The 124,651-nt window shown below is 42.1% G+C and overlaps 2 protein-coding genes, 1 long non-coding RNA gene and 1 other non-coding gene across 9 annotated transcripts; 1 reads left to right on the top strand and 3 right to left on the bottom strand.

The window, feature by feature from the left end:
* Positions 1-2,064: 2,064 nt before the first annotated feature.
* TP53INP2 (tumor protein p53 inducible nuclear protein 2) lies at positions 2,065-11,455 on the top strand. Of its 4 annotated transcripts, none has more exons than XR_008557696.1 (5): positions 2,065-2,916; positions 6,732-6,906; positions 7,287-7,575; positions 8,084-9,522; positions 9,925-11,455. XR_008557696.1 is itself a non-coding variant. In XM_054724106.1 (5 exons), the coding sequence occupies exons 3-5, from the start codon at positions 6,783-6,785 to the stop codon at positions 8,334-8,336; spliced, it is 666 nt and encodes a 221-aa protein (XP_054580081.1). In that variant the 5' UTR covers positions 5,019-5,037; positions 6,505-6,524; positions 6,732-6,782; the 3' UTR covers positions 8,337-11,455. The 4 variants fall into 4 exon arrangements, 3 of the variants coding, with proteins under 3 accessions (XP_008147932.1, XP_028013703.1, XP_054580081.1); XM_054724106.1 differs by lacking the exon at positions 2,065-2,916 and adding exons at positions 5,019-5,037; positions 6,505-6,524 and having other exon boundaries at positions 8,084-11,455; XM_008149710.3 differs by having other exon boundaries at positions 8,084-11,455.
* LOC129150900 (uncharacterized) lies at positions 5,527-8,098 on the bottom strand. 3 transcript variants are annotated; one of them, XR_008557699.1, is made up of 3 exons: positions 8,034-8,098; positions 6,101-6,282; positions 5,527-6,010 (listed from the first exon to the last, which is right to left on the bottom strand). It is a non-coding gene; the product is annotated as an uncharacterized LOC129150900 (long non-coding RNA). The 3 variants fall into 3 exon arrangements; XR_008557697.1 differs by lacking the exon at positions 8,034-8,098 and adding an exon at positions 7,876-8,025; XR_008557698.1 differs by lacking the exon at positions 8,034-8,098 and adding an exon at positions 7,550-7,659.
* A 523-nt stretch (positions 11,456-11,978) lies between the features above and the next one.
* NCOA6 (nuclear receptor coactivator 6) lies at positions 11,979-111,024 on the bottom strand. Its single transcript, XM_028157888.2, has 15 exons — positions 110,825-111,024; positions 79,873-79,975; positions 74,805-75,086; positions 71,061-71,216; positions 61,544-61,666; positions 52,032-52,160; positions 50,476-51,342; positions 48,300-48,446; positions 43,695-44,811; positions 36,695-36,816; positions 30,357-33,341; positions 27,375-27,443; positions 23,853-23,889; positions 18,866-19,014; positions 11,979-13,165 (listed from the first exon to the last, which is right to left on the bottom strand). Exons 3-15 carry the CDS (start codon positions 75,037-75,039, stop codon positions 13,122-13,124), a joined length of 6,180 nt encoding a protein of 2,059 aa, XP_028013689.1. The 5' UTR covers positions 75,040-75,086; positions 79,873-79,975; positions 110,825-111,024; the 3' UTR covers positions 11,979-13,121.
* Positions 33,879-33,985, bottom strand: LOC114234502 (U6 spliceosomal RNA). The gene has a single exon (XR_003620712.1). It is a non-coding gene; the product is annotated as a U6 spliceosomal RNA (small nuclear RNA).
* Positions 111,025-124,651: the final 13,627 nt, after the last annotated feature.

Here is a 124,651-nt window from a genome sequence, read left to right on the forward strand (position 1 = left end):
GATCATTTGCACAGGGTGTGTGTGTGTGTTGACAGGATAAACAGAGTGGGTGAGGGCAGCTTCAATTATGCCTCCTGTTGTCACTGACTGAATGCTTACTGTGTACCAGGTACCATGAGAGGATGCCTGGCCAGCAGTGTGAATTGCATCTGGAAGTGGTAGGGAGGCAAGGGAAAGCTGTGAGCAGAAAAGGATAGGGCTCTGAGCTTTAGGGGAATCCATTTGCTCCCAGAAGAGTGGCTGGGAACCCTGCTGTCCACTCTTTCCTCCCCGGCCTCAAAGCTGGAGGGAATGCAACCCTTTCCCTTCAAAAGTTCCAAATGTGTGAATTCATGCAGGGCACTCACACCAGAGCAGCTCACATGGGTACTTGTCCACACTCACAGCACACCCACGGAACACCAAAGTCACCACCCCACCCTCACACTATGAACAGATGGACTAAAACTAAGACAGGCATTTGGCTTCCTGCCACCTGCCTCCTCTTCCTGAAATGAATCCTGTCCTGACCCCATCACTTCATCATCAGGGGCAGTAAGCACATTTCACACAAATAAACACAGATGCTTGGAGGCTGGGAATGGAGTACTGTTTAGAAAGCTTGGAGCCAGCCGTTTTGCAGATGGGAAACTGAGTCTCAGACAAAGAAAGTGGCTTGCACAGGGCCAGGCAGTGAGCCCGGGATTAATAGAACCGTGATTGAAATCTGGATTTACTGACAATCAGACCACGGTTTTTCATGGAGTACACACGCACATACAGAGTTGCCCTCAATTCAGACATCTCTGGGTTGAATAACAAAGCTTTTTGAGTAGGATATGGCCCCTTGTTAAAATATAGGCTTATCTGTTGGGGAAATTTGTGACTGTGTCTACTTTAGGTGGCTTTGCCAATTCAATTTCTTCCCGTCTCTGTCTCAGTTTCTTTATCAGTAGAATGGGAAAAATATTATCTATATTAGGGGATTCTTATGAAGATTAAATGAGTTATCAACACAGGTAAGGGATTAGAATAGTACCTAGCACATGGAAATCCCAATAGTATCATCATTATTCTGTGTTAAGGAGTGTGGTACTTTAAGAGAGCCACAGAAGGTTTTAGAGGAGGCAAGTAGTGTGACAGGAAAGGCATGTTAGGGATTATTTAGTTTAAGTCAACAAGGAGGTCAAGAGAGGGTATGAAGTTAACAGGAAGTAGATGTGATGGGCAGAGACTCAGGGTTGCGCTGAATGAGGATACTTCGGTAATACCACTCCAGGGGCCAAAACTCCTCCCTCTGGAAACCTCTGGGTATTATTTCCTGGCTCCTTCTCCTAGTTGCTAGGGCTGAGGAGTCCCTCTGGGGTTTCAGACTAGGCAGGGACAGGATTTTCTCACCAGAGCATGAAGCTCTGGCCTAACTCCCCCCTCTCCTGCCCCCCCAACCCGCCCCCCCGCCCCGCCCCCCGTTGGGCCAGATGGGCAGCTCTCAGACCCATCCCGCCAACCTTGCTTTACTGAGAGAGGGCCCAGAATCTCTGGCCCTGGAGATTCTGAGGATGGGTATTTATCGTCTCTCTCCAGCCGTTGGGAGACCTGGGAGCCTAGAGCATGGGATTGGCAGAATCCTGAGGGAGGAAAGTTGGACTCTTTGGACATGTTAAGCTTACAGATAAGAAAACTTATCTGAGACCCAGAGAGGTGACATCACTTATTTAAGGTCACACAGCAAGTTTAGGGTAGTCAGGACAGGGCCCTGTCTCCTGGAAGAGGCGGAAGCACTCTGGGAGGTGTTGTGAAGATCAAAACACAGATATGTTCGGTGCTATAGCACAGTGTCTGGCACTCAGTAAGTGTTCATGAAATGTCAGCTAATGGTCTGGCAGTGGCAACAGTAGGTACTCAATAAATGTTGAATGCATTCTTGAATATGCATCCACATACTAACAGTAAGATTTTTGAGCCTCATTTTCTCTGCGTGTAAATCTGGACTAATAATCCTTGTCACTTTTCTGCCCAGCCCCCAGTAGCAACAGATTAAATAAGGTGTGTAAACTTCCAGTACAGAGCAGTCTCTCTAGGTCAATGTTTATTCAGCCCAGAGCAATTCCTCTCCAAGTCCTACTCTGTAAAATTTCCCCTCAGCAAACCAACTCCTCTACACTCCCAGGTGCTGTCCCAGAACTAGGAAAGGGGCAAGTCCCCCCCACCTCTCAAACCTGCCCAGCTGAGGCAAAGTGGGTGAGAAAACAGAGAGTGTGTAGGGGCGAGGAGGTGAGACTTATAAAAGGGAGGGCCAGCAAGAAGACAAGTGGTGGGGAGGATGGCGGCGCACAGACGGGGTGTGGAACGGAGGAGTACAGATCGGTGGATTTGGATACAGTGTGCAGGTGAAAGGATCCGGGGGCCAGAGGGAGGGGTGAGGGCGCTGGGATATAAGGAGGGAGTGCAGGAAGATGGGGGTTCCATGGGAAGGAGTTGGGATCTTCTCATTGAGAGATCTGTGGGTCACCCTCGGGCAGGGGACCCAAGCTCCCAGCAGTCGCACTTCCCGGCGGCACCCCGCGGCTCGGAGTTGGGCTCCAAGGCTGGGGCACTAAGTCAGCGAACGGCGGAGGAGGCGGGGAGGGGGATCCGCAGCCTGGGATTGGCCGCCGCGCCGCCCGCCAGTGACGCGAGGCGGGCGGGCCCCTTTGTGACGTCACAATCAGCTGTTTGAACGTTCCAATTTGTGCTGCGAGCCCAGCAGCCGCGGGTGCACTCACTCCAAGCCCCGCGGGCGAGCGCAGCAGCCACGGGAGTCCCACGCGTAGCCCCGCCGCCTCCCTGCCCGGCCCCCGCGATGCCGTCCGGCCTGTGATCAGCCGCCGACCCCCGCCGTTCCGCCCAACAACTACCTCAGCGCCGCCCGGCCCGCCGCCCCGCCTGGGGACCCCGGTGAGTCCCCACCAGCTTTGGCTGGGAGGCTCCCCCGCGCCCCCAGCTCCTGGGTCTTTGTTTGTCTCCGTCGGCGGCCGCCCGGACCACATTCCCGTCTCCCGATTGGCTGCCGCATGCCTGGTAGACCATGACGTCTCTCTATTTGCATTTGACATTGAAACGTCACTAAGGCCAGCCCCGCCCTCCCCCCCCCCACACACACACAGCTCCCCCCCGCCCCCCCCCCCCTCCGCTTCGGGTCGCTTGTCCTCCCTTGACCCGGTGGTCGCTGGGTTGGGACTGGGCCCATGGGTGAGATACGCTGAAAAGCAGTGGGGACCGGAGGGGCCTTGGCAGTTTCCTGGGTTAATCCAGGGGTTGGGGTCATGCCTCTGATCCCCTACTTTCTCCTTGTGACTTGAGAGGGGCTCTGAGAATGCTGCTGGGTCTAGGTTGCTGGTGGTGGGGTCGATGGAGCTGAAGGGAGTCCTGGAGTTCCAGCCCCATGTCTTGGGGCAGCGCCAGATGGTGGCGGAATCCCCCTCCCTGCACCGCCGGGACAAACATAACATCCTCCTAATCTCTGACGTGTGTGTGGGCTTTATCGGACTTCACTGCCAGCCCCCAAACTAGGGCTCTTGGATCCCATTTCACGGAAGGGGAAACTGAGGCCCAGAGAAAGGAAGTGGCTTATTCCCCGTCGTGCAGCCAATTAGAGTCATGCCTACTGAGTGAGTGACAGATGCATTAGCCACTGGGCACATGCCTAGTAGGAACTCAAGTAACAAGTTACACATCCTCCTATCACTGAGAACACTACTTTGGACCCAGTTCCATCCAAATTTGATAGGGCTCCTAGGTCTCCTCACTCCTGGGTCTTTTCCCAGGGGTTCTTTGGAGACTGGGTCCCATTTTGTGGCTCTGACCCTCACTTTGTACCTTGGAGTCCCACAGCCCAATAAAATTGCTGTCTCCTAGCTGTTTTGACCACCAGTCATTAGCTGTATCTGGGTGTCTCCAGAGCTGATGTTGGAGTCGGGGTGGGGGGTGAGAGCTTGGCCCTTCATCACCTCCCCAACACCCAGAGTTATCAGGTAGAAGGACATGACCTGGCCTAGTGCTGGCGAATGTAAGGTTTGTGTTGCCCCTCTCTGCTCTTGGAGAGAGGCAGGAGAAAGGGCAGAAGAGAGCTTCTGACGTTCTAAGTGGATGGGCCTATAGTTGGATGGGCTTTGCTCAAGGATGGGCTGGGGTAGAGGTTGCTTGGGGCTCAAGTGCTATTCTGGGCACAGCTGCTGCAGTTATTAAAGGGAATGGTTCTCCCTGGAGCAGGGCTGGGAATGTGAGAACCAGGAAGCTGGCAGGGCTGGAAAAGAAAACTCAGGAGACTCCCCAGTGGTCATGAGAGGGGCGGGCACTGGCTGGCTGCTGCTGCTGCTACTCTTGGCTCTGTCACTGACTTGCTGTGTGACCTCGGGCAGGCAGCTCTCCCCGCACCCCAGCCTTCTTACCTCAATCTGTCTGTAATTTGAGGAGGCTCAGAGCAGGCTCTGGTACATAGTGGGTGCTCTGGAAAATGCATGATAAACCTTGGTGTCAGGAACCCCACACCCTTTTAGAGCTGGGCAGGGGGGTCAGAGGGGAGCAGTGACTTGATCAAGGTCTGACTCACGTCTGACCTCTCTATCTCTTCTGCATAATGAATATTTTGGGGCACTGTTTGCACTGAGGTTTTTCTATGTACACTCTGGACTGGATGCTCAGTGAGTGACCTGGGGCTAGGCCTGCCCTGAGAAACTTATGTCCTCTAATCCTCGGGTTGTGAAATGGACTGGATGAATATGATAGTCCCTGAAAGAGTTCTTAACTTCTTCACCTTCTCAATGGAAAGAGGGGGGAGGGCGGGTTCTTCATCAAGGCCCCAATCTTCCCTTCCTTCAGGAAGGGGTCAAACTTTCCGGATTTTTGGTTAACTGAATCACTAATGCCTTCCTGTGGCTACGAGTGGTTTGGGATATGTGGCTTGTGCTGGGCAGGTACTAGTTGGGATGGCTCAACCTTTCATAATCCCCATAGATCTCCCACCAGGGAAGCCAGCAGCCAGGGAGCACTTCCTTCTGGAGCCTACTGTGGGTCTGCGTAAGTGGGAATACTCTCAGGATATGGAGTGTAGGGGATTCTGTGGCGAGTGTGAAAACATACCCAGGGAATAGGAGAGGTAGTCACAAGCACATAAATATCCCAGGTGGGTTAACAGTAAGAGTAGAATGCCTTCAGGGAATGTAAGTGTGGACATGCCCCAGAAAGTTCTATAGGAAGTGTGGAAACATCCTTCAAGGAAGGTGACAAATGGCCCAATAGCAAAATTACTGATCATCTTCAGGGGACAGATGTGGAGGGTCAAGCTTTAGGGACATCCAGAGAATACCCAAGCCCCGGTCTAGTCCTGAGATAGGCTGAGGTGGGAAGAGGCGCAGATCTAATAGCCACCTCCTTGGTGTCTGCATTCCTGAAGTAAGAGGTCTCCTTTCTCATCTTCACCCAGGGAAGGGCTGATTGAGGCCTTGGATCCTGGTCTAACCCTCAGTGCTAATCCTTAAGGGCTCTTGGGGTGTGATATCTCCCTCCCTCCACTATCACCTCCCTCTGACCTGCTGTCTCCCTGGGGCCAGGCAATATGATCTTCTTCCAAGCCAGGGGTACTGCCCTTGAGCAGAGGCTTGGGAAGAAGGGGTAAGGAGGGGGAGGGCCTGTGGGAATAGGATCTTCAAGCTCATGTTCACAGACAGAACTGAGGTCCATGCAATCACACGGTAGCGGTTCTGTGAGATTTTTGCGAGCCAGCACTTTTCAAGCCACACAAGTAGTCCTGCTTGGGAAATCATGATGGAAACCAAGGTCCCTGTCCCAGAAAAGTACACATGAACCATGGCCTTTGGCCACCAAGTTAAAAATGCCTAATTCAGACAGACACCCAGCAAAGGCAATGGAATATCGTGATTAGGGTGCTGCCTCTGGCATCTGACTACATGGGTTCAAATCCTACCTCTTTGTCTTATGATCTGTGAAACTTTGGGCAAGTTACTTTACTTCTCTGAGCCAGTTTCTTCACCTGTAAAAGAGGGATAATAATTATGCTCACTTCCTAGAGTTGTTGTGAGGATTACATCAGGTAATAGAAGTAAAGTGCTTAGTAGAGTACCTGGCACAAGCATGTTAGCAATATTATGATGTTGATGATGATGATAAATAATCACAACATTGGGCAATTTCTTCCTTGCTTGGAGAACTCCTATTTACCCTTCAAGATCCAGCTTGGATGTCCAATCCTCTGGAAACCTTCCTTGACAGAGTCTGGTCACATATACCACTCTTTCCACGTCCCTAAAGCATACAATAACATTAATAATAACTAGGTGACTAATGTATTGAATGCTTACCCTGGCCAGATACTGTTCTAAGCTCTTTGTGTTTGGCTCCTTTAATTCTTATTAGGCCCTAGAGGAGAATACTATTATTAGCTCATTTAATTCTTATAAGGGCCAAGAGGAGGGTACTGTTTTTTTGTTTTTTTTTGAGGGTACTGTTTCCATTGCCATTTGACAGATGAGAAAACTAAAGCACAGGTAAGTTAAATTACTTCCTAAGGTCACACAGAAGATAGAAAAACCTGCAAGCAGGCTAACCTACCAGAAAGCCCACCCACTGCAAATCTTCCCCACACCTCCCTGCTGTACTCTGACCTGGTCTGGGGCCTGGGGGTAGTATCCCCAGCCAGGAGCAGAGGTAGACTCCAGTCAGTGGTGACTCTGACTCCTCTCTACGCCTCCCAGGTTTTTGCACTGCGTTAGAGCGCCCCCCCGAGGCCGCTTCACTCTCCCAACATGTTCCAGCGCCTCACCAGCCTGTTCTTCAGCAACCCCCCGCCCGCCGAGGACCTCGACTGCCCCCGAGCCTTCGTCTCGGAGGAGGATGAAGTGGACGGCTGGCTTATCATTGACTTGCCTGGTGAGGCCTAGGTCCGGGGCCAGGACTCTTAACTCCTGGCCCTGTGAAGGTCAGATGGCCCAGCAGCGGCGGGAAGGGAGCTGCTAGGCCATTGGGGGAGTTCCCTCAGGTCTACTGGGCAAACTGGGGCTGAGACAGCGACCTTGGAGGTGGGGTACAGGGTTCCATCCCATGCCAGCCGGGCCGTCTTCTGGCGGCGCAGTGTTGGGGCCCTAGCGAGACGCTTGGCCCGTGGGTGCCCCGTGGGCGCGACGGGCAGGGCTGCGGGTCTGACTAACGATGCCCTTTCTCTCCCCACCCGCCTGTGTCCGGTGTGTGTGTGTGTGTCCCTCCCCGCTGCGCCTCCTCCCCCGCATGGCTCCCCCTCCCGCGCCCCGCAGACAGCTACGCGGCTCCACCCAGTCCCGGGGCCGCTCCTGCCCCGGCGGGCCGCCCTCCGCCCGCACCCTCCTTGATGGACGAGAGCTGGTTTGTTACCCCTCCCGCCTGTTTTACTGCAGAAGGGCCCGGACTCGGGCCCGCCCGCCTCCAGAGCAGCCCCCTGGAGGACCTCCTCATCGAGCACCCCAGCATGTCCGTATATGTCACCGGCAGCACCATAGTGCTGGAGCCTGGACCCCCTTCCCCGCACCCCGACGCGGACCTGCCTGACGGCGACCTGAGCGAAGGGTGAGCGGGCTGGGGCGGAGGCCGGGTCGGGCCTGGAGGCTTGGGGAGCAGCCCAGGGGCAGGGACGGGGCCTTCAGAGGAGAGTCTTGGAGGCAAAGGGTCAGGCCTACAGGCCGGGGCAGGGCTAGGGCGGGTCTGACGGCAAAGGGGCGGGGCTTTAGCTGGGGAGGCGTGGCTCAAAGTCTTGGGCGGGTTATGGGGCTGGAGGGGCAAGGCCGGAACGTCTTCTAGAGGCTTTTACAAAAGGCGAGGGCCGAATTGGAGTTTGGGGTCGAATCCTCCCTGGGTTCCGGTTTTTACCTGTCGCGGGGCTTCGAACCACGGAGGTATCCCCAGGGTAGCTTGGAGGAAGGGCTGGTACCCTCAAGACGGGCGTTGGGCGCCCCCTTCTGAACTGAGACAGCACTGCAGCGCCAGGGCGAGGGTGCGGGAACCCGGTGGGAAGAGTCTGGGCTCACCTGGGCTCCGCTCGGTCGGGCCCTGACCTGGCCCTGCTCTGTTCCCGCAGGGAGCTGGCGCCGGTCCGCCGCGAGCTCCGCGCGCCGCACCACGCAGCCGCCCCTCTGCCGGCGCGGGCCGCGCTGCTGGAGAGGGCAGGCCAGGTGCGGCGGCTGCAGCGGGCCCGGCAGCGGGCGGAGCGCCATGCACTGAGCGCCAAGGTGATGCAACGGCAGAACCGCGCCCGCGAGAGCCATCCGCGTCGGCCCAAGCACCAGGGCAGCTTTATCTACCAGCCGTGCCAGCGCCAGTTCAACTACTGAGCGTCCGCCGGCCCAACCACAAACCCTTTGCCGCCCCCCGACCGCTGTCGGGCCCCCCTGCGGCAGCCAGTGTGTTGCTCCAGGGGCGCCAGCAGCCCACCTCGGGCTGATTACACAACCTCCCCCTCAAGTGTGTGAGGTGGGGTGATAGCCCCCTTTTCAATCCCCTTGATTTTCCCAGCTCTGATTCTCTAATCCACCTCTGGACCTCCTCCTGCCCTTTACTCTCTTTCTTCTGGCCCCCATCCTCAACATCTATCTAATCTTTCATCTCCCATACTGACACTCCATCCTTCCGTTTCTGGTCCCCATCCTGGCCTCTGCCCTGACAGTTCCCTTTATCTTTGCCCTCCATTCCTCTACCTCTGGCCCACCCCTATTTCTCAGAGTCTCCTTTTCCAGTCCCAGATCTAGCTGTTTCCTTACCTTCAATTCCCACTTTACAAGCCTCACCCTATCTTATGTTTGGCACTACACTCGCTCCTGCTTCCTTATTATTCATTTCCAATAATTCCCTCCCAACGGGTGGGGTGTGGGGAGGGAGGTTGAGACTAAAGGTTTCTATGTTTAGTCTCACCCTTCCCTCTCACCCTGGGGGCTGGGCTCCTTGTAGTGGCTTAGGCCTAGAAAGGTCAAGTATGTAGAAGAGGACTGTGAGATGTGAATTAAAGGGAGAAGGTGGAGGGAATTGAGGGGAAGAGGCAGCCTACTGGAAGTGTGGACAGGACAGATTGAGAAGCTGTAGGAAGCAGGGCACCATGGGAGCTGGTACTGTGTGCTTGCTCAGAGATTGGCCTAACCCTGCCCTCAGGCTGGAGCCTCGAATCTGCCCCCACTTCCCTTTCCTATAATCTCACCTCCCAAATCTTTTCCTGAAATCTACCCCTCTGCAGGCCCAAGTCTGAAAGGCTTAAACCTACCCCCAACATGTCACCCCAGGAGTAGAGGCTGGGCAAGGCCCTGCCATCCTGGCCATCTATTCACATGTCCAAGGTGCTAGAACTAGTTTAGGGGAGATGCAGGCCAGAGGGCTTCTAGGCGGGGAAACTGCACACCCCAGTGTAAGAATGCAGAAGAATGATGCTGAGGACAAGCTGTGGGTGAAGCCATCCCAAGACTCAGCGTTCATCTTGTCTCTGGCTTTGTATTTCACACCCTGCCCAGGATGGCTCATAAACACTCCAGGGTAGGAGGCCAGGAGCTTCACTGTCCTAATCCCCAAAGTCCCTCTCCAGGTTCTGGGCCATAAGGGCCACGCTCCATTTTCTTTCCGAGTGCTCTCTTCCTTTCTAGGCTGCTGGGGAGAAATGGGTGCCCTATGGTTCCCCTCCCCTTCTTTTCCAGTAAATACCTGGAGGAGGGAACCTGAATCCCTGGGTGAAACAGAGGGAACAGGGGTGGCCCACTTTCCCCTTCTCATGGTGGGACTGAATTTTGGGCTCAGACACCAGCAATAGCCTCTTGGGATGCCCCAAGTTGCTTCCCTTTTTTTCCTTCTGTCCTTTACTAGTGTGTGCTCTTTCTTCCTTGAAACTTAAGATTTCCTGTTAGAAACTGACATAGGTCTTCCCCCTCATCCTAATTCCAGGTTTCTAGGTTTCACAGTCAATTGGAGGCTTGGAGATAATTCTGCATTCCCATGAGGGCAAAGGCAGCTGCCCTTCCTGACCCTGTAGCCCCAAGCCTCATGTGGGATGTATAGGTAAGGGAGGGGGTAGGCCCATGGATACTGGGATGGGGACAGAGGAAACCCTATTGGGGTCTCCTATCCAAGGGAGTAAGCCACATCTACACTAAGAACAGACAAAAGTCCCCACGCCAGTCCATTAGGGCCCCAGTAGTTGGCAACCTTGTTCCTGGCCCCAAGCTTCTCCTTCAGTTATGACCTAGTCACATTTTTCTTCCAGCTACCCCTTGGTCACTTCACAGCCAGCGTAGGGTCTTCAGCACTTCTAAGAGCTGAAATTCCCTCCAACTCCTCTTGTCTACGCCTTTGCTGCCAGCTGGGGCCTAGGCTCAGTCCTGGGTAGTTCCTTCTTGGGTGGAAGAGTAATAGGGCATTAGGTTCAAATTTCAAAAGGCCCCTCCCTCACCCATATTTCTGGAGCTCCTGTAGTTCTAGAATCTTCCAATCTCATCACCTGGCTGATTGCAATGCTCATAGGTTTTTGTACTTTCCTATAGATTCCGTAGTATTTGAGTGTGGCAATATTTTAATTGTGTATAGATTTCTAAGAACCAACATTACTCAGTCTCCTGCTAGTCTAACTCCTGAAGCATCATACTGTATTGACTGTGTATGTGCCTTTCACCTTGAGCATGCTTCAGGATTTTTTTTAAACCACAGAACTTGAATATATGAGGGAACCAGAATTCACAAAGTCCTATGCAACCTTAAGACAGGTGGGGGGCTAGAGAGTCTGTCTTGACTGATACTTTCAGAGAACCCTGGAGAAGTTTGTTCCAGTTTGTATTAATTCATGTCAATACTACCAGCACTTTGCCAAAACTGAGTTTGTCAGAGGGACCTGTTTCTAGAGTGAGTCCCAATTACATCAAAGGGTGGCTTACAGTGATTCCCCAATATGTCTGAGTGCTCTCTTCAAGCTGGGTGTCACTTTCCAGCCTTTGCCAGTCTGGCCCCAGCAGGGTATCACATGTGTATGAATGCAGTTTGCTGCTGTTTGGAAGTATGCCTGCTCCCAACTCCTGCCGGTACCCTGATCAATTTGCTCTGACCCCTAATATCTTAGGTGCAATAAGGACCCCACCAGAGCTCTTGGAGGCCTCCTCAGATCTACGTGGCTTTATGTGGGGACCGAATGCAGACACACTATACCCCCTATATCTTCCCACTTTTCCTGCCACCTAGTTCCAAATGGAACCAAGTAGAGTGCATCCCTCTTGGGTGTTTTGTGTTGAGACTGGCTGAAACGAGGAGACTCTGGTTGACCATGTTGTGACATTTCAACAGACTCAAGGACACAACCACCTCAACACGGTCATGTGGCATGCCTGTGTATGTGTGTAACAGAATTCTGACTGTTAGATTGTAATGTTATTCCTCTATGGGAGAGAAAAATATAAAGAAAAACAAATAAAAATCTATTTAAAGCACATTATGCTTTCTGTCTGAATAGAGGTAAAGTCTGAGAAGCACTTCGTAATCTCAAGCACGGTACTGGCAGGGTATTATTATTAGGCTGGCTTTGGTTCTCGTGTATGTCATAAGAGAAGGAAGAGGGTAGATAAGCTTGCTGGGAACAGAGTCAGACAGCATGGGGTCTGACTCATAAATAACTACTTTTAGAGGATTCTTATAATGTAAGACATATATAATAAGACTGTTGAAATAGAGATGAGACTAAGAGCACGACAGAGAATCACCAACTCATCCTTTTGATCTCAGGCACTGAGTTATGGCAATGGCAAGGAGCTACTGCAGGGGAAAGGATGGAGTATATGTCTAGCTGTTAGGAGATACAGCAGAAGGCTGAGACCCATGCCAAGACAAGGACAGGGCCCCAAGCATCTGAGTCTCCTGAAGGTAGGTAGGGAGTAGGATGGGAGCAGAAGCAGCTGGTTTGTAGATATAAGTGTTTAGGTAAGAATTAAGCCAGGAAAGGGAAAAACGTGGGGGTGTTGATGATAAATCACCACTAAGCCGGATGCAGATGAGTTAAAGGGCAGCCAAAGAGTGGAATGTAATGGGCATCTTTGAAGAACATAACACAAAATGACTGCTTTTATTTGGGGACTGCCCATCTAACCACAGAACTGGAATGAAGGTGGAAAGCTGACCTAAACTGGGCTAGATTCTTGATGCTGTTAAAAAGATTCTTGCTGGTCAGGCTGGGTTTATCTTGAATGGAGGAGGTATAAACATAGTTGTTTTGGAGCAATCCTTCATGTGCCCAGAGAAGCAGTTGTATGAAGTGGAGAAAAAGTGCTATCTGGGTTGCTGATGACTTCCTGTCTCTAGAAAATCCTGGGTGGCCTCTGATCCTCTCTAAATTGATCATTATTTGCAATAAAAATATTTGACCAACATATAAAGTGTGCGGTACAGTGTTGTAAAGGGCTAGTTTCTTCAAAGCTAAGAATGAGTTGAGTGAGCAAGACTGCATTTTCCTCAACTTGTCAGATGCAGCTCAGGTGCAATCAGGACAAGATGGGATTCTAATTCACAAAGAAGGCTGTTCCTATTCACTTATGATTCAAAGAAAAGCACTTGCTCACCAAATAGTCCCCTATCAATAACATACATTTATGTTCTAAGACAATTACATTTATTTAACACATTCAGTATTTCACATTGTACAAATCCTTAGATTCTCTTTATTCACTGGTCCATTTCTACAACAAATACATCCAAAACACTATTTAATAAAATTATTTACAACATTTCCAAATGAGAAGATTCCTTTTGTCCCCACTACTGCTACTCACACAGTACTTCCACAGCACAATACATCATTAGACCTAAAAATGCTCACCCTGTACTCTAGGCTGCTTAGGAAATGTGAAAACTAATAACATAATCACATTAGCTCCTCTCAATACATGGCAACATTTTAGAAACCTTAAACTTCATCAACACCAAAAGGGTTCAACAACTCTGCTTTTCTCGTTGCACTTTATGAAACAGGTTGCAGGGACTAGGAAAAGGGCCACATTATTAAAATGACTAGCTGTACAGAAAGTGATTTTAAAAAGTCACAGCTCAAAACTGCTTTTTGTAAAATTCATACACATTTACAAGTATCAAGTCGCTGTCCAGCTTGTTTACTTGGATTTTCTTCGCTTGGATTGCACCGCACTGGTTATGTCTGTGGGGGAAAGGAAGGACATGTTCAGCTAGGCAACTTTTTATAGCAGTGCCTTTTAGGCAGTCCACAAGAACACAGATTAACCTACGTAGAGCCCCATTGGCTCTGAATCAGTCTAAGGCCGTGGTCGGCAAACTGTGGCTCACGATCCACATGCGGCTCTTTGGTCCCCTGAGTGTGGCTCTTCCACAAAATACCACGGCCTGGGCGAGTCTATTTTGAAGAAGTGGCGTTAGAAGAAGTTTAAGTTTAAAAAATTTGGCTCTCAAAAGAAATTTCAATTGTTGTACTGTTGATATTTGGCTCTGTTGACTAATGAGTTTGCCGACCACTGGTCTAAGGGCCTCAGAAGGGGCACTCAGTGTGAAGAGGGTTTCCGGCTTCTGTGTACTAGAACCTGGCAACTGGGAAAATGTGATACAGATGGTGGGAGATGAAGCACACATACTTGGTTGGAAAAAGTGGCAGGAAGGGGAAAGCTTCTTTAGCTAGGCAATAACCCCACAATCTCCATCACCAAATCCCATCACCCAAAGAAATGATGGATAGACTTGGCAGTGCTTTTGATGAGAAATCAATGAATGATGCGACACCCAAGTGAGTCAATTGTGCCTGAGTGCAAAACAAGTCTCTGGATCCCTTTTGGAGCCACGCCATTGTTTTGCAGTACTGAACTCATTTTGCCATGCTATAGCCAAAGTTTCTAAATAACATGGCCATGACCCTTGGCCAACAAGTGTCTAGCCAGGTATATTATCATGGCTGTGGATACATACAGGCATATAAGCAATTCAGAGCAAGCCACAGCCTACTCTGTGAGCCCAGGTGAGCTTGAGGACTTCAAGGAAGAGGTGCACAAACTGAGTGATTTACACACAGGGTAACAGTGACAGAATTCCTTTAATTCCTTTGTATTTCATAGTGTCTTACATCAATCAATTCAATTTTATCTCATATTTAAATTATGTTTCTAAAAAACTTTTCCACACAAGTTTCTTAGAGCAGAGTACAATGAAGAGTTTGAATTTCTCCAAATGTAAACATTTAAAATCTCATATTGATCTTAAAAATTCACCCTCATTCTTCATGCTGCTACATAGATATTTTGGTTTTAATATGAAAAGAGTATTTTAAACTTACTTCCTATCAAGGAGAAAAAAATTTTCTAACACATTAATATGTGAAATGAATTAGATTTATCTATTTCTGAAAACTAGGCTGAATTTTTGGATGCTGCATTTTAGATTTGGTGTTCTAAGCAATTTTTCTTCTCTTTTGTATCATAATATTTTGAGAACCCAGATTCAAAAAGTAGATGTAAAAAGCAGTATTAATTGCTAAGAAGTGAGGCTTCGATGACTTTCCAAGAGGTGACCTGTGCAATGTTTTTGGAAATTTCAATATGTCACATATTGAAACTGAATATATATATATATATTTTGCTGGAAGGTCATGTTGCTTGTGCTATGGGATAGAATCAGTCTCTCTGATTTCTCATTAGTCTTTTGCTAATCAGAGGACAGTTAATCTGACAGAATGCTGATAATGGTGTTCATTTTAATCGCATGTAATTTAGAGTCTCACACAACCAAAATCCCCCTTAATCAATTCTTTTACTTTCAACATTTAAGCTTCATTGTCACAGTAGCAAGCTGGTCATTTGCAGTAAAAATATACAGTTTTGTCTTGACTGAATATTCATCCTTAGAAAAATATTAATTAGGTCAACTTTGGAAGCTTTTCCTTTGTTGTGATATGAAGGATCAAGTGGTGTGTCTGAGAAACACATATGTGGCTGGAAAAAGAGGTGAAGAGTGTATAGGGAAGGGGTCCTGGGTAAGCAACTTCAGGCTTTCCCTCCCCATCTCCTTCCATCTGTTACTGCTCCAAAGAACCCAAAGATCTGGCAGGCTGCCTCTGCTCCTGAGGATAAATCAATGAGTGGGACCCTGAGTAAACAACTGATTTGTGCTAGAAACAAAAAAAGTAATCTTTTAGATACAGGTGGAGGATGGTATCTAAAAGATACCATGAGGAAAAAAACATATAGACCTGATTCTGAAGTCTCTTATTACCTTCCCTGGATAAATCTAGCCAATCTGGGTCACAGAACTAACTTATTTTTAATGTGTTTATAAATCTGTCTGAAAAGATGAGTTTTTTGTTTTGTGATTCAATTTTATACTCTCAACAAAATGTTACCATTTTTACTACTCATTCTAAGTGACTGATGGTACCTTCAGGGTGTGCATCAGGCATGTTCCTAAAGGTTGCCTAGTTTATCTGACTGAGCATAATCCCAATCCCAAGACCCAACCCCCTTCAATATCATACTGGGAAATAAAAAACCAAAACCATCACATATATTGTCAAAAAAATTGCTTTTTAAACCACCAAGGATTTTACAAATTAATGTAAAGATAGATATACAAATAGATCAAAAACTAATAGTGGAGTTACAGCATTCATATATTCATATTTTAGAACTAACTATATGGTAAAAAAACCTGGGTTAATAATGGTCTTTCAGGAAGTTGTCAATTTAAATTGGTAATTTGATATGGGCATTTTTCAACCTGGTTGTCTCATTTTGACATTAAGCAAACTTGGCCAAATCTACAGTACAAGATTCTATTAAATCTTCCAGTAGGTGGGCTTTGCTTTACTTTCGAGGAATTTTAGAAACTGAACTTGACTTTGCTCACTTCATTGGTCTTTTTACTGTACTACTTCTAGCCAAGATTTCTATTTAATTGTAAAAAAATTCTGAACATCTCCTTTCAAAATTTGCATGTCTGGTTTCTAAATGATGCAACAAGAATGCAGTTTCAGACAGTTATCGTTCAGGGTTTTTCTCCCATAAGATATATCTAATTATGTCTGTTCATTTGTATTTCCACAGCAACAACAACACTTCTGTTTTAAGAATATCTGTACACTCTATGTTTTTATTGTTTTATATATATATATTTTATTTCAGAGAGGAAAGGAAAGAGAGACATAGAAACATCAATGATGAGGAAGAATCATTGATTAGCTGCCTCCTGCACACCCAACACCAAGGATTGAGCCCACAACCCGGGCATGTGCCCTTACTGGAATTGAACCATGACCTTCCGACGCTCAACCACTGAGCCACGCCGGGCAGGCCATTCTATGTTTTTAGATTGTTGGTTCTCAATTCACTGGCTGTGGGTATGGTAGGGTTTTCACCCCACTTTGCTGTCAGAGGTATCTCAGGGCCCCACAGGGACACCCACAGCTGCTGCTGACTACAAGTTGCTATGAACTTTCCTAATATTAGCCTATTTTCCTTGGTTTCTAACTTATACATTGAACCTCATGTTTTTAACTACTGATCCTTTTCTCTGGTTGAAAATATAACACAAAATTATACACAGAAGAGTAAGTAAAGAATGATAAGGGAAAAAGAATAATTTCTGTGTTGATGGGGAACGCCTCATGCCAGGAGTAGAACTAACTCATTTGCATATTTATAAACAACACTTCTGATCAAGTCCAATTTTAAAGAGTTCACTGATTTGTGGGAGCCAATTCCTGTGTTTGTAATTAAAAGTGTGTGTGTGGGAAATCCAACCATCTAAAAACAAAACAACAGATTAGAGCATAACCTATCAACCATGTGGGCCTCCCTGAACTTGCCCAGAAATCATCCATCCCACCTGCTCCAAGCTGGCAGTCTAGTAGGCCTCAACCAACATGATATAAGCAAACTGTGTTCTCACAGCAGGAACATGATTAATGCTACCGTTTCCTCAAAAATTCAAAAGTACCAATACTTCTCATTACAAACTACTCATAATATTTCTTAGCTTTCAAGATTCTTGTGAAAAACACACTATTTCTGATTTTGTTTCTGCATATCTGACCAAAATCTTATGAGTACAAAAAGGCAAAATGCTTTTTCTCTTCAAAACTTAAGAACTGATGCTGCAGGAAGATGTTCTAGGTCCCCAGCATTACACATTTCCAAGTTTGAGAACCATAACTTTTAGAAACCAGCTTGATATTTTAGGATCACTCCATGGATATGCATTCAAATACAATTACAGAAAAGCTATTTTATGGCTTTGGTTCACATCTGGATACAACATGGCTGGCCAAATAATATATATATATTTATGCTTTAATTTGGATCCAAGAGCCCTAACACTTAAAAATCCAAAGAGCTACAGCACTCATCTCTGATTTAAAAGGTAACTTACCCTAGGACAGTTAAGAACTGATAACCTGAGGGCTGATGTGGAGATCTATACAATTGTGATTCTTGGGGTCTGGCCAGAGCTCTGCCATCCTCTAGGGAGATACTCAGCACCCCTCTGAAGACCACAAAGTCATTATGGCCTCTACTAAGCTATTTGCTAAACTTCAGAACATGTATGGGGCAGGTATTCCAACATGATTATCATCACTTTGGAATAATGCCCAGTTTAAGTATACAAGCCTATTCCCCACCCCTTTTCTAAAACTGGTTCCAGCTTTCCATCTCTCCTTGGGATTACACTCAAACAACTGAGCTACACCAGCCAGGGCCATGTTGACACTTTTAGACTTTAATTCTAATGGTAATGAATGGTAATGGTAAATCATTGAAGGGGTTTAAGCTGGATAGCAATAAGGATGGAAAAAGTGGATGAATTTGGGCCACCTAACATAAAATCAGCAGCTTTTTGTGATGGACGTGAGAGTGAGGGAGAGAGGTGCCAAGGAGGACTTGCCTAATAATAGATGGTGGTCCCAATCACTGAGGTGGGCAACAATGGCAGAGCATCTGACACTGGGGGTGAAAATCACAAGTCTGTTTTCAGACATGTTGAATTTCAGGTCCTGTTAAGGATATACATGCAGTTATCTAAAATCTCTAGAGGTCTGTACTAAAAATCAATTCATGAGTAGTCTATGAAAGGTTCTAACTGAAGAAGGGAGGCATGAATGAGATAAGTTAGGGAGAAAATACAAGTTGAAGAAAAAAGACAACTTAGGATTTAAGTTTGAGGAAGGCCAACACGTAATGTCTGGGTACAGAGATTGAGAAGAAGCAGTCAGAGTAGTCAGAAAACTATTGGGAGCTCTGGGTCATAAAAGCCAAGGGCAGAGTTAGTTAAAAAAGGAGATAATAGTCAACAGAGAAGAGAAAACTGGTAGTGTAATGGTCTTGAGAAGATCAGAGAAGGCGGGATCGAAGGCATTGGCCTTCAACTTGAGGAGGGACAGCTACTCTATAATAGTAGGAGCAAAGGAGGATATTGGTAGATTTATGTCTTGGTAGTGAGAGTAGAGGGATTCTATTTTCTCTGGGAAGAGGTGAGAGTCTCTGCTGAGAAGAGAGGAGAAAGTAAGGGTTGTAGGTTTAAAAACAGTAGGGAGGGGAAAAGAGAGTTGATTACAGAAATAGAGAAAGATGGCTGGGCCATGTTACTGAGGACACATCTGAAGTGGTGACAATGAATCAATCTGCCTGTAATGTTCTCTTTTCTAACAGTGCTTGCTGTTCTTGTGTACGCACACAAAAAACACAAAGTGAAATGAACTAACAAATAAAGGACCAAACAGAAGTCAAAGTAACTTGACAAGTTTGAGAAATAGATGCAAAGATGAAGGAAAAAGTCCTCTGCAGCTGTGATAAGGATCCCATTCTTCTATTTGACCTACAAATAGTACCCACAGCCCACTGCTAACCTTTAGTAGAGCTGGAGGCTGAAGCAGGCCGAGAGGATCGCTTCCGATGTCCATTTTCCACACTTTCAGAAGCCACAGGTGGTTCTTCAGTTCGGGAATTTCTCCGGCTTGGGGTTTTGGACTTTTCAATTATCTCTTTGGGATCACTGCTGACAGACGGAAGCACAAAGTTTCCAAGGAGGTGAGGGAATCAAGTCACACAAAAACGGGTTCTTCAGATAAGAGTTTCATTCATAAGGCAGGAGAACTATATAGTCATTCTGGAGAGAACCCTGGGACAATGAGCACAATTACCTTCTATAATTACTGACAATTTAAAAGTGAGTCTAACTCATTACATTAGTAAAAATAAAGGATTAAATCAGAATGCTGGTGAAATTGTGTAAAACAGGTAAAAGACATGGAACTTCACACAAAAACCACCCAACCTCCTCACCCATTTTCCTAAGATAATATTATCCCCCTTCAAAAGTTAAGAGTACCTAAAATCTAGAAATTACTAACATATGCTGGCATTTACTATGAACCTGGTGTAGTCAGATACTGGCTTATTACAAGTCATATTACAGAAGAATATACATGGGAATATATTCACAATACACTGATGGACATATTGATTGTCCCTATTTTAATCCCCTTTTTTAGTATGCGAAGATTTTAAATTGGTAATATCCAGTATTATTGAGGGTATAGATACAGAAACTCCTGATGGAGTGTAAACTGTGTACCGCAATGGTTTTCAATAGGGGGTAGTTTTGCCTCCTTGGGGACATTTAGCAATGTTGGGAGACATTTTTTTATTGTCATTTTGGGGTGGGCAGGAGATGGATGCTATTAACATCTTTAAGTGGCACCTACCAGGATGCTACTAAACAGCCTATAATGCATAAGACAGGCCCCCACTCCCCATAATTATCTGATCTAAACTGTCAGTAATGCTGAGGCTGAAAAACCATAGTATAATCCTCTGGCTCAGCCATTCCATTTCTAGATGCCTAAGGAAACAAATGTTTTTATAGAGCTCTAATTCCACACCAGATTGTCAAAGCATTTTATTCATATTAATGAAAACAGAGGACATAAATGCTTAACAATAGATCAGTTAATTAAATCATGGTACATTATATGCAGTCATGAAAATTACGTTGTAAAGGTTAATGATAAAAACTGTTCATGAGACTTCTGGTCAAGATGATGGTGTAGGTAAATGTGGTACTGGACTCCTCCCAGAAGCACATCAAAAATACAACCAAATTACAGAACAACCATCATTCAGAACCGCCTTAAATCTAGATGAATGTAAGTCCTACAACTAAGAATTTAAAAAAGCCACATTGAGCCCTATCCAGTTTGGCTCAGTGACTAGAGCATCAGCCTGTGGACTGATGGGTCCTGGGTCTGATTCTGGTCAAGGGCACATGTCTGGGTTGCGGGTTCGATCCCCAGTTAGGGGCGTGCAGGAGGCAGCTGATCAATGATTCTCTCTCATCATTCATGCTTCTATCTCTCTCTCCCTCTCTCTTCCTCTCTGAAATCAATAACAAGAATAAAGAATAAAAAATAAAGAAGCCACATCAAGATTGAGCTGAGCCCTAACCGGTTTGGCTCAGTGGATAGAGCATCGTCCTGCGGACTGAAGAGTCCCAGGTTCGATTCCGGTCAAGGGCATGTACCTTAGTTGCAGGCCCATCCCCAGGGGGGAGTGTGCAGTAGGCAGCTGATCAATGTTTCTCTCTCATCGATGTTTCTAACTCTCTATCCCTCTCCCTTCCTCTCTGTAAAAAAAATCAATAAAATATATTATATATATAAAAAAAGACTGAGCTGATAGGCAGGCCCCATATCTGAGACTCCATCAACCTGGCTTACACTGTCCACCCCTCCCTGGTGATTCCCTGAGGTACTGCCCCCACACAACCTGGCCCATCCAAGCATTTTCCAGTGGCTTTTTTTTTAAATATAAAAAAAAAACGGATAAAAAAATCTATCTATATAAAACCTTAATATGCAAATAGACACAACAGCGGAACAATTGAACAACTGTTCACTATGACGTGCGCTGACCACCAGGGGGCACGTGCGGAACATGGCGGGCATCTGCAGCAGGTGGCAGAGCGTGGAACATGGCGGGCATCAGCTGCGACGGGATGGTGGAGCAGGTGAGTGCGGGTGCCAGACTAAGGCGGGGCACCAATCACTGTCATTGGGGCGAGCCTCTGGTGGTTACTGAAAATTCTATGCTCCTGTGCGCCGTGGTCCTGCTTGGCACTTGCACCTGCTGCCGGTACCAGCCCCACTCGCATCTGCTGCTGGAGCCTGAGCCGCTGCTAGTGCCCAATGCTGGCCCCGATTGCCCCTCAGGGCTTCTCCACCTCCCCCTGCTCCTGAGGGGCGATCGGGGCAGCAGCCACTGCTTGCATCCACTGATGGTGCTGGCCCTGCTTGCACCTCCTGCTGGCGCTGGCCCCTATCGCTCCACGCGGTCAGCAGGTGTGAGCTGGGCAGTGCAGGAGTGGGAGCAGGGCTGCCGGCAGACAGGGGACCAGGACCGCGGCAGGAGGGGCTGGGCGGGGGCACGGAGACCTGCCCCTGTGCCCACTGCAGCCTCACGGCCCACAGTTCCTTTCAAGATGCACAAATTCATGCACTGGGCCCCTAGTATGAATAATAAAATGGCAATAAATAAGATGGGAGGGAGGTTGGAGGGATGGTGAAAAAGGTGAAGGGATTTAGAATACTAATTGGTAGTTACAGAATAGTCATGGGGATATAGAGTATGAAAGAAAAAATATATATATGCATATATGCATAGCCCATGGACACAATGTGGTGAAAGCTGGGGCAGGGGATAGGCAGAAAGGGGCAAGTGGGGGAAAATGGAGGACATCTATAATAGTGTCAACAATAAAAAGAAAAACTGTTCATGGTATCATAGTGAGGAAAAATGCTACTAACATTATGTATAGTATAATCCCATTTTCATAATATATATTGAATATATACATAACCACATATGAATGGATATGTGTGAGATATACGTGTGTGTATGTACAATGAATAGCGTTTATATAGGGTATCCCAAAAATGTATACACACACTTTGAATAATTATAAAGGCTGGGTTTATTTGTGTGTGTTTTTTGTTGTTGTTGTTAATCCTCACCCAAGGATATTTTTCCATTGATTTTTAGGGAGAGTGGAGAGAGAGGGAAAGATAGAGAGAAACATCAATGTGAGAGAAGCACATAGATTGGTTGCCTCCTGCACGAGTCCCAACCAGGGCTAGGGCCTGAGGAGCCTGCAACCAAGGTACATGCCCTTGACCAGAATCGAACCCAGGACCCTTTGTCCACAGGCCGATGCTCTATCCACTGGGCCAAACCAGCTAGGACTATAAAGGCAGTGTTTATTAAAATATATATCATTTTTATTAAAATTGAGCTATCAGCTGTTAAAATGTGTATACATTTTTTGGAGACACCTGTATATAAACACTATACACAGTGAATATTGTTGAGTCACAGGAATACTGGTTTACTGGTCATTTTCTTCTTTGTAATTTTCTGATCTGTTCACTCTTGCCAGCGGACCCTTTGCTAGTGGCACTATGGCTGGGAATTTAGCCACACTGTTCATTATCTTAGTTTTATATGTAATGACTGCCCCAGAAGCCAAGGTAAGTCAAGGAGAGGTGCGGCTGAAGCTGGGGTAGAATTACAAGTCAGAGAGATTTACACATCCTTTTAGAAGCAGTGAAGATGGCTTTCTGGCTGGGAGCCCAGAAAATGGTCAAAGCCTCCGAGGAAGAAAGATTTCTAATGGAGGTGCCTCTTTCTCTGTCAAAACAAAAGCCACAGCAATACTGTCCTGGTGTTTATATGATCAATGTTCAGGTAGCTCTAGAAACAAATACCCAAAGGGTACTTTTTGGTCTGACTATCTTCTTTCTCTAGCCACATAGTTGGTGTAGGCTTAAGAAATGTAAATGAATTCAATTATTAGCCCAATACAAAAACAAAAAGCCTAAACAGGCACAGTAGAAATAGCAATGATTTTGGAGCCAGAATAACAGGGGTTAAGTCTTACTATGCATTTATTGGACATGATTTGTAATTCTCTCTAAGCTTCAGATTCTTGATCTATACATCTCATTCACAATACGTTAGTGCAATGTGAGGGCCCTGGAGTCAGGATGCCTGGGTTTGAATCTCAGCTTCACCATTTACTAAATCTGTTACCTTGGGTAAATTAGCTAACCTCTCTGATCTATACATTCCTTATCTGTAAAAGAGAATTTACTTTTCCAATAGATACTGTGAAAATCGAATGAGGTAATACATCTAGGAAGCTTGTAGTCCAGTGCATGGCATAGAATAGCATTCAAACAAATACTGGCTATTATTACCACTGCACAGGGTCAATATGATTAAATGACAGAATGATTGTGAATGTGTTTTACAAACTAAGTTGATGTACAAATATGAGGAATTGTTTAAAATGTTATCTAGTGCATTCCTACACTGAAAAGGAATGGCTTTTTGAAAACAATACTTCTCTCCATGGGGCTAATGAAGTGGAAGCCACAGTTGTATTTCATTTTGTTAGTTTATGTGAGACAGCATAGATAAAGCATGGGTTTTGGGGTCAGACCACGCCGGGCTTTCTCTTCTGCCTTGAGGATCAAACAGCTATACTTCAGAAGGTGTTGCAAGGACTATTATTGACTACCATAGCAACAGCTCCTATATACTGGGCATTTACTATTTACTCACTATTCTGAGTGCTGAACATACTATCTCATTTAGTTTTCAAAACAATCAAGAAAGGTATTTAGCCACCAAGTTTTATTTTAAAAAATGTCACTTCTGAAAGGTTAGGACTCATGAGAGCTCCCTACTTTAGAAGGGGTTTCAAGGCTAAGAAAGCAGATACCCTTCAAAGAGGCTTACGCCATACTGATGATATGTCTGCAGAAATGATCATCTTACCTTTGTCCAGAGACTATGGCAGCATTTGCCTCGAGTTCTGTAAAAAATACAAAGGACAGAAATGAGATGTGGAAGTGTATGGTGTATATGTCCACAGGGAGAAGCTAGGTGTCCACAAGATTCTGAATGCCCTATTTAGGCTAACATGGCTATGTGCCCAGCAGTATCCTCACCCTACATGATATAGAGCAGGCATCCTCAAACTACGGTCCGGAGGCCACATGCGGGTGTTTTTGCCGTTTTGTTTTTTTTACTTCAAAATAAGATATGTGCAGTGTGCATAGGAATTTATTCATAGTTTTTTTTAAACTATAGTCCGGCCCTCCAACGGTTTGAGGGACAGTGAACTGGGCCCCTGTTTAAAAAGTTTGAGGACCCCTGGTATAGAGACAGAGCTGGCACAGACACAATTCAGTTGTCTGGGGCATAAGACACATACTTGGTCTATTTTTATTTTTACTCCACACTGTGAAATAATCCTGTTTGGATCAATAGAACTAAATTCACACCGCCTGGTTAATATTCCACCCAGGTATAACTAGGTTAGTAAAATAAGCCTCTTTCTCTCACGTAGAAGAGATCTGTTTTCATTCTTTTTTTTTATTATTATTTTATTGATATTTTACAGAGAGGAAGGGAGAGAGAGAGTTAGAAACATCGATGAGAGAGAAACATCAATCAGCTGCCTCCTGCACACCCCCCACTGGGGTTGTACCCGCAGCCAAGGTACATGCCCTTGACCGGAATCGAACCTGGGACCCTTGAGTCCGCAGGCCGACGCTCTATCCACTGAGCCAAACTGGCTAGGGCTGTTTTCATTCTTAAAATATTTTCACTCTTTTGACACTTTTTAAAAAACGACAGTAATCTTCCAATATGTCTTAAACATCTATTAAGAATGCATTCTCCTTCAAAGGACTTCCTCATGGAATTTTAGAGGGCAGACAGCTTTGCTTTGAGATATTGCCTACAGACCCCATTATGTTCCTGTTCTTCAACCTCCCAGCAATGCCCTCCAAGAAAGAAAAATCTCAGTAATTTGTCTATCAACCTTTTGGTTAAATAAACATCCTATGGGTTTACCAGGCATTTCTTTCTCAGCTCCAGCAGAAAAAACATCTTTTTCCTACATTATATGCCTTTAGGTAGTTCCATCTTTTCTAAGACTTCCCGGATGCATCAGATAACAATGATCTCTCCTGACTCTAGTCTCCTACAGTCCTGTCCCTACTTTTAGAGAACTCAGCACCTCACACTCAGTGTACATGTCTAACATACCCTATTGCTTACATGGTAATCTCCTTAAAGGCAATGAAGCCTAGAGTGCCTAGGTTAAAATCGTGACTTCATTGCTTATTAGTCATGTGACCCTAAACAGATTACTTGACCTTTCTGTGCTCAATGCCTCATCTGAAACCACTTTACCCACTTCAAAGATTAAGTGAAATATCACATATAAAAATTTTAGTACAGCACCTGGTGCTTGGTAATAACTCAGTATTAGCTATTATTATTTTAAAGTAATTTATTTACAACATTTTAAATTTGTCTTTATTGTTGAAAGTATTACAGATGTTCTCCTCCCCACAATGACCCCCTCCATCCCAATCCTACCCCTTAGTATTAGTTATTATTATTGTTGCTATGATGCTCATGTTGATGCAGCTTCATGTGAGGGGGCTGGATTACTCTGCCTTTAATGCAACATGCTGGCAGAAGAGAATCCTTGCTTCTTATTTGCTCCTAAGCTCCCCATATCTGACCCATAAAACATGGAAACCCCTCCCTAAGAAACAGATGCCAACTCATGAGTCTCTGCTGCCTTACTGGCTCTGCTGGAGCAAAGAAACTTAGGTAATGTGCTCAAAAATGAAAATGGCTTTGTCAAAAGAGGGTGATTACAAAAAAATCTTGATTAGCTTGCTCTTTTGGAACAAAATTCAATACTATCACAGTTAATTCATGTAAATCGGGATCAAAAAGGGTTTGGTGAAGGCAATTAGTGGCTTTGGGGGTATTTTAAGGAGATTCATCTAAGTCAAACTCTGAAAAGAAACAGGATTCTTGGGCCAGTTATTTTGAGGAGGACATACAATATGGTAAAGCCCATTTTCTGGAGTAAAAACGTGGGACAGGAAACAATTCCCTTCCCTTTTTAAGTTGCTCCTTTTCTCACCAAAAATGAGGTTTACCATCGTAACCCTTTGTCTAAATAATCTGTTCCATTCCCACAAATGTCAGGTATCATGCGGCCAGATGGTAGCTAAGGAAGAGTCTGGGTGGTTGAAATGTTTTTGTTCATTCATTTGTTCAGAGGCCTGATTTTACCAAGAGTGTGCAGGAGAAAGTCCTGTCACACAGGACAGAGCACCCTGAAGCAGGTTTAAAACATAATCAATCACAAGTGATACCTCATTTTCACTGGCTTACACACAAAATTAAACATGACTGTTTCTTGCTTATAAATGTTGTCAAGTGTATCAATTGTTCTATAAATGAGATTCTAATCTACTTGTGGAAAGCAATCATAGGTCATTTTTTTTCCTGGTACCCCTAGAATGACCTACAGTGACAATGACGTGGGCAAGACTAAACTGCAACATATCTATGTTATTTATCTGTTTGGCAGTCTAATCTATGAAGGTAGTGCTGTTATTGCCATCAAGATCCTCATGCAGCCAAAACCGGTTTGGCTCAGTGGATAGAGCGTCAGCCTGTGGACTCAAAGGTCCCGGGTTCGATTCCGGTCAAGGGCATGTACCTTGGTTGCGGGCACATCCCCAGTAGGGGGTGTGCAAGAGGCAGCTGATCGATGTTTCTCTCTCATCGATGTTTCTAACTCTCTATCCCTCTCTCTTCCTCTCTGTAAAAAATCAATAAAATATATTTAAAAAAAAAAGAAAAAGATCCTCATGCATTCAGAGCTGACCCAGCATCCCACAGCAATTATTTGTCAGATTACCATCAACTTCACCTTCCAAAAACACCATCCTTAGTGCTATTTACAGTATCTTGGTCATGAGAAGAAACTTAATGCCATCCAGAGATGACTGAAATGACTCTGTTTCCCTGAAGGAATTGCTACCTCACTGTAGCAGAGGTTCTCACAACAAGCCTCCACTCCTATCATGATAATGCAATTACTATCTTAGTGCAGTAACGCTTGTCACCCCAGTAAGTACCATATTCTAGACAGTCAGCTGCCAGCTATGAATGCCAGGGTTATGGAACAGAGTGAACTCTGCAATGGAAACTACCCATGGCTGGGCGACAGACAGACAATGGGCACTGAGATGCTCTTCTTGAGTTCCCTGGCTGACACCAGGAATGTGTAAGAGAGTAAGCTGGTTGGGGGGAAAATAACCTCAAATAGTACTTCATAAGCTCTGCCACTAACTAAAGACTACTCTGAAGCAAACTGATTAAGATAGTTTCAGCCACTTCCTGGCACATTCAGGACAGCAATAGTTCCTTCCCTTGTAACCCATTCCACTCTGAGAGTTTTTCCGAAGTGCACCTTACCTGGTCTGGCAACAGACCCCTGCAGTGCTGTGGCTGGAGTTTCCTTTGGGACTAAATTCTGTGAAGGGGCTAAGGCAAGAAAAAAAAAAAAAAGCCACATAGGTCTTTTACTTTATTTTTTAAACAAAACAGAAAGCATTGATTGAATCAAAGTCTAAGTAACTGCTGAAATATATATACTCTTAGAACATATTACTTGAAGTTGACTTTGAAAGTATATTTCAAAACTTACTTAAAAAATTAACTACTACAATACTGAGTAATAAAGACTAACACTAGGGATATTTGTTTTTCCTTTTTGTGTGTACAAAGATCAAGGAAGGAGGTGGCTATGAGAACAATAGCACTCATAATTTTTGCTTCTTGGGGTTAAGTTCTGTCCTGTCTTTAAAAAACCCAAAAGTATACCTTAGTAGGCAAACCAAACCACTTTCAGAGGAACAATGAATTACACCATTCACCTTACCATTTAAAAAATTGTCTCATCCCTCTAAAGACTACACTCCTTGAGATTTGAAATGAACCATATATTTTTGTACTTTTCTACAGCACCTGGCAAGAGCAATGGATAGAAAACAGGTATTCAATTCATACTTAAAAAATCAATTTGATATGTTATTTACTTATCTGGCAGGTACCAAGAACTTACTAGGGGCAAGGCACTGTGCCAAGCACCCTTAGAGACCAAATTACATCCTTTCTGCCCATCAGGAACTCAATCAGGTATTAAAGATAAGTTATACATATGTGGCACGCTGGAATGCACTGTGATGTTATATGGAGATTCATATAAAGTGCTATGGGAGTCCAAAGCATGGGAGATCAATTCTAAACTGAGAAATCGGAAGGTACACTAAAGGAAGAAATATAAGAATTAGGTTTTTGAAGGACAGAGAGAACGTAGGCCCTTGAAGAAGAATGGAATAGAATACACAATAAACTCTAGAATGGAATCTTCTTGGATCATACAGTAAATATTAAAGGGCACAGATATGCCACAGTCACTAAAGGGTATGTCCTCCCATCCTGATACTTCAGTCTAACATCCTAGATAAACTGCATTAAGTTTTACCCACCTATGGAAATTATGAATTTTTAGATTTCTCTCCCCACTAGGTAAAAAGTCAATAATGCATTTGTATTAAGAATTTTTATATGCTTATCTGATAAAGCTTAAAATGATAACTTAACTTCTACTTTTAACTCCAGTATTGCTTTCTCACATTTTCAAGGTGAAAGCACAGCAGCCCCTTGGAAAAAAATAGAAACAATCTTAACTAAAATTAAGAAATTTTCCAATTGCTGGTTCATCTTCCCAAGGCTCACACATTTCCCTAGGATTATATATGATCCGGATAAAAATATTTTCTAATAACTTCATCATTATTTTCTTGGTATCAGAGGGAAAAGTTCCCTGAAATGAAGTAGAATGGAAACATTTAACAGCAGAGACTATATTTAAGTAATATGAGGTTGCTTTTTAATCCTTAGGGCTCACCTACCTCAGTGGAACTAGAACTAGAACCCTACAGTGCTTAGCCCTGTGAAGTCTATATTTCCTGCAAGGGCAGTGAACTCCGTAAAGGCCTTTATCCCTCTCTGTATCTTGAGCATTGAAGTGAAAAGGCAGAGAAGGGGAATTAACCTTTCCAGAGCTCTATGAGGCAGTGTGCTGGCCCCTTTGTGCTAGGCTCATTGAATCTTTGTATAAATTCTGTGAGGCAAGAATTACAATCTCCATTTTACAGGTGAAGCACAAGGGCTTATAAGAAGTTAAGGAATTTATCCAACTCTGACTGGTAACCAGTAGAGCTAGAATTGACTCTGATCTTACCCTGAAGCTTGTGTTCTTTCTGCCCTTTCTCCTGGGTGCTTACCACGCAGGGGTAGGCACTCGAAGCATTTTGGCTGCATAAACAAGACAGGCACTATTAACTGGCCTAGGATATATCAAAGGTCCTTCCTAGCTTCTGTACCACTTAAGATTCACAGAAGGAGGAACATGCATGTGTGTGTGTGTGTGTGTGTGTGTGTGTGTGTGTGTGTGTGACGAGGGGGAAGGGAAGAGGGGGAAGTATTAGAAAACTATGCTTCCATTGTTAAGCCACTTTAACAGAGGAAATAATCTGGACTAGATACACATAAGCGGAATAGACTAATTTACAAAGAGACTGCATAAAAAAGAAACTGATAATTTTATTACCATTTACTAAATTATTACTATATTCTAGTTTTGTGCTAAGCATGTTATATGCATCTTCTCATTGAATGCTTACAACTATTATTGTTCCAATATAACAAAGAAGGAAACTGAAGTTTGGAGTGGTCAAGGAACTTGCCTAAAAGCCCACTTATCTGGTAAATGCTGGTGCTATGATACCAACCCAAGCCTGTCTCTTAAGCACTTTATTTTGCCCATGTCTATCATCATGAAACCTGATTTTCTGGAGCAGCAGTCTGGATGGAATAGTCTCTGGGACAGAGTAGAGTGAGGAAGGGGCTAGGAGAACCCTGTTCTGAAACTGTTGAGAGCATTTTTACCATGGTAAGGAGAACCTGCAGAAGCTGCTGTTTACATTTCAGGGTCAATGTCAAACTGGAGGCTAACAATATACACTTTAAACAAATACTGAACTACTCTGAGCTTCAATCTACTCACCCATAGAATGGGGTTAGGGCTACCTAACATAGTTTGGTATGAAGATGATGTGACATATGTAGAAAAGTTTCCCTGTAAAATGGGAAACTATATAAATGAAAGGCATATCATTATTTCAGGACCACGTTAATCAATGAGAGCATGGGATTTTCAAACATGGGATTTTCAAAATATATTTCTCCAATGTACTTCCAATAAATGAACCACCACTATTGCCATTTAGCCTATTCTTCTTCCTCCAAGTAGAAAAGGAATCACGCTTTCTCTTGTGGGATAGGTCATCAAAAAATGGACAGGAGATGATGCCAGGCCCAAGTACATACCTATGCTGGGAAGCAGCTCTGGATGGGATCCCACCTTCTCCTCCACTAGGCCACCTGCAAGTGGCTCAGATGCTATGCCAACATGATTGTTTTTTGTAGCTGGCGCCGCGGAGATGAGCTCAGAGGGTACAAGAGTGGTTACAATTGAGCGTACACTGGTGGGGAGGGTACTGCCAGGTAAGCTGGATCCTGCTGAGGTGGAGCCCGAGCCCATGGGGCTAGAGGTCATTTTTAGCAGAGTGGGTGCTGGGGGCGTTGGAGTTTTACTGTCCAGTTCTGTGGGTAACTGTTCTGTTCCCACAAGCCCTGGAGCTGTGGTCTCAACCCCGTGGCCTTCAGTCTCTCCATCTGCACCGTATTGCTCTTCCCCTTTATCAAGAGAGCCTGTAACTTTCTTACATGCCTTGGTTAGCAAAATCTGGCCGATTTTGTCCACTTTTCCTTTGCCCTTACTAGATGAAACTGGGCTTCGCCGGTTGACAGAGGAGCCTGGACTATTGGTCAAAAGGGGAGAAACCATTGTAGTTGACTGTGAAGAGGGCAGAGTGCTTTGATCTGCTGAGGTGCTCACCTGAGGACTAGCCTCATCTGCATTCAATTCTTTCACTTGCTGGACAGGGGGATGAGGTGGGACAAATGGGGAGGTTGTACAAGGCGGGGAAGGAAGCTGAACAGGGGTGGCTCGTGAGTTAAGGACCAAGGGTCGACCTGTATGTATGCTCGGAGCAGGACTACTGGAGGGAGCATTAGGCGGTACAGGAGCAGAAGAAAATTTTATGTTCTGAGGTATGTGTAAAGGGCCAACAACTGCAACAGAGGGAGGCATCAAGCCAGAGTTGGTTGTCAGTGGGGCTGCAGGAATTGTGCTTGGCTGTGATCCTTTCATAACCTGAATTATTGAGGATGAATTGATAAAGACAGGTGTAATGAACTGAGGCCGGGCATTAGACTGAGCAGCTGACTGTCCCTCAGAAACCATAACCTTGCTACCCACATTGGGCATTGTGACGACTGTTGACATTAGTGCAGATTGCAGGTGAGTTGGCAGAGCTGCTGATGTGTTAGCTGAAGTTGTAATGGGATTGGAAGTTACAAAAACAGTTATCTGATTTGGGGGCAAAGGAGTGGAAATGGAGGAAGAGCTGACAGGTCTGGAGATTACTGGAGGGATGCTTGGTGCAACATTAGAACTGACCTCACTCAATTCTGTATGAACAAGGGTTGAACACGGCTCATTACTATGAGGTAAATTTAGGGAATTTGAGGGTTCTTTAGAAGACGGATCCTGCAGTGTGGGAATGACAGATGCTTTTTTCAGATCCTCACCAGAAACTACTGGAGGTGTTACTTCTACATCTGTAAGCCCAGGGGGTTTAATGGTCACATTAGGAGCTCCAGAGTTGTCAAGAAGTTGACTTAATGATGTTGGTGCTTCCCTCATAGCAGGTGACACCAAATTTTTGTTCTCTTCGACGCTGGGAAGTTTGTTAGGATCCAAAGGTTGCCCGTCTTTTTTGGATTGATCTTCAGGGACAACCATTTTAACTTCTTGGGCAGGTACCACTTTCAGCTCAACGTTTACCTGCTCCTTCCTACCCTGGGAATTCTGGCAATCGCTGTCCTGAGGCATATTCAAGCTCTCCTTGTTATCCTCAAGAGTGCCCCCCACGGCAGCCACAGGCATGGTAGAATTCTGAGGATTCAGCCCACTGTTGTTAGGAAAGCTCCCAGGTACAGGGGGATTAGTCAAAGGAGTGGGACTGACCAATACATTTCTTGGCAACTCCACGTTCTGTAACAGGGCTGCATTTGTCTGAGAGGCCAGAGTAAGTTTAGGGGCTTTTGAATTTTGTCTCCCAGGACTTGGAGTGGTTTTCCTACTGGACCCAGGACTAGACCTGCGACTGTTGCTTGGGCTTGCCCGTTTTGTTGCTCCAGAATTAGACTGCTTTCCAGAATTCACCACCACAGAATCTAATTTGTGAGTCTGTGGGGCAGCAAAGTTGGAAGGATTATTCATGGTAAGATTTGAAGGTGCTTGCCCGATGGCCTTCAAAGTTGTTGGATTTAGGCCCTGTTGATCAAAGCCCCTGTTTAAATTTGGCCTAGGAGGTAAAGGAATATTAATCTGTGGGGGAAACAGTCCTGCTATGGAGGCATTGAGTCTCTCTGGTGATAGACTGATCTCTGAAGGTTCTGTGCTGGGAGGGCGGTTGTTGGGTGTCTGAGGATAATAAGGCCTGGGGCTGGCTCTGTTTGGTGTTTTAGGCCTAGATGTTTGTGTTGGAGCAGCCACATTTGGAAAGTGGTGGCCATGAGAGCTAGGCAGGGAATTTATAGGGGGTTGCTGGGGAGTTGCACCTTGAGTTGCTGGAAGGGGTGATGGTCCAGGTTTGGGCACTGTCATCATTAACTGATTCTGGGAAACCACTAAATGTGAAGGCATGTTATTTGGGCCTCCTGAGACAGATGGTATTTCACTGCTACTTGCTTCAGGAAGTGAGGACATCTCTCCCAGTGGTGAGCTGGAAGGATTCTGTGGGTTTTCCTGATACACTATTTTCCTTGAATTGCTTCCCAAAGGAGTATTCACAGGCATTGGCATTCTTTGTTTATCAGGTGATGGTGGCACTTGCAAACTGACCATGACAGGCATACTGCCACTCTGTTGCATGGGCATTCTCTGGGAATCTGGGTTCAGGGGACCTCTTGGGGGATGGACATTTTGGGAGACTGGAAGCCTAACTGATTTGGGGTCCTGCTGCATCATGAGCATCATCATCATTTGTTGTTGTTGTTGCTGCTGTTGCTGTTGCTGCTGCTGAGACTGTGGTTGACTGGGAGGTGGTGGTTGCTGCTGCTGTGGTGGTGGCAGTTGTGGCTGTGGCTGCTGCTGTGGTGGCTGTGGTGGGGGTGCCACATGCTGCATGAGCTGAGGAGGCATCTGCTGAAGTGGCCTCTGTTCAACTGGTTGAGAAGAATAACCTAAAACAAGCCCCCAAAATCAGGGAAGTTAGATTTTTAGCAAGAAAAGCTTTGCTACCTTCAGAGTATTGCCAAACAATACTCATTTAGGCAACTGTGCACAAATAGCTCAGGCATGCCCACTCCCAGGGGGGCAGGGGCAGCCCCCCATTATTTGACATAAGCAAAGGGCACACTGCTTAAGGAAGCAAAAAGCAAAGCATCAACATGAGCTCCTCAGTCTTTAGCGTCTCAATGAGGCATTACTACTAAGACTCTGATAGACAGACACTCTGTGCTATGCACTGCAAGTGGTCGATTTTATACATTTAGATGAAACGAGAAAACATTTAGATGAAACGAGAAAAACTCCATCAACAGCAAGAAAATGACCACCCAGCATTGGGGTCTCATGCAGGCATAAATATTTCACTATATTTGTGAATGAAGTAAAGCAACTGGGATTCACTTTTTCAGTTTAATTAATTTTCTGTTCAGATTAATTTTTTTAAGACTTGGTTTTGTTGAAAACGCCAGCATCGAAGATAGCCTTTTTTTTGTTTTATGGAACGCTTCATGAATTTGCGTGTCCTCCTTGCGCAGGGGCCATGCTAATCTTCTCTGTATTGTTCCAATTTTAGTATATGTGCTGCCGAAGCGAGCACCAAGATAGCCTTTTAAGTCTTTCAACAGAAGTAAAATATAACATTCTAGGATTCAATTACTTAAGAGGAATTTAAAATTATTTTAATCCATTGGCTCCACACACCATGCTGCATCTCTCAGGTTCAATCCTTTGGGGGAACCCAACTGAATTAAACTGCCCTTCCAACATAAATCAGTTCAACAAATAGTTGGAGCTAATAGAAATTGATATACACATTGAAAATAAAATGAGGGCACTAAATATTTTTTATGTATATTAATTTTATTTTCTATGAATCCATAATTGGAGAATAAGTAAGCTAGAAGCATAGTCCTCAGGAATAAAAAATAATTTCATACCGGCCAGCGTGGGTCAGTAGTTGAGCATCGACCTATGAACCAAGAAGTCACAGTTCGATTTCTAGTTAGGGCACATGCCCGGATTATGAGCTCCATCCCCAATGTGGGGCATGCAAGAGGCAGCTCATCAATGATTCTCTCTCATCATTGATGTTTCTCTCTCTCTCTCTCTCTTTCTCCCTTTCTCTCTGAAATCAATAATAATAATTTCAAGAAAACTCTGAGGGACAATGCCCTATATATTTGCAGAAGGCAACATCTCAAATGATTCTTTTGTGAATATTTTATTTGGCATTTAGACCCTAAACCTTACATCATCAACCGAAAGGATGAAAACATTAACCAAGAATAAAGGTGGTTTAGTAAGAAAAAGTGGGCATACAGTTGAGATACAATTTCACAAACTAGATTTATTCCATTGTTGCATGAAAAATACATTTGGAAAATTTTAAGAAGGTTCAGGAATAAGAATGGTTGGCTCTGGCATTGGAAGAAATGCTGGCTCAAGATTTCAGATAGCTACCAAATGCTGCTGATCCACAGGGTCAGACCCTGTGCTCAAGAGTGAATTAATGTCTTCTGGCCAAAGATTTCCACGGCACCAATGAGTACAATGTGTAGAATCCAGTTGTGAAGATTTTTTAAAAATCCTTTTTTGTTTTAGGCTCAAGTAACTTCTTTACATTTATAAAATCAATAACATGGCATTTCCATAGGTTTAACTCACGTACCCATGTTAAGAAAATTGTAATTTCTATAGAAGCCCCTTGATGTCAGGGCTATGACACAAATGCCTCGTATTTTTAAAATCAGGCCACCAGACAGTACTGTAAATACCAAAGAATGTAGCATAGACAATACTGCAGCCTCTCAAAAGTAACAGCAAAGGGCATGGCTGCTATAAAGTTCTAGAAGCTGGAGGCAGATGAAGGACACTAATGATAAGACAGATGGGGGTTGCTGTAACAGAATGGCGGAGAGGAAAAGCCAGGACACACACAGTGCATATAATATAATCAAGAACCAAATTTATTAATCAAGGGATGCAAACTCATATGCCTTTAGGGGTCAGGCTGGTTGTGAAGAGAAGTGGCCTGATATAAGACAGAAGGAGTTCTGTGGACAGAGTCAAACTGCTGAGCAAATGCTCTTGTCTAAAGGCATTTAAATTTAGGCTTTTTATTTGGTTTAAGACACTGCATGACACCTCAAACATATTATAGGCCAAATTCAGCCTGTAGGCTCCCAGTTTGCAAACTGTAGACAGGAAGCAATAATCGCAGGTGTGAGGACCCCTGGGATTCATATAAGAATTCAGATGTGTCTGAGGGAAGGAGGTACCTTCCTGTTTGAACGCCTTCTAGACATGCCAAAGACTGGTAACCGCCAAGCCTCAATTGTGCTGCTGCAACTCACTGACGGGAAGTGTGGTATGCCCAAAGAATTTGTAATAAATAACACAAAGTATTGACATCATGATGAACTTAATTTTTTGAATTACTTTTAAAATACATAAATTAAGGATGGATTAAAGTTTATCCCTAAAATGATACCACTCTCTTATATACCAAAAAGAAGGTGAAATAACTTGTGAGGAAGAAACATAGTCCTTTGTACACATAGAGGAGAGTGTCCTAAATGTGACAGGCTTGTGTGTTTTCAACTGTGTTACAGGGGAGTAAGGTTACAAATCACTGCTCAGGTATAGAGATACTATGGCAGCTGGCCTTGGTTCTATAATTCCTAGGTTGGAATGAATTAATTTTGGAAACATTTTCCTTTTCAACATAATTTTTCAACATTTAGAGGGTAATATTATTTTATAACCAGAGAGGGGTACAACACAGCGGGCTTCCACAATATTGGTCCTATTTATTTTTAGGTTAGGTGGTAGGTATACAAGTGTCCTTTTTATAACTCTTTATGTATTCTTTTATGTTCAAAGATTAATAATAAAACTTCTATTTAGAAACTTATTTTAAACCCTGGTAGTTCTCTGCTCAGAGAAAGCTCCAGTAGGAAAGGCTACAGGAAAAAAGCAGGCAAGCAGGATTAAAGTGAAAATATCTTTTCATTTAATCTTATTCCATTTGATGCCAATTATAACCTTTATATTGACAAGAATAAAGAGGCACTTGACATTTCAGTCTGATCTTATGAGGACTTAAACACTAATTTGAAAAGAATCTATATGCCTTCAGAAATTATATTTGAAATTTTTACTTATCAAAGCAAAATTTCCAAATACTAGACATATTAAACTGCTAGCATAGTTAGGAGACAAAATAATATATTATTGTTTCCCTGAAGAGAAGTCTTGTAATGCTGTATAAATGATGACAAGCATATAATCTTTAACATTATATCACCTGGTGGTCGGTTTGAAAATTCTGGCAGTTTAGGGCCTGAGTTGTCCAAGTTAATTCCTTGTTCTCCAGGCAATGGCTGCTGATCGGCCTCCTCTAGACCAGCTGGGCGAGTATCTGGGGTACTAAAAATAAATTTCACATTTGAGTAAATTGAATAGTTCATACACAAAACTAGCTTAACCCCCCCACCCCATTTCTGAATAACTAAAATCTGTTTGCATGATCATGCCTACCATTATTTACATCTCCCTAGTCCGATAAAATATTTAATATTTGTCATAAAGATAATCTGGGCCCTGGCCAGAGTGGCTCAGTTGGTTGGGCATCATCCCATGCACTGAAAGGTTGTTTGATTCCTGGTCAGGGCGCATGCCCAGGTTGTAGACTTGAACCCCAGTATGGGGTGTGCAGGAGGCAGCAGATCATTATATCGATGTTTCTCTCTCTCTCTCCCTCTCCCTTCCCCTCTCTCTAGAAGTCAATAAAAAAAAAAATCTTTAAAAAATAATCTGGCAATTTCATTAAATTTTAAAATCTATTAGCACATCTTTTAGATGTTTTAAGACTAGATCATAGTTTGAGCTATCAACATTATAAGATACTGTCCCTGAGAAACCACACTATCTGTGCTATATAAAATTCAACCAGAGAGTTCAGATTGTCTTTTTCATGGATATTACAGTGCTGGTTCCAACATTTAAAACACCTGTCAAGAAGTTGTAGGTTGCTGAAACCGGTTTGGCTCAGTGGATAGAGCGTCGGCCTGTGGACTCAAGGGTCCCAGGTTCGATTCCGGTCAAGAGCATGTACCTTGGTTGCGGGCACATCCCCAGTAGGGGGTGTGCAAGAGGCAGCTGATCAATGTTTCTCTCTCATCGATGTTTCTAACTCTCTATCCCTCTCTCTTCCTCTCTGTAAAAAATCAATAAAATATATTAAAAAAAAAAAGAAGTTGTAGGTTGCTGATGAAAATGGTATTCAGAAGAGACAGAGAATACCAGAAGAAAGCAATTAATTTTGCTGCAGAATGAATATTTGCAGACATCCCTATTGGGTTTGGGATGCTTTCACCTTTACCCGAGTGTAGCTTAAAATTTTTAATGGGAAAGAAATGAAGAAAATGTTATTTACTAACATCCACATTCCCAAAGAACCAGAGTGCTCACATCCCTCATTCTGTTTGTAAGCTTACTCCTAATTGTACCTTTCTTTCCTACCTTTAGGTTCCCTTTGCCCTGATCTTGGTCAGCTACTTTTAGACAGTATTTTATCTCACTGTATTCTGTGTAGTATTTTGAGCTTTACCTTTCATCCATTTAAAAAGCCATAGGACATATACCTGCATCGATTAGTTCCTTATATGACTCTCTCTCACTTAAAATTATAGGTAAGGATTCTATGATATCCTTTACTTTCAAATAACTATACTGTTAAAAAAATTTCAGGTATCTAATCCAGCCACCTTATGGTATGGATGAGAAAACAAAGGCCCAGAGAGGTGTAAGGGACAGGCCCAAAGTTTTACAGTGAGCAAGTGGAAGAGTGGGGAGCAGGTGTTCTTCCCATAAAACCTACTGTCTCCCTTTCCTAGGAATGACACTGTATAAGGCCTTTTAACAATCTGTAGTCCCATCAAGTAAGCAATCTCCCTCAGGGCTGGTGAAGATAGCAAAAATGCATACTAATAATTTTTGCACAACCTTGCAATTTTATTCCTAGACAACTGGGAGAAAGAAATAGTACCACAAAAAATATTATTCCCACAGGTTGATAGCAGTAAAGAATTTAACTTAGGACGCAAAACTCTGGGGGGTGAGGGCATGTATGGGTGTGGGGTGGGGGGGGGCAATGGTAAGATATGTACACATATAATACCTCAATAAAAAAAATGTCAAAAAAAAGAATTTAACTTAGATCTATTGAAAAAATTATATAATTGAAAGGCTTACTGAGTCTGAATTCAGAAAAATACAGGTTAATATACAATTATCCTATCTAATAAAAGGGTAATATGCAAATTAACTGTCACTCCGTCACAAAGATGGCGGCACCCATAGCCACAAGATGGTGGCGCCCAGTCCTCTCAACCTGCTGGAGTCCCCCAGTTCCGGGGGGGGGGGGGGGGCGGCCACTGAGAGCAGGCAGCGTGAGCAGCCTGGTGGAATTCCACCCCGGCCGCGGAGGGCCTCTGGGCAGCAGGCATGGAGCGGGGGGCGGGGCGCTTGTGTTGTCGCCCGGGCAATGAGGCAAGCTTTCCGTGCCCGGCCACAGATGGGCCTCTGGGCCATGGAGAGCCTCTGGACAGCAGGTGCAGAGCGGCCAGGCCCCACAGAGAGCTACTGGCACACAGATTCGTGCTCAGGGCTACTAGTTGATTTATAAGATTCAAGAAGCATCAAGTGAGCATATTTTATTAGAGTATAACCAAAGAAATATTATGGGGAAGCTGGGAGAAAGATAGTTAATTTTATTTTAACATTTATACTTAACTAAAACTCCCCTATTCTTTTCTACAGTTCTAGCAATTTACTTTAATTAGGCCGTTTCACATTCATTTGTCACTATTTCCTGTTAATAAATGTCTCTGAATTCCAGTTTTGTAATTAATGGCAGAAAATTCAGTTTAATCAATATTCTTTCTGGAACTATTTTATTAAAACAAAAAACATGACTTAAATGAACACTTATCTTTAGGAAATGAAATATAAATTAGTTGCCCTTACTGATCTTGCAAAAGAACTTCTTATCTTTCAGAAGTATATACTGAAATATTTTAAATGAATTTCCTTTAGGCCTGGCTGGGTAGTTCAGTTGGTTATAGCATTGTCCCTATACACCAGGCTGCAGATTCAATCCTCACCCAGGGCACATAGAAGAATCAACCAAGAAGTTCAGGATAAGTGGGGGTGTGGGGGAATCAATGTTTCTCTTTCTCTCTTCTGTCCTCTGTCTATAACATCCATAAATTAATTTTTTTTAAATTTTAAATAAGAAAAAAATGAATTTGCTTTAAAATAATCAAGAGGGAAATGGGGAGAGCACAAATGAAGGCAAGACAGGCTATAAATTGATAATTATTGAAGTGGGGGGATTTCATAATACTACTCTAATTTTATATAGGTTTAAAATTTTCCATCAAAAGAAGTCCACATAGCCCTAACTGGTTTGGCTCAGTGGACAGAGTGTCGGCCTGTGGACTAAAGGGTCCCAGGTTCAATTCCGGTCAAGGGCATGTACCTTGGTTGTGGGCACATCCCCAGTAGGGGTTGTGCGGGAGTCAGCTGATCAATGTTTCTCTCTCATCAATGTTTCTAACTCTCTATCTGTCTCCCTTCCTCTCTGTAAAAAATCAATAAAATATTTTTTAAAAAAAGAAGTCCACATAGAAATAAATGAATATGATTTGAGGTAAAACCTATCACAACCAGGAGGAACCAAGATGGTGACATATATAAATGCCGGTAGCCTCCCACAACCACATCAAAATTACAATTAAGACACAGAACAACCATCATTCTGAACCACCTGAAAGCTGACTGAATGGAAATCCTACAACAGGAGAAATAAAGAAGAAAGCACATTAAGATTGGTAGGAGGGGCAGAGGTGCTGAACAGGCTGGTCTGATACTCATGTTTTTTTAATCAGGAGGGAGATTGTCTCTGTGGAGGCCACCTGTGAAGAGCAAGGGACCCCCAGCACCACACCAGTCCCCCAGCCCAGGGTTCCAGAGCTGGGAAGAGAAATGCCCACAACTACAGGCTGTAAAAATCAGTGGGGATTGCAACTGAGTGACATAGAGGCTGCTGGAGACACAGGTGTTCCTTTTCAAGGGCACAAACTTACTTGGACTCTGTCCCTCTGAGCTCCAGTACCAGGTAGCTTTGGGGGACCCACACACGTAAGGGAAGAACTGGATTGTCTGGCATTGGGGCAGGAACTCGGGGGTGGCTTTCTCCCAGGCAGGAGTGCTTGCAGGGGTCATTGTTCCTGTGCTGGGACCTCCCCTGTCACAGGGCTGAATGGCAGTAATATCTGAGTCTCCATCAGCCTGGCTCACACTTTGCTCTGCCCTGGTGATTCCCTGAAACCCCACTCCATCCAATTTGCAGCCCTACCAGAGTTGTTTGCAGCAGCTTTTCCATATGAATGGCCTGTCTCAGGCTTCAGACTTTGTAAAATCACTCAAACAAGCTGCAGCTGGTGTCAGCATGCTCCAAACCAGTTAATAAAAGGCCTAAGACCTGGTACTAGTACCAGCCTGCCTTGCTTCACAGCTGGGTCTTGCCTGGGCATTTCCAAGCCTAATACAAATAGCAGCCATCTTCAGATTGCTTTGTAGCTCCTGCCAGGTGCCCCCAGGCAGTGGCTGACTGTCCCTCCCTGGAGGCCCTAGAGCCAGTGCATCCATCGGACCATACCAGATTACAACGCTACAATCCACAAGTGACACACTCACTCAGAGAGCACCAAAGCAAGTCCTGCTCCATAGGGGGTTTCTCCTACCCAGCAGCTCTCCCACTGTAGTCGCAACTGGTCCTCACAGCTAATTGGCCTGGAGGTCAATTCCTCCCAGTGATGCCAACAGGAATCAAGGCTCAACTTACAAGACTGTGCACACAGCCCACACAGGGACACCTCAAGTGCCCAGCTCAGGTGACTGAGGAGGCTGAACCACTGGGCCCTACAGGACACCTACTACATAAGGCCACTCTACTAATTCCAGGAGAAATAGCAGCTCTACCTAATACATAGAAACAAACATATGAAAGTAACCAAAATGCAGAGACAAAGAAACATTTCACAAATGAAAGAAATGGAAGCAAGCAAACCACTGGATACAGAGTTCAAAACCATGATTATAAGGTTACTCAGGGATTTTCATGAGAGCTTCAAGGGACTTAGTGAGACTTTCAAGGATCTTAGTGAGAATGTCAAAGACATGAAAAAGGACCAGTCAGAAATTAAGCATAATTTACAGGGATGCAACAGTAGAGGATTCCGAGGATCAAATCAATGATTTGGAATATGAAGAAGCAAAAAGAAAAAAGAATCCAAAAATATGAAGATGGTATAAGGAGTCTTTGGGACAACTTCAAGCATACCAACATTTGCATTATGGGGGTGCATAATGGGGGTAGAGAGAAGAGAGAGAGCAAGATATTGAAAACTTATGTGAAGAAATGATGACAGAAAACTTCCCCTACCTGGTGAAAGAAATAGAGTTACAAGTACAGGAAGCACAGAGAGTAACAAACAAGAGAAACCCAAAAAGGCCCACACCAAGACACATCATAATTAAAATGCCAAGGGTTAAAGACAAAGAGAGAATCTTAAAAGCAGCAAGAGAAAGGCAGTTAGTAACCTACAAGAAAGCTCCCATACGACTGTCAGCTGATTTCACAACAGAAACTTTGTAGACCAGAAGGGAGTGGCAAGAAATATTCAAAGTGATAAAGAGCAAGGATCTATAACCAAGATTACTCTACCCAGCAAAGCTATCATTTAGAATTGAAGGTCAGGTAAAGAGATTCACAGACTAAAGTAGTTCACCACCACCAAACCAGTATTACATGAAATGTTGAAAGGTATTTTTTAAGAAGAGGAAGTAGAAAAAAATGTATATAAAAATATGAACAATAAATATGTATCTATCAACAATTGTATCTAAAAATAAACAAGAAATCTAATGAACAAGACAAACTGGTGAATTAAATAGAATCAGAGGCATGGAAACATGGAACAGACTGATGAATCTCAGGGAAGGAGGCAGATGGGATGGGAAGAGATTCAAGATCTTACCTATAGACACAGACAACCTGGGGCGGGGCGGGAACCAGGTGGAGGGGGGCAATGGGGGAAAAAGGGGGACATCTGTAATACACTCAACAATATTTAAAAAATATATCATTGCCCAAACCGGTTTGGCTCAGTGGATAGAGCGTCGGCCTGCGGACTGAAGGGTCCCAGGTTCGATTCCAGTCAAGGGCATGTACATTGGTTGCGGGCACATCCCGGTAGGTGGTGTGCAGGAGGCAGCTGGTCGATGTTTCTCTCTTATCGATGTTTCTAGCTCTCTATCCCTCTCCCTTCCTCTCTGTAAAAAATCAATAAAATATATTTAAAAAAATATATCATTAACAGATCAAAAGCTTATGTACAGATTGTATCATCCCTAGAATAGAGCTAAATGGTGGACATATGAAGCTATCTAGAGTACAATTTTGTAGCCCAAATAAAAAGGGTTAAAATTGTGTTCTTTGATATAAGAGATGTAATGTCTTTGACCCATTCAACAAAGTTTAAGCAAGTCATAATACTCCATTTGTCTTTGTTGGCTTGTTATACAACTTAAGAGGGAATCTTCATGTAGAGCAAATTTCTTAACCTCAACACTATTAACATTTTGGACCAGATAAGTCTTTATCATGAGGACTGGCCTGTGCATTTTAGGATGTTTAATTGCATCCCTGGCCTCTACCCACTAGATCCCAGTAGCACTGACTTCCTCCCCTGACCCCACCCCACGTAGTAATGACAAAAAACAGATCCACACATTGCCAAGTGTCCTTGGCAAAATTCCCTGGTTGAGCACCGTTGGTATATAATATAATGTAAATAATGCTTCCTAAAATTGTGTAATGTGATTCCAAGCAGTCAATTCCAAAATTATACTTTCTTCTCAAGTCTTCCTTTCTCTAATAAACTCTGTCTTAAATATATTTAAGATCTGAAAGGTCCTTTTTATGACATCCATTTATATTTAAAAGACATGTGGTTTTTATGTGGTGAATTTATGTGGACCACATTCTCTATTCTCTGTAATGTTATTTTGTTTTCAAAATACTTATTCAGTCAGTAGGGGGCATAATTAACTCATGTATCATTCTGTATACCTATGTGCAAAAAACACTCATTACAACTTGAACATGACATGAATATGTAAATATTTTAAAATAAATATATTTTGTTTAAAAAACACACAAACTTATCATAACCTACTTTAGATCTTGCTGACTATTTTTCTTCTTCCGAGGGGGTTTCTTCTTCTTCGGTTTATTTGCATTGGTATTGTTTTGTTTATTGTTTACCCCAAAATGGCCCGCAGAGATGTCACTCTGCAATAAGTTGACCAACAACGGACTTGTCAGTGTGACATCCTTATTGACCGGGAAGCCTGGATTCTGACCACAGGACATCTGATTTCCATTGGGTGCTCCACTGTAAGGTGCATTGAAAGGCATCCCATGGCCTGAGAAGTGGTTTCCCGAGGCACTGTTTCCCTGCATGGCCTGCACATGGGGGGGGACCATGTTGGTTTGTTGCATGCTAACATCAGGCATCATTTGAGACAAGCTGACGTCATTATTTGCTGTAGTAGCAGGATCACCATGCTGCTGGGCCATGTGTGAGCTGGGCCCCGGTGGCCGTAAGACCTGGCCCTGAATTCCCATAACCTGAGAAGGACTGTTGTTCACAGGCCCTTGCTGGGGCAGCATCTGTCCTGACATCTGTCCCGTAAACTGCACCATGTTTCCTTGCATGTTTGGAGTTGGTCCCCTCATTATCTGTGCTGGTCCCGGCATGACATTGGATTGGTTCTGAGTGTTAAACTGTTGCTTATTCCCCTGCATCTGATTGGTCATGATCTGCTCTATCATTGGGTTCTGCTGGAGCAAAACTTGCCCCTGAGTCCCCATCATCTGGTTATGTGGCGCCATCATTTGTGGGCCCTGCTGGGGAAGCATCTGCTTGGGTGGGGTCATCCTTTGGGGCGAGGGCCCAAGATTTTGGCTCTGAGGGTTCACCATCATCTGGCCCTGCGGCATAAGCGGGGTCCTTGAAAGGATCATAGGGTTCTGAGGGTTCAAGCTTCCTTGTTGCTGGACCATCTGGCCCTGGGAGGGCACGATCTGCTGGTGCATGCTCATCAGCTGAGATGGTGGGCCCTGCTGGGGCTGGCCTTGTATGTTGCCCAGGTTCACCTGAGGAACCCCAGAACTACCAGTCTGCTGGTTGTTCATGTTGCCATGAATTCCCATGAGGCTGGGCTGCATCATGTTTGGTGGCCCGTGGGACACCTGCATCTGGTTTTGAGGAGGACCAGCTCCTTGACCACCTTAAAAAAAAAAAAAAAGCACAGTTTCAGAAATACTATTATCTTACTGGTATTAAGATACTCAAATGACCTCAATTAGAAAAACACTCATCACCCATATATCCATTGACCAACATAAACAAATGTGCTGTGCTTGACATACTTTCATTGGATTTTCTAAAGTATGGAGATTTGACTGTGGGATAATTATTACATTCTCAATAACCATACAATAGAGAAGAATTCATTTCATTACTCTTATTTGGTAACTTAAAGATAACATTTCAAAGATCAACAAAGCTTTCTTTCAGATTAAATGAAGAGCAAGGCAACATCTCATTATTTAAAAATGACTTGGACCCCATACCCACTGAATGTTTCTGGCCAAAGGGATTTTTCCTATACCAATGGCTGGAGTCCACCCTCCAGGCCTGATTGGGTCTCTGCCTACAGCTGAGGATGTCGAGGTGGGATCTAGAGGGCATGTTGGGGAGATCATGGAATGGGGCTAATTAAAGCGAAAGCCAAATTCAATTAGAACTATTTCCTGGGACTCTCTGGGGAGAGCATGGCATCCTCCCTGTGATACCTGCCCTTACTTGCAGGGTCTAGTAACATCTCAGTTTAGGGTGGGGATTGGGCCTTAAGAGAACATGTGTGAATTTGTTATGGGCTGCAGTCTGGTTTTAGCCTTTCATTAATTTAATAAATATTGATAGTGAGTAGATTAAAAAATGACATGTAGCTACCTCAAGATGATGAAAATTAATGAAAAGTATTGCTGGTTAGTGAAAAAACTCTGATTTAGATGAGTCAAGGAAACAAAGAATGTGATGCATCCTCTTAGGAAAACCTCAACAACGCCGAGAAGACATTTAAAAGTGCTTCTTTTATATATATACTAGTGGCCCAGTGCACGAAATTGATGCACGGGGGTGGGGGTGTCCCTCAGCCCAGCCTGCACCCTCTCCAATCTGGGACCCCTCGAAGGATGTCCTACTGCCAGTTTACAGGGATCAGGCCTAAACCGGCAGTCGGACATCCCTCTCACAATCCAGGACTGCTGGCTTCTAACCGCTCACTTGCCTGCCTGCCTGATTGCCCCTAACCACTCTGCCTGCTGGCCTGCTGGCCCCAACTGCCCCCTGCCGCCGGCCTGCTCGCCCCCAAATGCCCCCCCCGCCAGCCTGATCACCCCCAACTGCCCCCCGTGCCAGTGTGCTCACCCCCAACTGCCCTCCTGCTGGGCTGCTCACTTCAAATTGCCTTCTGCCGACCTGATCACCCCCAACGGTCCCCCCACTGGCCTGATCACCCACAACTGCCCTCCCCTCTTGGCCTCTAACCGCTTCTACCTCAGCCCCGCCACCATGGCTTTGTCCAGAAGAACGTCCAGAAGGTCTCCTGGAAGGTCTTCCAGTCTAATTAGCATATTACTCTTTGATTAGTATATATATATATATTTTTATTAATTTCAGAGAAGAAGGGAGAGGGAGAGAAACATCAATGATGAAAGAGAACCATTGATTGCTGTCTCCTGCATGCCCCCCACTGGGGATCGAGACTGCAACCTGGGCATGTGCCCTTTACTGGAATTGAACCTGAGACCCTTCAGTCTGCAAGGCTGACACTCTATCCACTGCGCCAAACTAGCTAGGGCTAAAAGTGCTTCTTGAAAAACTAATAATGACTCTATATGTGTGATATATGGATGCTGTACTTTAAAGAAAAGAACACCTAATACTTCCTAAGGACAAGTCTCCTCCACCCAGCGTGGTAAAAGTTATTTAATCCTGATCTGAAACATGAGTCCCTGGTAGGAGTCAAATGACAGATGACCCAGAAGCTGTAGATAGAGGATAGTTAACAAGGATGTTAAAACTTCAGTGACCCTGCTCTTGGCAGTTTCTGGTGGACCACATGGGACATGTTCTATTCTTCTCAGTGATTTATAATTTAGACAAAGAACACTGCCTGGCTTGTTGCAGTGTTTACCTATTTTGAGTCTTTGGGATTTTCCCATAGCTATCATTCAGTCAACAATTATACATTGAGTACCTAATATGTACAAGGCATTTTTGGTGCTAAGGCAATATCAATAAATAAGACCTATCAAATCCCGGATACTTTGAAGTCTAGTTGACAAGACACAATAACAAACAGACAAGTATTTTTACAGGAAGAAGTAAAAGCTAACAAGGTAGAAATAAAGCAGGGTAAGAGTACAGAAAATGACAGGCAAGAATAGAGATATATTAGATGGGATAATGGGGAAATCAAAACAATATGAGCATGTGGAAGGCACCATATAAAAAATATATACCTGTGCTTGGGTGGAATTATAAATGACTTTATCAATTTTAACACTTCCTGTAGAAAACATGAATTCACATAGCTCAAGAATGCAGTTTTGCACTAGCAGATAGGGAAAGACAAGCAGTTTCCCTACCCTCACTCTTCAAGAGGTAGTTTGAATTATTTTTCGTTAAGTTAGTACTTTTTCTCATTCCTTAATGATGTACAATTAAAACTGGAACCACATAACTAAATTAACTGTAAGTGGGGATGGGAGTTGAGAAAATATTTGCACTACCTCAGTCCTAACTGCCTGAATGAGAAACGGTAAGAGGATTAGTCAAATGGTACCTAAACAATTAGAAACATGAAGTCTGGACTTATACAATACTATTTTACAAATACTTTTTAGCTGTTTTGCTACAACCTATTTCTCCTCCGAAATTTCTTCTTATATACTGCTGGCATTAAACCAGTACTGACTAAAATTCAGTCTTCAAACACCACAGTGTAAATCAGAATACAGACATTCAGCATAAACATAGCTAACATGTACTATATATTTTTAAAGTTGTAGCTGTCCAAAATGTCATGTGCCTCCATGCCTTTGTACCTACAGTTCCCTCTGCCACAAACACCTTTTACCTTTTTACTAACTCAGGAGTCGGCAAACTATGGTCCATGGGCCAAATCTGACCCATTGCCAGTTTGTAAATAAAGTGTTTGGAACACAGCCAAACTCATTCATTTACATATTGTCTCTGGCTACTTTTGCATAACAGCATAGTTAAGTAGTTGCAAAGCCAAAAAATATAGGATGTCCCCAAGAAATGTATACACACTTTAATAGCTGATAGTTCAATTTTGAAAATGAAATGTATTTTAATAAATGCTGCCTTTATAATTATTTAAAGTGTGTGTATACATTTTTTTGGGACACCTTATATTTATTATTTGGTTCTTTTAAGAAAAAAAATTTTTTTAATTGCCAAAACCTGTTATTTGTCTCCTTTCCTTAGATGTTTCCAGGTTTTTGAGACATTGTACCTACTTTCAACAGATCAGTTATTGCCTTGAAAGAATAATTCATATTTATGGATTTGAAATTAAGGTGAAAGACCAGGACTTAGGTTTATCCTTGTTGCTCATCACAGTATCTACTACACAATACTCTTACTATTAAATGCTTGCTGAATAAATCATAGAAAACAAACCTGCATGCTGGACATTTTGATTTGCTTGCAGCTGAGGGGCTCCTGAATTCCCAGGGGTGGTTGTTGTGGTCGAAGGCACCTGACCTTGCATAAAGTTCGGATTGGCCTGTCCTGCTGAGAAGCCAGGTGGGAGGCGTTTAGGCATTCCTTAATAGAAAACAATGAGTAAGGCAGTTACCTAGCAAATTTATACTCTTTCTTAGATGTGGAATGAATAAGGAAGGATGAGCTGCATGAAGTCTCCACTGGCTTAGCTCTCTGTCACACTGGTAAGATCTTTAATAATAAGGTTGGGAAAGATGGTTAAAAAAATCAACACAATCTCTTACATGAGCATTGTCAAAATGAAAAAGAAATACTAAAAAATTTACACTTAGAACATGCCAAGGAAAAGATGGCAATCTGCTCCCTAAATGTGATCTGAGGCCACATCACAGCAAGGTTTAGAGCTCTTTACTTTTCTCTGTAATAGAGTGGACTTCAAAACTTTACATACTTTAATACAGGTACCAATGAAATAAGTTCTCTCATATTCAAACAAATTGATAATAAATACTATGAAACAAAAGCTAGGTCCCAATATTAAATACAGATAGGTGGTCTTTTTCTCCATTGAGGGAAATAGATGACAATATCCTTTGTAGAAAACTTCCCCCCAATATTGTGCTTGTCTCTTTGAAAAAGACAAAAGATTAGAAGCAATTCATAGGAGCTTCAAAGTGAGGCTATGTAAAATTTATCATTATGCCTTCCCCTCATAAGGTTTGCTGCAATTCTGACAGCTATGGTACCAAAAACCATGCTCTAATGGAATATCACTAAAGTATTACTTCCTTTTAGAGGAAGGTTTAATTTCAGAAAATCTGTAATAAGGAGAATCTCCGAACACACTCATTGTTTATAACGTAGGCCTTGATGTGGCCAGATCACCTAGGTGAGCACATCATCTGCTCTATGAAAGCATCAAGACCTAAAGCTCACTTAAATTTTTTTTATTAGTCCATTTATTTTTTTTTAAGGGCCAAATTTTCAATGTCCTGAAAAACGCTTTGTAGACAAATATGCATTTGTCCTTTCTTTAGCAGTGACAAGTCCCCATTTGCATGCTTCCATTGTAATTAAATAAGAAATCACATTTGCAGGAGGGACTACCCAGCTTCCACTGATCCAGGGCTAGATGCCCAGAACAGTGAAGTTTGGAGCTGAAACATTCTTGCATTTTCTAAAAACTTCTTAGGATTCAAATATTAGAGCCTGCATGTCCACAAAATTAATTACAAGAGTGAAAAGATTGATGAGCAACTTAATTTCACCAGAAACCATGGGAACATGCCTTTGCTATGTTGCACTAAAGATGCAAGGGTTTTTTTCTGGGTAGGCAATGGGTGTCTTTTGGTGGGGGGTATGTTTATCAGATGACAGCATTACTGATACTCTCTATACCTTACTGAAAAGCTCCAAGCACATTCATGTGCACTAGATCAATGATTAATAAGAATAAATAATAAACATGGAGATGGATAAGTTTTACTGTAATCGTTTTACCTCTCACACATTAAGCTCCATTGCTTTTTCTTCATACAAGAGGCACCTTACAAAATAAATAAATAAATCTCCTTTAGGTATAACTGGTGGAATTCCCTCTCTAAGGAGCAGGCATTGACATTATAAAACTATAAAAGTCAATGATTTCTGAACTTACTCCCCTTTAATTAAATTTTACAAATACCATGCTATTTTACTAACTTAGGATTATCAAAATTGAAAACTAGAAGGGCCTTTCCCCCAATAAGACCCTTACTTCTCTTTTTATTTTTTGCTGTATTGCATAATCTTAATTTTTTCTACAGCCGAGCAGTATAAGTTGTTAATAAAATGCATGTTTCTTCTGGACATTTTACTAGTACAAGATAAAGCAGAAATAATTTGAAAACAAAATGAGCATATCTATATTGAATTTTACCTGTATTTTTATCCAGAGGGCTAGCTTAAATGTAACCAGTAAGATAATGTATAATGTATTAAGTTAACTAATTTATATCAAATGACACCACTATATCCACAAAACCAAATTATTACATCCTTATTTCACTCCCTCTATTATCTCAAAATTGAAGTTCTACTAAGATCTATCTTCAATAAATTTACCAACACAAATAGCTTCAGTGTTCCTCACCTCCTAGGCCTGGATGTAAACTCTGTGGCCCCTGATTTGGTGGTTGCTGCTGCATCACCATGAAGTTAGGTGGCACGTTTCCCTGTTGAACCATAGGATTCCGACCCGGAGAGCTGACAGGCTGTTGAAATCCCTGGGGAATTGGGTTATTTTGAGGTGGCCTTGGTCCCATCTGCTGCTGAGTTTGGTTAACCGTTGGGGAGGATGCAGGGGATCCCTGCTGGAAGGAGGAGGGTGAGGAGGCAGGAGACTTGTTGGTGAGGTGGGGCTGCTGCAGGGGGGTTGGAACCCTGGAGTGCCCTCCCTGCATGCTCTTCATCTGAGGAGCTGTGAACTGGCCTGGATTGCTCATCTGAGGAAAGTTTGTATGGGCTTGTGAGGCTTGCTGGCTGCCAAAGGGATATGGAGGGGGAGGATGGGAAGGTGTCTGTACCGTGGCTAAGGATGGTCTTGCCTGAAGTTGCTGTTGCATTGGACCAGGCAAGGGAGCCTTCTTCCACCCTTGGTTTGCAGTCATTGTGCCCAGAGAACCCTGGGCTGGAGGAGGCTGAAGGGCTCCAGAAGGCAGCTGGTTCCAGCCTGGAGGAACAGGCACCTGAGTTGGGGCAGTAAACTGGGGTCGAATTCCCTGTGGCTGTTGCTGCTGATGTTGCTGTGGGGGTCTTGCCTGCAACTGTTGTTGTTGATGCTGCTGTTGTTGATGCTGCTGCTGTTGATGCTGCTGCTGCTGCAGCTGGGGAAAATTAGCTGGGTTCATTTGTCTGTTCACAGAGACAGGCTGCAATGGGTGATGTGGGGGCGCTAAAGATCCTGAGGGATGACTTTGCTGCTGTATATGGAGCCCAGAGAGGAGTGGATCCATTGCATCTGTTTAAAAATGGTCAACAAAGCAAAAATTAACTTACTGAAACCTAGGTCTTAGAGCAGTAGTCTTGGGAGTTCTGTAAATATAGAGTAAAATCTGCTGGTACCACTCAATGAAATGTTTGTGAGCATCTTCTATATGAAAAGCAATGTACCAAGATGATAAAAAGATAAATCTTACCTAAAAGAGCTTATGATTCAAAAGTGGACATAGAGACAAACATAAAATGTGGAGTGGTATTTTCAGAGCATATTTTGGGAACTGTGTTCATTAATGTCATAAGAAAACAAAACATAGTCAATTAGATTTGGGAAACATTGGACCTAACAACTTCAGTGCCTCCAAAGACTTTCAGTGCCTCCAAATGTTAATTTTGTATCTCTGGGAGAAGGATGCACTTAGCAAATTCACTTCCATGTTTAGAATTCTCTGTCATGGAGTATCTTGCAGGACTACATAGGCCAATAAATGCATTTTTTTTAGGAATGTTGGGGTAAAACTTATAAGAGAACAATGAGAAATTCTAAGAAGGAAATGATGACTTTTAGCTTGAAGAAATTAGGGCACATTTTGTAAAGAAGGTGGCATTTAAGTTGGGCAATTGGGAACTCCATCAGAGACAGCTGAATTTTGTAATGATCTGTGCAGGGAGTACTAGCCTCTTTGATCCTAAAAGACTGGAGGTCAATACCTGACTGTGAAGCAGGGCGAGGAGTCCTGGGCTGCAGTTCTGAATTGGGACCTGGTGCCATCATGGAAGATGACATGTTTCCACCCTGGGGTATCATAACAGTGGCCGGGTTGGTCATTCTTATTAATCCTAGAGAGAAAAAAAAAGGTCTAGAATAGAGTATTGAAATTGGCATAATGTTGTTGTTTTTGAATAAAATATTTCAAGAATATGAAAAAGTATGACAAATTTCTGTACCATCATCTACCTTGTATATATCAAAGCATTTTGACCTATCTCCTTCAGATATATATACATACATACATACATACATATGTGTGTGTATTCTCTATATATAAAAGCCTAAGTGACTGATGACCAAACGACCTGTCACTATGATGTGCACTGACCACCAGGGGGCAGATGCTCAACACCCCCTGGTGTTCAGTACACTCCCACGCTCCCACAGTGGGGAGCGCCGCTCAGCTGACTGACGCCAGACGCTGGTGCGCTGGTGAGTGCAGCTGCGGCGGCATGAGCCTCTCCTGCCTCCGCAGCAGCACTACCAAGATGCAGCTGCGGCAGGCACAAAAGGGCCAAGATGAGCAGGAGCAGCCACTTTCCCGGTTGTATGCCACTTTGTGCACTACTACACCCCCCCCCCCCCCCCCCGTGTGGTCCCAGATTGCAAGAGGGCATAGGCCAGGCCAAGGGACCCCACTGGTGCACGAATCTGTGCACTTGGGCCACTAGTGTATATATTTATGTATATATGTATATGTATATATGTATGCATATACACACCCGAGAAGCCCCTATTTCTTCCCAATCTCATTCCATTCTCTCCCTCTTATCTTATAATTGGGGTTAACAGTTCCATGCATGTTTTATTTTCTACATACATAGGAAAACTGTATTGCATTTTTGTATGCTTTTAATCTTCATGCAAGTGGAACCATACTATATGTATTCTTCGGTTTACATTTTCACTTATTTTTTGAGTTTTATCCATCTTGACTGCCATAATAGTGCTCTACTTTATACATTCATTCTCCTGTTGATAAATATTAGGTCCCCACACCCCACCCACCCTAACTTTTCATTCTGAGAATTTGGTAATGTCATGTATTCTTGTGGACATATGAGCTTATCTTTACACTATATAATTAGAATTGTTAGGTTTTGAAATATAAGCATTTTCAATTTTACTAGATCTTGGTAAACTCCTCTCAAAAGTTGTTATACAGATTCATACTCCAACTAGATGTTTGAGAACTCCTCTTGCTCCTTATCTTTCTAATTTCTGATACCCTTAGACTTTTTAGAATTTAGCATCTATGTTCATAAGTGATAATAGCCTATAATTATCTTCTCTTCCTGTCCTTTAATTTTGATCAAGAAAAAATAGCTTCAAAATGGGTTGGAAAGCATCTTTCCCTCTTTTCTATGCTCTGGAAAAATATGTCTAACTGTTCTTTAAACATTTAGTAAAACTCACCTGTAAAATCAATAGGGCCTGTGGGTTATACTAACTGGTTCATAGGGAGAGAGATTTTTAATTATTTCAATTTCCTAAGTAGTTAATAGATTTTTCAAGTTTTCTATATCTTATTAAGTCTGTTTCATTTAAATTATAGTTTCAAGAAAATTGTTAACCTGCCAATGCTTTACAATTTATTAGCATAGTTATTCATGAGATACCCATTTTTTCCATTCTTTTTAAAAACTGAGAAAATTCACATACTATAAAATACATCCTTTTAAAAGTGTACACTTTATTTTCATTCTTTACATTGCCTGTGCCTCTTTTTTTTTTTCTTGTCTTATCAGGTTCATCATTTTACTTGTCTTTTCAAAGAAACATCTTTTAGCTTTGTTGCTCTGTTCTTTTTTTAAAATGCATACTTTACTTATTTCTTTCCTCCTAAATTATTACTCTGCTGTTCATTTTCTTAATCCATACAGTTAGCTTGTTACTTTTCAGTTGATGTTCTGCTCTAATATAAGTATCTGAAGGTTTAATTTTCTTCCCAGTACTGTATTGGCTATACCTTACAAATTCTGATATGTGCTTCTCATTATTCCAAATATTTTCTAATGTCCATCATGATTAATTTTTAAAAAATCATTGTGTATTTAGAATGTATTTTTTTAATTTCTAAAAATATAGGATATTTTAGTTAGGTTTTTGTTTTGTTTTTGACCACTGACTTGACTAATTGCACTACAGGTTAGAGAACAATATTTGGCATTTACTAAAACTTGCTTTTGGAATAATACATGACCAATTTATACAAATGTTCCATTTATGCTTGACAAGATTAAGAATCCTTGATTTCTATTTACAGTTGACCCTTGAACATGGTTTTGAACTGTGCAGGTACACTTACATGTGGAATTTTTCCCATAAATGTGTAAGTACTGCAAATGTATTTTCTCAATAACATTTTCTTTTCTATAGCTTACTTAAGAATACAGCACATGATACATATAAATACAAAATGTGTGTTAATCGACTGTTTATATTATCAGTAAGGCTTCCAGACAATAGACTACTAGCAGTTAAGTTTTTGGGGAGTCAAAAGTTATACGCAGATTTTTGCATGGGTGGTTGATGTCCCTAATCCCACGTTGTTCAAGGCCAACTGTATACCCATTATATCAAATTATTTTAATTATGTTATTCAAACTTTATCCTTACTAGTTTTTTATAAGCTCAACACATCAATTACTAATAGAAGTTAGTTAAAATTTCTCCTAAGATTTGCTATCTCCATGTAATTCTGTCCATTTTTGCCTCACATATTTTAAGGATAGGTTATTAAGGAAATAATAGTTTAATTATCTTTCTAGTAAACTTTTCCTTTATTTTTATTTAAAAAAAATTTTTTTTGTTAATACTCACCCGAGAATATTTTTCCATTGATTTTTAGCAAGAGTGGAAGGGAGAGGGAGAGACAGAGAGAGAAACACCGATGTGAGAGAGACATTGATTGGTTGTCTCCTGCATATACCCTGGGGATGGAGCTTGCAACCAAGGTATGTGCCTTTGACAGGAATTGAACCTGAGGACCTTCAGTCTGAAGGGGGACACTCTATCCAATGAGCCAAATCTGCTAGGGCTCCTTTTTTAAAAAAATCCTCACCCAAGGAGGGAGGATATTTTCCCCCCACTGATTTTTAGAAAGAGTGGAAGGGAGGTAGGAGGAGGGAGAGAAACATTGATGTGAGAGAGGGACATCAATTGATTGTCTCCTGCATACACCTTGACCAGGGCTGGGGACTGAACTCGCAATGGGGGTACATGCCTTTTATTCTGAATCTAACCCATGACCCTTCAGTCTATGTGCTGATGCTCTAACCACTGAGCAACTGGTCAGGGCTGAACTTTTCCTTTTATATCATACAGTAGCCCTATTTATCCTCCATAAAGCTTTTTATCTTAAGGTCTGTTTTATCTGGTAAAAATAGTTCTTCCTTTTCTTGGTTAATATTCATTTGGATTATCTTTTTTACTATCATTTTGGCTATGAACTGAGTCCTTATAATTTATATGTTTTCTATAAAAACACATAGCTAAATCTGATTTATTTTTATCAAAGTTCAGAATCCATTTGCCTTTACTGTTAATTACTAGTATATTTTGGTTTATCATTTTGTGATACCACTGCTTTTTACCCTTCTTTTTCTATGCTGTTTCTCCTATTTTTCCTGAATTTTGTTTTCATCATGCTTTCTTCCTATGAAGTTATATAATCTATTTCTATTATTTTAGTGATTATGTTTAAAATGCCAACAGACATATTTGACTTAAAGTCTAAAGACAATATATGGTTATCTTTATACTAAATAAGTCAATATTTATTTAGAAATATTTACCCCAGGTTACCAATTATTTAGCTCACCATTCCTTCTTAGCTCTTATTTCTTCCATCTTAGGTTCAATTTTCTTCTTCCTGAAGTACATCTTGAGCAGTTCAATTAGCAAGGGTCTGTTAATGGTAAATTCTCTTAGTCTCTTGGAAAAGGCCTTTATTTCACACTACTGTTGATAGTGTAGCTAGGTTTAAAATTCGAGGCTGTCAATAATTTTCTCATCACTTTGAAATATTATTCCAATGTTTTCTGGCTTCCAATGTTTCTGTTAAGATATTAGTTGCAGGCCCAGCCAGTGTGGTTCAGTGGTTGAGCATCGACCTATGAACCAGGAGGTCACAGTTCGATTCCCAGTTGGGGCATATGCCAGGGGTTTCGGGCTCGATCCCTGGTAGGGGACATCCGGGGGACAGCCAATCGATGATTCTCTCTCATCACTGATGTTTCTATCTCTCTCTCCTTCTCCCTTCCTCTCTCTGAAATTAATAAAAACATATTAAAAAAAAATTAGTTGTGGGTCTCATAGTCTTTCCATCATAAACAATTAGTCTTTGCCCTAGCTGGTTTGGCTCAGTGGATAGAGTGTTGGCCTGTGGACTGAAGGGTCCCAGGTTTGATTCCGGTCAAGGGCACATACCTCAATTGCAGGCTCCTCCCTGGGGTGCAAGCAGGAGGCAACGAATCAATGTGTTTCTCTCACATTGATGTTTCTCTCTGTCTTTCCCTCTCTCTTCCACTCTCTAAAAATCAATGGAAAAATATCCTTGGGTGAGGATTAATAATAATAATAATAATAATAATAATAATAATAATAATTGGTATTTTATTTTGAGTTGCTTTTAACATTCTCTTTACTTTTCATGTTCTGTAGCTTTACAATTTTGTGTCCTGATGTGTATTCATTTTTATTTATAGTGCTAAGGATTACTGGGCTTCTGAATCTGAGGACTCAATTCTTTCACCAATTCTGGGAAAAATTCAGCCATTCTCTATTTGACTATTGTCCCACCTCAATTTCTTTATCTTCTTCTGGAATTCTTTTCAGACTTATGTTAAACCTTCTAATTTTATCCTTCACATCTCTTGACCTTTTTCATATTTCCATCTCTTTTACTTTTTCTGTGCTGCATTCTAGGTAATTTATTCAAGTTTACCTTCCAATTCAGCTGTGTCTAATGAATAAGTTATTTACTTCAATTTAAAAATTTCTATAAGTTCTGTTCGCCCCTCCCTATCCCCAATTCTCTTTATATTTTGATAGTGTCTTGTCCTCTTCTTAGGATTTTCATAAATTTAAACACCCTAATATTCCCATTATCTAGAGGGAGGGAGTATAGCCCTAAATGTTATAAGTCTGGAGTATAATCCTATCCTATATAATAAAAGGCTAATATGCAAATTGTCCCCTCAGGAGTTCTACCAACCACGAGTTCAACCGCTCCCTATGATGAGCGCTGACCACCCGGGGGCGGCACGGAATGCAGGGGACGGCATGGAATAAAGGAAGGCCCCAGCTGGCAGCCGGAAGACCCCAATCAGCCTTGATTGCCGGCCAGGCCTAGGGACCCTACCGTGCACAAACTTCGTTCACTGGGCCTCAAGTCTCATTTATAATAGGATTTAACTATGAGAATCTGCAATGGCTTGGGTTGAGAATGTGCTTCTCCAGAGCTTCAACAATTATTACTGGGTTGAGGCCAGTCTAAAACTACTTACTGACTTAGCTTGGCTGTTCCTGAGTCATTTCAATACAAGGTGGGACAAAAGTAGGTTTATAGTTGTTCGTAAGGAAAATACAATAAATAACAATATAAGAATAAACTCTGTGTTTCAAGTACAACTGTAAACTTAGTTTTGCACTACCCTGTATATTAAATTTCCAACTGCATGAGGGTAGAGAAAACAATTCCACAACCACCATTTCCCCAGTCCCCAATTAGGAGTCTAGGCCAAGAGAGGTAAGTTTTGCATTTGTCTTCCCGTGCCAGAGGGTAAAAATGTTTGAATCAATATTTCACTGAAAATTCTCGCTTCATCAGGGATTCTGAATTCTAACTTCTTTCTTTATGTAGACCCAAGTAAGGCTTCATGTTTTACCCCTTGGCCCCTGCAGAGTCTTCTCACTTCTTTATTGCTACTTAAATTTTCTTCTTTGACTTCTTTTTTGCCCTGGGAATTTTCCTTACTTTCTTATAAGCTCAATTCTGCATTAAATGTTATATGTTTATTGAGCATTTTTAGATGTTTTGTAGTTGAAGAGGGCAGTTAGGTAAATGTTGAAACTGGATTTGTTTCTTAGGAACCCCATCCCATTTTTCAAAGATGGCAATTAGACAGTAAAAAAGTTCTTAGGAGATAACAAGCAGGTTTTCTTAGTCTATAATCAGTCTCCTACACTCAGAAATGTTTAAGCACATGCTGACTACATGCTCAGTAGAGATACTATAAAATACATTCCAATATTAGAGGGAATTTGGACTAAATCCATGGTTCACAACTTTGGGGGGGAAAACATTTTGTCCCCCAGGAAATATTTAGCAATGTCTGGAGACAGTTTTCGTTGGCACTACTGGAAAAGTGCCATGTTGTACTAGCATCTGGTGGTTGAGGCCAGGGATGCTGCTAAACATCCCACAATGCATACGACAGCTCCCCACAGCAAAGAATTATCAGCCTAAAGCATTAATAGTGACAAGGTTGAGAAACCATGACGAAATGACTACTATGGAATCCTCACTAATCTTGAGCTTCTCTAAAGCTATGGGAAAAAAACCAAACAGGCTATGGATATGGTTTTAATTACAAAAGTATTCTGCTTACCAGTTAACTTACTGTTGCCAATAGAGAAAGTAGTGCTAAGAAAAATTTACAATCTAATACATTGTAGATACACAATTCTAAAGTCATTTATTACTGTTTTATAGGGTACTAAGGTCACTTTCCCTAGAAAAATTCCTCTGCTTAAACTAATATCAAAATTGTTTGCATCCATTGTCCCCATGGACAATAGAGAAAAACATGCCTGAAATATGCTTGGCAGTAAAGAAAGATTAGGAGTTAAAATGTTACTGTGACTACAGATCATTACCAATTCATTATTCCTGAAAATTCATATTATATCACAGTCAGTGGCCTTCACTAAATCTAACTTAATTTCAACCTAAAGCTTCTAAGTTTCTTATGTTGACAATACACTACATATATTGCTATAATTTAGACTCACTTCTCAGAGATGCTTAATAAATATGCCTGCTATTTTCCAGATACTAGCCAGATGTTAAGAGAACTATTTGCTAGATACTAGGAGAGCTTGCAATTTGTGTGCTGGCATCGGTTTAACAGGGTCCTAACATTTTTAAGGCTGGAAGCGATCTACATAGCATTGCTTCTAGGACATCCTATCTAATAAAAGAGTAATATGCAAATTGATGGTCACTCCAACACACAAGATGGCTGCCCCCATGTGGTCAAAGATGGCTGCCCCCATGTGGACACAAGATGGTCGCCACAAGATGGCCTGCAGGAGAGGGCAGTTGTGGGCGATCAGGCCAGCAGGGGAGGGCAGTTAGGGGTGACCGGGCCAGCAGAGGAAGGCAGTTGGGAGGGACCAGGCCAGCAGGGGAGGGCAGTTGGGGGGGGAACCCAGGCATGCAGGGGAGGACAGTTGGGGGGGACTAGGCCTGCAGGGGAGGGCAGTTGGAGGGGACCAGGCCTCAGGGGAGGGCAGATGAGGGTGACCAGGCCTGCAGGGGAGGGCAGTTGGGGGCAACCAGGCTGGCAGGGGAGGGCAGTTAGGTGTTACCAGGCCAGCAGGGGACGGCAGTTGGGGGTGATCATGCCTGCAGGGGAGGATAGTTAGGGGCAACCAGGCTGGCAGGGGAGGGCAGTTGGAGGTGACCAGGCCAGTAGGGGAAGGCAGTTAGGGGCGACCAGGCTGGCAGGGGAGTAGTTAGGTGTCAATCAGGCTGGCAGGGGAGTGGTTAGGGGGTGATCAGGCTGGCAGGCAGAAGCGGTTTGGGGCAATCAGGCAGGCAGGCAGGCGAGCGGTTGGGAGCCAGCAGTTCTGGATTGTGAGAGGGATGTCCGACTGTCCCCACTGGGGATCGGGCCTAAACGAGCAGTCGGACATCCCTCGAGGGGTCCCAGATTGGAGAAGGTGCAGGCTGGGCTGAGGGACACACACACACACACACACACACACACACACACACACACCATGCATGAATTTCGTGCACCAGGCCTCTAGTAATTAAATATGTTTACAGGAAACTACAGCCAGTAAATATTGTCATTTGGCCAGAAATCGAGACTAGAACCCAGGTTGAATCTCATCCTATTTCTATTCATTCTTTTACTAACTACAGGCAACTTGGTTAGGTTCTTCCCACTCTTCTTCTGACCCCAATTCTTCACTAGTGGCAACAGTGCCACCTATAATCTCTCATTATGCTGCCTTAAAACCAAATGCTCAGATTTCTATGGAGAATTACATCTACTGACTTCCAACTATAGGTACCAGGCTGGGTATTTTCCATCTACTATATGGTACCCCACAATAGTCCAACAGTACAGATCCTGACATATAATAGGCACTCAGAAATGTTTGCTACATGGCTCATCCTCCTTTAAGAATGAGCTCAATAGATTACAGGCACTATTATCTCATTTTATAGGTGAAGAAACTATTGCTTGGAGAGATGCAATAACTAGCTTAAGGTAACCACTAAATGGCAATGTCAGGATAAAAACCTACTTCCTATTCTATAAGGCCAAGTTTTCAGCTACTGTTCAAAACGATGGCTTTATAAATGGAGCTTCTCCATTCTCCTGCATTTCTTCAAGAGCTGCTGTGCTAGGTGGGGAGGTGAATGATTTGGTATAGTTTCAGGTGCTTACTCTGCTTTAACCACCAAAGCTGTGCCTTTCTGGTTTATTTGAATAAAGGGTCCTAAAGCAGAAAAAGTATGAAAGCCACGAGTGTAGTGAAAAGAACATTAAACTGGGAGTTAGATCTGAGATATTAAGCCTACTGCTACTTGACTCTGGGCAAACTGCTTCCTTACATGAGCTCCACAGCTTCCTCAGCTTACATGCGAGAGCCAACTCAATTGTAATATTCTGTGATTCACAGAATGTTGAATTCAATCTCCAAAGAAGAAATTTCAGGTTTACTTGAAAAGGTAGCAAATAATTTATAACTCTCTCAAGCTCTAAATATATAAAAACACATATTCTCCTACATACTTCTACAGATTCCATATAAGCATGCAAGAACTCTTAGCTCACAGATTCTCAGCCTTAAAAAAAGTGAGAGTTAGAAAACTACATTCTCCATTATGCTATAAACATCCTGAGGGTAGGATATAGTTTATTCATTTCTATTTTCAACAGTTAGCATAGGTGCTATCATTCAAGAACTTAATCAACATTTGCTGTATTGCTCAGTGCTCATCTACGTTTAAGCTTGAGCCCCAAAGATTGTAAATCCTAGATGGCCTCCCAAGAGTGATTTCATGTCTTTATTTCCTGAACTAATAAAACAGAGACGTGTCAGGAAACCCTGCCTATCTTGTAGGACCCAAATGATCATATGTTAGCAAAGAAAGCAAAAAAAGGGCAACTAGTAAAATGTCATACAATTGAGTGAGAGATCTCACCTGGACCACCTGCCATAGGAAATCCTGGCTCCATCCTAACTGAATTTCCACCTCCCATGGGTCCATTCATTCTCACATCTTGGCTTCGGTTCTGAGCCAAAGCCAGGTTGATAGCACCTTCCCCTGAAAATGACAGTCAGGTTATAAAAAGGAAATCATCAGAATAAATGCAAATTTCGTTTTTAAAAAAAGGTATAGAAGAGTTGTAGTTTTCTGTAAGGTTTACTTACATGAAGCATGAGAACATAACCAATTCTCACAATATAGAGATGGGCAATGATTAATGATACATAGCATCAGCAAAGAGCTCGAATATTTATTTTCAACCAGCTCATGGGGGGGGGGGGGGGGAGAGAGAGAGAGAGAGAGAAAGAGAAAGAGAGAGAGAGAGAGAATGTATGTGTGTGTATAGGAAAAAAACAGAATGGGGACACTGTAATATTTGTGAGCAAAATGCCATTTCCCTTTCAATAACTGCAATATAAACAGATATCCAGCAGAGAAATTGATGCAATGAAGAGTAAATAGGCCGTTAAGTGCCCATAGACACACAAATGGATAAAGATGTGGTACACATATACAATGGCATATATAACTTAGCCATAAAAATGAATGAAATTGTGTTATATGCAACAACACGGATGGACCTAGAGGGTATTATGTTAAGTGAATGATTTTACTTATATGTGGAATCTAAAAAACAAAATAAAAGAACAAACAAAACAGAAACAAACTCATCAATAAAGCGAATAGATGGTTGCCAGATGGAGGGAGATGGGGGGGGATGGGTGAAAAGTTTGTGAAGGCTAAGATTAAGAAGCACAAATTGCCAGTTATAAAAATAGTCATGGGGATGTAAAATACAGCATAGAAACATAGTCAATAAGCCTATCTAATAAAGAGAGAATATGCAAATTGACCATCACACCATCACAAAGATAGTGGTGCCCATAGCCACAAGATGGCGGCGCCCAGTCCCCTCAGCCCCGCTGGAGTCCCTCAGTCCTTTCAGCCCCGCGGAGGGGGTGGCAGGTGCGTGGTACAGCTGGACCCGCCCTCAGCCTCCCAGGGAGGGCCCGAGGCGCAGGCAACCAGGGCTGGCCGAAGCTTGCACTGCCAGCAGTGGCAGCAGCAGAGGTGTGATGGGGACGTTGCCTTCCCCTGATCGCCAGGTCGCCTCCCGCCCCTGAGGGCTCCCGGACTGTGAGGGGGGGCAGGCTGGGCTGAGGGACCCCCCCCCTCCAGTGCCTGAATTTTCATGCACCGGGCCTCTAGTATTATAATAACTATATATGGTATCATATGGGTTTTAGACTTATTGGGGTTATCACTTTGTAAGTTACATAAATGTTTAATCACTATGTTGCACACAAGAAACTAATATAACATTGTATGTCAACATTAATTGAAAAAAAAAAAAGGAGTAGATAGGTTGTTACTAATCTATCTCTGAGACATCTATCTGATGATTGGAACATTTGTATAGGATTGTTAATGCCTACAAAATTTTATCTCATTTGAACCTCATAATAACCTGGTAGGTAATGTCACTAGAAGTGTTCCAATTGAATGTAACCTAAAGTTAGAGGCAACTTAAATATTACTTGGTTTAATGATAAAAAGGTCTTATCATTGGTGTGGCTCAGTTGGGTGAGCGCTGTCCCATGCACCAAAAGGTTGCTGGTTCAATTTTCAGTTAGGGCACATGCCCATGTTGAGGGCTCAATCCCCAGTAGGGGCTGTGCAGGAGGCAGCAGATGGATGTTTCTCTTCCTTTCCCCTCCTCTCTAAAATCAATCAATCAACCAATCAATTAATAAGTATTTGAAGTAAGTTTTGGGGTGCTTCACCCCTTTAAAATTCTGACTGCTGTTACTCTGGAGAACAGTACCACCTTGTGGACAAATAAAAGTATAGCTGGCCTGTGGCTGAGGAGTTGAAAGTTTTCATTCACTCAAGTCTTTCCTTACAGAATCAGATGATAAAGAAGGAAGCTAGCCATAGCTGGTTTGGCTCATTGGATAAAGCATCAGGCTGTAGACTGAAGGGTCCCAGGTTTGATTCTAGTCAAGGGCATGTACCTTGGTTGCGAGCACATCCCGAGTAGGGGGTGTGCAGGAGGCAGCTGATCGATGTTTCTAACTCTCTATCCCTCTCCCTTCCTCTCTGTAAAAAATCAATAAAATATATATACATTTTTTTTTTTTAAAAAGGAAGCTAATGAAAAAAGAAAAGGTACCTAATGAGAGCACAACAGTTTCCTCTGTCTTGTCAGTGATGTACGTTAGTTTTCTGTTTTAACCAGGCAGGTTGGTTAGTCACAGGGAACAAATATCCTGTGACCAATCACCAGCCCAGCCGGTGTGGCTCAGGGGTTGAGTGTTGACCTATGAACCAGGAGGTCACGATTCGATTCCTGGTCAGGGCACATGCCCAGGTTGTGAGCTCAACCCCCAGTAGGGGGAGTGCAGGAGACAGCTGATCCATGATTCTTTCTCATCATGGATGTTTCTCTCTCTCCCTCTCCCTTCCTCCCTCTAAAATCAATAAAAATAAATTTTTTTTAAAAAAGTGAGAGAGAGACCAATCACCAGGGGCTACAAAGATGCTCTAAGTTGTCTATGGGAGTTAGGAATAAAAGAGAAAAATATAGATCTTGAGGGTTTCCAATAAAGGGAAAGGACTATTAATATACCAATCCTGCTAGGACATCCTAAGCAGAAAGAGTACTGTTCTTATAATGGACATCAGATCACGTCATTTCTCTACTTAAAACTACTCCATTTCTTCTCACTGCTTTAGAAATGCAAGTCAAACTTCTTAATAGGATCTACAATGCCTCTAATGATCTATCTAGCCCAATGCTGCTCAACAGAAATATAATATAAGCAACATATGTAATTTAAAAATTTCTAGAAGCTGCAGTAAAAATAAACTGAAGTTAACTGCAATATACTTATTTATTAACCCAATACATGTAACATGTTATTTCAACATACAATTAATATAAAAATTATTAATGAGATACCTTACATTCTTTTGGGGGAGAGCTAAATCTTCAAAATCTAGTATTATTTTACACTTAAAGCACATTTCCAGTGCTCAATATCCATATATAGCTTGTAGCTACTATACTGGACAGCCCAGATGTGGCCCTTGCCTATGTCTCTAACCTTAAATTCTTACACTATTTTCTCCTTCAATAAAAAGGATTCAGCCTTTGTGTCATTTTTTTAGCTTCTTGGGTACACAAACCTGCTTCTCACCTCAAGATCTTCGAGAATGCTGCTCCCTCTGCCTAGGTTTCCTGCACTATTCTCACATTAAGTCAATGCCTCAATTTTCACGTAATCTTAAGTGTCACAGGCCCAGAAAGGCCTCCTCTAACCATCTTATCCAATGTTATGTCACCCTATCAGAACATTCTGCTATTTCTTCAGAGCACATCCCATGTAAATACTTATTTACTTGCTTTCTTGTCTGCATTCCCATCACTATACAAAGGTAACCATAAGTCTGTCCTAGTTCCTTTATATCTGTTGTCTCAGGATATTTTACTCTCAGGATAGTTATTTTACTCTCAAAGATGGTAACTTATAAGTCCACCCTAGTTATGCCCTTTATATACACAGAACAGTGCCGGGCACATGGTAGGTACTCATTAGCTATTTACTAACTATATGATGAAGAGTCATCTTATCATAACCTTACAAAGAATTATAGGCATTTTTCTATATGATAAATGCATTCCTGGAAAACCTCCCATTCTATAAAATCTCACATTGAAAATAACAGGTTTTAGTAGAAAAACATTGTTGGGGCAAACTCAAAACTCATGTAGCTCTGTAACCAGAGCTCTAATAAAAACAAAAATTGGTAGCGATAACATGCCCCAAAACACTAGAGTGGAAATGCCTGGTGAAAGGTGCTAAGATAATGCAGATGCAGTGGTGCTCTGAGCCAGTGGGACTGCCATAAGGCAGGCACAGGAGGAAATGAAACTTGTCACAAGCCGAGAGCCAAGGAATGCTGGGGGGTGCACTTCTGGGGAACGTATACTGGAGTGTAAGATCTCATTTTTAATTTTCTTAAAATAAAGCTGAAAGGACTTCCACCTATGCAGCAGCTGAACTAAAGGCTCCCCCCAACCCCCTTATGGATATTTATCCTTCTAGTCCCACTATTCTAGTTCACCTGCCCAGGAACAATCACATATGAATAAACACAATTTCCACATTATACTGCTATTATTCCCCTAACTGCCAACTACATGTAACTACTGCTAAGTTTTATTAAAAACAAACAACAAGGACAACCAAGATGGCAGCATAGGTAAACACCTGAACTTGCTGCCACGCACAACCACATCAAAACTACAACTGAAAGACAAAACGAATATCATCCAGAACCACGGGAAGGCTGGCTGAGTGGAAATTCTACAACTAGAAGGAAAGAGAAAAGTGCATTGAGTCCGGAAGGAGGTGCAGAGGTGTGGAAGTGTGGAGGTACAGAGGCGCGTGAAAGGGGCTGGCAACTGGGTACGCTGTTGCCTTTTTCAATCGGGAGGGAGATACAAGCTCCTGACTGCTCTGAACTCCAGTTCCAGGCGAGATTCTGGGGACCCAGACTCATACCTCATACGGGGAGAAATTGGACTGTCTGGCATCAGGCCGGAATGCGAGGGCAGCTTTCTCTCAGAGGTGCTTGCAGCAATCATTGTTTCTGCACGGTGCCACAGGACACAGAGACCCGGGAGCCTCTTAGAGGCAGGGCTGACGGGCAGCCATTGCTGTTTGCTCCACCCTGATGATTCCCTGAGAGCCCGCCCACCCAATTTACAACCACACCCAAACTGTGCACAGAAGCTTTTGCATTATGAATGGCCTGGCCTTTTGCAATCTAACAAACTGCAGCTGGGTCAGAGAGCCCCAGAGCTTCCAAAAGAAGACCCAAGGCTCCACAGCAGCTTGCATTGCTTCATAGCTGGGCCTCATCTAGGCACCTCCAAACCCCAAACGAAGAGGAGGATTTGCAGATCTCTCTGTAGCTCCTGCTGGGTGGCCTCAGGCAGTGGCTGACTTTGCACCTCCTTGGAGATCCAAGAGCCAGAGTACCCAGTGGTCAGAGTGAGACCATCCAGATTACAACTCTTCACATCCATAACAGACACACTCAGGGGGCAGAATCAGTAAGCGCCAAAGCCCCACTGAAGCAAGTCCTGCCCCATAAGGGTGTCTCCAGCACAGAAGTTCTCCCAATGTAGACACAACTGGTCATCACAGCCAATTGGCCTGGAGGTCAATTCCTCCCAGTGATACCAACAACAATCAAGGCTTAACTACAACAAGACTGTGCACACAGCCCACAAAGGGGTGCACCAAGAGTGTCCACCTCAGGTAACTGGGGAGACTGAGCCACTAGGCCCTATAGAACACCTAGCACAAAAAGCCACTCTATCAACACAGGGAAGCAGCCAAGATGCGAAGATAAAGAAACAGGTCACAAATGACAAAAATGGAGGAAAGTAACTACTGGATTTAGAGTTCAAAATCACGGTTATAAGGTTACTCAAGAATCTTCTAGAAACCTTCAAGAAATATAGTGAGACTCTCAAGGATATGAAAAAGGACCAATTAGAAATTAAGCATACACTGACTGAAATAAAGAATAATATACAGAGATCCAACAGCAGACTAGAGGATCCCAAGATTCAAATCAAAGATTTGAAATACGAAGAAGCAAAAAAAACCCAACCAGAAAAGCAAAAAGAAAAAAGAACCCCAAAATATGAAGATAGTGCAAGGAGCCTCTGGGGCAACTTCAAGTGTACCAACATCTGAATTATGAGGGTGCCAGAAGAAGAGAGAGAGCAAGATATTGAAAACCTATTTGAAGAAATAATAACAGAAAACTTCCCCTACCAGGTGAAAGAAATAGACTTACAAGTCCAGGAAGCGCAGAGAACCCCAAACAAAAGGAATCCAAAGAGGACCACACCAAGACACATCATAATTAAAATGCCAAGGGCAAAAGACAAAAAGAGAATCCTAAAAGCAGCAAGAGAAAAACAGTTAGTTACCTGCAAGGGAGTACCCATACGACTGTCAGCTGATTTCTCAACAGAAACTATGCAGGTCAGAAGGGAATGGCAAGAAATATTCAAAGTGATGAATAGCAAGAACCTACAACCAAGATTACTCTACCCAGCAAAGCTATCATTTAGAATTGAAGGTCAGATAAAGAGCTTCACAGATAAGAAAAAGCTAAAGGAGTTCATCACCACCAAACCAGTATTATATGAAATGCTGAAGGGTATTCTTTAAGAAGAGGAAGAAGAAGAAAAAGGTAAAGATAAAAATTATGAACAACAAAGTGACAACAAATACATTATCTGTCAACAAGTGAATCTAAAAATCAAGTGAATAAAAAATCTGATGAACAGAATAAACTGGTGAATATAATAGAATCAGGGGCATAGAAAGGGAGTGGACTGACAATTCTGGGGGGGAAGGGGGTGTGGGGGGGTGCAGGAAGAGACTGGACAAAAACTGTACACGTATGGACGAGGACAGTTGGGGGGGGGTAAGGGCAGGGGGTGGAGTGGGAACCGGGTGGAGGGGGGCTCTGGGGGGAAAAAAGAGGAACAAATGTAATAATCTGAACAATAAAGATTAAAAAAATAAAATAAAATAAAAATAACTCAAAAAATAAAAATAAAAACAAACAACAAAAAACATGTGGAGCCCTAGCTGGTTTGGCTCAGTGGATAGAGCGTCAGCCTGTAGACTGAAGGGTCCCGGGTTCAATTCTGCCTGGGTTGCGAGCTTGATCCCCAGTAGGGGACATGCAGGAAGCAGCCAATTAATGATTTTCATCATTGATGTTTCTCTCTCTCTTTCCCTCTGAAATCAATAAAGACACATCTCAAAACACACACACACACAAAAAACCCCAACACGTAGAGAACACTACTGGCTCCCAAACTTGCCTGTTAGGGGTCAGCTATCGCTTATGGGCCAAATCTAGCCTGTTGCTTGTTTACTTAAATAAAGTGTTATTGGAACACAGCCTCACTTATTCATTTACACATTGCCTATGGCTGTTTTTGTGCTACAACAGTTGAGTTGTTGTGTCAAAGTCAAATTAATTTATTCTCTGGCCCTTTACAAAAAATGATTGCAGACTTCTGCTTTAAATCACCATGAATTTATAGAAGGGTCACAAAATGCCCTCAAAAAAGATGTCTCCTCAATTCCCTGGCCAAAACTCAAAAAAGGGAAGGTACAAGGAGTATTCTTCACTGGAGAACAGACTGTTCAGGGAACAACCTGTCCCTCCACCCTTGCAGCGGCTACACCTCCCCTTATAATTTACAAAGGCATCAACTTACTACCAGTTTCACAAAAGCAACAGCTGCCGCCACCACTTTCCCTCCTTCCTGAGTTCTCAAAGAATGTGGAGAGAGAAAGGAGATCCCCAGGGATACACGTTACCAAGAAGTTAAAGCCCTTCTTTCTGTAATATGTGAATTTAATAATATCTAGAAATGTTTTCTATTTTGCCTCTTTGCTGGTACTTACGTTTTAATGTATGGCTATAACAATAAAGGGGAGCCAGCATCTTACCTTTTTAAGAACTTGTGGGAAGTAGGTCTGATTAAAAGAAACTGGTGTTTCCTTTCTCCAGTGGAAAACACTACCAAAAAAGCCCTTTTAACTCAGGTAAATAGGTAACAGAGACCACAAACATTTGAGGTTTTCACTTATGTGTTTCTCATAAAGAGTACATGTGCTTATGTGCTTATAAACAGTCAATATAGTGTTATTATATCCAATACTTGTTTTACTTCCACTCTTCCTAAAAATTCACTATATCCTATAGATTGCTGTGAATTGATTTTACTTTCCTGAATCCTTTTAGACAACCCAAAATTTTTCAAAATAAACTATTTCTTGTTTAAGCCACTATTCCTTCATTTATCAAATGATGTTAAACCCCACTTTTCTTTCTTTCTTTTAAAATGTTTTTATTGATGTTTGGAGAGAGGAAGGGAGAGGGAAAGAGACATCGATGTAAGAGAGAAACAACTGACCGGCTGCCTCCTGCACACCCCCTACAACCCAGGCACAAGTCCTGACCAGGAATCGAATCGTGACCTTCTGGTTCATAGGTCGATACTCAATCACTGAGCAACAATGGCTGGGCTCAGCTGCTGAGGTTTTGTGGAGCATTTAGGTTCTAAGCAAGCACAGTGTCAGGAAGGCTTGGCCTACCAGTGGAAGGGAAGGCTGAAAACGTTGGCTGCCACCTGCCTGCATCAACATAAGAGGGAAGGAGATGGTTTTGGTTCACTGGGCACCCAAAGATAGAACCTCCTTTGTGCTTCCCCACACTTGGTACTTACACCTTTCACAAGTTTGTTTGCCTCACCAAGGTCATGAACTCCTTTTGATTTCATAAAAACAAGGACCATATTTTATTTAGCACTGTATTATGAGCGCTGAAACAAAGTGTTGCCATTATATATGTGCTTCCCTTGGTTTCATTCAACATATATCTACCAAAGAACCTAAAATATGTACAGTCAAGCAGCGATCCAACAGTAAGCCAAACAAGACATGCTCTCTATCCTACTTGAGCTTGCAGACTATAGCGGAACAAAACAATCATCAAATAACTGCTCTAATAAAAGTGTGACCTGAGGGGGAAAAATCCAGACTTTGGTGAGTATACATAACAAAAAACTATGACTGTGTCAAGGAGTTCAAAAAATACATCCTCAAGAAGATGTAAGCTGATACTGGAAGGCTGAGGAGGTGTTTAAGGGAAAATGATAGAGAACAATATTCCATCAATGCCAAGGACCTGTGGCAGGAGGAAGAAATGCATATTCAAGGAACCAAAAGCAAGCTGGAAAGGCTGGAACACAGCAAAGAGAGAGTTGTACAAGATAAGGCTGGATGAAAACGGTAGATGTCAGACCATGCAAAGCCTGAGGTCATAATAAAGAATCTGGTCTTTTGAACAATAGCAAGCCATAGCAGGGATTTAAGTTTAAGCTGTGTGTGTTTATGCAGTATATTTTCATTTTGAAAAGATCACTCTGGCAAAATATTTGAAAAATGAGTACTACTACAAAAGAATTGTTTAGGGTCTCCTAATCTCTGTTAGGTAAGTAAAGATATAAAAACTAAGGCTTAGTTGGTAGAAGGAAGCAACTGAAATTAGATATTCTTCAAAAGACAAACCAGTTTCTGGTCAGAATGCCAGTAAAATCAAAGTATGATAGGTCAACAGTCAAAATCAGCTATGGGAATGGAGTCTGAGGCTACAGATGCTGAAGCATCAGGACCCAACTAGAGACTCAATTCCTCTTTATCCTAAGGTGCTAGCTACAATGTGAAGCACAGGTTACATAAGTTACTTGGCATTCTAAAACTGAAGAGGAGAGGATTAAATCAGCACAGGAAATCATGCCACATTCTGCTGTTGTTATGATTTGGGTCTAGATGGGCACCTTCAATCTGAACGGAGAGAATCCCCAGATCCCGAAGCTGCTGGTTGTTGCTCTGAGCCAGGATCCGTAGCCGCTCCGCTGCTTCTCGGGGGATGTTGAATGTCACACGCACACTATTCCAGGGCTCCACCTTCTGTACCTTTAGCTTGCTGGATTCTTGGTTATGAAAGAGAATAATATTAGTAATATTTTAGCCACTAGAAGACATGAAACAAACAACAACAAAAATATAAAAGAACAGGCAAAGCACTAGCCTTGGAGTAGCTAAGAAGCTTAGGCTTTGGTGTCAGACTTCGAATCTAATATTAACTTTGCCACTTAGCATCAGGGTGCCCATGAACAAGTTATTTGATCTTTCTGAAAATTACCTTTCTCTTCTTTAAAATCATGAAAAAAACTACTTAGAGATTGTGAGTGCTAAATGAGATAATACATCCCCAAAACCTAGTACAGTACCTACTACACCATAGCTACTGGATAAATGGAAAGCAGTAAAATAGAGTAAGGAATATGAGAGAAGAGAGAGGTTAAGTTTAAATTAATAGAATAATATCTATTCTGGACTCAGATTAATGTATGTGAACTGAGAAACTGAGAATATTTAAGTCTCCAATTTCAAGTGAGATTCTATAAAAATTCAATTAGATATGCCAACTGTTGAATATGTATGAAGGAATCTGCAGCTTATTTAAAGAAACAGCACTATAAAAGTCACTAGTAAATTTACTTATAAAAAGGTTACGCAGCCGAAACCGGTTTGGCTCAGTGGATAGAGCGACGGCCTGCGGACTCAAGGGTCCCGGGTTCGATTCCGGTCAAGGGCGTGTACCTTGGTTGCAGGCACATCCCCAGTAGGGGGTGTGCAAGAGGCAGCTGATCGATGTTTCTCTCTCATGGATGTTTCTAACTCTCTATCCCTCTCTCTTCCTCTCTGTAAAAAATCAATAAAATAATAAAAAAAAAGGTTACGCAGAAAAAGGAAAAATAATAAGAAGAAAAAAGGTTGAGCAATTTTACCTCTTCAAATAAAACATCTGAAATTTTAATACTCATATTTAAATATTCACTGAGCATCCCTGTGGAAGATAATTATAGAGACAGAGCGCAAACATATCTTACAATGTCCTATAAATGTTTCAGTTTAAGGAGGGCTTAAGTCTTGATTCTTTATGTCTTTGATTTTTAAATCTTTACCTACTTTAAATAAGAGTATAATTTCTACTGAAGCACATGAAACTGAGGGGGAAACAACATAAATTTGACAACCAAGCTTCAGTTAGGATATAAAAACATTACATTTCAGCAAGTCTGAAAAATCAATGCAAACTTCAGGACATGTTTTTAAAAGAAGATATAAAAATTAACTAATTGAGGAGGTAATATTGTTTGTAATTATATTTTACAGATGGAAAAACAAATCCCAGGACCAGTTAGTAGACTAAAAACCTGTTTTTTTTCAACAACGCCAGACAAAATAATTTTCCCTTTTGTTAAAACTCGGCTAAGTTAAATCTTTTGTATCCTCTATTCAGTTATACATTTCAATATTAAGAAAATGGTCTTGCTCTAGCTAGTTTGGCTCAGTGGATGGAGCGTCGACCTGCAGGTTCAATTCCAGTCAAGGGCACGTACCTTGGTTACAGGCTTCTCCCTGGCCTGGGCCCTGGTCAGGACTCATGCAGGAGGCAACCAATCGATGTGTTTCTCTCACATCAATGTTTCTCTGTCTTTCCCTCTCTCTTCCACTCTCCCTAAAAAAAATCAATGGAAAAATATCCTCGGGCGAGGACTAAAAAAAAAAAAAAGGGAAATGTGGACTTGTGGGCATATCTGTTCTCAAAATAAGAAATAAGAAATATATGGATGGGGGAAAGTGCCTACATGTTGCCTAAAGCCCCTGCCAAATCCAAAACCATTATACATTGAGAGTTAACTTACCCAGACATGAAGTTCACTTGTTCTAATGTGGGAAAAAGAGATCACTTGCTAAGAGCAGTGAGATAATACAATCACAGAAATTTAAAAAGAATTAGGCAATATTTAGTTCAAGTCTATTTTACAGGCAAGAAAACGGAAGCCCAGAAAGGCTAAGTGATTGGCCCATGATCCTGTGGCTACCTGGCAGCATCAGAGATGGCATTAAAATCCTGCTCTGATTCTCAAGTCAATTTCCTTTCCATGACACTTATGCCTCTAAACAGCAAAAGGCAGGAAGCTTGGGATCCTGTTTCCACAGAGTACAGATGCTACAGGTCTTCTCCCTAATCTGAAGAGTATTGGAATCTTGTATGTGGTCTAGACAAACATCAAATAGGCTATGACATTATCTATCTACTTGTGATTTGGTTTCAGAAAAATCCTTGTCTATATGTAGCTACATTTATCAAAAGTTTTTAAAAGTTCCATCATATTTGAGAAGATATGACTTAAAATACATTTTTGCACCAAGAATATAATCTAATAACTGCATAGGTCAGGGTTTGGTAATTTGTTTAAAAGCCATGAAAAAACTGACTCAACTATTTAAAAACAAGGGAAAAAATGTGGGTAATTAAGAGCAATAAGCAAGTTCAGGCCCAGCTGGGCCCTTATAAAATGATATATTATGACTGTGATTATGGTGACAATGATGGTAATAACTGCAACTTTAACACAAAAAATCCTCTAATACTATGCTAAATAATACATTAACTATAAAGAAATCTTACACAACACACTAAAAAAGTACTTGAAAAAAACACAACACAGCATCTTCCCTCCTGACATCAAATCTCAAAAGAAAAAAATCCCACACCTAAAAAAAGCTAATGAGCACTTGATCAAATCAAGATTTGTGATAGAAAGATAAAACCTAGGCTTTGCACTATGTCTGAAGGGATTAGATAATTGTCCAACCAAGAAAGATGGAGAACATCTGAACTAATTCAAAAACACAAATAAGGGGGAGGGGGTCAATCAGGGAAAAAGGAGACATGTAATATTTTAAACAAACAAATAAATAAATAAAAAATAAAGTGCAAAATTGCCAAAAGAACACACACAAAAAAAACAAAAAACCCACACACACAAATGGCCACAAGACCAAGACAGGTAATCTAAATGTGTGAAGAGATCAGATGGAAATTGTGATGAGGTGAGGGGCTGCCTTTGGTGCTATTCAGCATCATCTGGGGCAGAGGGAGAGCTCAAAGCTATCAGATCTTTCCATTTTTACAGACAAATGCAAAATATGGATTTTTATGTAAAATATTTAAAATGTTAAAGCATTGGCAATGAAACTCAAACATTAAAAAATTAAAAAACAAAAAACAAAAAAATGAAAGTGGGCCATAACATGAGGCTGATGGCTGGATTCAGTATCCTGTGATCTAAAGTTTAAGAAAACAAATTTCAAGCATACTTTAAGTAGAACCATGGAGTAAAAGACTTAAAGATCCAGTCTAAACTCTTCATTTTATACATAAGGCCAGAGAGTTAGAAACAATAAATATATTTGGGTTTTGAGACTAACTCCTATCCACTAGAGCAGGTTATTTACATATTGCTATGTTAAGTTCAATTCTTCCATGAACTTAAAAAAAACACAATAGCATTTCTTAAAAAAAAAGGAAAAAATCCTAAAATTCCAACTTTACAATTAAAATGAGTCTTTCAAACCAGTACAGCAAAATTTTACATTGTAAAACTCAAGATAGTTACAGAAGGGCAAATACTTAGAAGGCAAAAGTAATTAAAGCAAATTACCCATGTGTAACAAATTGGGCACATTCTCCAATATTGTGTTCAATTTCCATTTGAAGTCTTTGTCATCTATATTTCCTTTGAAGGCCACAAAGATTGTGGAATCCTCCAAAATACTATCACTTTTTGTGTCATCATCTTCTAGTCCAGAGTCAAAATCCATCTCTGAGTCTTCCATTGTTGATGAACACAAGGAAGTATAGATGTCTTCTAAGTTTGGAAGGTCATCCAAAACCATGGTGAATATTATTCCAGAAGCATGTGCCAAGTGGACAAAAAGAAAACCTTTGAAAAGAGAATACAGAAAAAGCATGGTAATGCACAATTATATAATCAACAATGTAGAATCCATAGTTCTTTTTATTTTATATATATGTCTATTATGTTATACTAGAGGTCCGGTGCACAAAATTTGTGCACTTGAGGGGGGTCCCTGAGCCCAGCCTGCGCCTTCTCGCAGTCCAGAACCCCTCGGGGGATGTCCACCTGCCAGCTTAGGCCAGTAGGGATGTCCCCGGGGGAGCAGGCCTAAGCTGGCAGTCAGACATCCCTCTGGAAGCCCAGGAGCCCTCGGGGGATGTCCGACTGACAGCTTAGGCCAGTAGGACTCCTTAATGCTGCCGAGGAGGCAGGAGAGGCTCCCACCACTGCCGCTGCGCTCGCAGCTGTCAACCTGGCTTGTGGCTGAGTGGAGCTCCCCCTGTGGGAGCACTCTGACCACCAGGGGGCAGCTCCTGCATTGATCATCTGCCCCCTGGTGGTGAGTGAGCGTCATAGTGGCCGGTCGTTCCCAATCGTTCCGCCTTTAGGGTCAATTTGCATATTATCCTTTTATTATATAGGATGCTACCTCTTTGTAAGTCTAGAGTATGGGGAGAAGGGAGCAAGAGATCATAAGAAAATAAAACAAGTATTTTTTGAGAATTTATATAAGCCTTTGGTTGACCCCACAACACAGGGAGCTCCCCAAGACTTGCCTTACTCCTGTCCTGACAAAAGTTTCTGAGAAGCCAAGGTTTCTAAAGCCCTCCTCTTTTGCTCAGTGGATAGAGCGTTGGCCTACGGACCGAAGGGTCCTGGGTTTGATTCCCATCAAGGGCACGTACCTCGGTTGCAGGCTCCTCCCCAGACCGGTCCCTAGTCGGGGCACATGCAGGGGGCAACTGATAACCAATCGATGTGTTTCTCTCACATCAATACTTCTCTGTCTTTCCCTCTCTCTAAAAATCAATGGAAAAATATAATTGGGTGAGGATTAAAAAAAAATTCTTATGTAAACTATAATTATAACTATGTTTTCTTTTTTAGGATGGGTAAGAAAAAAAGACTGAAAATCAATACACTAAAATGCAAACAATAATGGTGCTAGGCTAAATATTACAGCTAAATATGCTATAATATGGATATATTATTTGAATAATGGAAAAAAGTATTAACTTTTGTATTTTGAAATAGTCAATAAACTTCAAGAGCAAATGCTTTTCAAAAATGAATCTAAGCAATCTTATGGGGGATGAGGGGAAGTCCTATGTCATAAGTAAATATGGGGGGAAATTCTGACATTTGATCAGAGCACCTTATAGTCTGGTATTGTAATTATTAATAAGGAACAGTGTGATCTGGGTAGTTAAGAAACAACAGCATTCAGAAAATCCTTTAGAAATACCACTGCCCTTAGTCAACTGCCATCTGCATTTTACAGAGTTTAAAGAACTTTAAATGTAAATAAACAAAGCTTAAAGAGATTTTTAGGGCTTAAAAGCTGCTGCTCAGCAAGAAAAAGTGATTGCTTAAACTGCATGAAAAACAGTAGCTATTTAGCAACTGATCCAAAGTTGAAACAACTGTAATAAGAGAATTTAAAATTTAAGAAACGTTTTCCAGAAGAACCTTTAATTGGAAAGAAGGAAACCAACTAAAAAACCTGGACTTTGACAGTCTTCTAAAGAGATGACTGGTCATGGTATAAGGCTGTGTATCAAGATTTGAAAAACTCTCTATTGGCAGACACACAAGTCAGCTAATTTAAATTCAGGAATTACCAGTTTAACAGTACCTATGGGGCACTACACAAATGCTTAAAAAAACATGAAACTGAAAGACAAGTCTATGAAAAAAATTGTTGACCTTCCTTCCAGAAAAACTTTTTAAAGTAACTTCTTTTAGATAACTTCATTGAAAAGATTCCAATTAAAATCTATTAATAAAGAATTCATATCAAAATAATGACTAATCTTTGAGTTTGACATGCAGTTCAGCAACCAACTCTTAGAGAAAACAGATTATAGCTATCTCAAGAGACTCATTTGGTCACTTACGGTTATCTATCAAAAGATAATATGTTCTATTTCTCTGGGTTTGCTAAGATTAAACACCAGTTATCTTGCTCACCCACATTATAAATTTCTAGATTACCTATTGATTTCAATTCTTACTGGAGCTCTTTTGATTTTTTATGAGGAATCTAAGAAAAAAATGTGATATTCAGGAGAAATTTTAAAAGTAAGTATATTATTTATTCTACATTTCCAAAGTAGAATAAAATAGATTTATAAATGAAATCATTTCAGGGTAGCTAAATAGCGCCAGTTAATGAAAGAAAGCTCTTTATTATAGAAGAATGCCAACTTAAATGTAAAAAGAAATATATCGTTTAAAAAATATAATTTTGAAATCCCTAATAAAATAATTCGGGCAAGAATCATTAATAAAGATAAAACTTTATGTGAAAAATTGACACACAACTGGATAGCACATGATGTCCAAGTATCATCCCAGATTCGTCTTGTCAATGAGAAAAATAACTTCACAATGGAAGAACTGTCACCACCTGAACACAATGTTCAACCTTAGCATCATCAGCGCAGAAACAACCAGAAATTATGTACAGTATGAAATGCACAGCATTACCTATGAAATAGTCTTGCCAAAAAATGTTTAACCTGAATCTAGCAAGTTTTTTAAAAAAATATTTTTATTGATTCCAGAAAGGAAGGGAGAGAGAAAGATAGAAACATCAATGATGAGAGAGAATCATTGATTGGCTGCCTCCTGCACGCCCCCTACTGAGGATTGAGCCCAAAGCCCAGGCATGTGCCCTTGACTGAAATCAAACCTGGGACTCTTCAGTCCGCAGGCTGACTGAACCTAGCAAGTTTTTAACAGGAGACAAAAGAACAATTTAACACCACAAGAAAATAATTAGACAAATCTAGAATATAGGATTTCTGTAGCACAACTGGCTTGCCCTCTTAGTAAAAGGTAGATAAAACTATTCTACATTAAAAGAGACTTAAAAGACTTAAAGATCAAATGCAGTGTATGGTCCTTTATTGAATCTTGGTTTGAAAAAAAGATGTAAAGCACATTTTCAGGGTAATTAGGAAATTATTACTAATTTTGTTAGGTGTGATAATAATGTTGTTGTGATCACACAGGACAATGTTCTTATCATTTCTTAAGAGATGCATACTGAGCGCTGGCTGGTTTGGCTCAGTGGATAGAGCGTCGGCCTGTGGACTGAAGGGTCCTGGGTTTGATTCTGATCAAGGGCACATGCCTGGGTTGCAGGTTCAATCCCCAGTGGGGGGCATGCAGGAGGCAGCCAATCAATGATTCTCTCTCATCATTGATGTTTCTCCCTCTCCCTCTTCCTTCCTCTCTGAAATCAATAAAAATGTATTTTAAAAAAAGAAAAACTCCTTTAGCAATGTGACAGTGCCTTGGCATTTGTTACTACATTTTATAAAAAAAAAAAAAAAGATGCATACTGAAACATTTAGGGGTGAAATTTCATGACATCTGTAATTTACTTGAAAATACATTAAGCAAATATGGCAAAACAAAATGTTTTGGTTAACAATAGATCATGAGTATATAGGTATTATTTATATTATTTATACCATTTTATATATGATTAAAATTGCTCATAATAAAAAGATTTTTTTAAAAAAATATTTATATCATCCTATATAATAAAAGGCTAATATGCAAACTGTCCCCTCACCCAGGAGTTCAATTCTTTCGACAGGGAATTCAACCTGGAGTTTGACCAGAGGGCGGGGCTGGCCAGCCTGGCCCAATCGGCTGATCGGGGCTGGCCGGCCAGACCCCACCTGTGCACAAATTTCTGTACCGGGCCTCTAGTATTATATATATTTAGCTATCTGCACCAGTCCTTTCTCTTCAGAATTTTTACCTGGTTCAGGTAGCTGAATAATCGGTAAAATATTGTCACAGGCTATTCAAATTCTTTGACTTGGCTGTCATTTGAGCAAAAGACAAGATACTATTATCCACATCAGATATCACAAACTCACATACCTATTGGAGTCAGGCAGGTAAACTAACTAAGAGAAGAACACTGGCTATTAAATGTATTTGCACATACTGTATGAATGGTTTGAGCAATGGGAAACTCAAATACCCATCTATGATGAGCACCCACAACTTTGCTCCAGCTTATTATTTTCCTTTGGAGCAATGGGAGGAATTGTAAAGGCCCAGAAATAATAGATATTTTGAATTTTAAGAAAAGACAAAAATCCATATATTTAGTGAAATCTCCATATTTTCAAAGAGATTTACATTTTTGTAAATACTCTATGGGCCAAATGAAACACCCTGCAGCTGTACATGGCTCACAAGCCATCAGTTTTCAATTTCTAATTAAGTCTGACAATCCAGGTATGACTCATGTGATTGACTAGTACAGCACTAGGCCTGAATGAACTATGTGGGTTTAGTGTATTGCTGGAGGAAACCTGATATTTAAAATGCATTTAAGTGTTACAATGTACCTCTTGGGAGGTCTGTGGACTCCTCAAAAAAAAAAAAAAAAAAAAAAAAAAAAAAAAGATTAAGCAATCTCTTAACCCCAGAAGAACAGAAGGTTCAAACTTGGTGAATTTTGGCTTCTTTAAATATGCTGAAGTCTCCCATACCTTAACCTTTGACAAAACACTAGATGATGAAGGAAACAGTTTTTTACTTGCTATGTAATGGTACAGTCATTCCACTGCTTGGAATTAAGCCAAGCCATATCCACTCTCTCACATAAGGTTTCACTCACCAAAATATCTTTAATTTTTGTCATTTATCCAGGTCATCCTCTACATCCAAACAAGCTGGCATTTTTAGGGACTATATTTCAAGGTAGCAGCCAAATAAAAATTCTAAAGAAAAGAAAAGAAAAAGAAAGTTAAAATATTATATAGAAATTACACAGGTAACCTATTTTTGCAACAGAAGTTAATGTAAATATCACAAGTTATCAAGTCAACTTAGATATCTCCAGACAATGTTAAAATAGGGTTTTCTTTTAAGTATCTTTTTTTCTGAGATCTTAAACCACTCATCAACAAGCATTCAGAGTATAGAAGCAAACTCAGGGACATATACCAGTTTCACTTAATAATAATCATGAAACTGCGACCCTAAGCATTAGAGCCCTTCCTATACCTTCATTTTTAAATGTCAAATTAAAATAAATTAACATCATGCTGCACTGTTTGCAGATACTTGGTGCCAAAACCAAAATATTCTGTATACACACTAAATAAAAGACACACCTCTTCTAGTCCTGACCAGTGTGCTCAATGGTTAGAGCATAAGCCCTGCGCACCAAAGGGTCACAGGTTCGATTCCTGGTCAAGGGCACATACCTGGGTTGCAGGTTCAATCCCTGCCCCAGTGGGGGTGCATGCAGGAAGCAATCAATTAATGTGTCTCACTAACGTAGATGTTTCTCTTTTCCTCTCTCCCTCCCAATTTCCCTTTCACTCTCTCTGAAAAAAAAAAAAAAATCAATGGGAAAAATATCCTTGGGTGAGGATTAACAAAAAACAAAACAAAACAAAACAAAACAAAACACACACAAAAACCAGCCCCTCCTCCTGGAACTCCAGGTTATTAAAGTGAATCAAATTAAAAAACAAACAAAAAACAATGCACTTCTTCTAATAGAATTTCAAAATTCATTTTTAAACTTCATAAAGTATAGATTTAGTTTTTCCGACTTTATAGTATCTATAATATCTACATATTTTACTCTTCATTAAATTTTCAGTTTAAGTTCTAAAGTATTCCTTATTATACACACAGAAATTATGTATAAAAAGTGCATAAATTTTTCTGACATGCGTCAGAAAAAATTTCCCACTTAGTAAGATAATATCTATTGCCCTCGCTGGTTTGGCTCAGTGGATAGAGCATCAGCCTGCAGACTGAAGGGTCCTGGGTTCGATTCCAGTTAAGGGCATATGCCCAGGCTGCAGGCTTGATCCCCAGTGGGGAGCATGCAGAAGGCAGCCAATCAATGATTCTTTCTCATCATTGATGTTTCTATCTCTCTCTCCCTCTCCCTTCCTCTCTGAAATCAATAAAAATATTTACATATATATATTTTTAATATATTTTATTGATTTTTTACAGAGAGAAAGGGAGAGGGATAGAGAGTTAGAAACATCGATCAGCTGCCTCCTGCACACCTCCTACTGGGGATGTGCCCGCAACCAAGGTACATGCCCTTGACCGGAATCGAACCCGGGACCTTTCAGTCCACAGGCCGACGCTCTATCCACTGAGCCAAACCGGTTAGGGCAAAAATATATATTTTTTAAAAATATAATATCTATTTACAATATCTTTAACTTTGCTATTATGGTTTTACATTACTGCCAAATACTGATTTTATAATCTCAAAATTTTAGATGAATATATATATATATATATATACATATATATATATATATACTGTGTATTAATAAATTGTTAGAGAAAAAACGATCCCTTAATTATTTTTTAATTCAAGAAAACGCCATTTTTAAGTCTTCATGGAACATTAATAAAAATTAAGCTTCAAGAAAGCCATAAAGAAAATTTCAATAAATCCAAAGAGTATCAATAGGATAGTCAAACTGATGACCAACACTAAAATTATAAATTTAAAATAAAATAAAAAACAAAGGCCTTTCTACCTTAAAACAATAACAAAACCTTGGACTTGGGTTAGAAATAAATAAAAATTGCAAAATTTCTAGAAAACAATAATAAGGAAAATATTACATATTAGAACCTAAAGAATATAACCAAATCAACAAAGAAAACAATTCAGTCATAAATACCTTTATCAAAATAAAATGAAAAAGAAATTAATTAAATATCCACTCAAAAAGTTAGGAGGAAAACTAATAATGTAAACTGAAAGAAAGCAAAATAAAGGAATTAATAAAGATGAAAGCAGAAATTAATGAGAAAGTAGAAAAACATTAGCAGAACCAATAAATTAATCTAAAAATTGGTACATTGGGGGAAAAATAAGTAATACAGTTAAACCACTAATTAATCTAGTGAATAAAAAGGGGGAGGAAATCCTAATATATAAAATCTAATTGCAAATCGACCAAACAGCTGAACAGCGGAACGACCATCTGGACGACCATCTGGATAACCATATGGACGACCATCCGGGACCATACTATGACACCCACTGGCGCCAGACTAGCCAAGGCAGGTGCAATGGGGCTCGGCCATCACCCCATGAACCCTCCTCCTCCCGCCCCCCACAGAGGGAGGCCCAGGCCACTGGCTGCGGCGGGTGGGCGGGGCCTCCCTCTGGGAGAGAAGCCCAGGTCCGGGTGCCAGCAGCCAGAGGGAAGCCAGTCCCGGCAGTGGGGAAGGAAGGCCTACTCTGGCACAAATTTCGTGCATCGGGCGTCTAGTAAGAAATAAGAGCCCTAGTTGGTTTGGCTCAGTGGACAGGGTGTTAGCCTTCGGACTGAAGGGTCCTGGGGTTTGATTCCGGCCAAAGGCACATGCCCGGGTTGCGGGCTCGATCCCCAGTGTGGGGCGTGCAGAAGGCAGCTGATCAATGATTCTCTCTCATCATTGATGTTTCTATCTCTCCCTCTCCCTTCCTCTATGACATCAATAAAAATATATTAAAAAAAAAAAAGGGGGGAAGCCACAGACACAAAGAAAATTAAAAAGACCAAAGAGACTATTTTACTCAGGCTTCTGCTCACATCTGTCTATGTCAACAATTTTCAATGGGTGTGCCGTAAGAATTTTTAAAACATGCAAAACCTGACTACTTAGTCAGGGGCACTGACCTCTTTTCCCTTAGATTGTCAAATAAAAAAAGTGACAACAGCCAACACAACAACAGCTGTCCGATGTGAATGAATAAAAAAATTACACGTTTTTTTGTCAAATCGGCAAAAAAATATATTTTTCGGTATGCTGCAGAATTTTAGTAGTTAGTGTGCCATGAGATGAAAAGGTTGAAAATTGCTGGTTTATGTAAATATGATAATGCCCCCAAAGTGCCATGTACCGAATTAATGGAAACACTATTAACCCTGTAGAGAACAGATTAAGTCTAATGATCTGAAACTGTTACACAGTATACAAAAAGAAAGAAAACTTTCCAATTTTCTTATGAAACAAATATAGTATGAGCATCAAAAGCTGAAACTAACTGCAGACAGAAAGCTACAGATCAATCTCTCCTATATTGCTCAATCTCTCTCACACTGAGGCAAGATTTCTAAATCAATAAGGACACAGGTAATACCTTAATCAATAAAGAAATTTAAAAAAAGATTTCTAAATCAAATTTTAAATAGAATACAAGAGTAGGAGTCAAGATAGTCTCTTCAATAAATGGTGTTGGGAAAATTGGACAGATACATGCAAAAAATGAAACTAGACCATCAACTTACACCATACACAAAAATAAACTCAAAATGGATAAAGAACTTAAATGTAAGATGGGAAACCATAAAAATCTTAGAGCCGTGTTTGGCAAACTGCGGCTCGCGAGCCACATGTGGCTCTTTGGCCCCTTGAGTGTGGCTCTTCCACAAAATACCATGGCCTGGGCGAGTCTGTTTTGAAGAAGTGGCGTTAGAAGAAGTTTAAAAAACTTGGCTCTCAAAAGAAATTTCAATCGTTGTACTGCTGATATTTGGCTCCGTTGACTAATGCGTTTGCCGACCACTGTCTTAGAGGAATCCACAGGCAGCAAAATTTCAGACATATGCTAAAGCAATATCCTCACCCATACAGCTCCTAGGGCAATGGAAACTAAAGAGGAAATAAACAAATGGGACTACATCAAAATAAAAAGCTTCTGCACAGCAAAGGAAACCATCAACAAAACAACAAGAAAGCCCACTGCATGGGAGAACCTATTTGCCAATGTTATCTCTGATAAGTGTTTAATCTCCAACATTTACAGGGAGCTCATACAGCTTAACAAAAGGAAGATAAACAACCCAATCAAAAAAATGGGCAATGGATCTAAATAGATACTTTTCAAAAGAGGACATACAGAAGGCCAAGAGACATATGAAAGTCACTAATTATCCGAGAGATGCAACAAAACAACAATGAGGTACCATCTCACACCTGTCAGAATGGCTATCTTACCTAATAAAAGAGAAACATGCAAATTAACCATCACTCCGCTACGCCCACAGCCAATCAGAGTATGCAAATTAACCCAACAAAGATGGAGGTTAATTTGCATATGCAGGCACAGAGCGGAGTGAAGCCTGCTATGAGGGGAAGGGGGGTGGCGGAGGGAGCTACTGGAGTGGTGCTCCAGACAGAAGCGAGGATGTGCCGGCTCCAGGCGTGTCGGCTCCTGGGAGGCAGGAGGGGGAAACTTGCCGGCTCCCGGCGGGAGCGGGGACTTGCCGGCTCCGGGTGGCCAGGGAGCGGGGACTTGCCGGCTCCCGGGCAGCTGGGAGTGAAGCCAGGGGCCTATTCTTGCACGAATATCATGCAATGGGCCTCTCGTCATCAATAAATCAACAAATGACAAGTGCTGAAGAGAATGTGGAGAAAAAGGTACCCTCGTGCACTGCTGGAGGGAATGCAGACTAGTGCAGCCACTGTGGAGAACAATATGGAATTTCCTCAAAAAAACTAAAAATGGAACTCCCATTTGACCCAGTAATCCCACTCTAGGAATATATCCCAAGAAACTAAAAACACCAATCAGAAAGGATATATGCACCCCTATGTTCATAGCAGCACAATTTACCATAGCTAAGATTTGGAAACAGCCTAAGTGCCCATCAGCAGATGAGTGGATTAAAAAACTGTGGTACATCTGCACAATGGAATACTATGCTGCTATAAAAGGGAAGGAACTCCTACCATTTGCAACAGCATGGATGGACCTGGAGAGCATTATGCAAAGCGAAATAAGTTGGTTGGAGAAAGATAAATATCACATGATCTCACTCATTTGTGGAATATAATGAACAACATAAACTGGTGAACAAAAACAGATCCAGAGACAGAGAAGCATTGATCAGACCATCAAACCTCAGAGGGAAGGTAGGAGAGGGTGAGGATAAGGGGGAGAGATACAAGGACTTATATGTATGCATATAAGCATAACCAATGGACACAGACACTAGGGGGGTGAGGGCATGAGTGGAGGAGTAGGAGGCAATGGGGGGATAAGGAGACATATGTAATACCTTAATCAATAAAGAAAATAAAAATAAATAAATAAAAATAATACAAGAGTATATCAAAGAATAATAATGCACAATGATCAACTCAAGTTTCTTCTAGGAATGCACTGAAGGTGCAGTATTAGAAAACTAAGGGGTAAAGAATCATATGATCATCATCACAGATACTAGACATTTGACACAATTCAACAACCCTTCTTGATCAGAAAAGTAAAACCCGCCCAGCTGGCATGGCTCAGTGGTTAAACAGATGTTAAAAATCATTTGGTGAAACTGTTGAGAAACAGAAGATTCCCACAGTGTCCGAGAATGAGGAGAGAAGGGAGAGATCAGAGAAAACGGAAAATCAGGAGAGAAGGGAGAAATTATTCCATAGATTACTTACTAATTGCAAAAGGAAAATTAGTACCTTTACAATGGGGTTATCTGACAGTTACCAGCTAACCCTAATGATCAAACTCAGCTTCCTGATATGATGTAACCTGAAATGTAACACATCATCTATGATGTATTATTACCAAAAATACCTAACTTAGAGGTAATTAAGTCTTAAAACCCAATTTATCCTTAATAGGAAATTCAGGAGATAGAGAAACAAGAAACATTTCATACAGAAATTTTTACAAGAAAAAAATTACATGAAGTAATTGATTACATGAAGACATATCAAATCTATAATTTGAAACACACTACAACAAAACTGATCTGGTCTCTTCAAAACCCAAAATCTTGGGTGTGATAATGTTATTTGTGATTGTGTACAGAATGCCCTTATTCTTAGCAATGCATGCTGAAGCATTTACGGATAAAGTATCATAATGTCTGCAACTTATTTTCAAAGTATTCAGCAAAGACAGGTAGATAGGTAGATAAATTATGCAAATATAACAAAATATCATCATTGTATGTTTGAAATTTTCATATTAAAAAGTTGGGGCCCTAGCTGGCTTGGCTCAGTGGATAGAGCATCGGCCTGCGGACTGAAGAGTCGTGGGTTTGATTCCGGTCAAGGGCATATGCCTGGGTTGTGGGCTCGATCCCCAGTGGGGGGCGTGCAGGAGACAGCTGAATGGTGGTTCTCTCTCATCATTGATGTTTCTGTCTCTCTCTCCCTCTCCCTTCCTCTCTGAAATCAATAAAAATATATTAAAAAAAAAAAAGTTGGGGCATCTGGCCGGCATGGCTCAGAGGTTGAGCATCAACCTACGAACCAGGAGGTCACAGTTCGATTCCCAGGTCAAAATACATAGGAGTAAAAAGGCAAAATTCAAAAGGGATGACCAGAGTGGCTTAGTTGGTTGAGCGTCGTCCTATGCACCAAGAGGTTGCCGCTTCAATTCCCAGTCAGGGACACATGCCTGGGTGGCGGGCTCCATCCCCAATAGGAAGGCATGCGGGAGGCAGCCAATCAATGGTTCGCTCTTGATGTTCCTATCTCTTTCTCTCTCTCCCTTCCTCTCTCTCTAAAAAATCAATAAAACATATTTTTAAAAATGATATATGCATCCCTATGTGTACTGCAGCATAATTAACAACAGCCAAGATTTGGAAGCAATCTAAGTGTCCATAGATAGACAAGTGGATAAAAAACTGTGATAATGGAATATTACTGGGTCATAAAAAAGAATGAAATCTTGTCATATATGACAACATGGATGGACCTACAGGATATTATGCTAAGTGAAATAAGTCAGAGAGAAAAAGACGAATACCATGTGATTTCACTTATATGTGGAATCTAAAAAATAAAATAAATGAACAAACAAAACAGAAACAAATGCACAGATACAGAGAACAAACTGATGGTCACCAGATGGGAGGGGGTTAGGGGAATAGTGAAAACGGTGAAGAGATTAAGAAGTACAAATTGCCAGTTATAAAAATAGTTATGGGGAGAGAAACGAAGATGGCGGCATAGGTAAACACCTAAACTGCTGCCTTGCACAACAATTTCAAAACTACAACTAAAAGACAAAAAGGACATCATCCAGAACCACAGGAAAGTTGGCTGAGTGGAAATTCTACAACTAGAAGGAAAGAGAAAAACTCACAGAGAATCAGAGGAGCTGCAAAAGGCTGAGCTGGAGGGAACCGGAAGCTCCCGACTGCGCTGAATTCCAGTTCTGGGTGAGAATCTGGGAATCCAGATTCATTGGGGGAGAAACTGGACTGTCTGGCAGCGGGCGAAACTTGAGGGCGGTTTTCTCTCAGAGATGCTTGCAGTGATTACCGAGGGACACTGAGACCCAGGGGCCTCATAGGGCAGGGCTGACAGGAAGCCAAGACTGTCTGCTCAGCCCTGAGACTCCACCCCATCCAAGCTGAGCACAGAGGCTTTTGCAATTTTCCAAGTCTTGTCCCATAAGGCTGTCTCCAGCACAGAAGTTCTCCTGGAGTAGACACAGCTGATTCTCACAGCCAACTGGCCTGGAGGTCAATTCCTTCTAGTGATATCAACAACAATCAAGACTTAACTACAACAAGGCTGTAAACACAATCCACAAAGGGGTGCACCAACAGTGTCCACCTCAGGTAACTGGGAAGGCTGAGCCACTGTACCCTATAGGACACCTACCACACAAAGCTACCCTACCAACTCAGGGAAGCAGCAAAAATGCGGAGACAAAGAAACAGATCACAAACGAAAGAAATGGAGGAAAACAAATGACTGGATATAGAGTTCAAAATCACGGTTATAAGGTTTTTCAAGAATTTCCTAGAAAAGGCCGATAAATTTAGCGAGACCCTCGAGGATATGAAAAAGGACCAACTAGAAATTAAACAGGCCAAAACCGGTTTGGCTCGGTGGATAGAGCGTCGGCCTGCGGACTGAAGGGTCCTGGGTTCGATTCCGGCATGTACCTTGGTTGCAGGCACATCCCCAGTAGGGGGTGTGCAGGAGGCAGCTGATCGATGTTTCTCTCTCATCGATGTTTCTATCTCTCTCTCCCTCTCCCTTCCTCTCTGAAATCAATCCTATCTAATAAAAGAGTAGTATGCAAATTAACCATCACTCCACTACACCACAAGCCATGCCCACCAGCCAATCAGGAGTGAGTATGCAAATTAACCCAACCAAGATGGCTGTGGCCACAGAGCGAGCAGGAGGCTTGGGTTTCCCCAGCAATGGAGAAAGCAAAGCTTTCTGCACACCCTGGCCAGCCCAGGCCTCCACTCAAGGCTACAAAGTTTCAATTATAGAAGATAAATAAATCCCAGATACCAGGGCCTCCGCTTGGGTCACTGGGGGGCGTGGCCGGCCTGCAAACCACCACAGGCCCCTGGCCCAGGCCGCCCCATGCCCCAAGGGAACCCCCACCCTGATCCAGGACACCCTTCAGGGCAAACCAGCTGGCCCCCACCCGTGCACAAGGCCTCTATCCTATCTAATAAAAGAGTAATATGCAAATTGACCATCACTCCAACACACAAGATGGCTGCCTCCATGTGGTCAAAGATGGATGCCCCCATGTGGACACAAGATGGCCACCACAAGATGGTCAGCAGGGAGGGCAGTTGGGAGGGACCAGGCCTGCAAGGGAGGGCAGTTGGGGGCGATCAAGCCAGCAGAGGAAGGAAGTTGGGGTCGACCAGGCCTGCAGGGAAGGGCAGTTGGGGGGGGGACCCAGGCCTGCAGGGGAGGGCTGTTAAGGGCAAACAGGCTGGCAGGGGAGCAGTTAGGTATCAATCAGGCTGGCAGGGGAGTGGTTAGGGGGGGATCAGGCTGGCAGGCAGAAGCGGTTAGGGGCAATCTGGAAGGCAAGCAGGTGAGCAGTTGGGAGCCAGCAGTCCTGGATTGTGAGAGGGATCCCAGATTGAAGAAGGTGCAGGCTGGGCTGAGGGGTACCCCTCCCCCCGCATGCATGAATTTCATGCACTGGGCCTCTAGTAAAAATATATTTAAAAAACAACAACACAGGTGAATGGATAAACAAACATGTTATATCCATACAACAAAGCAATACCGGTACTTAGCATTAAAAGGGAATGAACTACTACTGCTACATTCAACAACATGGATAAATATAAAAATCATTATACTGAGTGAAAGCTAGCACGAAAGAAAATATAATGTATGAATGCATTCATATAAAATTCTAAAAAATGGGGGCGCTGGAGGGACAGATTGAAAATCAAGAGTATAAAAACTTTTTAGGGAATTAGAAATTTTCTGTACTTGATGTGGTGATTGTTTCAGAAGAAGTACTATAAACTAATAAATACATTATTAAAACTCATCACCAAAGAATACATGCACCCCTATGTTCATTGCAGCGCTATTTATTTATTTATTTATTTATGATATGTGATTAAATGATTTCTCTGACTCCAGGGTTAAAATACAGAAACCAAAACTAGACATAATTCTAACTCTGTAAGAGTCACTCCAATAGCAATGCAGCTGTCTAAAACATTTTCCTATGTATAAGTATCTATTATTTGTGTAACTTTTAAACTTTAAAATAAAAGTACTACATTTATGAGTAAAAAAAAAACAAAACCCATGCATGTAGTTTACTGTATGTAAATTATGCCTCATTAAGTTGACCAAAAAAAAAAAATCACCTCTTTCTCAGGATTTTTTTAACTACATTTAATGCAGCTGATTCCATTATTCTACCTTATCCCTTAAACAGTATTCTACAGATAAATTACCTAAACTGCAGAGAAACCAGGACTTCTTGAATTCTACAGTAGTTAAAACTTACAGAACATTATTATGTGTCAGGCATTGCTCTGAGTGCTTTGCATTATTAACTCAATTATTCCCCATGGAATAGATCCTGTAACCCCCATTTTACAAATGAGGAAGCCGAGGTACAGAGAACAAACTTGCTTAAGCTAATAAGTGACAGAGCCAACATCACCCCACTCTGTATCTCAGACCACTCAAGTATTGGGTAAAGCATACTTTCAGCTCACTAGAGACTGATAGGTTCATTCACTCATTCAACAAATTACTTAAGCATGCAATTTATACTAGGTATTATTCTAAAAGCTCAAGATATAATGGTGAAGAAAATTAAAGACATGGTACTTGGTTTTATGAAGCTTAAATTCTAGTAAAAACTTAGGTTTCAAGCCCAGGATTCTAGCCCAGCCAGCATGGCTAAGTGGGTGAGCGTCGATCTATGAACCAGGAAGTCACAGTTCGATTCTCAGTCAGGGCACATGCCAGGGGTTGCGAGCTTGATCCCCAGTGTGGGATGTGCAGGAGGCAGCCGATCAATGATTCTCTCTCATCATTGATGTTTCTAACTCTCTCCCTCTCCCTTCCTTTCTGAAATCAATACAAAATATATTTTTATAAAAAAGATTTCAAGTGCAGGATTCTTAATTATTTATCTAAATATTTATGAAAAAAAAAGTTAAGTTGCATAGTGGCCAGATTTGCTTTAACAAGCTAGAGCAGAGGTCCCAAACCTGTCTGCACTCTAGAATCACCTAAGTAACTTTTATTTCATGTTTTAAATTTAATGTTTTTAATATATTTTATTGATTTTTTACAGAGAGGAAGAGAGAGGGATAGAGAGTTAGAAGCATCAATGAGCGAGAAACATCCATCAGCTGCTTCCTACACATCTCCTACTGGGGTTGTGCCCGTAACCCAGGTACATGCCCTTGACCGGAATCGAACCCAGGACCTTTCAGTCCGCAGGCCGATGCTCCATCCACTGAGCCAAACCAGTTAGGGCACCTAAGCATCTTTTAAAAATTCCAAAGCTCAGGCCATACTCCCAGGCCAACTAAAGAACAAAATCCCAAAGAAGTTGGGTGTGGGAAGGAAGGGAGACAAAGGCATAAGTAATTTGCAGAGCTCCATCAAGTGACTGGAATGTGAAGAGAAGTTTGGGAAATCACTGAGCTAGAGTTTTTATGTCTGATTAATGATAAAGTTCATTCATGGTGATGAGAGAAGTAGATGAGTGAAAAACAAAACAAAACAAAAACTGATAATATACACTTGGCTCTTCTCTGAATCAAAGACTTGCAAGATAGCTTTGATTTTTTTCCAATGTTATCAATTCTGAGAGTATCAGAAAGAGGACCAAATAAATATTTTCCTTCTTGGATTTATCCATGCCTTCAATCCCCTCCAGAATCATAGACAATTAAGATATTTAACTTTTCATCTTTCCTTGGTACTTTCCATGTAGCCAATAAAGAACTCTTCCATACTGCTTATTTCCAACAGAACAGAAAAAGACATGACTCAACTGCTTTTCTATTATGTAGATTTTTAAAAATTTATTTCTTTATTGATTTCAGAGAGGAAGGGAGAAGGAGAGTGATTGAAACATCAATGATGAGAGAGAATCATTGATTGGCTGCCTTCTGCACACCCCTACTGGGGATCGAGCCCGCAACCCAGGCATGTGCCCTTGGCCGGATTTGAACCTGGGACCCTTCAGTCTGCAGACTGCCACTCTATCCACTGAGCCAAGCCGGCCAGAGCGTATTATGCAGATTTTAACTCAGTCACTTTGGGTCCAACCCATAGGCCAAATGCAGCTTGCCAAAGTAAAATAATCTACAGACATTGAGATCAAAATGCCTTCTTTTTAAAAAGTCTATTTCTAATTTAATCCTTTGTTTAAGTAGAAATCAAGTCTTTTATAAATCAAACTTCATAGAATCAACACACCTGTGTAAGAACTCTGACCACTCTCAGAAAAGATAGAGGTTCAGTAGGACCCCTCTCCATTCTATCCAGGACCTAGACAGAAAGGAAAAAAGGGCAAACAGGAAGAGATACATCAGAAGAAGACTATATAAGCCCCATAAACCTCTTCAAAGTAAAATTTTCGCGATTGCCCAAATTTGTTCTCTCTACCAGTTTCTGCTAATTTCACTCTAGAAGGAGTTGTAAAAGGCATGAGGTCACTTATAGTCTCAAGTCCAGGGTTTTGTTTAACAATGAAAGCTTATCATAATCACCGAGGGATACTTTTCAAAATACATCAGTAGTGATTACAATAGGGTACATTTATAATTCAACATACTTATGATTTGTGCACTTCACATTGTGTATGTAACATTTCAATTAACAAATATTTTAAAACCAATACATTTGTCCTGAGGAGAACCCCTGAAGGATTCTAATTAAGTGGGAGCAGAAACAGAGTCCCCCAGAGGTTACATGATTTGTCCTATGGCATACATATAATTAGCTACAGACTTAAGTCTTTCTTGACACTTTCCTGCTCTTTCTGTTGTAAAACTATACATATGCTGATTATACTTTTTAATTTAACATTTACTTATATTCTGAAAAAACTTTATTACCTATGACAACTGTAAAAAACAAACAAGCACACAAATAAATAGAAACATAGATGTCCTGGGTTCACAACTGCTGCACCATTCATATAAGGAAATTAAATAAAGCCAAATGCCCAGGGAAACATTTCCTAACTTCGATATCCACTTTGTAAAATGTTTTCAGCCCTGGACAGTTTGGTTCAGTGGTTGGAGGATCGGCCTGTGGACTGAAGGGTCATGGGTTTGATTCCTGGTCAAGGGCATGTACCTCAGTTGTGGGTTTGATGTCAGGGTGTGTGCAGGAGGCAGCCAGCCAGTCTATGTGTCTCTCTGACACGGATGTTTCTCTCTCTCTCTTTTCCCCACCCCACTCTTTCTCAAAAGATCAATGGAAAAAAATATCCTCAGGTGAGGATTAAAAATAAATAAAAATGTTTTCAGGTCTTGCTGGTGTGGCTCAGTTGGTTGGGCGTTGTCCGTGCACCAAAAAGTTGCCATTTGATTTCCTGGTCAGGGCACATGGCTGGTAGCAGGCTCGATCCTGGTAGGGGGCCTGCAGGAGACAGCTGATCTCGATGGTTTGCCTCACATCAGTATTTCTCTCTCTCTCCCTTCCTCTCTCTTTAAAAACCAATAAAAATATTTTTTAAAAGGTTTTCATACAAATGTCAAATTATTAGTTATAAAATCAACTGGGTATGTCTTGAGAATATATTAGAATTATTTATGATAATAAAACACAGCCCTGGCTTGTTTGGCTCAGTGGATAGAGCATTGGCCTTCGGACTTAAGGGTCCCAGGGTTCCATTCTGATCAAGGACACATGCCCAGGTTGCGGGCTCAATTCCCAGTAGGGGGCATGCAAGAGGCAGCCAATCAATTATTCTCTCTCATCATTGATGCTTCTATCTTTCCCTCTCCCTCCCTCTCCGAAATTAGTAAAAATATATTATAAAAATAAATAAAACACAGGTAACAGAATAGAAAAAGAGCTAGGCTGAGCATGGCAGAATGCACCATGAGTTCTAGTCATGATCTTCCCATAAAGCTGTTGCATGATTTTGGGCAGGACACAATTTCTGTGGGCCTAAGATTCCTAAATTATAAAATGAGAGGATGAATTACTAAGCTCAAACTAAATAGAATCTCAGGTTCCTTCTAGCTTTATGAAAACTCAAGAACTATTTATTAAGAATGTTAATTATTATTCTATATGCTTTCACTTTAACAAATGAATATCTCTATTCAAGTATTTTAAGTATGTAGCTTTGTAAAATAAGAATCCTAGAATTCCTACATTTTCTGCCTTATAAACCTAAATCTGGATATTATACTTATAGTACTTAAGAAATTAAGTTGGCCTTTTATAACCACACTAGTGCCCCGGTGCATGGATTCGTGCACATTCAAAGGAAATTAATTAGAAGATGGCTGGCGGGGTGGGACTGGGTGAGATGGGCCAGACACGCCCTGGAGTCAATCTCCCGCAGCCCCTTCCCAACCGGCTGCACCTGGGGTGGCACTGGGGCTCAAAGGTCATCTGCAGAGTGAGCGGGGTCTCTCCGGCAGGTGGGGTCCCTCAGCCTGGGCTGCGGGGATTGGGCTGAAACTGGCTCTCCAACACCCCTGAGGGGTCCCGGATAGCAAGAGGGTGGTTCTCGGGTGACGCACCCTGGAATCAGGCTCCCTCCTCTCTGGTTCCCAGGTGCTGATGTCACCCGAGAACCGCTGCTGTCAAGTCACCGCAGCTTGGCAGCTCCTGTGTTGAGCATCTGCCCCCTGGTGGTCAGTGCACGTCATACCTACTGGCCGGTTGGATGGTTGCTTAGCCTTTTATATATATACACTAGAGGCCCGGTGCACATACTCGTGCACCAGTGGGGTCCCTTGGCCTGGCCTGTGGGATTGGGCTGAAACCGGCTCTCCAACATTCCCTAAGGGGTCCTAGATTGCAAAAGGGTGCAGACCAGGCCGAGGGACCCCACCGGTGCACAATCAGGGCCGGGGAGAAACGGAGGAGGGTGGCCAGCTGGGGAGGGACCGCGGGAGGGCTCCAGGACGTGTCTGGCCCATCTTACTCAGTCTCGATCGCTCGAACCCCAGAAACAAGCTAACTTACTGATCAGAAAATCTGCTTCCTGGTGGTCAGTGCACGTCATAGTGACTGGTTGGCCAGTCGACTGTCTGCCCCCTGGTGGTCAGTGCACATCATAGCGAGTGGTTGAGTTGCCTTAGCATATCATTAGCATATCACGTTTTGATTGGTTGAACGACCAACCAACCGACTGGACACTTAGCATATTAGGCTTTTATTATATAGGATTGCCTTAAATGTTTCAGGATAATTTATAAGGCATTTAAAAAGTATCTAAATAAACAGCTAACTATGAACTGTCCAAGACAATCTGCCATAGCACAGCTTTGTAAGATCCTATCCCATCATCCTTTCACCCTCTTGTGAGGTTCTTATGAATATAAAATTATACATGCTTCCTGTTTCCAAGTCCAGGGCCGCAAGGGAAAATTTATGCAAACTTTTAGCCAAATTATAAAAATTTAGTTCCCTGAAAGGATCAACAAAATGCCTGTCAAGGACATTGGCATTTCAATACTGTAACAACACTGGTTTGCTCTTGGTAGGAATAACAGACAATTTAAGAGATTAGGGAATATTAACATTAACTCTTAAAACTTCAATCCTAACATTTTAGTATAAGAAACAAAAGATAAATTAGTGAAGTATAAAATTTTATTTTTTATGTTTTTATTGATTTTAGAGCAAGAGGAAGAGAGAGGAATAGAGACAAAAACACAGATGCAAAACACTGATTGGCTGCCTCCTGCACACGCCTACTGGGGACCAAGCCTGCAACCCAGGCATGTGCCCTGACCCGAAATCAAACTGTGACCTCTTGGTTCATGGGTCAATGCTCAATCACTGAGCCACACCTGCTGGGCTGAAATATAAAATTTTTATTCCTAAAACTAGCACTCATCCTAACACAGATATCCTATATAATAAAAGCATAGCATGCAAATTGTCCCCTTGACCAGGAGTTCGTCTGGGAGTTCGACCAGGCGGTGGGGCTGGCTGGGGGAAGAGAGGGAGGTCCCGGCCGGCAGCCAGCAACTGCTAGGGACCCTACCAGTGCCCGAATTTTGTGCACTGGGCCTCTAGTAGCTAATAATTTAATCATGCACACCGTAAACCAGAAGAATAAATCAGAGGCTCAGTGAGATTTTTCCTGTCTTGTTAGATACCACAGTAAGTGGATAAAGTAAAATTTAGGGAAAGACTACTTCATACATCATGTTCTAATTATGAATACCACCATGTTAAAACTATAATACAAAAAATAACACGTTTGGAGAATCAGTCTTTTAATCCATGCTCTAAATATACAAATGACATTGAAAAGTTGACCAAATCCTACAATCTAGGACCTAATAAAAATTCTCTAAAAATAACCTGACAAGAATTTGAGCACAGTAAGAACCAGAGAGACCTTGGTAATAATCTGGTCCAATACCCTTATGGAATGGATGAAAAAGTAAAGCTTGAGTCAACAATTTATTCAAAGCTTCTTAGTAGTAGGGAAACTTCCTATGTGACACTTCTTTACAAGTGAAATACTTCATTTTGAAAGAACTAGGAAAGTAGCCCTCGCAGGGATGGCTCACTGATAGAACCTACATAAATGGAATATTATGTAGTTGGAACAAGGAATTAGTTATCTATTCCATGATAAAAAAGAAAATATGTGATATCATAAAAAGTAAAAAAATAGAAGTTATAGAACAATGTATATGGTATCATGATAATCTTATAAAATAAGAGAAGATGAATCTGTAGGTATATGTGTTTCTACTAACATAGAGAAAATTATGGAATACTAGGCTATTTCACTTGAGTAGCTTAGAGGAGAGGAACTGGAGATTTTGAGTTTTTCTTCATGTACCTCAAATGATGTTTTGCTTGTTTCAATTCGCCTATACAACTTTCGTGGTTTGAAAGGAAAATCCTATTTGAGCATAACAACGAAAAAAGAAACGAAGTAAGAAAAAAAATCTATAATAGGAATGACTGAAAAATAATTAGTTAAAAGTGATAAAGAATTGGTGTATAGGCTCTGGCCGGGTAGTTCAATTGGTTGGAGCATCGTCCCAATATGCCAAGGGTTCGATACCAGGTCAGGCCCCATGCAAGACTCAACCAATGAATGTATAAGTGTAACAAGTAAGTGCACAAATGGATCTCTCTCTCTCTCTCCCTTAAAATCAATACATAAAATAAAATTTAAAAAATAATTGATGTATATAAAAAACAGCCAAATGAAATACTCCAAGGAATAAAATTAAATTCTGGGTGCTCTGTGTGTGGGGATGTAAAACAGCTTTTATGATTTAAGACTTACTTCCATTTCAAAATAAAAATAAGAGAAGTTTGTGTGCTTTTTTTAATCCTCATCCGAGGATATGTTTCTATGGATTCTTAGAGAGAAAGAAGGGAGAAAAAAACATGATAGAGAAATATCGATGGGTTGCCTCCTATACCCACCTGACTGGGAATAAAATCTGCAACCTTTTGGTGCACAGGACAACATTCCAACTAACTGAAACACCTAGCCAGAGCAAAAGAAGTTTTTGATTCAAGAGCTTTGTTTTTGTTTTGTTTTTTTGTTTAATATATTTTTGTTGATTTCAGAGGAAGGGAGAGGGAGAGAGAGAGAAACCTCAGTGATGAAAGAGAATCATTGATCAGCTGCCTCCTGCACACCCCTCACTGTGCCCTTGACTGGAATCGAACTTGGGATCCTTCAGTCCACAGGCTGACGCTCTGTCCACTGAGCCAAACCAGCTAGGTTGTCAAGAGCTTTGTTTCTTAGGTTTGTCTACTTAGAATTTTTTTTTTTTAAAAAGCAAACATGATTCATCACAAGATCCTGTCAAAGAAATGCCCTATTATCTATTTACAACCTGTATCTCTCTTTTTTTGGTTAAATTACATTTCATTTTAGCTATATTTTGAAACTTGGAATTTGTCTTTTATAATAATGCATCATTTTTTGTTATACTGAATAAAATTTGTAAATGCATAGTACAAACTTAAAAGGAAAATAACAATAAATAAACAAACAAACAAATAAAAGGAAAACACCATATCAACACTGAACAAATGGTCAAATAATATGAAAATTAGATAAAACAAGATTGAAAAAATGGTTATCATTGATAAAAATAAAAAACATATTTGGTCCTTGCCAGTTTGGCTCAGTGGTCCATGGACTGAAGGGTCTCGGGTTTGATTCTAGTCAAGGCCAAGTACCTCAGTTGCAATTCGATCCCAGTAGGGGCGCATGCGGGAGGCAACCAACTGATGTCTCTCTCACATCAATATTTCTCTCTCTCTCTCTCTCTCTCTCTCTCTCTCTCTCTCTCTCTCTCTCTCTCTCTCCCTCCCTCCCTCCCTCCCTCCCCCCCCCTCCCCCCCTCCTTCCATTCTCTCTAAAAATGAATGGAAAATATCCTCAGGTGAGGATTTAAAGAAACAAAACAAACATATATGCTAGTCACAAAAGAAAATAAATGCAACTTCACAACGGAGAGATCTGGCAGTCACAACTTGAACCCTGTGATTTATGTACCTGGTGATATTGCGCAATATGAAGAATATTAATTATTTTTGCCAAAATGTTTAGCTAGAATATAATCAAGTTTTTAAATCTAACCAATTCCTTAAAATCAAACCAAGTCCTTAAACCTTTCAGTTTAGGGAAATACAAGGAATAAAGGAGCAAGTTAAATGCCACAAAGGAAACAGATAAATCCAGAATATGGCACATTCAACAAGAAAACTGCTCTGATCTCAACAAATCAATGCCATGGGGAAAAAAGGTGAGGGAGCAGACAAAGGGGAATTGTTACAAGTTTTAAAAAAAAAAACTACAAAAATAATAACATGCAAATGAAATGCACAGTACCTAGTTTTATTTTTTGTTGAGAGAGAAACATGATTGGTTTGTGAGAGAGACACATCGATTGGTTGCCTTCCACATGGTTGGGGATCATACCTGCAACCCAGGTACATGCCCCTGACCTGGAATCAAACCGGTGACCCTTTGGTGCGAGGGCCAATGCTCTAACCACTGAGCCCCCGGCCAGGGTGCACAGTCCTTAATTTGATTCCACTTTGAACATTTTGGAGACAATTGGAGAAACTACTCTGGCTTTATCTCCCCATAGCTCTTCAACACACCAGCAAACCACACTTCTCACTATTTCATTTCCTAAATATTCCTTATACTTTTCTATGTCCATCATTCCCTTTGGTTCTTCTCTCTTTAACTCAACTTGTTGAAATCTTACCCTTCCTTTTATTTAGTAAGTTTTAATTTAATACCTCTTTATCATGTCACCTGTTAATAGTTAAATTTTGTTCCCCCAAAAGATATCCTATATAATAAAGAGCTAATATGCAAATGGTCGTAACATCATAAGGCTGTCAAGCCTTCATGCCTCAGACACTCAACATTGGAGAGAGAGTAATGGGGACCAGCCAGGCACAAATGAGCTCGCGAGAGAGGTGGGGACCAGCCAGGCTGCAGCCCGGGAAAGGGACAAGTCGCCCACTCCGCGGTCCTGGGCGCCAGCGGCTGGGGCTGTGCCTGTGGCCCAGGAGAGAAACAAGCCTCCCACCACACGATCCTGGGTACCAGTGGCTGTGGCCTGGGCAAAGTCGCCCGCCCACGGTCCCCTGTGGCTGCAGCCGGCCCAGGCAAAGCTGGCCGAGGTCCTGGGTGCCTGCGGCGGGCCAGAGGAGGGAATCCTGGATCCCGGGTGTGGGGCAAGGCAGAGGCGGTTAGGGGCGATCAGGCTATCAGGGGAGCAGTTAGGGGCAATCAGGCTGGTAGGGGAGCAGTTAGAGGCGATCAGGCAGGCAGGCAGAGATGGTTAGGGGCCATCAGGCAGGCAGGCAGGCAGGCAGAAGGGTTAGGAGCCAGTGGTCCTGGATTGCAAGAGGCAGTCGGACATCCCCCGAGGGGTGCCGGATTGGAGAGGGTGCAGGCTGGGCTGAGGGACTCTCCACCCCCAGTAACACAGAATGTGACCTGACTTGGAAACAGGGTTACTGCAGGTGTAATTAGTTAAGAAGAGGTCATATTGGAGTAGAGTAGGTCCTTAATCCAATTATGACTGGTGTCTCTCTATAAGAAGAGGGAAATTTAGAGACATACAGGGAGAATGCCATGTGACAATAGAAGTAGAGAGTGAAGTGATGCAGCTGTAAACCAAGAAACACCAAGAACTGATAGAAGCTAGGAAGAGGCAAGGAAGAAAGGATTCTACTCAGTCTCAGAGGGAACATAGCCTTGCTGACGCCCTGAATTCAGGTTCTAGTTTCAAGAAATATCAGAGAAGCCAAAACCGGTTTGGCTCAGTGGATAAAGCGTCGGCCTGCAGACTGAAAGGTCCCAGGTTCGATTCCGGTCAAGGGCATGTACTTTGGTTGCGGGCCCATCCCCAGTGGGGGGTGTGCAGGAGGCAGCTGATCGATGTTTCTCTCTCATCGATGTTTCTAGCTCTCTATCCCTCTACCTTCCTCTATGTAAAAAATCAATAAAATATATTAAATATATATATATATCAGAGAATAGGCCCTGGCCAAATAGCTCAGTTGGTCAGAGCATCATCCTGACATGCCAAGGTTGTGGGTTTGCTCCCCAGTCAGGGCACATACAGGAATCAACTAATGAATACATAAATAAGTGGAACAACAACTCAATGTTTCTTTCTCTAAAAATCAATTTTAAAAAAAGAGTATGTTTAAAAAAAAACAAAAAACAAAGAGAACTGTCGAGAATAAATTATTATTTTAAGTTACCCACCTTATGACTACACTTGGGAAAGTAATACACCACCTTTTCCATAAAGTCTTTCCTGATCCTACAAATTGAAATTTTCTCACTCTCTCTCTCTCTCTTCTGAATTCCCACAGCACTTACTATATCATTTGAGTCATGCTTTCTCCTGGTTTTTAATTTATGTTCACATCACTTCCCCAGATGAATGAGTTTACTGGAAGGCAGAAACTAGTTACTCATCAACTGTATACATCTCTCAATGCTGATAAGCAGTTGACATATACTGACTATACTAATCACATTTTTCTCCACACTTATTCTAATCTCAATGCTTTTGAAGGAGTCATCTCCTCATACACTGAAGAGTTAAACACAACCTAAAATAACTAAAGGCTCAATTTTCTTTAGGATCATTCCTAGATTCAAGTTTACTTATATTAGTTATATCAATACTAGTGGCCTGGTGCACAAAATTCGTGCACATTAAAAGGGAATTAATTAGAGGAAATATTTTAATATTGCTATTTTCCCTTTCTCTATAATAGAAGTGTCAGAGATGAAAGAAAATTAGTAAAATGTATATGAAAATCTCCCTCCTATCAGAGTCTGGAGCGCACTGCGGGACCTAGAGTCAAGTCCTGACCCACCACCTGCACACACTTTGATAACGCAAATGGTTTGAATTTTTTTAAGTCTATATTTTATAAAAGAGACAATCTTACTTCCACATAACATTTAAAATTATAGCAAGGGACTTAACCTAACAAATAATTTCCCTCAGTAAAATCCAAAACAGGAATGTGATTCACAAATTGGCAACTATTTCTTCCTGTGAGAGACAGCTGCTGTCTGATCTCTAGAAAATGTACATAAATGATACTATGGAAATATTAGTTCTATATTCAATGGTTCAAAATCAGTAAAGGAGCTGGTTAATGGGAACTCCTGTTGCCTCCTTGTGTGTATATGCGGGGGAGAGGGGAAGGATTTGCAACTGCTTAATACTAAATACAAACCCAAATACCTATTTGAAGTATAAATACCCTCTGAATTTGGTGATCATTAACATTATTAACTGACATTGTTTTTCCCCCAGCTTTATTGAGGTATAATGAACATAAGTTGTATAAGTTTAAGGTATATGACAAGATGGATACATGTATACACTGAAAAATAAATAACAAATATAACAATAAGGTTAGTTAACACGTGCATCACCTCACATAATTACCTTTTTTTGTATGTGTTGAGAACATTTAAGATCTCTCTTGGCAACTTTCAAGTTTATAATACAGTATTGTTAGCCCTAGTCACCATGCTGAACATTAAATTCCTAGAACATTTTCATCTTATAACTGGAAGTTTGTACCCTTTGATCAACATCTCAACTTCCTCCGCCTCCCAGCCCCTAGCAACGACCATTCTACTCTTTGTTTCTATGAGTACAGCTTTTTAACTGACATAGCTAATATTAATTCATCATTAATAGTTTAACTGACATAGAATATACAATTCTTCACAAGTTAAAAAGATGTGGTTCTATTTTTGCTTTATAGGATTTATATATAAAATATAGCTTATCACCTAGGGCTGCATTACTTCCTCCAACAAAGTCATAGTATTCTCTTTATGTATACAGGCAGTCCTCGGGTTACATCGGACTCGACATATGTCATTTCGTGGTTACATCTCCATCTCCCATTTATTTATTAAAAAAAAAAGTTCCATCATTTCAACATATGTACATATGTGCTTTATGTTTTTTGTTATTTATTTACCACAAGTAAAGGTCAGGAATTGTTATCTTTCTTTAAAATTTTTTTTGCTGTTTCACTTCATTACTGCTGTGTACGTGCTCCATGTGAGTGACGTAGGTGCTTATGTAGGTGGGTTCCAACTTATGGCGAAAATCACGTTACGTCGCGCCGTAGGAACAGATCTCTGACATAACCCGAGGACCTACTGTATACTAGAGGCCTGATGCACGAAATTTGTGCAAGGGGCTCAGCCCTCGCAGCCACGGTGGCTTGTCTCAGCCCTTGCAGCCCCAGCTTCGTCCGGAAGGTCGTCCTGAAGGACGTCCGGAAGGTTGTTCGGCTGTCCAGTCTAATCAGCATATTACGCTTTTATTATTACAGATTTATATATACCTCTGTTTGTTTATTAACTCACAAATGTTTATTGAACCCGTGGGCAGCCACTTTGTCTTTTTAGAATAAGGCGAGGTACAAAAACATTAAAATTTTAAAAAATAAATAAATGTGCCAGACAACACACTAGGGAGACATTAGGGCCACAGGGCAGGGAAGGAGGATGGAACAGACACAGGCCCAGCCCGCAAGGAGCACCCAATCTAGTGAGGAGCAAGAGATCAAACTAGTTCTGTATCTACACTTCAAGACCAGGCTTACTTTCCTAATGTACAGTTTTAATTATGTCATCATATGGCTAAAAACTTTTGTTGACTCCTCATTATTTAGTCAATCAAGTCCAAATTTCCCTGCTTAGAAATAAAAAGGATTCAAAGCCTTCCATGATTCAGTTGCATAGTATGTCGAGGCTAAGAGTATAAGCTTTGTACTGCCTGGACTCTCCATCAATTGTTAGCTCTATTCCTCAGTCTCTTTACCTGTAAAAAAGAGGATTACAAACAGTGCCTGCCTCACAGGGTTGTTGTGAGGTTTAAATGAAATACAGTAAAACCTCAATATAACAAACTAATTCGTGTGAGGGGGTGTCCATTAAAGACAAAATTCTGTTATATAACAAAGATTTCCCAAATGCATATGTTAAAAAAATTGACAAATTAGTTTACCTGTTTTTACTTATATAGACACATTTGTGTAATTAAAATGATGTATGAAAAGTTTAATTTCACAGAAGCTTTCTATATGTATTACAGTAATTTTATATTTAGTAAATGCATGCATTATGAATATGTCTAGTACATGCATGCATTCCCCAGTCACAGAGAGTAAACAAGTGCACATGGCTGGGGCGTGGCTTAGTGCAGGTGAGAACTACTGCAAAGTCACACCAGGCGACAACAATTATCGTGATGGAGGCTTTGTGATCACATGCTAATAGTTGTTTAGGCTGTGACTCCTCAATTTAAATATGTAGACTATAGTTGTAGTTACCTAATATTTATGTCGGTGAAATTACTACAGTGTTTTTTCCAACATATGCCTATTTGCTAAAATTTGTTAAAAATAACAGTGAATTAATAACAAAAAAATAACCTTTTAATTTAATTATAAGAAAATCTTAGTTAAAAACATTTAAAAATTAACAAGGTGTTAATTTTCATTTATGACATACAGACCGGAACTTTGTCCATTAAATCCGAAGTCCATTAAATTCGAAGTCTGCAAAATTGAGAGTTTACTCTACTAACTTATAAAATGCTTGGCACACTATCTGGCAAATAGTATACATGCAAAAAATGTGAGCTACTATTATTACTGCTGGTTTTGTTCAATCTCCATTTCCAGCCTTAACTCTATCAGCAGCCCTGTTATAATCTTGTTCTCCAGCCAAACTGGACTCTGCTATCTCTTAAACACCCATATCTCTATAATCATGCTTTCACTCACCCTGCAAAAAACTGCCTCATCTCCAAGTATTATGAACTTAACCATTCCTGGCAACTCCACTCAAAGGCTACCTCTTTCAGGTACCATTCTCCAATATCTCAGGTCCATCACACATTACATATAACGCACATGACACTTAAACCTTGGCTAGACTCATCTTCATATCCTATAGAATTCTAGCCAAATGTATATGATAGGGTTCAATAAATGTTTGACAAATGAATGAATTCCTATATTTCCTCTCTCTCATCCAACTGCTCTCTTGGAAAACAGCTCTACATCACAAGTTAAAAAAACAAAATAAAACTACTCTTCTGTAGTATTTCATAAAGCTGGCCAGCTACTTTTCTTTTCTATCATCAAAGTGGTAATTTCTTTTTTTTTTAATGTTTTATTGTTGAAAGTATTACATATGTCTCCTCTTCTCCCCATTGACCTCTCCCCTCCCACTCCCACCACTGCACCGCGCCCCCTCCCTCACCCGCAGCACATACCCTCATCCCCTTACTGTCTGTATCCATTGGTTATGCACATGCATACAAGTCCTTTGGTTGATCTCTTACCCACCCCCACCCCCCGACTTCCCTCTGAGGTTTGTCGGTCTGTTCAATGCTTGTCTCTGTATCTATTTTTGTTCATCAGTTTATGTTATCAATGTGGTAATTTCTAATGTACCCAGCATATAGATGCCTAAATATTCAGTGATTTGAACTAAATTTCATTTCATCTTTTAATATCAATTATCATTTTACTCATTATGATCAAGTATGAATCAGTCTTTTTAGTTATTACCTGCCTACAAACTCATCTGTCAATTTCTGGCCATCTTGACCCTATCCCAGTTTGTCATTTATTGATTTAGGAGAGAGATTTTTTTGTTGTTAATCCTCACCCTAGGATATTTCTTCCACTGATTTTTATTTTTATTTTTTTTTCTTCCACTGATTTTTAGAGAGTGGAAGGGAGGGAAAGAGGGAGAGAGGAGAGAGGGAGTGAGGAAAAGAGGGAGGGAGGGAAGGAGGAAGGGAAGGGGAGAGAGAGAGAGAAAGAGAGGGAGAAAGAAACATCTATGTGAGAGAGACACATCAGTTGGCAGCCTACTGCCTGTGCCCCAACCTGGGCCAGCTGGGGTGACCAGGAATTGAGCCCATGACCATTCGGTACACTGGCAATGATCTAACCATTGAACAACTCCTGGCCAGGGCAGAGAGATAATATTTATTTATTTATTTATTTATTTATTTATTTATTTATTGAGAGATAATATTTAAAACCTCAGTAAGAACCAGAAAATTAAATACCTAACAGGTGATAAAAGTAAATGTGCAAAGCACGTGAATAGTGAGGACCAGGCAGAAACCAGAAAACACATCCCACCTAAAAGTTTCAGCTTTTATTGTATTGCTATGAGAGAATATGGGTTTGGTGTTGACAGATCTTATAATTTTTCAAGATACGTCAGAAACTCTGAAATCTGTATAAATTTTTAAGACATTAAAAATATTAGCCTGGCTGGTGTGGCTCAGTGGTTGAGTGTTGACCCATGAACCAGAAGGTCATGGTTCGATTCCTGGTCAGTCCCCAGTGGAGGGCATACAAGAGGCAGTTGATCAAGATTCTCTCTCATTATTGATGTTTCTATCCCTCTCTCCCTCTCCCTTCCTCTCTCTGAAATCAATAAAAACATATTAAAAAATTATTGTTTGAATCAAACAAAAGTTGTCTGCAGTTCAAAACCAACCACAAGCTGCCTGTTTGCATCCTCTGCTACAGAAGTTCTCTGTAAAAATAAGCATTGGGGTGGGAGGACTTCCATCTCAGCTGACAGTCTAAGGCAGCAGTTAAAACCAACAGACAACTTGGGAACATCTCCTTAACACTTACTCTAACTCTCAACCATTCTGTACTGACCAGAAATCCAAACTAATCCTACAGTTGTGTTGAGCATATGGAGCCTCTCCACTTGCTTACTGCTGGAAACCATATGAACAATAGTGCTAAATTACAGGAAACATTACTGTGCATTTTCTAGGTGTCACGCTGTTCTACATGTTACCTGAATTAACTCACTGAACCCTCAAACAATCCTATGAGATAAATACTATTATCCTATTTTAAAGATAAGGAATCTGAGGCAACTTGTCCAAAGTCACACAATTAGCAAGCAGTAGAGCTGGAATTAGGACCTCTGAGTCCACCAAAAGAACTCATAATTTGAAAACAAAGGCCATTCAATAAATGGTACTGGGATAATTAATTGTACATAGGGAGAGAAAATGAAACTGGACCCTACCTCACACCATACACAAGAGTTGATTCCAGGTGGATTAAAGATATAAACATCAAAGACAAATCAGTAGAGACTCAAGATGATAATCTAAAGAATAACTTCAAAATCTCTGGAGAGGGAAAGATTGATAAATTTGAGTTTACTGAAATTCAGAAATTCTTTTTAACAAAAGACAACTTAAAGAGATTTAAAAGATCAGAACAAACTGGGAAATGACATCTATAATACATATAACCAGGAAAGGATTAATAATCAGAAAATATAAAGAAATCTTTTAGAAAAAAAACCCAATAGAAATGGCAAAACAAGCCCCAGCAGAGTCTAAGTTGTAAAAACCTGGCATTAGGGTGGGGAGTTAAGGGGGTCCTGGTATATGGTGATGGGAGAAGATTTGACTTTGGGTGGTAGGCACACAGTGCAATATACAGATCTTGTAACATTGATACCCACACCCGAAACCTATGTTACCCCAATAAGTTTAATAAAAAGAGGAAAAGGAAAAAAACCTGGTATTACCACAGTTGCTACACAGCAGAACCGAGAACAGACCTTGGCATCACTGACCAATATATAATATTCAGGGATTTATGGCACGCTACAGGTACACAGAGCATGGGGGACCCAGCCAGAAGGACAGAGCCAAGATAGTTATTCTCCATTATATAGAAACTGGATGGAAAAACATAAGCTGAACACCCAACATTCAGACACACAGATCAGGGACTGGCAAATGTCTTTGTTAAGGGCCATACAGTAAATATTTTCAGCTCTATGAGCTATATATTCTCTGTCACAACTACTCAACTCTGCCATTGGTAGTGTGAAAGCAGCCAAAGACAATATGTTAATGAATGAGTTTGCCAGTGTTCCAATAAAACTTTATTTACATAAATAGGTAGTGGACCAGATTTGACCCTGACTTTTGTTTGCTAACCCTCTAATTTCATGAAGCAAAAAGTACACATTCTACAGCTTTGTGGTTTCCAAAAGTCTGCTACTTTACCAAAAAACATCTTCTCCCTTATATCTGTGAAAATTTTCACCTTGTTTTCTTTTCATCTTTTTAATATGTTTGACAGTCACCATCCCAAGCTAAAAATCTAAAAAATTCTCTCTCTCACCATTCACAATGTCAATTATCAACACCAAAAATTCTAACGTTGTTCAATGCTCAAAGTCTGCCTTAGTTCAAGCCCTCATTACTTCTTCCCTGCTCTCCAGTCCACCCTCCTTCTAAAGAACATCCTTTCATCAGGTTAAATCTCATCATACAGTCCCCTTCTCGAAGACCTTGAATACCGCCCTACTAGCTAAGGATTCAGTCCAAAGTCCTCATATGTAAGATCTTTTACAACTAGAATCCAATCAACCTTTCCAGTCTCATCTCTCTCTCTCTCCCTCCCGCCCTCTCTCTCTCTCTCTCTCTCTCTCTCTCTCTCTCTCTCTCTCTCTCTCTCTCTCTCTCTCTCACACACACACACACACACACACACACACACACACACACCCCTCCAGCCACATTCAGTTACATTCCCTAAAAATGCATGATATGCATGACTTTGCCTAGAATACTCTTCTCTTCAACTTCTCGCTGGCAAACTCCTTTACCTTTCAGGACACATCTCACATGTCATCCTTTCACAAAACCTTCCCTGATTCCTAGAGCAGAGACATGCTCTTACAACCTCTGATAACTCTCCAATGGCCTTTACCATCCTAAACTACCATTATTTACATGTCTACTTTTCTCATGGGACTGAATATCCAAAGTGAAAAGACCCTGTTCTAAAGACCTTTGAATCCTCAAAGCCTAGCATAATACTTGGTATGTAATTGATGTCTAGCACCCAGTAAATGTATGTGAATGCTTCGTGCTAGGAGTAGTTTCTTAACCTGGGGTTCATAGACAGGAGTCCACAGATAGAATTTAGGGGGTGGGTCCATGAACTTAAATAAGAAAGTGAATTATCTCTTTATTTCCACTAACCTCTGAGTTATTTTCTTCAAATATGAATGCAGGCAACAAACCATTCTAGTATTAGCAGGATCTGTGACTCTGTCACAGTAATCACAGATATCTTTATATCACACTAGAGGCCCGATGCACACAATGTGTGCAAGAGTAGGCCTTTCTTCTCCCAGCTGCTGGCACCAGCTTCCCTCTAGCACCCAGGACCCGGTCTTCCCTCCGGCCGCCAGCAAGCACCCTGGACCTGGGCTTCCCTCGCAGCCCTGGCTTCATCTGGAAGGTCGTCCAGCCTAATTAGCATATTGCGCTTTTATTATTATAGATTACAGCTGTTGCAGTATTATTTGTGCTCATCACATCTTTAAAATTATAAAATTTTATAATGTGCTGAAAAAGAAGTATAACCTATATTACTACATCTTAAGTTGTATATTTTGGTAACTGTATTTCAATATAGCTGGTTTTGTCATCAAATGTATTTTGTTTTATGAGAGGGGTCCATAAGCTTCACTAGAAGCTTAGAGGCGCGCATGGCACAAACAAGGTTAGGCCTTCTTGCATTAGAAAGATCCAGAACAAATGAATCACGTTGCTTTATAGACATATGGTATGCACATACTGAATATATATTGAAAATCTTATTGCTATGAATGTCCTCACAACCTTTTTGTTGAAAGTCCTTTTTAAAAAATACATATTTTATTGATTTTTTACAGAGAGGAAGGGAGAAGGATAGAGTTAGAAACATCGATGAGAGCGATACATCGATCAGCTGCCTCCTGCACACTCCCCACTGGGGACGTGCCCGCAACCAAGGTACATGCCCTTGACCGGAATCGAACCTGGGACCCTTCAGTCCGCAGGCCGACGCTCTATCCACTGAGCCAAACCAGCTAGGGCGAAAGTCCTTTTTTATTAAATGGGAGACCTAGAACTACTATATCACGACTGATTTGCATAGTTTCCCACAGAATTCTCCCATAGCCCATTTGAACTTTCAACTCTTCTCTTTCCATTTTTATCATGATAGAGATCCTGGGTTTCTACCATTGTTCACTGTTTCCTCGTTTTTCTAGGCTTTTTATGTCCCTTTGCTATAAACACCTACAAGGGAAGGAGCCTCTCTTAACACTCCAGAAAGTGAGAAGTCAAGGATCCTGAAGATAACTTCTTTGCACAAATGCAGGTAGACTGGAAATGATCAAATAGCTGGTTACCTATATTTTTTTGGTATCCCCTTAGCCTTTGAACTGACAGAACTCATTACAGAAACAAAATAAATTAATAGTTTTTTGACATAAGCTGCCATGTTCGACTTCTTAACATTTTTTTGCCCGCTAGCAAACTCCTCTAAGGCAGCATGTTGAATGAGGCGGCAGACCTGAGTGCCAGTACCTCCTCTGACACTAACTTTTAAGACCTTGAGAAGTCAACTTTACCTTTCTCTGTCTCAGCTACAGTGACTGACTACATCATCTGATACTGTTACAGGCTCTCTAAGATATTTGTAGTTTGTACACATTCCCTCCTTCACTATTCTTACTGGCTTCAATCATGCCTTTCCGATGACCTCCCCAGGTGACCCTGCTCTTAAAACAGTGGGCTGTCCCCTTCCTGGGAAGACACGTTGGGTCACCGCCCACAAACAGCCCGGTCCCTCCTTTTAAAGACACACACAAACTCCCTAAGTTGATGGAGGCTCTCTCTTCTGGCCAACCAGTTCCACTCTCTGCACCCCTTTGGCGGGCCAGTTCCTGCACCCAAACCTCAGTCCCTCTTTTTTTCTCCTCCTTATCAAAACCTTCCCTTTTTTTTTTTTTTTTTTTTGGTTGCTCCCCCAATAAGAAGTGGAGGATCCAGGGGGCACATATACCCTCAGTCCCTTAGGAGTTACACGGTCTTTGCAATTCAGCGCCGCGACGCCGAGGAGTCTAACCCAACCTGATAGCCAAAGAGCCCCCATTTCTCAGCAGCCCCTTCCTCCCCGCGCAAACAACTGCCACGGTCCTGACAGCCTGAGCTCGGACCCCACGCCCCTCCGGGTCCTCCCGGCCCGGGGGTCCTCAACACCGCCCACAGTCCAGCCCAACTCCAGGTCTTGCCTCCCAAGCTCCACGGACCCCGACCCTGGTTCCGTGTGGACCCGGTGTCCCTTGTCCGCGACACGGCCACGACCTCACGTCCGGCTCCCGCCAGTTCCGCGGAACTGCAGCGCCAACCCGTGCAGACCCCGGCCCGCCCCGCACTCGCTCGGCGCCCCAACCTCGCGACCCGCACCCTCTCGAAGGCCGGCCGGGCTCCCGCTCCCTCCAGCGCCCCCGCCCGCAGGCCCGGAGCCCGCTCCCCAACATGGCGACGGGGACACGAGCACGGCGGGCGGGCGGGGCGGCTCCGGGCCGGGCCCGCACGGGGGCCGTGCTCCACGGCCGGCCGGCGCCATTTTCCCGCGCCGGGCCCGGGCGGTGCCGCCTGCCAGCGGAGCCAGCCGAGCCGGGACCGCGGACTGCCCACGGGCCCACCCCTTAAGGGCCCGCGTCGCCGTCACCTCACCTGAGCGCGGCCCCAGCCCTCCCGGGCGGGCCTCGGAGCACCGGCCCGGGCCGTGCGTGCCCGCGGCCCTCCGTGAGTTCGTCCGTCCGTCCTCGCGTGCGCCCGTCTGTCCGGCCGTCGGCGCCCGGCTGCCAGCAGCCCGACCCGGCAGGGCCTCAGGGAGCCGGCGGGGAGGGGGATGGGCCGGACCGGGCCGGGGAGGGAGGGGGAGGGAGGGAGAGAGAGGGAGGGAGTGCGGGCGGGGCGGGGCGGACCAGGGTGGGTGGGGCCTGGCCACGTGACCAAACGTCCCCGAGCGCGCGAGGCGGAGCGCGCACCCATTCACTGGGGGGCAGAGCTTGGTACTGGTACCCAATGGGTCTCGGTCTCCTGGCGCTGTAGTATCCCCGGGGACTCCCGCCCCCACTTCAGAGTCACTGTGCAGCCAGATGGGAGGTTTCTAGCTGAGTATTATGGGGCAACTCAGTTCTTCAAGCCTCAGTTTACCTATGTGAAATATAGGGATAGGAATAGTGCTTGCAAAGAGGAAATGAGGGACAGCACGGAAAGCACCTGACACACAGTATCTAATAACGTTAATGGTGATAAAGATAACCTTTAGTCTTTATTATTATTTGGCTCTTAAGTCCCTCTACCTTTTCCCATCACCACCAGCCCTGCAAGCTCAGTAGGTGCCTTTCTCTGTCTTCAAACGTAGGGAGGGCTCTCCAGCACTGGATTTGATGTGTCATCAAATCTGATGCCTGGATTCATATCTGACTTTCACCCTTCTTAGCGGTGTGATTTTCTTTGTCTCTGAACCTCAGCTTCATCATCTGTAAAATAGTTGAAGGTATGTTACCACAGAAACATCACAGTAGATGAGCAAGTGGATTGTAAACTTATTGCAAAGCTCAGGCATACCTGTTTCATCTAAGAAAAGGAGTCATGAGTTCTTTCATTCCACAATTCGTTGCTGAGCACACACTGTATGCTTGGACTGGTGTCCAAGCCATCCAGGGCCTTTTTACATCCTCCCTGCTATCTGTACTCTCCACCCTGCTGTCAGAGTAATGTTTCTAAGTCAGAAATCTGATTTTGTCCCTCCCCTATTTAAAACTATTTGATGGTTTCACATTGCTCTTAAGATAAAGGCCAGATAGATGCTTAACTATTGCTCTTTCCACAACTCAAGACATATCGCAGACATGTACCTTTGTTGCAGGCTTTTCCCTCTCTCTGGACTGCAACTACAGTGACTTCCTTCACGTATTGTACTTCTCTCCTCAGGACCCTTACACATGCTGATCCCTCACACCTAAAATGCTCCCGCCTCCCTTAGATAACTCATCAGCCCTGAGATTCCAGCTCAAACATTGCTACCCCAAGGGCGCCTTCTCTGATCACTCCCCAGACAGGTTTCCTTGTCTTCAATAGGATGCACTTGGCTTTATTTATTCCCCATCTTTACTACTAGACTGTGGGCTTCATAAGGAGGAAGACTATCGATTTTGTTTACCGCTGTTTCCTCAGCACATAGCGCAGTGCCTGGCACAGAGGAGGCGCTCAGTAAATATCCTATATAATAAAAGGCTAACATGCAAATCGACCGAACTGTGGAATGACCAGTTGCTATGATACGCACTGACCACCAGGGCAGACGCTCAACACAGGAGCTGCCCCCTGGTGGTCAGTGCACTCCCACAGGGGGAGCTCCGCTCATCCAGAAGCCACCTCAAGGCTGGCAAGTGCAGCGGCGGTGGCGGTAGCCTCTGGTGCCTCCGCAACAGTGCTAAGGATGTCTGACTGACAGCTTAGGCTGGGAGTGGGCCTAGCCATCAGTCAGACATCCCTCAAGGGCTCCCGGACTGCAAGAGGGATCACCCCCCCACCCCGAGTGCACAAATTTTGTGCACCAGGGCCTCTAGTTTGTTTTATGTATGAATCCTGGACACTGTGCTAGGTGTTGGGCCCCAAGGCAGAAAAAAATGAAGAGAACCACAAGTGATCACTTTAGACCTTTGAGCCTATGAAGTAAAGCCAAATGGATTTATAAGAGCCTGGGGGAAAAAAATAAGCTTTTTTAAAGAACTTTTATTATTTAGTTTAATCCTCACTCGAGGATATTTTTCCATTGATTTTAGAGAGAGTGGAAGAGAGAGGATGTAAAAAGGCCCTGGGTGGCTTAGACACCAGTCCAAGCATACAGTGTGTGCTCAGTAACTAATTGTGGAATGAAAGAACTCATGACTCCTTTTCTTAGATGAAACAAGTATGCCTGAGCTTTGCAATAAGTTTACAATCCACTTGCTCATCTACTGTGATGTTTCTGTGGCAACATACCTTAAACTATTTTACAAATCATATAATATTTGTCCTTTTGTGGCTGGCTTATTTCACTTGTTATGCTAAGTGAAATAAGCCAGCCACAAAAGGACAAATATATGATTCCTCTTATGTGAGGTTCCCTAAAAACAGAGAGAAATATCAATGTGAGAGAAACACATTGATTGGTTGCCTCTTGCATGCACCCTGACCAGGGCCTGGGCTGGGGAGGAGCCTGCAACTGAGGTATATGCCCTTGACCTTAATCAAACCCGGAACCCTTCAGTCTGCACAGGCTGATGCTTTATCCACTGAGCCAAACTGGCTAGGGCAAGCTTTTCCTTTTAACTTTTAAAAGTGAGGTATAATTTACATAAAGCAAAATGCAGACATCTTAAGTGTATACCTAATATTTTTTATATGTTCCTGTGTTACCACCACCCAGATAAAGTTATAGAACTATCAACCCAGAAAGTTTCCTTTGTTCCCTCCCATATTGTCCCCTCCCAATCAATACTTGCTCCCCCAGAGATAACCACTATTTTCTTTTATTAATCCTCAACTGAGGATATGTTTTTATTGCTTGTTTGTTTTTTTAAGAGAGAGGAAGGGAGAGAGAGAAACATCTATGTGAGAGAGAAACATTGATTGGTTAACTCCTGTACTCACCTCAACTGGGAATTGAACCTAGGTATGTGCCCTGACCTGGAATCGAACCTGCAACCTTTTGGTGTACGGGACAATACTCCAACCAACTGAGCCATCCAGCCAGGGCCGTAACCACTATTTTGACTTCTAGTACTATCGATCAACTTTGACAGTTCTTGAATTTCATATAAGCATATACCCTCTTTTGTGCTAGCCTAGAAATCAATCATGCTCCAAGAGTGACTCTTTGGATAATGATACAGTTAATGAATTAGATGATTAATTAATTAATATGAAAGACTAAATTAGAAACTCTGGTTATTTCATCATGCAGAGACAAAGGTCCTGCCAAAAGACAGCCTAGAGGCTGATATGACATAAATACACCTCCAAGTCTCAAAAAAATTCTAGTGGTAAGAAAGCTCTGAAAAATTCTAAACAAAAAATATCTAATCTAAAAATAGATATTTCTCCAAAGAAGACATGCAAATGACCAATAAACACATGAAAAGACATTTAACAGCACTAGTCATTAGGGCAATGCAAATCAAAACCACAATGAGACCACTGAACACCCATTAGGATGGCTATTTTGAAAAAGTTACATGTGCTAGTGAGGATATGGAGAAATTGGAACCCTTTTACATTGCTGGTGGGAATGTAAATGTTTCAGCAGCTATGGAGAAAATGTTTGGTGGTTTCACAAAAAGATAAACATAGAATCCAGCAATTCCACTTCTGGATATTTACCCAAAAAAATTAGAAGCAGGGACTTGAAGAGATATTTGTACACCCATATTCACAGCAACATTATTTTTTTAAAAATATATTTTATTGCTTTTTTACAGAGAGGAAGGGAGAGGGATAGAGAGTTAGAAACATGGATGAGAGAGAAACATTGATCAGCTGCCTCCTGCACACCTCCTACTGGGGATTTGCCCGCAACCAAGGTACATGCCCTTGACCGGAATCGAACCTGGGACCTTTCAGTCCGCAGACCAACGCTCTGTCCACTGAGCCAAACCGTCTAGGGCACAGCAACATTATTTAACACTAGTAGCACTGCGCATGAATTTGTGTGCCAGTAGCTCTCTGCAGGGCCTGGCCGCTCCGTGCCCGCTGCCCAGAGGCTCTCCGCAGCCCGGAGGCCCATCTGCGGCCGGGCGCGGAACACTTGCCTCATTGCCGCGGCGATGAAGCAAGCATTCTGCCAGGCCACACACGCTGCCCGTTCTCAGCGGCTGCCCCCCCCTACCCCACCCCGGGACTGGGAAACTCCGGCAGGGCCAAGAGGACTGGGCACCACCATCTTGTGGCTATGGGTTCCACCATCTTTGTGATGGAGTGATGGTTAATTTGCATATTACCCTTTTATTAGATAGGATAGCCAAAAGGTAGAAGCAACTCAGTGTCTATCAACAGATGAAGGGATAAGCAAAATGAGTTATTTATATACAATGGAATATTTAGCCTTACCAAGGGAGAAAATTTATCCATGCTACAACATGGATAAACCTTGAAGATGTTATGCTAAGTGAAATAAGCCAGCCACAAAAGGACAAATATTATATGATTCCTCTTATGTGAGGTTCCCTAGAGTAGTCAAATTCATAGAGACAGAAAATAGTGATTGCCAAGAGTTGGGGGGAGGGGGAATGAAGAGTTACTGTTTAATGGGTACAGAGTTTTAGATGGGGAAGAAGAAAAAGTTCTGGAGATGGGTGGTAGTGATGGTTGCACTACAATATGAATGTACTTAATGCCAGTAAACTGTATAATTAAAAATAGTTAAAATTCTAGCCGAAACCGGTTTGGCTCAATGGATAGAGCGTCGGCCTGCGGACTGAAAGGTCCCAGGTTCGATTCCGGTCAAGGGCATGTACATTGGCTGCGGCACATCCCTGGTAGGGGGTGTGCAGGAGGCAGCTGGTCGATGATTCTCTCTCATCGATGTTTCTAGCTCTCTATCCCTCTCCCTTCCTCTCTGTAAAAAATCAATAAAATATATAAAAAAAATAGTTAAAATTCTAAATTTATGATATATATATATATATATATATATATATATATATATATATATATATATATCCTAGAGGCCTGGTGTACGAAATTCATGCACGGGGGTGGAGGGGTGTCCCTCAGCCCAGCCTGCACCCTTTCCAATCTGGGACATCTCTCTCACAATCCAGGACTGCTGGCTCCCAACCGCTTGCCTGCCTCTGCCTGATTGCCCCTAACTGCTTCTGCCTGCCAGCCTGATCACCCCCTAACCACTCCACTGCCAGCCTGATGGACGCCTAACTGCTCCCCGGCTGGCCTGATTGCCCCTAACTGCCCTCCCCTGCTGGCCTGGTCACCTTTAACTGCCCTCCCCTGCTGGCCTGGTCTTCCCCAACTGCCCTCCCCTGCAGGCCTGGTCCCCCCCAACTGCCCTCCCCTGCTGATCTGGTCTCCCCCAACTGCCCTCCTCTGCCGGCCCGGTCACCCCTAACAGCCCTCCCTGCTTGCCTGATCATCCACAACTGCCCTCCCCTGCAGGCCTGGGTCCCCCCATCCCCAACTGTCCTCCCCTGCTGGCCCAGTCACCCATAATTGCCCTCCCCTGCTGCCCTAGTCACCCCTTACCGCCCTCCCCTGCAGGCCTGGTGCCCCCCAACTGCCCTCCCCTGCTGGCCTGGTCTCCCCCAACTGCCCTCCCCTGCAGGCCTGGTCCCCCCCAACTGCCCTCCCCTGCTGACCTGGTCTCCCCCAACTGCCCTCCTCTGCCGGCCCGGTCACCCCTAACTGCCCTCCCTGCTTGCCTGATCGTCCACAACTGCCCTCCCCTGCAGGCCTGGTCCCCCCCAACTGCCCATCCCTGCTGGCCTGGTCTCCCCCAACTGCCCTTCTCTGCTGGCCTGATCACCCCTAACTGCCCTCCCTGCTGGACTGATTGCCCACAACTGCCCTCCTCTGCAGACCTGATCTCCCCCAACTGCCCTCCTCTGCCAGCCTGGTCACCCCAACTGCCCTCCTCTGCTGGCCTGGTCACCCCTAACTGCTCTCCCCTGCTGCCCTGGTCACCCCTAACTGCCCTCCCCTGCAGGCGTGGTCCCCCCCAACTGCCCTCCCCTGCAGGCCCAGTCCCCCCGAACTGCCCTTCCCTGCAGGCCTGGTCCTCCCAACTGCCCTCTCTTGCTGGCCTGGTCACCCCCAACTGCCCACAACTGCCCTCCCCTGTCAGCCATCTTGTGGTGGCCATCTTGTATCCACATGGGGGCAGCCATTTTGACCACATGGGGGGGCCATCTTGTGTCTTGGAGAGACGGTCAATTTGCATATTACTCTTTTATTAGATAGTATTGTTGTTGTTAATCCTCACTTGATGATATTTTCCCATTGATTTTTGAGAGGGAAAGACAGAGAGAAACATCAATGTGAGAGAAACACATCAATTGGTTGCCTCCTGCATGTGCCCCAACCAGGGCCTGGGCCAGGGAGGAGCCTGCAACCAAGTACATCCCCTTGATCGGAATCAAACCCAGGACCCTTTGGTCTGCAGGCCAATGCTCTATCCACAGAGCCAAACCGACTAGGGCATTATAGAAGTCTGGTGCATGAAATTTGTGCACAGGTAGGGTCCCTAGACCTGGCTGGAGATCAGAGCTGATTGGGGCCTTCCAGCTGCTGGCCGGGGCCTTCCTTCATTCCATGCTGCCCCCTGATGGTCAGTGCACATCATAGAGAGTGATCAAACTCCCAGTCTCCTGGTCAAACTCCCGAGAGGACACTTTGCATATTAGCCTGTTACATATAAAGATATTTTACCATAATTAAAGAATATATATGCCAGAACCTGGGCCACTATTCTCATTTTTTGTTTTTTTACTTTGTTTTCCATATCCTTAAACTGAAGGTCATAGATTTTTCTGGGGCCAGGGATAGAGCCTGCAACAAAGGTACATTTTAAAAATATATATTTTTATTGATTTTAGAGAGGAAGGGAGAGGGACAGACAAAAACATCAGTGATTAGAGAGAATCATTGATTGGCTACCTCCTGCGTGTGCCCCACTGGGGATATAGCCTGAAATCTGGGCATGTGCTCTGATCAGGAATCAAACCATGAGCTCCTGGTTCATGGATCCACACTCACCCACTGAGTGACACCAGCTGGACTATAAACATATTTTTTTTAAAAAAGAGATCAGGTTGTTTCACAAGGTGTTATGAGCAAGGAAAGCAATCCAAAGACATCTAGGATGGTTCTGGATATAGATTTGGGAAAAGAAAAAGCAAATCAATTATTGTTCTTTAATGTGAACAATTTGATTAACATTTATTGAACTTTCATTTGCAATGATAAGATTGATAATGAAGAGAATATTATGCTGAATGAAATAAGTCAGTCAGAGAAAGTATCACATTATCTCACTCATATGTGGAATCTAATGAACCAAATACACTGATGATCAAAAAAAAATTGATAGTGAATACTTAAACATTATAATTTATAAATATACTAGAGGCCCGGTGCACAAAATTCGTGCACTGGAGGAGGGGTCCCCTCAGCCTAGCCTGCCTCCTCTCACAGTTCGGGAGCCCTCAGGGGATATCCTACTGACGGCTTAGGCCCGCTCCCCGTGGGAAGCGGGCCTAAGCCGCAGTCTGGCCTCCCTCTGTGGGAGGCAACTGGGCTGATCAGGGGAAGGCACCACCCCCATCATCCTGTTGCTGTTGCCACTGCTGGCCACCACAGCCGCCAAGGTGTTTTCATCAACACGGAGTCCAGTCCCTTCACCACAAAAAAATGACAACTTTTTTTAGGCATTTTCAAGATGTCTCTTTCATAGGATATGACATTTCTTTCTTTTCTTTTCTTTTCTTTTTTTTTTATCCTCACCTGAGGATATTTTTCCATTGATTTTTAGAGAGCGTGGAAGAGAGAGGGAAAGACAGAGAGAAACATCAATGTGAGAGGGACACTTCGATTGGTTGCCTCCTGCATGAGCCCTGACCTGGGGCCCAGCCAGGGAGGAGCTGCAACCTAGGTACATGCCCTTGATCAGAATCGAACCCTGACCCTGCAGTTTGCAGGCTCAGGCTCTATCCACTGAACCAAACCGGGTAGGGCAGGATATGACATTTCTTAGCCCCTCCAGCAGCAGACCTTCGTTTTTTCCTCCAGGGGTGAGGTAGAAAAACCCTAGATCACCTTCTTGGATTCTTATTACCCAAGTTACCAAGAACACTGCAAGTGGCCTACAGGGAGCTTAGCCAATGAGCAGTCAGAAAAGGTGTTTCCTTTGCAGCTCATACGCAGAGGTGGGACTGCCTGCGCGCCGCGGTGTGTCTGCTGCGGGCTTGCTTCAGCCACGCCGCAGCGGCTGGGGCAGGCCCCCTGTGTGTGTGTCCACTCTGGGCCTGCACCATCCATGGCTTGCCTCACCATGCACGCAGTCCCCTCCCGCCCATCTGCACGTGCAGCCTCCTCCTGAGCTGGTCGTGACTGTTATGGCATCCTGGCTAATTTGCATATTACCTCTTTATATATATATATATATATATATATATATATATATATATATATATATTAGAGGCCCATTGCACGAAGATTCGTGCAATAGCCCTTCCTTCCCCCGCCCCCTCCCCAGCTGCAGGCACCGGTTTTCCTTCGGCACCCAGGACCCAGGCCTTCGCTCTGGCCTCAGCGGAGAAGCCAAGCCTCGAGGCTAGGCTTCTCCACTCCGGCCGCAGTGAGGTTTGGCTTCTCCTCTCTGGCCGCAGCAGAGAAACCAAGCCTCAAGGCTAGGCTTCTCCGCTCCAGCCGCAGCGGAGAAGCCAAGCCTCTTCAGTCTTCAGTCTTCAGTCTTCACTCGGGCTGGAGCCTTCAGTCTTCGCTCCGCACCTATGTATGCAAATTAACCTTCCACCTTCGTTGGGTTAATTTGCATACTCACTCCTGATTGGTTGGTGGGTGTTGTGGAGGTATGGTCAATTTGCATATTTCTCTTTTATTAGTGTAAATAGACTAGAGGCCGGTCCACAAATTTGTCCACATTGAAAGGAAATTAATTAGAAGAAATATTTTAGAGGCTGGGGAGAAACCACAGGAGGTTGGCTGGCTGGGGAGGGACCGTGGGAGGGCTCCAGGGTGTGTCTGCACCTGTCTCACCCAATCCCTATCGGCCGGACCCCAGCAGCAAGCTAACCTACCAGTCGGAGCGTCTGCCCCCTGGTAGTCAGTGCATGTTATAGCGACTGGTCGAACGGTCGAATGAATGGTCAGACACTTAACATATTAGTCTTTTATTATATAGGATTGTGATAATTTACCAGTAGATGGCAGTAAAGTGTCTTTTTATTAGAAAATCAGGTCAATAATTTTCAGACAATAGGACAGCGACTTTCAACTGGTGTGCCACAAGAATTTTTAAAACATGCAATACCTGACTATTTAGTTAGGGGCACTGACCTTTTTTCCCTTATATTGTCAAATTTAAAAAATGACAACAGTCAAGACAACAGTAGCCAACTAGTGTGAATGAATCAAAATTATACCTATTTTTTTGTCAGATTGGCAAAATTTTAATACTTAGTTTATATGTGCCATGAGATGAAAAGGGTTGAAAATTGCTGCAATAGGAAATAGAAGGGTCACTTCTACTTTGAATAAAGGCTTATTATGGGCAAGTAATGGTTTACTCTTATGAAAAAAGATTGAAAAATAGAAATAGAATGATAATTACCCAACTGAAAAAAATTTAAGAGTATCAAGAAGTGACCAAAACCCAGGAGAAATATTGTTAGGACTTAAAAGCCTGTTTTCAAAAATATTCTGAAAATTTAAAACTCTTTGCCCTGGCCAGTGTTGTTCAGTGGATAGAGCACTGGCCCAAGCACCGAAGTGGAGTGGGTTTGATTCCCAGTCAAGAGCATGTACATGGGTTCCTGGTTCTATCCCCAGCCCCGGTGGGGGCACAGTCAGGAGACAACCAATCTATGTGTCTCTCTTACATCAATGTTTCTCTCTCTCTCTCTCTCTCTTTCTCCCTCTCCATCTCTCTTTACTCCCTTCCACTCTCTAAAAAAGTCAATGGGAAAAATATCCTTGGGTGAGAATAACAAAAAACACACAAAACCTTTGTATTAGAGGATAACATAAAAATACACAAATCATAAGTGTGTAAAGCCTGATAAATTTTTACAAAGTGAATACACATCTAACAAACTCCCAAATTAAGAAACAGAACATTACCTGCCTACAAAAGCCCTTTTGTGACCCCTTTCCAATTATTACCCTGAGGGCAAAACAGTATCCTGACCTCTAACTCCATAAATTAGGCTCTCCAGGTGTTACATTTTATATAAATGAAATCTTACATAATATACTCTCTTGAGTCTGGCTTCTTTTGCTAAATTTTATGTTTTTGTAATTCATTTATGTTGTTGCAAATAATGTAGTTTGTTCCTTTTCATTGCTTCATAGCATTTCATTATTTGTATATATCACAATTACCCAATCTGCTGGTGATGAGTATTTCAGTTTCCACACTAGGTATATTTTTATTTATTTATATTTATATTGATTTCAGAGAGGAAGGGAGAGAGAGAGAGAGAGAGAGAGAAACATCAATGATGAGAGAGAATCACTGATAGGCTGCCTCTTGCACGCCCCACACTGGGGATCCAGCCTACAACCCCGGGCATGTGCCCTGATTAGGAATCAATCCATTGACCTCCTGGCTCATAGGTCAACGCTCAACCACTAAAACATGCCAGCTGGGCTTTAGGTCTATTTTTAATAGTACTACTATGAATATTTTTGTACATGTCTTTGGATGAACATGTGTACAGCTTTCTGCTGGATATATACCTAGGACTAGGAGTGCTGGGTCACAGAGTTTGCATGTGTTCCTCTCTAGTTGATATTGCCAAATGCTATATCTTTTTTTAAAAAAGAACGGTTTTATAGAGAGATAATTCACAAACCATACAATTCACTCATTTAAAGTGTACAATTCATTGTTTTTTAATATGGTCACAGATAGGTGCAATCATCACCATAGTCAGTTTTGTTTTTTCTGTGAAGATTTTTTTTGTTTATTTTTTATTTTAATTTTTCTTTTTCTTTATTGATTAAGGTATCACATATGTGTCCTTTTCCCCCCATTGCCCCTCTACCCCCCACTCACTATCTATCCCCCCACTCACTCCACTGGTTTCTGCATCCATTGGTTAGGCTTATATGCATAGTCAGTTTTTTTAGAACATTTTCATCACCTCAAAAAGAAACCATGTAGCATTTAGATATTGCCCTCCTTCCAACCCCCCCTTCCCCATTCCTAAGCAACCACTAATTTGCTTTCTGTCACTATACATTTGCCTATTCTGGACATTTCATACAGATGAAATCATATAATGTATGACCTTTTGTGTCTGGCTTCTTTCACTTAGCATGTTTTCAATGTTCATCCATGTTGTAGCATGTGTCCATATTTTGTTCCTTTTTATGGCTGAATAATATTCCATTGTATGAATATATCACATTTTGTTTATCCATTCATCCACTGATAGATATTTGGGTTGTTTTCACCTTTTGGCTTTTGTGAATAGTGCTGCTATTCATGTACAACTTTTTGTTTGGTCACCTGTTTTCAATTCTTTGTAGTATATATCTAGAAATGGAATTGCTGGGTCAAATGGTAATTCTATGTGTATCTTATCAAAGAAATGCCAAATTTTTCCACAGTGACTGCACCATTTTACATTTCCACTAGCAATGTATGAGGGTTCCAATTTCTTCACACCTTTGCCAATACTCATTTCTTTCTTAAAAACTATTTTTAAAAAATATGGAGTTGTATATATATATTTTTAAAATATATTTTACTGATTTTTTTACAGAGAGGAAGGGAGAGGGATAGAGAGTTAGAAACATCGATGAGAGAGAAACATCGATCAGCTGCCTCCTGCACACCCCCTACTGGGGATGTGCCTGCAACCAAGGTACATGCCCTTGACCGGAATTGAAACTGGGACCTTTCAATCCGCAGGCCGACGCTCTATCCACTGAGCCAAACCGGTTTCGGCTGGAGTTGTATCTTATTGTGGTTTTGTTCTCTGTTTTTCTAGTGACTTATTATATTGATTGAGCATCTTGTCATAGACTTATTGACTTGTATATATTCTTTGGAGAAATATCTATTCAAGTCCTTTGCTCATCTTTTAATTGGTGTTGTTGAACTCTAAGTTCTTTATATATTCTGGGTACTAGACCCTTTTCAGATTTGTGATTGCAAATATTTTTCTCAGTTTGGGTGATTGTCTTTTCACTGTCTTAATGTCCTTTGAAAATTTTTCATTTTATTTTATTGATTTGAGAAAGGAAGAGAGAGGGAGAAAGAGATAGAAACATCAATGATGAGAGAGAATCATTGGTCACTGCCTCCTGTATGCTCCACCACGGGAGACCAAGCCCACAACCCGGGCATGTGTCCTCCTGGTTCATGGGTTGATGCTCAACCACTCAGCCACACCAGTGGGGCTGTCTTCATGTCCTTTGATGCACAAAAGTTTTTAATTTGTATGCAGTCCAATTTATTTTTGTTGTTGTTGTTGCTTGTGCTTTTGGTCTTGGTGCTATAAAAACCACTGCCAAAGTCAAGGTTGTGACAAACAAGCCTGTATATTTCTAAGAGTTTTATAGTTTTAGCTCTTATATTTAGGACCTTGATCCATTGTGAATTACTCTTTGTGATGTAAGGTAAGAGTCAAACCTCATTCTTTTGTATGTGGATATCCAGTTGTAGCAGCACCATTTGTGGAAGAGACTATTCTTTCTCCGTGAATGATCTTCGCACTCTTGTCAAAGAACAGTTAACCATAGCCCTGGGCGATGTTGCTCAGTGGTTAGAGTGTCAGCCTGGCACTGAAGGGAGACAGGTTCGATTCCCAGTCAACAGCACATACCTGGGTTGCAGGTTCCATTCCTGGGCCTGGTCAGAGTGTGTGTGGGAGGCAACCAATCAATGTGTCTCTCTCACATTGATGTTTCTCTCTCCTTCTCTTTCCCCCCTTCCACTCTCTCTAAAAATCAATGGGAAAAAATATCCTCCAGGGGGGATTTAAAAAATAATAATAAAAATCAATTGATCATAGATATATGGGTTTATTTCTGGACTCTCAATTCTATTCCATTGGTATTTTTATCTTTATGCTAGTACCACAATATTTTGATTCTTGTAACTTTGTAGTAAGTTTTGAAATTAGGAAGCTTCATCTCTTAACCAAGATATGAAGGGAATAGCAAAATATCCTATTTAAGAAGCAAGGTGTTGTATGTTGGAGCTATTTGAGGTCTGAGAGCATATCATATCAGAAAAACTTTTGAAATTTCCAAGCATTCATCTCTTCAATTCATAACCAGCAAAAATTCAGTTCTCAATACGAGGTAGATTTTATGTTTTCTATGGTAGATCAAGATAGTACAGTCTAAATAAAGTAATTGTAATTAAAAATACGAAGTCTAGGAAAGCAAGAACCGTGTCTCTCTTGTTCACCAGTATCCCCAAGTGCCTTAGACCAGTGGTTGGCAAACTCAGTAGTTAACAGAGCCAAATATCAACAGTACAACGATTGAAATTTCTTTTGAGAGCCAAATTTTTTAAACTTAAACTTCTAACACCACTTCTTCAAAATAGACTTGCCCAGGCCGTGGTATTTTGTGGAAGAGCCACACTCAAGGGGCCAAAGAGCCGCATGTGGCTCGCAAGCTGCAGTTTGCTGACCACTGCCTTAGACAGTGCATGGCAAAGAGTAGATACTTAAGAAGATTGTCATGGAATAATATATTTCGTATAATAAGTGATAAAAAGGACTTTCTGCCCTGGCAGGT

The sequence above is a fragment of the Eptesicus fuscus genome, chromosome 12, assembly GCF_027574615.1.
Source record: "Eptesicus fuscus isolate TK198812 chromosome 12, DD_ASM_mEF_20220401, whole genome shotgun sequence".
Classification (NCBI taxonomy): domain Eukaryota; kingdom Metazoa; phylum Chordata; class Mammalia; order Chiroptera; family Vespertilionidae; genus Eptesicus; species Eptesicus fuscus.

Excerpts from the sequence above, each read along its gene's own strand:
- TP53INP2 (XM_008149710.3), top strand. The coding sequence starts at position 6,783 with ATGTTCCAGCGCCTCACCAGCCTGTTCTTCAGCAACCCCCCGCCCGCC. Across the intron at positions 6,907-7,286 it reads GCTTATCATTGACTTGCCTG|ACAGCTACGCGGCTCCACCC; the intron begins GTGAGGCCTAGG and ends CGCGCCCCGCAG. Across the intron at positions 7,576-8,083 it reads GACGGCGACCTGAGCGAAGG|GGAGCTGGCGCCGGTCCGCC; the intron begins GTGAGCGGGCTG and ends CTGTTCCCGCAG.
- NCOA6 (XM_028157888.2), bottom strand. The coding sequence starts at position 75,039 with ATGGTTTTGGATGACCTTCCAAACTTAGAAGACATCTATACTTCCTTG. Across the intron at positions 44,812-48,299 it reads TCAAAATGTCCAGCATGCAG|GTGGTCAAGGAGCTGGTCCT; the intron begins GTTTGTTTTCTA and ends TTTTTTTTTAAG. Across the intron at positions 27,444-30,356 it reads AGAGCTGCTTCCCAGCATAG|CCCCTTCACAGAATTTAGTC; the intron begins GTATGTACTTGG and ends TTCTTGCCTTAG.